Below are 144,179 nucleotides of genomic sequence, written 5' to 3' on the forward strand. Positions count from 1 at the left end.
TGTCCTCAGTGCGGGGGTCTGTACATACAGTCACAGTGTCCTCAGTGCCGGGGTCTGTACTTACAGTCACAGTGTCCTCAGTGCCGGGGTCTGTACATACAGTCACAGTGTCCTCAGTGCCGGGGTCTGTACATACAGTCACAGTGTCCTCAGTGCCGGGGTCTGTACATACAGTCACAGTGTCCTCAGTGCCGGGGTCTGTACATACAGTCACAGCGTCCTCAGTGCCGGGGTCTGTACATACAGTCACAGCGTCCTCAGTGACGGGGTCTGTACATACAGTCACAGCGTCCTCAGTGCCGGGGTCTGTACATACAGTCACAGCGTCCTCAGTGACGGGGTCTGTACATACAGTCACAGCGTCCTCAGTGACGGGGTCTGTACATACAGTCACAGCGTCCTCAGTGCCGGGGTCTGTACATACAGTCACATTGTCCTCAGTGCCGGGGTCTGTACATACAGTCACAGTGTCCTCAGTGCCGGGGTCTGTACATACAGTCACAGCGTCCTCAGTGACGGGGTCTGTACATACAGTCACAGCGTCCTCAGTGCCGGGGTCTGTACATACAGTCACAGTGTCCTCAGTGCCGGGGTCTGTACATACAGTCACAGCGTCCTCAGTGCCGGGGTCTGTACATACAGTCACAGTGTCCTCAGTGCGGGGGTCTGTACATACAGTCACAGTGTCCTCAGTGCCGGGGTCTGTACATACAGTCACAGCGTCCTCAGTGCCGGGGTCTGTACATACAGTCACAGCGTCCTCAGTGCCAGGGTCTGTACATACAGTCACAGTGTCCTCAGTGCCGGGGTCTGTACATACAGTCACAGCGTCCTCAGTGCCGGGGTCTGTACATACAGTCACAGCGTCCTCAGTGCCGGGGTCTGTACATACAGTCACAGCGTCCTCAGTGCCGGGGTCTGTACATACAGTCACAGCGTCCTCAGTGCCGGGGTCTGTACATACAGTCACATTGTCCTCAGTGCCGGGGTCTGTACATACAGTCACAGCGTCCTCAGTGCCGGGGTCTGTACATACAGTCACAGCGTCCTCAGTGCCGGGGTCTGTACATACAGTCACATTGTCCTCAGTGCCGGGGTCTGTACATACAGTCACATTGTCCTCAGTGCCGGGGTCTGTACATACAGTCACAGTGTCCTCAGTGCCGGGGTCTGTACATACAGTCACATTGTCCTCAGTGCCAGGGTCTGTACATACAGTCACAGTGTCCTCAGTGCCAGGGTCTGTACATACAGTCACATTGTCCTCAGTGCCGGGGTCTGTACATACAGTCACAGTGTCCTCAGTGCCGGGGTCTGTACATACAGTCACAGCGTCCTCAGTGCCGGGGTCTGTACATACAGTCACAGTGTCCTCAGTGCCGGGGTCCGTACATACAGTCACAGTGTCCTCAGTGCCGGGGTCCGTACATACAGTCACAGTGTCCTCAGTGCCGGGGTCCGTACATACAGTCACAGTGTCCTCAGTGCCGGGGTCTGTACATACAGTCACAGCGTCCTCAGTGCCGGGGTCTGTACATACAGTCACAGCGTCCTCACTGCCGGGGTCTGTACATACAGTCACAGCGTTCTCACTGCCGGGGTCTGTACATACAGTCACAGCGTCCTCAGTGCCGGGGTCCGTACATACAGTCACAGTGTCCTCAGTGCCGGGGTCCGTACATACAGTCACAGTGTCTTCAGTGCCGGGGTCCGTACATACAGTCACATTGTCCTCAGTGCCGGGGTCTGTACATACAGTCACAGTGTCCTCAGTGCCGGGGTCTGTACATACAGTCACAGTGTCCTCAGTGCCGGGGTCTGTACATACAGTCACAGTGTCCTCAGTGACGGGGTCTGTACATACAGTCACAGTGTCCTCAGTGACGGGGTCTGTACATACAGTCACAGCGTCCTCAGTGCCGGGGTCTGTACATACAGTCACAGCGTCCTCAGTGCGGGGGTCTGTACATACAGTCACAGTGTCCTCAGTGCCGGGGTCTGTACATACAGTCACAGCGTCCTCAGTGCCGGGGTCTGTACATACAGTCACAGTGTCCTCAGTGACGGGGTCTGTACATACAGTCACAGCGTCCTCAGTGCCGGGGTCTGTACATACAGTCACAGTGTCCTCAGTAGAGATGTCCCGAACTATTCACCGGCGAATAGTTCCCGGTGAACATCGCTTGTTCGAGTTCGCTGTGGCGGGTGAACATATGCGATGTTCGGTCCGCCCCCTATTCGTCATCATTGTGTAAATTTTGACCCTGTACCTCACAGTGGGCAGACACATTCCAGCCAATCAGCAGCAGACCCGCCCTCCCAGACCCTCCCTCCTCCCGGACAGCATCCATTTCAGAATCATTCGGAAGCTGCAGTGTCACAAATTTGACTAAGTGGTAATCGCAATGCAAATAATACAGGTTATATTAATCGCATTGTGAATTCAACTTAGAGCTGGGTTCCTAATGGTCGGCGTTGCTATGGCTGGTGTCACCCGGTGCGGTAGAAAATGGTGTCATCCCTGCCCCCCCGAAGCCATAAGAGATAAAGAGAAAAAAAAAGAAGTCACTAAGTCATCTCCAATCAGATATCTGCCTGGACCCAGAGTCTTGCTCTATGTGCAGACATCTGATTGGAGCCGACTTCTTCTTTTCTCTTTTGCACATAAACGTTTAAACTATATTCCTTAGGAAAAAAGACCAGTCCACACCGTGTGGGTCTACAGGGTGGGCCATTTATATGGATACACCTTAATAAAATGGGAATGGTTGGTGATATTAACTTCCTGTTTGTGGCACATTAGTATATGTGAGGGGGGAAACTTTTCAAGATGGGTGGTGACCATGGCGGCCATTTTGAATCCGACTTTTGTTTTTTCAATAGGAAGAGGGTCATGTGCCACATCAAACGTATTGGGAATTTCACAAGAAAAACAATGGTGTGCTTGGTTTTAACGTAACTTTATTCTTTCATGAGTTATTTACAAGTTTCTGACCACTTATAAAATATGTTCAATGTGCTGCCCATTGTGTTGGATTGTCAATGCAACCCTCTTCTCCCACTCTTCACACACTGATAGCAACACCGCAGGAGAAATGCTAGCACAGGCTTCCAGTATGCGTAGTTTCAGGTGCTGCACATCTCGTATCTTCACAGCATAGACAATTGCCTTCAGATGACCCCAAAGATAAAAGTCTAAGGGGGTCAGATCGGCAGACCTTGGGGGCCATTCAACTGGCCCACGACGACCAATCCACTTTCCAGGAAACTGTTCATCTAGGAATGCTCGGACCTGACACCCATAATGTGGTGGTGCACCATCTTGCTGGAAAAACTCAGGGAACGTGCCAGCTTCACTGCATAAAGAGGGAAACACATCATCATGTAGCAATTTCGCATATCCAGTGGCCTTGAGGTTTCCATTGATGAAGAATGGACCCACTATCTTTGTACCCCATATACCACACCAGTCTTGGAGGGATCTATCCAATGTGGGTTAGTGTCAGACCAATAGCGGTGGTTTTGTTTGTTAACTTCACCATTCACAGGATGGCTCCGTAGCGGCATGTCGTAGGTGTGCCGCGCTCCTCCTCCGGCTGCTCTCTCCTCTCCCTATCCGCCTTGCCTCGCTCTTTGATGTGGATCCTAAGGAACGCCGTCCCCTGGCCAGGCCTGGCTAGTCGAGTCTAGATGGGACTTTGATCTACCTTATCCTGCCACCTGCTGCCCGCCGTGATCCTTCGTAAGCCGACTGCTCTGATCCACTGCCTACTGCCGGCTGCCTGCTGTGACCAGCTGAAGGGTGCTTCGTTGCCTTTGAGGGGTTGGGTGCCGGAGCTGGTAAGCTACCCGTTACACTGGCTCCTGCTTTACCCTGCTGCCTGCTGCTGCTATCGGCCACCTGTATACTGCCTGCTCTGTCCCGTTACCCGACGCCCGCTCCTTGGTGTGACGCGCTGCATGGTGTCTTGCTGCCTGTGAGGTGCTGGGTGTTGGAGCTGGTAAGCCATCAGATAAATCGGGCTGTAGCTTCTGTGGGTGAAATAGGGGCCCGTTGCCGGATGCCTTGCGGGTGAATTGAGTGTTTCTGACGCCGAGTGTTCTGACCCCTGCCGCGGTTGGGAGATGGTGGTGGTGCGGTGCCCCCGGCCGGCTGTGTCATATTCAGTTCCTGTTGAAGAGCTTGGCTGTTTGCGGCTCTGGGCTGTGCGATTTGCGGTGGTCACTGGAGTCTGGGGTTGAAATTTCAGGTGAACCTCCCTTCTCTGTGTAAAGTACAGATGAACAGTTAGTTCCATAAAGGCCCTCTGCGTGTTACAGCTCTCTGGACCCTGCCTCCTTCTTTTTCGGATGGACTGGCCTTCTGATAATCTCAGTTTTTGTGGGGCACTCCGATATCGCATCTGTGCGGCTGGAAAGCCAAATCTCAGTGTCCGCAGATTGAACTTAAGAAGCTGCGCCCACTGGGTATCCTGCTCCTGCACTTCACTTTTGGAACATATACCTTAAAGCTGAGCCTCAACATTTTGTTTAGAGTCTAATTGGGATTGTTCCATTTACATCTATACGACCGATATACAACTGCTGGCAACTCTATTTTACCCTATTATCTGGGGAAGTAACCAGTTAGTCTGCATTTACCCTGGTCTCTGGTATTCCCATCGACTCAGTGTTTACCTCTCTCTCCGTTGTCTATATTTAACCAGTATCTGTATCTCTTTCCTATGTTAAATACCTGTTAATATTGATGGGTGGTGCTTTATATATATATATATATATATATGAGACATTGCTGTGTGGGAACTGTGTATATAGATGCAATATATTGACATATATATAAAAATGTCGCCAAAATACCGTAAATCAGGTGGTTTGACCTCTCCAAAAGGTGGATCAGGGGGGAGCCCACAGGCTCGATTAGATACATTTTTTAAGTCACCCCCGCCCAAAACTAGAGGAGGGGTACAGAGATCTGTCCCTCAGGTTGAGTCAGGTTTAGATAACATGGACCGGCTAGAACAGGGTTTATCAAAGTCCAGCTCTTCCCATAGTAAAGACTTTGAGAGCATTAATAATAAACTGCAGGATATACTGGGAGTGGTAAATGCTACTAGTACCTCGGTTGCAAAGTTGGCCTCGTCCCTTGCAGTAGTACAAGGGGATGTTACCATAATAAGAGACGAAATGACGAAGCTGAGACTAAAGGTGAAGGAATTGGAAACTGCAGTTAACTCTGTCACTGTAGAGAACGGAATATTAAAGAACAGATTAGAAGAAGTAGACGAAGATCGAACTTGGTTAAGAAGGAAAGTGGTAGAGCTGGAGGATAGATCACGTAGACACAATCTGCGTTTAGTAGGCTTTCCAGAAGGGGTAGAACAGGATAATCCGTCCGAATTTATCCAGAAGTGGTTGGTAGGAAGTTTGGGGCCAGACTACGATGCATCTTCCTTCTGTGTGGAAAGGGCCCACAGAATCCCTTTTAAAAAACATCCCCCAGGTGCCCCCCCTAGGGCAATATTAGCAAAATTTGTTTGCTCAAAAGGACCGGGACTGGGTTCTTAGACGCAAAAGAGAAGTATCAGAAATATATTTTGACAGCAACCTGATAGCAATATTCCCTGACTTCTCCCGAGAGACTCAAAGTAAAAGAAGATCCTTTTTTTGAGGTTAAAAAAAGACTGATTGCAGCTAAGATTAAGTACTCAATGTTATATCCCGCTAAATTAAGAGTGGTATACAATGACTCTGTTCGCTTCTTCTCCACACAGGCGGAGGCGGCGCAATGGCTGGACTCTAGGGGTTTATGACATAGTATGAAGAGGTGGTGAGGAGGGAGGATAATGAGGGGAGGTGGCGGGGGGGAGGTTTGGTGGTAGGAGAGAGGTTGATGGGTATTGCGAAATGCCTTATCAACCATGCAGGGTTTTGTTTTGGGGGGTGGGGTTAAGGGAGGGATTGGCTGCCGTTCTCTGTTTCGTGGCTGTGCGCGCCTCTCCGCTGAGATCGGGGACACCTCTACTTACAGGATATGCCGTGTAACATTTTATGTTGGAATGTAAGAGGCTTGGGAGACAGAGTGAAGAGGACGGTGGTGTTTGATCTTGTGGTCCGATATCTGCCTGCGATTGTGGCATTATTAGAGACCCATGCAACTGCAGATAGGATTTATACATTGAAAAGGAAATGGGCCTCTCTGGAGTACCACGCTTGTTTCTCCTCTTATGCAAGAGGGGTTAGTGTATATATTCACCGAGGGACGGAGTTCCAACCGTTAGACAGTGCCATTGATAAAGAAGGGCGATATGTATTTCTTCATGGGTACTGGAAAGGGCAGGAGGTGATATTGGCTTTTATTTATATCCCCCCTCCATTTAAATCAACGGTTCTTTCCCATTTAGCCCAATATATAGCTACTAAAAATCAATGTGCGTTATTAGTGGCAGGTGATTTTAATGCGGTACTTGACCCTGAACTGGACCGGTTCTCTTCGCTCTCTGGACGCGGTCACAGTGGGTCCCCTTTGACCGCTGTGTGCGAGGAGCTGGCGCTGGTCGATATCTGGTGCCACCTCTACAGCAAAAAAAAAATCTCATGTTTTAGCCAGTCGTACGGGTCCATGTCCCGTATTGATCTGGCCTTTGCAAGTCGGGATCTGTGCGGTCGCGTCCTGAGAATGAGGTACGAACCTCATGGAATCTCGGATCATTCCCCAGTTCTGATTGTGTTTGTGGAGGCTCCAACTTCAGGAAGAACCTTTAAATTGAACCTGCACTGGCTTGAGGTGATAGGGGAGCAATCCCGAGTAGATCAGGATATTCAGGAATTTTGGGGCTTCAACGTAGGCTCAACACATATTCATTATGTGTGGGACACGTTGAAGTCCCATATTAGGGGCCTGTACTTTAATAAAATACATAGATTCAGAATGGAATTACGATGTAGGGAAAAACAACTGACGGACTCAATAAGGAGTTTGCGTGCCGCATTAATTGACTGTCACGAGGAGCAACTCATCAGTCAATTAAAGGAGGCTAATTCTCAGCTTAAGACACTCTTATATAAAAGAGCACAACACAAGCTTCTTTTTCAAGGCCAGAACCATTTTTGCGAATCTGGTAAAACGGGCAGGTTTTTGGCTCATTTGGTGGCCAATCAGAGAGAGGATACCAATATAAAAGAAATTAGGAATCCACAAGGAATTGGGGTGAGATCCGCAGAGGAGGTTAGAGAGGAATTTGTGAAATACTATTCTACCCTCTATAAATCTGAGTCTATATTTAGTCGTACTGACATGGATCAATACCTTCAACAATTGGAGCTCCCTCAGTTACCTACCCAAGATAGAGAGATGTTGGACTGCCCCATCCTTTTGGAGGAACTCCAAGCGACTCTCCCGTTCCTAAAGTATAGTTCATCTCCCGGCCCAGATGGATTGCCATTTGAAATCTATAGGTACCACGCCAAATCTCTCTTGCCGATTCTTCTTCAAGTTTTTAATGAATCCTGCGCATTCGGTTCTTTACCACCATCATTTAGAGAGGCAGTAATTATCCTGGTCTTGAAAAAGGAGAAGGACCCATGCGATGTGGGGTCATATAGACCTATATCGCTCTTAAATACGGACTATAAGATTTTCGCAAAAATTCTGGCTAACCGCTTGAAGAGAGTTATAGCTGATCTGGTACATCCTGACCAGATGGGTTTTATCCCTGGTCGCCAAATACAGACGAGCATATATAGGGTCTATCTGAATCTGTCTGTTGGGGGCAGTGTGGACCACTCCATCCTGTCATTAGACGCCGCATAGCCGTTTGACAGGATGGAGTGGCCTTTTCTCTGGGCTACGATGTCCTGTTTTGGCCTTGGGAACGTATTTTTGGAAATGACCCAAATGCTATATGAACAGCCAGTTGCATATATCCATATCAATGGCATGAAATCTTCCCCTGTTATGATGCGGAGAGGGATGAGACAGGGTTGCCCCCTGTCTCCTCTCCTCTTCGCTCTTTTTATTGAACCGTTGGCTTGTCGGATCCGTTTGGAGAATCGTATAGCAGGCTTCGGGGTGGCGGGAGTGAGCGATAAAATAAGTTTGTATGCAGACGATGTGATCCTGTTTCTGGATCAGGGATGGAAAATCCTTCCGTATGTGATAGAGGTAATAGAGAATTATGGTAAATTATCAGGCTATATGATCAACTGGACAAAGTCATCGCTCCTCCCGCTGAATCGGAAAGCTGTAGATGTGGGGAGCCGAGTCCGCGTCTTGGCTCCTAATGATTCCTTGGATTATTTGGGGGTTAAGATCGGGGTTCCTATAAGTAGGTTTTATGAGCTTAATTTGGCCCCAGTTTTGAATAAAATCAGGACCAAAGTCGGCGCTTGGCGGAAATTGATACCGGCACAGACAGATCGAATTGCATTGATCAAGATGATTATTTTGCCTATAGTCTTGTTCCCGGTGTGTGCTTCCCCCATTTGGATTGATGATATCTTCTTTCATAGATTGGAGACCTTGATTAACGACCTAATTTGGGGCAGGAAAAGGGTCCGTATAAAGCAGAGATATCTATGGTTGTCGGAGGTAGATGGTGGGCTGTCACTTCCTTTTTTTCAGGGATATTATTTTTGTGCACAGATTCAGCTGTGTTGTTATTGGAAAGAGAGTTTACTCACACGGTATTTGACTAAGGTTATCGATAGTCCAATAGAGAATATTTTTGCATGTTTGGAAACTGGGTCTATGGGAATGAGGAAGTCCTTGCCGATCCCTTGCTCACTACAGAGGGTGTGGAACAGGCTGAAGGAGATCCTTAAAGTCCCCGGTCCGTTTGTCTCCACCCCTCTGTGGGGGAACGGGGGGCTGGAGGAATTCTTCAAAATTACAGATTTTAGTTATTGGTTACGGAATGGCATCTATATGGGGTCTCACCTTTTTCATTTAGGGCGCTTTAAATCACTTTCGGAATTTGGTTTTAACGATACTTCACCATTAGAGGTATTTATGTATACACGTTTGAAACATGTCTTTGAAGCCTCTAGGAATAGGGGTCGTATTTTTCCACGAGAGAATATATTTTTTGATTACTGTGACGCCCAGAAGGATGAGAAGGTGAAGATATCTAGATTATATACTAAACTCCGAATGGCACTGGCAACTGTAACGCCTTTTAAAAGCCCAAGTAAATGGGAGAAAGAGCTGAATTGCCCTCCTTTACAGTGGCCCACTATCTATAGGAACGTGAGAAGGGCGACAGTTTCCAGTGCACATAGATTAATTCAATTTAAGATCCTCCATAGACTGTACTATACGCCCAAAAATTTCCCCAAAATAGGGACCGGGACTGTTCCTGCCCTAAATGTGGATATGTTAATGCGAACTATGTCCACCTGCTTTGGAGTTGCAATAAAATAAGAAAATATTGGGATGAGGTTTTCTCTGCCCTACAAAAGGAATCCTCAATGAACTATAACCCGGGGATCTTGATAGTGATCTTTGGAGACTATGGCTCAGAAACGGAAGTTCCCCCCCATGTTAGACGGATTTGGATGAGAGGATTGATGGTAGCGAAAGCTATATTGGTCAAGTATTGGGGTTCTGTCTCCCAGCCCTCTTCAAGGGAGTGGGGTCTATACCTTCAACAAATCAAAATTTATGAGGATATTGGAAGGAATCGGAGAGTTGAACGCAGAGCCACGTAGACATATCTTGATATGACTAAGGTACTTATTGTATGTTGCACTTGAATGAACCGAGGGGAACGACAGCCAATGGGGGGGGGGGGGCGAGGGGTATAAGGATATTTATGATTGTTATATTATATACACTAATGTGTTCAATATCGGTCTATGTACCAATTTATGACTTTCCAAAATAAAAATAAAGTTAAATTTAAAAAAATAAAAAAAACTTCACCATTCAGATAAAAGTTTGCCTCATCACTGAACAGAATCTTCTGCGTAAACTGAGGGTCCTGTTCCAATTTTTGTTTTGCCCATTCTGCAAATTCAGTGCGCCGATCTGGGTCATCCTCGTTGAGATGCTGCAGTAGCTGGAGTTTGTAAGGGGGCCATTTGTGAGTAGCTAATATCCGCCGAAGGGATGTCCGACTAATGCCACTCTCCAGTGACCTGCGGCGAGTGCTACGCTGTGGGCTCTTGCTGAATGAAGCTAGGACAGCCACTGATGTGTCTTCATTAGAGACAGATCTCATGCGTCCACATTCTGGCAAATCCAACACTGAACCAGGTTCACTAAACTTAGCAAGCAGTTTGCTAACTGTAGCATGGGAGATGGGTGGTCTCGTAGGGTGTCTTGCATTGAAATCTGCTGCAATGACCCGGTTACTGCGTTCACCAGACATCAACACAATTTCTATCCGCTCCTCACGTGTTAACCTCGGCGACATGTCAATGGCTGTAAACAAAGAGAAACTTGTAAATAACTCATGAAAGAATAAAGTTACGTTAAAACCAAGCACACCATATGTCACATGTCCCTCTTCCTATTGAAAAAACAAAAGTTGGATTCAAAATGGCCGACTTCAAAATGGCCACCATGGTCACCACCCATCTTGAAAAAGTTTCCCCCCTCACATATACTAATGTGCCACAAACAGGAAGTTAATATCACCAACCATTCCCATTTTATTAAGGTGTATCCATATAAATGGCCCACCCAGAGGTGTATACAGGACTATATACAGAGGTGTATACAGGACTACATACAGGACTACATACAGAGGTGTATACAGGACTACATACCGGACTACATACAGAGGTGTATACAGGACTACATACAGAGGTGTATACAGGACTACATACACAGGTGTATACAGGACTACATACAGAGGTGTATACAGGACTACATACAGGACTATATACAGAGGTGTATACAGGACTACATACCGGACTATATACAGAGGTGTATACAGGACTACATACAGGACTATATACAGAGGTGTATACAGGACTACATACAGGACTATATACAGAGGTGTATACAGGACTACATACAGGACTATATACAGAGGTGTATACAGGACTACATACCGGACTATATACAGAGGTGTATACAGGACTACATACAGGACTATATACAGAGGTGTATACAGGACTACATACAGGACTATATACAGAGGTGTATACAGGACTACATAATGAACTATATACAGAGGTGTATACAGGACTACATACAGGACTACATACAGAGGTGTATACAGGACTACATACCGGACTATATACAGAGGTGTATACAGGACTACATACAGGACTATATACAGAGGTGTATACAGGACTACATACAGGACTACATACAGAGGTGTATACAGGACTACATACAGGACTACATACAGAGGTGTATACAGGACTACATACCGGACTATATACAGAGGTGTATACAGGACTACATACAGAGGTGTATACAGGACTACATACAGAGGTGTATACAGGACTACATACAGGACTACATACAGAGGTGTATACAGGACTACATACAGGACTACATACAGAGGTGTATACAGGACTACATACAGAGGTGTATACAGGACTACATACCGCACTATATACAGAGGTGTATACAGGACTGCATACAGAGGTGTATACAGGACTACATACCGCACTATATACAGAGGTGTATACAGGACTACATACAGAGGTGTATACAGGACTACATACCGGACTATATACAGAGGTGTATACAGGACTATATACAGGACTATATACAGAGGTGTATACAGGACTACATACCGGACTATATACAGAGGTGTATACAGGACTACATACAGAGGTGTATACAGGACTACATACAGAGGTGTATACAGGACTACATACAGAGGTGTATACAGGACTACATACAGAGGTGTATACAGGACTACATACCGCACTATATACAGAGGTGTATACAGGACTGCATACAGAGGTGTATACAGGACTACATACCGGACTATATACAGAGGTGTATACAGGACTATATACAGGACTATATACAGAGGTGTATACAGGACTACATACCGGACTATATACAGAGGTGTATACAGGACTACATACAGGACTATATACAGGGGTGTATACAGGACTACATACAGGACTATATACAGAGGTGTATACAGGACTACATAATGAACTATATACAGAGGTGTATACAGGACTACATACAGGACTACATACAGAGGTGTATACAGGACTACATACAGGACTATATACAGAGGTGTATACAGGACTACATACCGGACTATATACAGAGGTGTATACAGGACTACATACAGGACTATATACAGAGGTGTATACAGGACTACATACAGGACTATATACAGAGGTGTATACAGGACTACATACAGGACTATATACAGAGGTGTATACAGGACTACATACCGGACTATATACAGAGGTGTATACAGGACTACATACCGGACTATATACAGAGGTGTATACAGGACTACATACAGGACTATATACAGAGGTGTATACAGGACTACATACAGGACTATATACAGAGGTGTATACAGGACTACATAATGAACTATATACAGAGGTGTATACAGGACTACATACCGGACTATATACAGAGGTGTATACAGGACTACATACAGGACTATATACAGAGGTGTATACAGGACTACATACAGGACTATATACAGAGGTGTATACAGGACTACATAATGAACTATATACAGAGGTGTATACAGGACTACATACAGGACTACATACAGAGGTGTATACAGGACTACATACAGGACTATATACAGAGGTGTATACAGGACTACATACCGGACTATATACAGAGGTGTATACAGGACTACATACAGGACTATATACAGAGGTGTATACAGGACTACATACCGGACTATATACAGAGGTGTATACAGGACTACATACCGGACTATATACAGAGGTGTATACAGGACTACATACCGGACTATATACAGAGGTGTATATAGGACTACATACAGGACTATATACAGAGGTGTATACAGGACTACATACAGGACTACATACAGGACTATATACAGAGGTGTATACAGGACTACATACCGGACTATATACAGAGGTGTATACAGGACTACATACCGGACTATATACAGAGGTGTATACAGGACTACATACAGGACTATATACAGAGGTGTATACAGGACTACATACCGGACTATATACAGAGGTGTATACAGGACTACATACAGGACTACATACAGAGGTGTATACAGGACTATATGCAGAGGTGTATACAGGACTACATACCGGACTATATACAGAGGTGTATACAGGACTACATACAGGACTATATACAGAGGTGTATACAGGACTACATACAGGACTACATACAGAGGTGTATACAGGACTATATGCAGAGGTGTATACAGGACTACATACCGGACTATATACAGAGGTGTATACAGGACTACATACCGGACTATATACAGAGGTGTATACAGGACTACATACAGGACTACATACAGAGGTGTATACAGGACTATATGCAGAGGTGTATACAGGACTACATACCGGACTATATACAGAGGTGTATACAGGACTACATACCGGACTATATACAGAGGTGTATACAGGACTACATACCGGACTATATACAGAGGTGTATACAGGACTACATACCGGACTATATACAGAGGTGTATACAGGACTACATACAGGACTACATACAGAGGTGTATACAGGACTACATACAGGACTACATACAGAGGTGTATACAGGACTATATGCAGAGGTGTATACAGGACTACATACCGGACTATATACAGAGGTGTATACAGGACTACATACAGGACTATATACAGAGGTGTATACAGGACTACATACCGGACTATATACAGAGGTGTATACAGGACTACATACAGGACTACATACAGAGGTGTATACAGGACTACATACAGGACTACATACAGAGGTGTATACAGGACTACATACCGGACTATATACAGAGGTGTATACAGGACTACATACAGGACTACATACAGAGGTGTATACAGGACTACATACAGGACTATATACAGAGGTGTATACAGGACTATATACAGAGGTGTATACAGGACTACATACCGGACTATATACAGAGGTGTATACAGGACTACATACAGGACTATATACAGAGGTGTATACATGACTACATACAGGACTATATACAGAGGTGTATACAGGACTACATACAGGACTACATACCGGACTATATACAGAGGTGTATACAGGACTACATACAGGACTATATACAGAGGTGTATACAGGACTATATACAGAGGTGTATACAGGACTACATACAGGACTATATACAGAGGTGTATACAGGACTATATACAGAGGTGTATACAGGACTACATACCGGACTATATACAGAGGTGTATACAGGACTACATACAGGACTATATACAGAGGTGTATACAGGACTACATACCGGACTATATACAGAGGTGTATACAGGACTACATACAGGACTATATACAGAGGTGTATACAGGACTACATACAGGACTATATACAGAGGTGTATACAGGACTACATACAGGACTACATACAGGACTATATACAGAGGTGTATACAGGACTACATACAGGACTATATACAGAGGTGTATACAGGACTACATACAGGACTATATACAGAGGTGTATACAGGACTACATACAGGACTACATACAGAGGTGTATACAGGACTATATGCAGAGGTGTATACAGGACTACATACAGGACTATATACAGAGGTGTATACAGGACTACATACCGGACTATATACAGAGGTGTATACAGGACTACATACCGGACTATATACAGAGGTGTATACAGGACTACATACCGGACTATATACAGAGGTGTATATAGGACTACATACAGGACTATATACAGAGGTGTATACAGGACTACATACAGGACTACATACAGGACTATATACAGAGGTGTATACAGGACTACATACCGGACTATATACAGAGGTGTATACAGGACTACATACCGGACTATATACAGAGGTGTATACAGGACTACATACAGGACTATATACAGAGGTGTATACAGGACTACATACCGGACTATATACAGAGGTGTATACAGGACTACATACAGGACTATATACAGAGGTGTATACAGGACTACATACAGGACTACATACAGAGGTGTATACAGGACTATATGCAGAGGTGTATACAGGACTACATACCGGACTATATACAGAGGTGTATACAGGACTATATACAGAGGTGTATACAGGACTACATACCGGACTATATACAGAGGTGTATACAGGACTACATACAGGACTATATACAGAGGTGTATACAGGACTACATACAGGACTACATACAGAGGTGTATACAGGACTATATACAGAGGTGTATACAGGACTACATACCGGACTATATACAGAGGTGTATACAGGACTATATACAGAGGTGTATACAGGACTACATACAGGACTACATACAGAGGTGTATACAGGACTACATACAGGACTACATACAGAGGTGTATACAGGACTATATGCAGAGGTGTATACAGGACTACATACCGGACTATATACAGAGGTGTATACAGGACTACATACAGGACTATATACAGAGGTGTATACAGGACTACATACCGGACTATATACAGAGGTGTATACAGGACTACATACAGGACTACATACAGAGGTGTATACAGGACTACATACAGGACTACATACAGAGGTGTATACAGGACTACATACCGGACTATATACAGAGGTGTATACAGGACTACATACAGGACTACATACAGGACTATATACAGAGGTGTATACAGGACTACATACAGGACTACATACAGAGGTGTATACAGGACTACATACAGGACTATATACAGAGGTGTATACAGGACTATATACAGAGGTGTATACAGGACTACATACCGGACTATATACAGAGGTGTATACAGGACTACATACAGGACTATATACAGAGGTGTATACAGGACTACATACAGGACTACATACCGGACTATATACAGAGGTGTATACAGGACTACATACAGGACTATATACAGGGGTGTATACAGGACTACATACAGGACTATATACAGAGGTGTATACATGACTACATACAGGACTATATACAGAGGTGTATACAGGACTACATACAGGACTACATACCGGACTATATACAGAGGTGTATACAGGACTACATACAGGACTACATACAGAGGTGTATACAGGACTACATACAGGACTATATACAGAGGTGTATACAGGACTATATACAGAGGTGTATACAGGACTACATACCGGACTATATACAGAGGTGTATACAGGACTACATACAGGACTATATACAGAGGTGTATACATGACTACATACAGGACTATATACAGAGGTGTATACAGGACTACATACAGGACTATATACAGAGGTGTATACAGGACTACATACAGAGGTGTATACAGGACTACATACAGGACTATATACAGAGGTGTATACATGACTACATACAGGACTATATACAGAGGTGTATACAGGACTACATACAGGACTACATACAGAGGTGTATACATGACTACATACAGGACTATATACAGAGGTGTATACAGGACTACATACCGGACTATATACAGAGGTGTATACAGGACTACATACAGGACTATATACAGAGGTGTATACAGGACTACATACAGGACTATATACAGAGGTGTATACAGGACTACATACAGGACTATATACAGAGGTGTATACAGGACTACATACAGGACTACATACAGAGGTGTATACAGGACTACATACAGGACTATATACAGAGGTGTATACAGGACTATATGCAGAGGTGTATACAGGACTACATACCGGACTATATACAGAGGTGTATACAGGACTACATACAGGACTATATACAGAGGTGTATACAGGACTACATACAGGACTATATGCAGAGGTGTATACAGGACTACATACAGGACTATATACAGAGGTGTATACAGGACTATATACAGAGGTGTATACAGGACTACATACAGGACTATATACAGAGGTGTATACAGGACTACATACAGGACTATATACAGAGGTGTATACAGGACTATATACAGAGGTGTATACAGGACTACATACCGGACTATATACAGAGGTGTATACAGGACTACATACCGGACTATATACAGAGGTGTATACAGGACTACATACAGGACTATATACAGAGGTGTATACAGGACTACATACAGGACTATATACAGAGGTGTATACAGGACTACATACAGGACTACATACCGGACTATATACAGAGGTGTATACAGGACTACATACCGGACTATATACAGAGGTGTATACAGGACTACATACAGGACTACATACAGAGGTGTATACAGGACTACATACCAGACTATATACAGAGGTGTATACAGGACTACATACAGGACTACATACAGAGGTGTATACAGGACTACATACCGGACTACATACAGAGGTGTATACAGGACTACATACAGGACTACATACCGGACTATATACAGGGGTGTATACAGGACTACATACCGGACTATATACAGAGGTGTATACAGGACTACATACAGGACTACATACAGGACTATATACAGAGGTGTATACAGGACTACATACAGGACTATATACAGGACTATATACAGAGGTGTATACAGGACTACATACCGGACTATATACAGAGGTGTATACAGGACTACATACAGGACTACATACAGGACTATATACAGAGGTGTATACAGGACTACATACAGGACTACATACAGGACTATATACAGAGGTGTATGCAGGACTACATACAGGACTATATACAGAGGTGTATACAGGACTACATACAGAGGTGTATACAGGACTACATACAGGACTATATACAGAGGTGTATACAGGACTACATACCAGACTATATACAGGGGTGTATACAGGACTACATACCGGACTATATACAGAGGTGTATACAGGACTACATACAGGACTACATACAGAGGTGTATACAGGACTACATACCAGACTATATACAGAGGTGTATACAGGACTACATACAGGACTACATACAGGACTACATACAGAGGTGTATACAGGACTACATACCGGACTATATACAGGGGTGTATACAGGACTACATACAGGACTACATACAGAGGTGTATACAGGACTACATACCAGACTATATACAGAGGTGTATACAGGACTACATACAGGACTACATACAGAGGTGTATACAGGACTACATACAGGACTATATACAGAGGTGTATACAGGACTACATACCGGACTATATACAGAGGTGTATACAGGACTACATACCGGACTATATACAGAGGTGTATACAGGACTACATACAGGACTATATACAGAGGTGTATACAGGACTACATACCGGACTATATACAGAGGTGTATACAGGACTACATACAGGACTACATACAGAGGTGTATACAGGACTACATACAGGACTATATACAGAGGTGTATACAGGACTACATACCAGACTATATACAGAGGTGTATACAGGACTACATACAGGACTACATACAGAGGTGTATACAGGACTACATACAGGACTATATACAGAGGTGTATACAGGACTACATACAGGACTATATACAGAGGTGTATACAGGACTACATACCGGACTATATACAGAGGTGTATACAGGACTACATACCGGACTATATACAGGGGTGTATACAGGACTACATACAGGACTACATACAGAGGTATATACAGAGGTGTATACAGGACTACATACCGGACTATATACAGAGGTGTATACAGGACTACATACCGGACTATATACAGAGGTGTATACAGGACTACATACAGGACTATATACAGAGGTGTATACAGGACTACATACCAGACTATATACAGGGGTGTATACAGGACTACATACAGAGGTGTATACAGGACTACATACAGAGGTGTATACAGGACTACATACAGAGGTGTATACAGGACTACATACAGAGGTGTATACAGGACTACATACAGAGGTGTATACAGGACTACATACAGAGGTGTATACATGACTACATACAGGACTATATACAGAGGTGTATACAGGACTACATACCGGACTATATACAGAGGTGTATACAGGACTACATACAGGACTATATACAGAGGTGTATACAGGACTACATACAGGACTATATACAGAGGTGTATACAGGACTACATACAGGACTATATACAGAGGTGTATACAGGACTACATACAGGACTACATACAGAGGTGTATACAGGACTACATACAGGACTATATACAGAGGTGTATACAGGACTATATGCAGAGGTGTATACAGGACTACATACCGGACTATATACAGAGGTGTATACAGGACTACATACAGGACTATATACAGAGGTGTATACAGGACTACATACAGGACTATATGCAGAGGTGTATACAGGACTACATACAGGACTATATACAGAGGTGTATACAGGACTATATACAGAGGTGTATACAGGACTACATACAGGACTATATACAGAGGTGTATACAGGACTACATACAGGACTATATACAGAGGTGTATACAGGACTATATACAGAGGTGTATACAGGACTACATACCGGACTATATACAGAGGTGTATACAGGACTACATACCGGACTATATACAGAGGTGTATACAGGACTACATACAGGACTATATACAGAGGTGTATACAGGACTACATACAGGACTATATACAGAGGTGTATACAGGACTACATACAGGACTACATACCGGACTATATACAGAGGTGTATACAGGACTACATACCGGACTATATACAGAGGTGTATACAGGACTACATACAGGACTACATACAGAGGTGTATACAGGACTACATACCAGACTATATACAGAGGTGTATACAGGACTACATACAGGACTACATACAGAGGTGTATACAGGACTACATACCGGACTACATACAGAGGTGTATACAGGACTACATACAGGACTACATACCGGACTATATACAGGGGTGTATACAGGACTACATACCGGACTATATACAGAGGTGTATACAGGACTACATACAGGACTACATACAGGACTATATACAGAGGTGTATACAGGACTACATACAGGACTATATACAGGACTATATACAGAGGTGTATACAGGACTACATACCGGACTATATACAGAGGTGTATACAGGACTACATACAGGACTACATACAGGACTATATACAGAGGTGTATACAGGACTACATACAGGACTACATACAGGACTATATACAGAGGTGTATACAGGACTACATACAGAGGTGTATACAGGACTACATACAGGACTATATACAGAGGTGTATACAGGACTACATACCAGACTATATACAGGGGTGTATACAGGACTACATACCGGACTATATACAGAGGTGTATACAGGACTACATACAGGACTACATACAGAGGTGTATACAGGACTACATACCAGACTATATACAGAGGTGTATACAGGACTACATACAGGACTACATACAGGACTACATACAGAGGTGTATACAGGACTACATACCGGACTATATACAGGGGTGTATACAGGACTACATACAGGACTACATACAGAGGTGTATACAGGACTACATACCAGACTATATACAGAGGTGTATACAGGACTACATACAGGACTACATACAGAGGTGTATACAGGACTACATACAGGACTATATACAGAGGTGTATACAGGACTACATACCGGACTATATACAGAGGTGTATACAGGACTACATACCGGACTATATACAGAGGTGTATACAGGACTACATACAGGACTATATACAGAGGTGTATACAGGACTACATACCGGACTATATACAGAGGTGTATACAGGACTACATACAGGACTACATACAGAGGTGTATACAGGACTACATACAGGACTATATACAGAGGTGTATACAGGACTACATACCAGACTATATACAGAGGTGTATACAGGACTACATACAGGACTACATACAGAGGTGTATACAGGACTACATACCGGACTATATACAGGGGTGTATACAGGACTACATACAGGACTACATACAGAGGTATATACAGAGGTGTATACAGGACTACATACCGGACTATATACAGAGGTGTATACAGGACTACATACCGGACTATATACAGAGGTGTATACAGGACTACATACAGGACTATATACAGAGGTGTATACAGGACTACATACCAGACTATATACAGAGGTGTATACAGGACTACATACAGAGGTGTATACAGGACTACATACAGAGGTGTATACAGGACTACATACAGAGGTGTATACAGGACTACATACAGAGGTGTATACAGGACTACATACAGAGGTGTATACAGGACTACATACCGCACTATATACAGAGGTGTATACAGGACTGCATACAGGACTACATACAGAGGTGTATACAGGACTATATACAGAGGTGTATACAGGACTACATACAGAGGTGTATACAGGACTACATACCGGACTATATACAGGGGTGTATACAGGACTACATACCGGACTATATACAGAGGTGTATACAGGACTACATACAGGACTACATACCGGACTATATACAGAGGTGTATACAGGACTACATACCGGACTATATACAGAGGTGTATACAGGACTACATACAGGACTATATACAGAGGTGTATACAGGACTACATACCGGACTATATACAGAGGTGTATACAGGACTACATACCGGACTATATACAGAGGTGTATACAGGACTACATACAGGACTATATACAGAGGTGTATACAGGACTACATACAGGACTATATACAGAGGTGTATACAGGACTACATACAGGACTATATACAGAGGTGTATACAGGACTACATACAGGACTATATACAGAGGTGAATACAGGACTACATACCGGACTATATACAGAGGTGTATACAGGACTATATACAGAGGTGTATACAGGACTACATACAGGACTACATACAGGACTATATACAGAGGTGTATACAGGACTACATACAGGACTATATACAGAGGTGTATACAGGACTACATACCGGACTATATACAGAGGTGTATACAGGACTACATACCGGACTATATACAGAGGTGTATACAGGACTACATACCGGACTATATACAGAGGTGTATACAGGACTACATACCGGACTATATACAGAGGTGTATACAGGACTACATACAGGACTATATACAGAGGTGTATACAGGACTACATACCGGACTATATACAGAGGTGTATACAGGACTACATACAGGACTATATACAGGGGTGTATACAGGACTACATACAGGACTATATACAGAGGTGTATACAGGACTACATACCGGACTATATACAGAGGTGTATACAGGACTACATACAGAGGTGTATACAGGACTACATACAGAGGTGTATACAGGACTACATACAGAGGTGTATACAGGACTACATACCGGACTATATACAGAGGTGTATACAGGACTACATACAGGACTATATACAGAGGTGTATACAGGACTACATACCGGACTATATACAGGGGTGTATACAGGACTACATACCGGACTATATACAGAGGTGTATACAGGACTACATACAGAGGTGTATACAGGACTACATACCGGACTATATACAGAGGTGTATACAGGACTACATACCGGACTATATACAGAGGTGTATGCAGGACTACATACAGGACTATATACAGGACTACATACCAGACTATATACAGAGGTGTATACAGGACTACATACCGGACTATATACAGAGGTGTATACAGGACTACATACAGGACTACATACAGGGGTGTATACAGGACTATATACAGGACTATATACAGAGGTGTATACAGGACTACATACAGGACTACATACAGAGGTGTATACAGGACTACATACAGGACTATATACAGAGGTGTATACAGGACTACATACCGGACTATATACAGAGGTGTATACAGGACTACATACCGGACTATATACAGAGGTGTATACAGGACTACATACAGGACTATATACAGAGGTGTATACAGGACTACATACAGGACTATATACAGAGGTGTATACAGGACTACATACAGGACTATATACAGAGGTGTATACAGGACTACATACCGGACTATATACAGAGGTGTATACAGGACTACATACCGGACTATATACAGAGGTGTATACAGGACTACATACAGGACTACATACAGAGGTGTATACAGGACTACATACCGGACTATATACAGAGGTGTATACAGGACTACATACAGAGGTGAATACAGGACTACATACCGGACTATATACAGAGGTGTATACAGGACTATATACAGAGGTGTATACAGGACTACATACAGGACTATATACAGAGGTGTATACAGGACTACATACCGGACTATATACAGAGGTGTATACAGGACTACATACAGGACTATATACAGAGGTGTATACAGGACTACATACAGGACTACATACAGGACTATATACAGAGGTGTATACAGGACTACATACCGGACTATATACAGAGGTGTATACAGGACTACATACCGGACTATATACAGAGGTGTATACGGGACTACATACAGGACTATATACAGAGGTGTATACAGGACTACATACAGGACTATATACAGAGGTGTATACAGGACTACATACCGGACTATATACAGAGGTGTATACAGGACTACATACCGGACTATATACAGAGGTGTATACAGGACTACATACAGGACTATATACAGAGGTGTATACAGGACTACATACAGGACTACATACAGGACTATATACAGAGGTGTATACAGGACTACATACAGGACTACATACAGGACTATATACAGAGGTGTATACAGGACTACATACCGGACTATATACAGGGGTGTATACAGGACTACATACCGGACTATATACAGAGGTGTATACAGGACTACATACAGAGGTGTATACAGGACTACATACCGGACTATATACAGAGGTGTATACAGGACTACATACCGGACTATATACAGAGGTGTATGCAGGACTACATACAGGACTATATACAGAGGTGTATGCAGGACTACATACAGGACTATATACAGGACTACATACCAGACTATATACAGAGGTGTATACAGGACTACATACCGGACTATATACAGAGGTGTATACAGGACTACATACAGGACTACATACAGGGGTGTATACAGGACTACATACAGGACTATATACAGAGGTGTATACAGGACTACATACAGGACTACATACAGGGGTGTATACAGGACTATATACAGGACTATATACAGAGGTGTATACAGGACTACATACAGGACTACATACAGAGGTGTATACAGGACTACATACAGGACTATATACAGAGGTGTATACAGGACTACATACCGGACTATATACAGAGGTGTATACAGGACTACATACCGGACTATATACAGAGGTGTATACAGGACTACATACAGGACTATATACAGAGGTGTATACAGGACTACATACAGGACTATATACAGAGGTGTATACAGGACTACATACAGGACTATATACAGAGGTGTATACAGGACTACATACCGGACTATATACAGAGGTGTATACAGGACTACATACCGGACTATATACAGAGGTGTATACAGGACTACATACAGGACTACATACAGAGGTGTATACAGGACTACATACCGGACTATATACAGAGGTGTATACAGGACTACATACAGAGGTGAATACAGGACTACATACCGGACTATATACAGAGGTGTATACAGGACTACATACCGGACTATATACAGAGGTGTATACAGGACTACATACAGGACTATATACAGAGGTGTATACAGGACTACATACAGGACTACATACAGGACTATATACAGAGGTGTATACAGGACTACATACCGGACTATATACAGAGGTGTATACAGGACTACATACCGGACTATATACAGAGGTGTATACAGGACTACATACCGGACTATATACAGAGGTGTATACGGGACTACATACCGGACTATATACAGAGGTGTATACAGGACTACATACCGGACTATATACAGAGGTGTATACAGGACTACATACAGGACTATATACAGAGGTGTATACAGGACTACATACCGGACTATATACAGAGGTGTATACAGGACTACATACCGGACTATATACAGAGGTGTATACAGGACTACATACAGGACTATATACAGAGGTGTATACAGGACTACATACAGGACTACATACAGAGGTGTATACAGGACTACATACAGGACTATATACAGGGGTGTATACAGGACTAAATACAGGACTATATACAGAGGTGTATACAGGACTACATACAGGACTATATACAGGGGTGTATACAGGACTACATACAGGACTATATACAGAGGTGTATACAGGACTACATACAGGACTATATACAGAGGTGTATACAGGACTACATACCGGACTATATACAGAGGTGTATACAGGACTACATACAGGACTATATACAGAGGTGTATACAGGACTACATACAGGACTACATACAGGACTATATACAGAGGTGTATACAGGACTACATACAGGACTACATACAGGACTATATACAGAGGTGTATACAGGTTAATGAGTAGACAATACCTGTAGTAATAAGTCACTTTCTTATCAGTGTATTTTCCCAGCTCCTTCCTCGTCGCCATCTTCATACTCACATTCTGTAATTTCCCTCTTGACCGGCAGAATCAGGACTATCTCCCAGGTACCAGAGCTGCAGCAGTCGGCAGGAAAGAGTCTCTACTTCATGGACCTGGTGCTCTGGAGCCTCCTGCTATCCACCATCGGTAAGCTGAAATCAACCTTTACTACAGGGGATATACACTGTGAGGTCTGGAGGATCAGGGACTATACACAGTGTGAGGTCTGGAGGATCGGGGACTATACACACTGTGAGGTCTGGAGGATCGGGGACTATACACACTGTGAGGTCTGGAGGATCGGGGACTATACACAGTGTGAGGTCTGGAGGATCGGGGACTATACACAGTGTGAGGTCTGGAGGATCGGGGACTATACACAGTGTGAGGTCTGGAGGATCGGGGACTATACACAGTGTGAGGTCTGGAGGATCGGGGACTATACACACTGTGAGGTCTGGAGGATCAGGGACTATACACAGTGTGAGGTCTGGAGGATCGGGGACTATACACACTGTGAGGTCTGGAGGATCGGGGACTATACACAGTGTGAGGTCTGGAGGATCAGGGACTATACACACTGTGAGGTCTGGAGGATCGGGAGCTATACACAGTGAGGTATCAAGGATTGGGGACTATACACACTGAGGTATATGCTCGCCATTATTTATATCCTCCTAGTATTATAATGCTCGCCCTGAAATGCCCCCAATATTTATATCGCCCTGTACTGTTATAATGCTCGCCCTAAAGTGCCCCAGTATTTATAATGTTACCTACTGTTATAATGCTCGCCCTGAAGTGCCCCTGGTTTTTATATTGGCCCCTATTTTTATAATGCCTTCGCTGAAATGTGCCCAGTATTTCCAGTATTTCTATCACCCCCTACTGTTATAATGCTCTCCCTGAAGTGCCCCCAGTATTTATATGGTCTCCTACTGCTATAATACTCGCCCTGCAGTGCCTACAGTATTTATATCGCCAACTATTGTTATAATGCTTTCCCTGAAGTGCCCCCAATATTTATATCGCCCGCCACTATTATAATGCTCACCCTGAAGTGCCCCCAGTATTTGTATCGCTCCCTAGTGTAATAATGCTCACCCTGAAGTGCCCCCAGTATTTATATTGCCCTCTACTATTGTAATGCTCGCCCTGACGTGCCTTCAGTATTTATAATGTTACCTACTGTTATAATGTTTACCCTGAACTACCCCCAGTATTTATATTGCCCCCTATTGTTATAATGCTTTCACTGAAGTGCCCCCAGTATTTATGTCGCCCCTATTATTATAATGCTCGCCCTGAAGTGCCCCTGGTATTTATAGTGCCCCTACTGTTATAATGCTCGCCCTGAAGTGCCCCCAGTATTTATATCGCCCCCTATTGTTATAATGTTTTCTATGAAGTGTCCCAGTATTTATATCGCCCCTTTTAATATAATGCTCGCCCTGCAGTGCCCCCAGTATTCATATCTCACCCTATTGTTATTATGCTTTCCCTGAAGTGCCCCCAGTGTTTATATTATCTCCTACTTTATAATGCTCAACCTGACGTGCCCCCAGTATTTATATCGCCCCATATTGTTATAATGCTTTCTATGAAGTGCCCCCAGTATTTATATTGCCCCCTATTAATATAATGCTCGCCCTGAAGTGCCCCTGGTATTTATAGTTCCCTTACTGTTATAATGCTCGCCCTGCAGTGCCCCCAGTATTCATATCTTCACCTATTGTTATTATGCTTGGCCTGAAGTGCCCCCAGTGTTTATATCGTCTCCTACTTTATAATGCTCAACATGAAGTGCCCCCAGTATTTATATTGCCCCCTACTGTTATAATGCTTGCCCTGAAGTTCCCCAGTATTTTTAATGTTACTTACTGTTATAATGCTCACCCTGAAGTGTCCCTGGTATTTATAATTCCCCCTACTGTTATAATGCTCGTCCTGAAGTGCCCCCAGTATTTATATTGCCCCCTGCTATTATAATGCTTGCCCTGAAGTGCCCCCAGTATTTATAGTGCCCCCTGCTATTATAATGCTTGCCCTGAAGTGCCCCCAGTATTTATAGTGCCCCCTGCTATTATAATGCTTGCCCTGAAGTGCCCCCAGTATTTATAGTGCCCCCTGCTATTATAATGCTCCCCCTGAAGTGCCGCTGGTATTTATATTGCCTCCAATTTTTATAATGCTTTCACTGAATTGCCCTCAGTATTTATATCGCCCACTACTATTATAATGCTTGCCCTGAAGTGCTTCCAGTATTTATATTGCCCCCTGCTATTATAATGCTTGCCCTGAAGTGCCCCCAGTATTTATATTGCCCCCTGCTATTATAATGCTTGCCCTGAAGTGCCCCCAGTATTTATAGTGCCCCCTGCTATTATAATGCTTGCCCTGAAGTGCCCCCAGTATTTATAGTGCCCCCTGCTATTATAATGCTTGCCCTGAAGTGCCCCCAGTATTTATAGTGCCCCCTGCTATTATAATGCTTGCCCTGAAGTGCCCCCAGTATTTATAGTGCCCCCTGCTATTATAATGCTCCCCCTGAAGTGCCGCTGGTATTTATATTGCCTCCAATTTTTATAATGCTTTCACTGAATTGCCCTCAGTATTTATATCGCCCACTACTATTATAATGCTTGCCCTGAAGTGCTTCCAGTATTTATATTGGCACCTATAGTTATTATCCTTGCCCTTTATTGTCTCCTACTGTTATAATGCTCGCCCTGAACTTACCCCAAGAATTTATATCACCCCCTACAGTTATAATGCTCGCCCTGAAGTGCCTCCAGTATTTATATTGCCCCCTACTGTTATAATGCTCACCCTGAAGTGCCCCCAGTATTTATATCATCTCCTACTGTTATAATGCTCGCCCTGAAGTGCCTCCAGTATTTATATTGCCCCCTACTTTTATAATACTCACCCTGAACTTACCCCAAGAATTTATATCACCCCCTACAGTTATAATGCTCGCCCTGAAGTGCCTCCAGTATTTATATTGCCCCCTACTGTTATAATGCTCGCCCTGAAGTGCCCCCAGTATTTATATCACCCCCTACAGTTATAATGCTCGCCCTGAATTGCCTCCAGTATTTATAAATTAAATCACACCATCTCACCTGCCCCCTCCAATATACAGTCCCATGTAAATAATATCATTACCCTCCCCAGCCGCCTCCAACATGCAATCCCATATAAACAACCTCACCCCCTCAACAATAAGTCCCATATAAATAACATGACTCTCTCCCACAGCCACCTTCAACATACAGTCCCATGTAAATAACATCCTTCCCTTCAGCTGTAACATACAGTCCCCGTTAAATAACCACAACTCCCAGCATTGCTCTTCCTCTCCCTTCACTTACCTCTCCTCATGTACAGAACTCACCACAGCTTCTTCCCCAGGACTTCTCCTCCTCTCCTGCACTGGTCACATGATGGTGACATCATTGCAGGTCCTTCTCAGACACTGCCTGTAGAAATGATCACATGACTGATGTCACCACAGGTCCTTCAGCTTTTCCAGTGCATTATATTCAATTGTATTGCCCTCCTGAGGATTCACAGTTATATCTGTCTGGCAGGACATTTGGGGCCCGGAACAAAACATCAGGGGCCCAGGCCCTGGATGTTTTACCCTAGCAACGCCCCAGTATCAAAGCTATACACAGTGTAAGGTATGGAGGATCAGGGACCATACACTGTGAGGTATGAAGGATCGGGAGCTATACACACTGTGAGGTATGAAGGATCGGGAGCTATACACACTGTGAGGTATGAAGGATCGGGAGCTATACACACTGTGAGGTATGAAGGATCGGGAGCTATACACACTGTGAGGTATGAAGGATCGGGAGCTATACACACTGTGAGGTATGAAGGATCGGGAGCTATACACACTGTGAGGTATGAAGGATCGGGACTATACACTGAAAGTATGAAGGATCGGGAGCTATACACACTGTGAGGTATGGAGGATCAGGGGATATACACACTGTGAGGTATGAAGGATCGGGAGCTATACACACTGTGAGGTATGAAGGATCGGTTACTATACACACTGTGAGGTCTAGAGGATCGGGGACTATACACACTGTGAGGTCTGGAGGTCCGGGGACTATACACACTGTGAGGTCTGGAGGATCAGGGGTTATACACACTGTGAGGTATGAAGGATCGGGAGCTATACACACTGTGAGGTCTGGAGGATCGGGGACTATACACACTGTGAGGTCTGGAGGATCGGGGACTATACACACTGTGAGGTCTGGAGGATCGGGGACTATACACACTGTGAGGTCTGGAGGATCGGGGACTATACACACTGTGAGGTCTGGAGGATCGGGGACTATACACACTGTGAGGTCTGGAGGATCGGGGACTATACACACTGTGAGGTCTGGAGGATCGGGGACTATACACACTGTGAGGTCTGGAGGATCGGGGACTATACACACTGTGAGGTATGAAGGATCGGTTACTATACACACTGTGAGGTCTGGAGGATCGTGGACTATACACACTGTGAGGTCTGGAGGATCGTGGACTATACACACTGTGAGGTCTGGAGGATCGGGGACTATACACACTGTGAGGTCTGGAGGATCGTGGACTATACACACTGTGAGGTCTGGAGGATCGGGGACTATACACACTGTGAGGTCTGGAGGATCGTGGCTCCATCTTGTCATATTCTGTCTCTTTAGGAGATGCTAGCAGAATGCTGGGGTGTATAGGGAGAGGCATTACCAGTAGACAGAGGGGGGCGCTCATGCCGCTCTACAGAGCACTAGTGAGACGTCATTTGGAGTATTGTGCGCAGTACTGGAGGCCATATCTCCAGAAGGATACTGATACTTTGGAGAGAGTTCAGAGAAGAGCTACTAAACTGGTCCATGGATTGCAGGATAAAACTTACCAGGAAAGATGAAAGGACCTTAACATGTAGAGCTTGGAAGAAAGACGAGACAGAGGCGAGATGAGAGAAACTGCTAAATACATAAAGGGAATCAACAAGGTAAAAGAGGAGAGAAGATTTACAAGAAGAAAAACTGCTACAAGAGGACATAGTGTTAAAATTAGAGGGGCAAAGGGTTAAAAGTAATATAAGGAAGTATTACTTTACTGAGAGAGTAGTGGATGCATGGAATAGCCTTCCTGCAGAAGTGGTAGCTGCAAACACAGTGAAGGAGTTTAAGCATGCATGGGATAGGCATAAGGCCATCCTTCATATAAGATAGGGCCAGGGGGTATCCATAGTATTTAGTATATTGGGCAGACTAGATGGGCCAGATGGTTCTTATCTGCCGACACATTCTAGGTTTCTATGTTATGGAATCTTTTCCACGGAGGATCTTCAGTTACTGATGAGGTCTTCTTCGCTCATCTTCTCCTGGTCCTGTAGATAAGTCCATTATGGATGGTGGTGACAGAGGATACAGTTGCAGCCTGTCCAGGAGGAACAAGTGGAGGATGGGAGTGGTAGTGTCTCTAGTAATAATAGTTATTCATATAGATCAGGTAAAGGACGGCTCACCCCTGACTCAAGCTGGCAAGGTGCTCCAACCCGATGTCGTACCCCGATCACCAGAAATAGAGCAATAATAGTAAAGAAAGGATGGGCACTCTGATACCTGGACCACAGAGTAAGCGATAGGACACTAGTTATTGGTAACAATATATAGAGGTCGCCATGCACATAGAAAATGAAGTGATAAATCCTGAACAGATTAAAACCCTATTAAAATACAATTAATAAAATATAAATATAATGTAATATTAGTCCACTGATATAACTAATATGCGGGGGTGGGGGCCTGATATGCCGGCCAAGGGATCATATATGGATGACCAAGGTTCAGCCAGATTGTATGCAGGCTGCAATACTAAGTGTATTTAATTAGTTACAGCAATGGCCAATACCAATTATATCTCCACAAAATCTAATTCAAATAAAATGCAAAGTGTGCAAATAGTGCCGAACCAGTGCGTCACTAAATGAATACAAAACTAATATTTTAGTGATAAAGCATAATGACATAAAGATGGTATTAATGACTCAGTGCAATAAATAGCAAAAAAGCAAAAAAGCAGTGCTCAAATGGTTACAGTGATAGGTATCCGTGAAGATTAGTCCTAGAACTCAGTCTTTCTGCAACAGTGTAGCAAAGGCTCCTGACAATCGGCTTAATGCTCCAATATTTAATCCGGGAAATATACTGAGTTAGGCCGAGTTCACACGAACGTGTGTGACCCGTGCCTGTGCTGCAGGCCGCAATGCACGATCGCCGGCCGTAGGTCAGCCGCATCGGATCGCGGACCCATTCACTTTAATGGGTCCGCGATCCAGCCGTTCCGCAAAAAGATAGGACTTGTTCTATCTTTTAGCGGAACGGAAGTACGGGACCTAACCCCACGGAGGCACTCCGTAGTCTTTCCGAGGGGTCCCGTCCCGTGCGGCCGTTTCATGATTCCGGATTTGCGGACCTATTGAAGTGAATGGGTCCGCATCCGTGATGCGGAATTCACACGGAACTGAGGCCGTGTATTGCGGCCCGCGATACGGCCACAGATCACACACGTTCGTGTGAACTTAGCCTTATACAATGTAACAATCCAGCGAATCTCTGGTTAAAGCAGCCTTAGGTCGCAGTGGCAATAGCTCATTAAATATGCAGTGAAGCGGTTAAGCAGCAACGTGTGCACATATAGTAAAATGTTTTATTACTCACGTATGGACTTTCTACCGTCCTCACCGTGGCGTCCCACGTAGGAGAAATTCAGGGTAAGATATATCCCTGGGCAGCAAACAAAAAGCAGACTAGCTGTTTAGGTAAAAAACCTGCAAGGTATGACCCTGAGATTTTCCAGGTCCGGCTGTGAGTAGAGGTGCTCGGTACTGCTTGCTCTGTCCCAAGGTCCGGCTGTGAGTAGAGGTGCTCGATACTGCTTGCTCTGTCCCAAGGTCCGGCTGTGAGTAGAGGTGCTCGGTACTGCTTGCTCTGTCCCAAGGTCCGGCTGTGAGTAGAGGTGCTCGATACTGCTTGCTCTGTCCCAAGGTCCGGCTGTGAGTAGAGGTGCTCGGTACTGCTTGCTCTGTCCCAAGGTCCGGCTGTGAGTAGAGGTGCTCGGTACTGCTTGCTCTGTCCCAAGGTCCGGCTGTGAGTAGAGGTGCTCGATACTGCTTGCTCTGTCCCAAGGTCCGGCTGTGAGTAGAGGTGCTCGGTACTGCTTGCTCTGTCCCAAGGTCCGGCCTCTGTCCCAAGGTCCGGCTGTGAGTAGAGGTGCTCGGTACTGCTTGCTCTGTCCCAAGGTCCGGCTGTGAGTAGAGGTGCTCGGTACTGCTTGCTCTGTCCCAAGGTCCGGCTGTGAGTAGAGGTGCTCGATACTGCTTGCTCTGTCCCAAGGTCCGGCTGTGAGTAGAGGTGCTCGGTACTGCTTGCTCTGTCCCAAGGTCCGGCTGTGAGTAGAGGTGCTCGGTACTGCTTGCTCTGTCCCAAGGTCCGGCTGTGAGTAGAGGTGCTCGGTACTGCTTGCTCTGTCCCAAGGTCCGGCTGTGAGTAGAGGTGCTCGGTACTGCTTGCTCTGTCCCAAGGTCCGGCTGTGAGTAGAGGTGCTCGATACTGCTTGCTCTGTCCCAAGGTCCGGCTGTGCGTAGAGGTGCTCGGTACTGCTTGCTCTGTCCCAAGGTCCGGCTGTGAGTAGAGGTGCTCGATACTGCTTGCTCTGTCCCAAGGTCCGGCTGTGAGTAGAGGTGCTCGGTACTGCTTGCTCTGTCCCAAGGTCCGGCTGTGAGTAGAGGTGCTCGGTACTGCTTGCTCTGTCCCAAGGTCCGGCTGTGAGTAGAGGTGCTCGATACTGCTTGCTCTGTCCCAAGGTCCGGCTGTGAGTAGAGGTGCTCGGTACTGCTTGCTCTGTCCCAAGGTCCGGCCTCTGTCCCAAGGTCCGGCTGTGAGTAGAGGTGCTCGGTACTGCTTGCTCTGTCCCAAGGTCCGGCTGTGAGTAGAGGTGCTCGGTACTGCTTGCTCTGTCCCAAGGTCCGGCTGTGAGTAGAGGTGCTCGATACTGCTTGCTCTGTCCCAAGGTCCGGCTGTGAGTAGAGGTGCTCGATACTGCTTGCTCTGTCCCAAGGTCCGGCTGTGAGTAGAGGTGCTCGGTACTGCTTGCTCTGTCCCAAGGTCCGGCTGTGAGTAGAGGTGCTCGGTACTGCTTGCTCTGTCCCAAGGTCCGGCTGTGAGTAGAGGTGCTCGATACTGCTTGCTCTGTCCCAAGGTCCGGCTGTGAGTAGAGGTGCTCGATACTGCTTGCTCTGTCCCAAGGTCCGGCTGTGAGTAGAGGTGCTCGGTACTGCTTGCTCTGTCCCAAGGTCCGGCTGTGAGTAGAGGTGCTCGGTACTGCTTGCTCTGTCCCAAGGTCCGGCTGTGAGTAGAGGTGCTCGATACTGCTTGCTCTGTCCCAAGGTCCGGCTGTGAGTAGAGGTGCTCGATACTGCTTGCTCTGTCCCAAGGTCCGGCTGTGAGTAGAGGTGCTCGATACTGCTTGCTCTGTCCCAAGGTCCGGCTGTGAGTAGAGGTGCTCGGTACTGCTTGCTCTGTCCCAAGGTCCGGCCTCTGTCCCAAGGTCCGGCTGTGAGTAGAGGTGCTCGGTACTGCTTGCTCTGTCCCAAGGTCCGGCTGTGAGTAGAGGTGCTCGGTACTGCTTGCTCTGTCCCAAGGTCCGGCTGTGAGTAGAGGTGCTCGATACTGCTTGCTCTGTCCCAAGGTCCGGCTGTGTGTAGAGGTGCTCGGTACTGCTTGCTCTGTCCCAAGGTCCGGCCTCTGTCCCAAGGTCCGGCTGTGAGTAGAGGTGCTCGGTACTGCTTGCTCTGTCCCAAGGTCCGGCTGTGAGTAGAGGTGCTCGGTACTGCTTGCTCTGTCCCAAGGTCCGGCTGTGAGTAGAGGTGCTCGGTACTGCTTGCTCTGTCCCAAGGTCCGGCTGTGAGTAGAGGTGCTCGGTACTGCTTGCTCTGTCCCAAGGTCCGGCTGTGAGTAGAGGTGCTCGGTACTGCTTGCTCTGTCCCAAGGTCCGGCTGTGAGTAGAGGTGCTCGGTACTGCTTGCTCTGTCCCAAGGTCCGGCTGTGAGTAGAGGTGCTCGGTACTGCTTGCTCTGTCCCAAGGTCCGGCTGTGAGTAGAGGTGCTCGGTACTGCTTGCTCTGTCCCAAGGTCCGGCTGTGAGTAGAGGTGCTCGGTACTGCTTGCTGTCCCAAGGTCCGGCTGTGAGTAGAGGTGCTCGGTACTGCTTGCTGTCCCAAGGTCCGGCTGTGAGTAGAGGTGCTCGGTACTGCTTGCTCTGTCCCAAGGTCCGGCTGTGAGTAGAGGTGCTCGGTACTGCTTGCTCTGTCCCAAGGTCCGGCCTCTGTCCCAAGGTCCGGCTGTGAGTAGAGGTGCTCGGTACTGCTTGCTGTCCCAAGGTCCGGCTGTGAGTAGAGGTGCTCGGTACTGCTTGCTGTCCCAAGGTCCGGCTGTGAGTAGAGGTGCTCGGTACTGCTTGCTCTGTCCCAAGGTCCGGCTGTGAGTAGAGGTGCTCGGTACTGCTTGCTCTGTCCCAAGGTCCGGCTGTGAGTAGAGGTGCTCGGTACTGCTTGCTCTGTCCCAAGGTCCGGCTGTGAGTAGAGGTGCTCGGTACTGCTTGCTCTGTCCCAAGGTCCGGCTGTGAGTAGAGGTGCTCGGTACTGCTTGCTCTGTCCCAAGGTCCGGCTGTGAGTAGAGGTGCTCGGTACTGCTTGCTCTGTCCCAAGGTCCGGCTGTGAGTAGAGGTGCTCGGTACTGCTTGCTCTGTCCCAAGGTCCGGCTGTGAGTAGAGGTGCTCGGTACTGCTTGCTCTGTCCCAAGGTCCGGCTGTGAGTAGAGGTGCTCGATACTGCTTGCTCTGTCCCAAGGTCCGGCTGTGAGTAGAGGTGCTCGGTACTGCTTGCTCTGTCCCAAGGTCCGGCTGTGAGTAGAGGTGCTCGGTACTGCTTGCTCTGTCCCAAGGTCCGGCTGTGAGTAGAGGTGCTCGGTACTGCTTGCTCTGTCCCAAGGTCCGGCTGTGAGTAGAGGTGCTCGGTACTGCTTGCTCTGTCCCACTGCAGGTTCACCTTGGATTTCCTTGATTGGAATGGGTGTTCCACCTGTCTTTGGTGCAATCACGTCCATAGGTGGCTGCTAGAAGGCCATGGTTCCTTTATCCTAGAAAGCGCTTTCTCTTATCCAGCATCAAATGGCAAACTGTTGCGGTTTATTGTCAGGAGCCTTTGCTACACTATTGCAGAAAGACTGAGTTCTAGGACTAATCTTCACGGATACCTATCACTTTAACCATTTGAGCACTGCTTTTTTGCTATTTATTGCACTGATTCATTAATACCATTTTTATGTCATTATGCTTTATCACTAAAATATTAGTTTTGTATTCATTTATTGACGCACTGGTTCGGCACTATTTGCACACTTTGCATTTTATTTGAATTAGATTTTGTGGAGATATAATTGGTATTGGCCATTGCTGTAACTAATTAAATACACTTAGTATTGCAGCCTGCATACAATCTGGCTGAACCTTGGTCATCCATATATGATCCCTTGGCCGGCATATCAGGCCCCCACCCCCGCATATTAGTTATATCAGTGGACTAATATTACATTATATTTATATTTTATTAATTGTATTTTAATAGGGTTTTAATCTGTTCAGGACATATCACTTCATTTTCTATGTGCATGGTGACCTCTATATATTGTTACCAATAACTAGTGTCCTATCGCTTACTCTGTGGTCCAGGTATCAGAGTGCCCATCCTTTTCTTTACTAATAGTCATTCACCCGGATCACAGTGGCAGTCCTCAGACCGATCCTTACGGCCAGACAGTGCTAGCAGGGCCCACCCTTATTTTCCTTGGGGCCCACCTGGATGTTGGGGCTCCTGCCTGGTGGTAATGGGGGTGCCCTTGGTGTTACCAGTGTTGTACTGGTGTGAGGCAGGAGATGTAGATGCTGTGGCCGGCGAATGGTGGAGTCAGTGACCAGGCCAGTGTAGGATAGTAGGAGTAGTACATCCGGCAGTCAGGGCTATCATCCGTTCATTTTACCTTTACACCGTTTCAATGTCCAGGATCAGGCGCTCTTCGTGTAGGTGGAGCTGTGTGCCTCCAGTATCCGTGACCATGGTCTATCCTGCAGGAGATGGCGGGCAGCCATCGGTGACTGGTTCCTGACATTTTTTGCTCCCTATTCACACCCATTATGTTCTCTTTAGGCGCAGCATCCGCCATCAATGCCGCCATAGGGGGAACAGCATTCTTGTCCGGACAGTCACCCGTCAGCCCCAACCAGCAAGTAGACTGGATCGTGGATGTTAGAGGAACCGTCATTGCGACTCGTCTTCCTGGTGCTAATTCAATGTACGCCGGGAGATGTATTGGAGGCAGATGTATTCTTCACGACAATGGGACTCTGCAAATGGAGCAGCTACTTGTGACCGATAACGGGACGTACACGATGAAGCTTCAGGCTGGAGTGGTGGTCATCACAGAGAAAGTCCAGCTCAATGTGTATAGTAAGTGTGGTAGTAGAGATATCTTATTTAGATAGACCTCCTTCCTGGGATTGGCAGAAACATGGCTGACACCTCCTCCCCTGCTGCACTCTCTTATAGCAGATTTTATTTCACTCACACCCCCCGCCCCGGCAGCAAACATGGAGGATGAATTGGTCTTCTCGTATCAGACAACTGCTCCTACAGCCAAACTCCACTGCCAGCCTCCATTATGGTCCCTTCATTTGAAGTACACTCTGTTCACATCTACTCTCCCTCCAACCTGTCATCTACTGCCCCCCAGGACCAGCCACCATCTTTCTTGAACACCTGACTCCTACATTTTCTTTCTCCTACACTTTCTTTCTGCTGACATTCTCACAAGACCTCCTCTTATCACAACCTGCCCCCTCCGTACATCTCTGACCCCCTGGTACATCCCCACACGTGATCCTCACAAGACCTCCTCTTATCACAACCTGCCCCCTCCGTACATCTCTGACCCCCTGATACATCCCCACACGTGATCCTCACAGGACCTCCTTCTCTTCTCTTATAACAACCTGCCCCCCCCCCCGTACATCTCTGACCCCCTGATACATCCCCACACGTGATCCTCACAGGACCTCCTTCTCTCCTCTTATCACAACCTGCCCCCTCCGTACATCTCTGACCCCCTGATACATCCCCACACGTGATCCTCACAGGACCTCCTTCTCTTCTCTTATAACAACCTGCCCCCCCCCCCCCCCGTACATCTCTGACCCCCTGATACACCCCCACACGTGATCCTTACAAGACCTCCTTCTCTTCTCTTATCACCACCTGCCCCCTCCGTACATCTCTGACCCCCTGATACACCCCACACGTGATCCTCACAAGACCTCCTTCTCTTATCACCACCTGCCCCCTCCGTACATCTCTGACCCCCTGGTACATCCCCACACGTGATCCTCACAAGACCTCCTTCTCTTCTCTTATCACAACCTGCCCCCTCCGTACATCTCTGACCCCTGATACATCCCCACACGTGATCCTCACAAGACCTCCTTCTCTTCTCTTATCACAACCTGCCCCCTCCGTACATCTCTGACCCCCTGATACACCCCACACGTGATCCTCACAAGACCTCCTTCTCTTCTCTTATCACCACCTGCCCCCTCCGTACATCTCTGACCCCCTGATACACCCCACACGTGATCCTCACAAGACCTCCTTCTCTTATCACCACCTGCCCCCTCCGTACATCTCTGACCCCCTGGTACATCCCCACACGTGATCCTCACAAGACCTCCTTCTCTTCTCTTATCACAACCTGCCCCCTCCGTACATCTCTGACCCCCTGATACACCCCACACGTGATCCTCACAAGACCTCCTTCTCTTCTCCTATCACCACCTGCCCCCTCCGTACATCTCTGACCCCCTGATACACCCCTACACGTGATCCTCACAAGACCTCCTTCTCTTCTCCTATCACCACCTGCCCCCTCCGTACATCTCTGACCTCCTGATACATCCCCACATGTAATCTCTGATCCTATCAGGACCTCCTCCTCTCCTCTTATCACCACCTGCCCCCTCCGTACATCTCTGACCCCCTGATACATCCCCACACGTGATCCTCACAGGACCTCCTCCTCTCCTCTTATCACAACCTGCCCCCTCCGTACATTTCTGACCCCCTGATACATCCCCACACGTGATCCTCACAGGACCTCCTCCTCTCCTCTTATCACAACCTGCCCCCTCCGTACATTTCTGACCCCCTGATACATCCCCACACGTGATCCTCACAGGACCTCCTCCTCTCCTCTTATCACAACCTGCCCCCTCCGTACATTTCTGACCCCCTGATACATCCCCACACGTGATCCTCACAAGACCTCCTTCGCTTCTATTATCACCACCTGCCCCTCCGTACATCTCTGACCCCCTGATACACCCCACACGTGATCCTCACAAGACCTCCTTCTCTTCTCACCACCTGCCCCCTCCGTACATCTCCGACCCCCTGATACACCCCACACGTGATCCTCACAAGACCTCCTTCTCTCTTCTCTTCTTACCTCCTCTTCCCACAATCTCCTCCAGGATTTCTCCCGTGCATCCCCCACACTCTGGAACTCTCTACCCCAACACATCAGACTCTCACCTACCATGGAAACCTTCAAAAGAAACCTGAAAACCACCTCTTCAGACAAGCCTACAAACTAAAATTTCCCTGCTCGGGGCCGGCCTTTGGGTTGTGCGACTTGTGTGGTAGCCCAGGGCGCATCACTGCACAACATAAAGGGGGCGCCACCAGCTCATCAATTCAGGAGCACCAGCAGCATTCTGCAAAGGGACTTACTGAATGAATGCTGCTGGGCGCTGCTGTTATCTGCCGGCCGGGCTGCGCTCCTTCCCTCCCTCACTTGCTCGCTGCCTCGCTCCACAGGATGATGCCTTTATTAGCAGAGTGAAGGGCTGATCCCCATCCCTAGTGATGTCACTAGTCCGCCAGCCAGTGAGTTGGGGGCTCATTGTATATTATAATGCACATGGCGGCCTATCACAGCATCTAAAGGCTGTCACACACCAAATACATATATACCTAGGTATGTATGCGGCAGTACACACACACACATGTCCATATACTGCTGCTATATACCCATACATATGTGTATATCGGGTCATTTATCAAACTGGTGTAAAGGAGAACTGGCGTAGTTGCCCATAGCAACCAATCAGATTCCTCCTTTCATTTTGGAAAGCTCCTTTGGATAATGAAAGGTGGATTCTGATTGGTTGCTATGGGCAACTACGCCAGTTCTGATTTACACCAGTTTCATAAATGACCTAATACAGCGGATATATATTTATAATATACAGGGCGCACCTTTAACAGGGAAAGGTGAGGTGCCGCCCCTGGCGCCAAGTGGGTGGCATGCCATCGATGTGCAGAGGCTGCATTTACTCCTGTCCAGACTCCAGTGAGCCCCTGGCACAGTCCTCTGCTCGCTGCGGCACTCAGGAAGGCTAGCTCAGGAAGGCTAGCTCAGGAAGGCTAGCTCAGGAAGGTTAGCTCAGGAAGGCTAGCTCAGGAAGGTTAGCTCAGGAAGACTAGCTCAGGAAGGCTAGCTCAGGAAGGCTAGCTCAGGAAGACTAGCTCAGGAAGGCTAGCTCAGGAAGGCTAGCTCAGGAAGACTAGCTCAGGAAGGCTAGCTCAGGAAGGCCTGTCTAACTGAGGAGCGGCACCTCCTGAGCTGTCTGCATCTGGGTCACCCACTGTGACCATATTATACTATGGGAGTCCACAGGGGGCATTATAATACAGAGGGGAGAGCATTATACATACTAGTACTACAGGGGGCATTATACTACAGAAGGGGAGAGCATTATACATCCTAGCACTACAGGGGGCATTATACTACAGAAGGGGAGAGTATTATACATCCTAGCACTACAGGGGGCATTATACTACAGAAGGGGAGAGTAATATACATACTAGCACTACAGGGGGCATTAAACTACAGAAGAGGAGAGCATTATACATCCTAGCACTACAGGGGGCATTATACTACAGAGGGGGAGAGCATTATACATCCTAGCACTACAGGGGGCATTATACTACAGAAGGGGAGAGTATTATACATACTAGCACTACAGGGGGCATTATACTACAGAGGGGGAGAGCATTATACATACTAGCACTACAGGGGGCATTATACTACAGAGGGGGAGAGCATTTTACATACTAGCACTACAGGGGGCATTATACTACAAAAGAGGAGAGTATTATACATACTAGCACTACAGGGGGCATTATACTACAGAGGGGGAGAGCATTATACATACTAGCACTACAGGGGGCATTTTACTACAGAAGGGGAGAGTATTATACATACTAGCACTACAGGAAGCATTATACTACAGAGGGGGAGAGCATTACACATACTAGCACTACAGGGGGCATTATACTACAGAGGGGAAGAGCATTATACATACTAGCACTACAGGGGGCATTATACTACAGAAGGGGAGAGTATTATACATAGAAGTACTAGATGGGGCATTATACTACAGAAGGGGAGAGCATTATACATACTAGCACTACAGGGGGCATTATACTACAGAGGGGGAGAGCATTATACATACTAGCACTACAGGGGGCATTATACTACAGAAGGGGAGAGTATTATACATACTAGCACTACAGGGGGCATTATACTACAGAAGGGGAGAGTATTATACATACTAGTACTACAGGGGGCATTATACTACAGAAGGGGAGAGTATTATACATACTAGCACTACAGGGGGCATTATACTACAGAGGGGGAGAGGATTATACATACTAGCACTACAGGGGGCATTATACTACAGAGGGGAGAGCATCATACATACTAGTACTACAGGGGGCATTATACTACAGAAGGGGAGAGCATTATACATACTAGTACTACAGGGGGCATTATACTACAGAAGAGGAGAGCATTATACATCCTAGCACTACAGGGGGCATTATACTACAGAGGGGGAGAGCATTATACATACTAGTACTACAGGGGGCATTCTACTACAGAAGGGGAGAGTATTATACATCCTAGCACTACAGGGGGCATTATACTACAGAGGGGGAGAGTATTATACATCCTAGCAATACAGGGGGCATTATACTACAGAAGGGGAGAGTATTATACATACTCGCACTACAGGGGGCATTATACTACAGAAGGGGAAAGTATTATACATCCTAGCACTACAGGGGGCATTATACTACAGAAGGGGAGAGTATTATACATACTAGCACTACAGGGGGCATAATACTACAGAAGGGGAGAGCATTATACATACTAGCACTACAGGGGGCTTTATACTACAGAAGGGGAGAGTATTATACATACTAGCACTACAGGGGGCATAATACTACAGAAGGGGAGAGCATTATACATACTAGTACTACAGGGGGCATTATACTACAGAAGGGGAGAGCATTATACATACTAGTACTACAGGGGGCATTATACTACAGAAGAGGAGAGCATTATACATCCTAGCACTACAGGGGGCATTATACTACAGAAGAGGAGAGCATTATACATCCTAGCACTACAGGGGGCATTATACTACAGAAGGGGAGAGCATTATACATACTAGTACTACAGGGGGCATTATACTACAGAAGAGGAGAGCATTATACATACTAGCACTACAGGGGGCATTATACTACAGAGGGGGAGAGCATTATACATCCTAGCACTACAGGGGGCATTATACTACAGAAGGGGAGAGTATTATACATACTAGCACTACAGGGGGCATTATACTACAGAAGGGGAGAGTATTATACATACTAGCACTACAGGGGGCATTATACTACAGAGGGGGAGAGCATTATACATACTAGCACTACAGGGGGCATTATACTACAGAGGGGGAGAGCATTTTACATACTAGCACTACAGGGGGCATTATACTACAGAAGAGGAGAGTATTATACATACTAGCACTACAGGGGGCATTATACTACAGAGGGGGAGAGCATTATACATACTAGCACTACAGGGGGCATTTTACTACAGAAGGGGAGAGTATTATACATACTAGCACTACAGGAAGCATTATACTACAGAGGGGGAGAGCATTATACATACTAGCACTACAGGGGGCATTATACTACAGAGGGGGAGAGCATTATACATACTAGCACTACAGGGGGCATTATACTACAGAAGGGGAGAGTATTATACATAGAAGTACTAGATGGGGCATTATACTACAGAAGGGGAGAGCATTATACATACTAGCACTACAGGGGGCATTATACTACAGAGGGGGAGAGCATTATACATACTAGCACTACAGGGGGCATTATACTACAGAAGGGGAGAGTATTATACATACTAGCACTACAGGGGGCATTAAACTACAGAAGGGGAGAGTATTATACATACTAGTACTACAGGGGGCATTATACTACAGAAGGGGAGAGTATTATACATACTAGCACTACAGGGGGCATTATACTACAGAGGGGGAGAGGATTATACATACTAGCACTACAGGGGGCATTATACTACAGAGGGGAGAGCATCATACATACTAGTACTACAGGGGGCATTATACTACAGAAGGGGAGAGCATTATACATACTAGTACTACAGGGGGCATTATACTACAGAAGAGGAGAGCATTATACATCCTAGCACTACAGGGGGCATTATACTACAGAGGGGGAGAGCATTATACATACTAGTACTACAGGGGGCATTCTACTACAGAAGGGGAGAGTATTATACATCCTAGCACTACAGGGGGCATTATACTACAGAGGGGGAGAGTATTATACATCCTAGCACTACAGGGGGCATTATACTACAGAAGGGGAGAGTATTATACATACTCGCACTACAGGGGGCATTATACTACAGAAGGGGAAAGTATTATACATCCTAGCACTACAGGGGGCATTATACTACAGAAGGGGAGAGTATTATACATACTAGCACTACAGGGGGCATAATACTACAGAAGGGGAGAGCATTATACATACTAGCACTACAGGGGGCTTTATACTACAGAAGGGGAGAGTATTATACATACTAGCACTACAGGGGGCATAATACTACAGAAGGGGAGAGCATTATACATACTAGTACTACATGGGGCATTATACTACAGAAGGGGAGAGCATTATACATACTAGTACTACAGGGGGCATTATACTACAGAAGAGGAGAGCATTATACATCCTAGCACTACAGGGGGCATTATACTACAGAAGAGGAGAGCATTATACATCCTAGCACTACAGGGGGCATTATACTACAGAAGGGGAGAGCATTATACATACTAGTACTACAGGGGGCATTATACTACAGAAGGGGAGAGCATTATACATACTAGTACTACAGGGGGCATTATACTACAGAAGAGGAGAGCATTATACATCCTAGCACTACAAGGGGCATTATACTACAGAAGAGGAGAGCATTATACATCCTAGCACTACAGGGGGCATTATACTACAGAAGGGGAGAGCATTATACATACTAGTACTACAGGGGGCATTATACTACAGAAGAGGAGAGCATTATACATCCTAGCACTACAAGGGGCATTATACTACAGAGGGGGAGAGCATTATACATCCTAGCATTACAGGGGGCATTATACTACAGAAGGGGAGAGTATTATACATACTAGCACTACAGGGGGCATTATACTACAGAAGGGGAGAGTATTATACATACTAGCACTACAGGGGGCATTATACTACAGAGGGGGAGAGCATTATACATACTAGCACTACAGGGGGCATTATACTACAGAGGGGGAGAGCATTTTACATACTAGCACTACAGGGGGCATTATACTACAGAAGAGGAGAGCATTATACATACTAGCACTACAGGGGGCATTTTACTACAGAAGGGGAGAGTATTATACATACTAGCACTACAGGAAGCATTATACTACAGAGGGGGAGAGCATTATACATACTAGCACTACAGGGGGCATTATACTACAGAGGGGGAGAGCATTATACATACTAGCACTACAGGGGGCATTATACTACAGAAGGGGAGAGTATTATACATAGAAGTACTAGATGGGGCATTATACTACAGAAGGGGAGAGCATTATACATACTAGCACTACAGGGGGCATTATACTACAGAGGGGGAGAGCATTATACATACTAGCACTACAGGGGGCATTATACTACAGAAGGGGAGAGTATTATACATACTAGCACTACAGGGGGCATTATACTACAGAAGGGGAGAGTATTATACATACTAGTACTACAGGGGGCATTATACTACAGAAGGGGAGAGTATTATACATACTAGCACTACAGGGGGCATTATACTACAGAGGGGGAGAGCATTATACATACTAGCACTACAGGGGGCATTATACTACAGAGGGGAGAGCATCATACATACTAGTACTACAGGGGGCATTATACTACAGAAGGGGAGAGCATTATACATACTAGTACTACAGGGGGCATTATACTACAGAAGAGGAGAGCATTATACATCCTAGCACTACAGGGGGCATTATACTACAGAGGGGGAGAGCATTATACATACTAGTACTACAGGGGGCATTCTACTACAGAGGGGGAGAGTATTATACATCCTAGCACTACAGGGGGCATTATACTACAGAAGGGGAGAGTATTATACATCCTAGCACTACAGGGGGCATTATACTACAGAAGGGGAGAGTATTATACATCCTAGCACTACAGGGGGCATTATACTACAGAGGGGGAGAGTATTATACATCCTAGCACTACAGGGGGCATTATACTACAGAAGGGGAGAGTATTATACATACTCGCACTACAGGGGGCATTATACTACAGAAGGGGAAAGTATTATACATCCTAGCACTACAGGGGGCATTATACTACAGAAGGGGAGAGTATTATACATACTAGCACTACAGGAGGCATAATACTACAGAAGGGGAGAGCATTATACATACTAGCACTACAGGGGGCTTTATACTACAGAAGGGGAGAGTATTATACATACTAGCACTACAGGGGGCATTATACTACAGAAGGGGAGAGTATTATACATACTAGCACTACAGGGGGCATAATACTACAGAAGGGGAGAGCATTATACATACTAGCACTACAGGGGGCTTTATACTACAGAAGGGGAGAGTATTATACATACTAGCACTACAGGGGGCATAATACTACAGAAGGGGAGAGCATTATACATACTAGCACTACAGGGGGCTTTATACTACAGAAGGGGAGAGTATTATACATACTAGCACTACAGTGGGCTTTATACTACAGAAGGGGAGAGTATTATACATACTAGCACTACAGGGGGCATAATACTACAGAAGGGGAGAGCATTATACATACTAGCACTACAGGGGGCTTTATACTACAGAAGGGGAGAGTATTATACATACTAGCACTACAGGGGGCATAATACTACAGAAGGGGAGAGCATTATACATACTAGTACTACATGGGGCATTATACTACAGAAGGGGAGAGCATTATACATACTAGTACTACAGGGGGCATTATACTACAGAAGAGGAGAGCATTATACATCCTAGCACTACAGGGGGCATTATACTACAGAAGAGGAGAGCATTATACATCCTAGCACTACAGGGGGCATTATACTACAGAAGGGGAGAGCATTATACATACTAGTACTACAGGGGGCATTATACTACAGAAGGGGAGAGCATTATACATACTAGTACTACAGGGGGCATTATACTACAGAAGAGGAGAGCATTATACATCCTAGCACTACAAGGGGCATTATACTACAGAAGAGGAGAGCATTATACATCCTAGCACTACAGGGGGCATTATACTACAGAAGGGGAGAGCATTATACATACTAGTACTACAGGGGGCATTATACTACAGAAGAGGAGAGCATTATACATCCTAGCACTACAGGGGGCATTATACTACAGAGGGGGAGAGCATTATACATCCTAGCACTACAGGGGGCATTATACTACAGAAGGGGAGAGTATTATACATACTAGCACTACAGGGGGCATTATACTACAGAAGGGGAGAGTATTATACATACTAGCACTACAGGGGGCATTATACTACAGAGGGGGAGAGCATTATACATACTAGCACTACAGGGGGCATTATACTACAGAGGGGGAGAGCATTTTACATACTAGCACTACAGGGGGCATTATACTACAGAAGAGGAGAGCATTATACATACTAGCACTACAGGGGGCATTTTACTACAGAAGGGGAGAGTATTATACATACTAGCACTACAGGAAGCATTATACTACAGAGGGGGAGAGCATTATACATACTAGCACTACAGGGGGCATTATACTACAGAGGGGGAGAGCATTTTACATACTAGCACTACAGGGGGCATTATACTACAGAAGAGGAGAGCATTATACATACTAGCACTACAGGGGGCATTTTACTACAGAAGGGGAAAGTATTATACATCCTAGCACTACAGGGGGCATTATACTACAGAAGGGGAGAGTATTATACATACTAGCACTACAGGAGGCATAATACTACAGAAGGGGAGAGCATTATACATACTAGCACTACAGGGGGCTTTATACTACAGAAGGGGAGAGTATTATACATACTAGCACTACAGGGGGCATTATACTACAGAAGGGGAGAGTATTATACATACTAGCACTACAGGGGGCATAATACTACAGAAGGGGAGAGCATTATACATACTAGCACTACAGGGGGCTTTATACTACAGAAGGGGAGAGTATTATACATACTAGCACTACAGGGGGCATAATACTACAGAAGGGGAGAGCATTATACATACTAGCACTACAGGGGGCTTTATACTACAGAAGGGGAGAGTATTATTCATACTAGCACTACAGTGGGCTTTATACTACAGAAGGGGAGAGTATTATACATACTAGCACTACAGGGGGCATAATACTACAGAAGGGGAGAGCATTATACATACTAGCACTACAGGGGGCTTTATACTACAGAAGGGGAGAGTATTATACATACTAGCACTACAGGGGGCATAATACTACAGAAGGGGAGAGCATTATACATACTAGTACTACATGGGGCATTATACTACAGAAGGGGAGAGCATTATACATACTAGTACTACAGGGGGCGTTATACTACAGAAGAGGAGAGCATTATACATCCTAGCACTACAGGGGGCATTATACTACAGAAGAGGAGAGCATTATACATCCTAGCACTACAGGGGGCATTATACTACAGAAGGGGAGAGCATTATACATACTAGTACTACAGGGGGCATTATACTACAGAAGGGGAGAGCATTATACTTACTAGTACTACAGGGGGCATTATACTACAGAAGAGGAGAGCATTATACATCCTAGCACTACAAGGGGCATTATACTACAGAAGAGGAGAGCATTATACATCCTAGCACTACAGGGGGCATTATACTACAGAAGGGGAGAGCATTATACATACTAGTACTACAGGGGGCATTATACTACAGAAGAGGAGAGCATTATACATCCTAGCACTACAGGGGGCATTATACTACAGAGGGGGAGAGCATTATACATCCTAGCACTACAGGGGGCATTATACTACAGAAGGGGAGAGTATTATACATACTAGCACTACAGGGGGCATTATACTACAGAAGGGGAGAGTATTATACATACTAGCACTACAGGGGGCATTATACTACAGAGGGGGAGAGCATTATACATACTAGCACTACAGGGGGCATTATACTACAAAGGGGGAGAGCATTTTACATACTAGCACTACAGGGGGCATTATACTACAGAAGAGGAGAGCATTATACATACTAGCACTACAGGGGGCATTTTACTACAGAAGGGGAGAGTATTATACATACTAGCACTACAGGAAGCATTATACTACAGAGGGGGAGAGCATTATACATACTAGCACTACAGGGGGCATTATACTACAGAGGGGGAGAGCATTATACATACTAGCACTACAGGGGGCATTATACTACAGAAGGGGAGAGTATTATACATAGAAGTACTAGATGGGGCATTATACTACAGAAGGGGAGAGCATTATACATACTAGCACTACAGGGGGCATTATACTACAGAGGGGGAGAGCATTATACATACTAGCACTACAGGGGGCATTATACTACAGAAGGGGGAGAGTATTATACATACTAGCACTACAGGGGGCATTAAACTACAGAAGGGGAGAGTATTATACATACTAGTACTACAGGGGGCATTATACTACAGAAGGGGAGAGTATTATACATACTAGCACTACAGGGGGCATTATACTACAGAGGGGGAGAGGATTATACATACTAGCACTACAGGGGGCATTATACTACAGAGGGGAGAGCATCATACATACTAGTACTACAGGGGGCATTATACTACAGAAGGGGAGAGCATTATACATACTAGTACTACAGGGGGCATTATACTACAGAAGAGGAGAGCATTATACATCCTAGCACTACAGGGGGCATTATACTACAGAGGGGGAGAGCATTATACATACTAGTACTACAGGGGGCATTCTACTACAGAGGGGGAGAGTATTATACATCCTAGCACTACAGGGGGCATTATACTACAGAAGGGGAGAGTATTATACATCCTAGCACTACAGGGGGCATTATACTACAGAAGGGGAGAGTATTATACATCCTAGCACTACAGGGGGCATTATACTACAGAGGGGGAGAGTATTATACATCCTAGCACTACAGGGGGCATTATACTACAGAAGGGGAGAGTATTATACATACTCGCACTACAGGGGGCATTATACTACAGAAGGGGAAAGTATTATACATCCTAGCACTACAGGGGGCATTATACTACAGAAGGGGAGAGTATTATACATACTAGCACTACAGGAGGCATAATACTACAGAAGGGGAGAGCATTATACATACTAGCACTACAGGGGGCTTTATACTACAGAAGGGGAGAGTATTATACATACTAGCACTACAGGGGGCATTATACTACAGAAGGGGAGAGTATTATACATACTAGCACTACAGGGGGCATAATACTACAGAAGGGGAGAGCATTATACATACTAGCACTACAGGGGGCTTTATACTACAGAAGGGGAGAGTATTATACATACTAGCACTACAGGGGGCATAATACTACAGAAGGGGAGAGCATTATACATACTAGCACTACAGGGGGCTTTATACTACAGAAGGGGAGAGTATTATACATACTAGCACTACAGTGGGCTTTATACTACAGAAGGGGAGAGTATTATACATACTAGCACTACAGGGGGCATTATACTACAGAAGGGGAGAGTATTATACATACTAGCACTACAGGGGGCATAATACTACAGAAGGGGAGAGCAATATACATACTAGCACTACAGGGGGCTTTATACTACAGAAGGGGAGAGTATTATACATACTAGCACTACAGGGGGCATTATACTACAGAGGGGGAGAGCATTATACATACTAGCACTACAGGGGGCATTATACTACAGAAGGGGAGAGCATTATACATACTAGCACTACAGGGGGCATTATACTACATTAGAGGAGAGCATTATACATCCTAGCACTACAGGGGGCATTATACTACAGAAGAGGAGAGCATTATACATCCTAGCACTACAGGGGGCATTATACTACAGAAGGGGAGAGCATTATACATACTAGTACTACAGGGGGCATTATACTATAGAAGAGGAGAGCATTATACATCCTAGCACTACAGGGGGCATTATACTACAGAGGGGGAGAGCATTATACATCCTAGCACGACAGGGGGCATTATACTACAGAAGGGGAGAGTATTATACATACTAGCACTACAGGGGGCATTATACTACAGAAGGGGAGAGTATTATACATACTAGCACTACAGAAGGCATTATACTACAGAGGGGGAGAGCATTATACATACTAGCACTACAGGGGGCATTATACTACAGAGGGGGAGAGCATTTTACATACTAGCACTACAGGGGGCATTATACTACAGAAGAGGAGAGTATTATACATACTAGCACTACAGGGGGCATTATACTACAGAGGGGGAGAGCATTATACATACTAGCACTACAGGGGGCATTTTACTACAGAAGGGGAGAGTATTATACATACTAGCACTACAGGGGGCATTGTACTACAGAGGGGGAGAGCATTATACATACTAGCACTACAGGGGGCATTATACTACAGAGGGGGAGAGCATTATACATACTAGCACTACAGGGGGCATTATACTACAGAAGGGGAGAGTATTATACATAGAAGTACTAGATGGGGCATTATACTACAGAAGGGGAGAGCATTATACATACTAGCACTACAGGGGGCATTATACTACAGAGGGGGAGAGCATTATACATACTAGCACTACAGGGGGCATTATACTACAGAAGGGGAGAGTATTATACATACTAGCACTACAGGGGGCATTATACTACAGAGGGGGAGAGGATTATACATACTAGCACTACAGGGGGCATTATACTACAGAAGAGAGCATTATACATCCTAGCACTACAGGGGGCATTATACTACAGAGGGGGAGAGCATTATACATACTAGTACTACAGGGGGCATTCTACTACAGAAGGGGAGAGTATTATACATCCTAGCACTACAGGGGGCATTATACTACAGAGGGGGAGAGTATTATACATCCTAGCACTACAGGGGGCATTATACTACAGAAGGGGAGAGTATTATACATCCTAGCACTACAGGGGGCTTTATACTACAGAAGGGGAGAGTATTATACATACTAGCACTACAGGGGGCATTATACTACAGAAGGGGAGAGTATTATACATACTAGCACTACAGGGGGCATAATACTATAGAAGGGGAGAGCATTATACATACTAGCACTACAGGGGGCTTTATACTACAGAAGGGGAGAGTATTATACATACTAGCACTACAGGGGGCATAATACTACAGAAGGGGAGAGCATTATACATACTAGCACTACAGGGGGCTTTATACTACAGAAGGGGAGAGTATTACACATACTAGCACTACAGGGGGCTTTATACTACAGAAGGGGAGAGTATTATACATACTAGCACTACAGGGGGCATTATACTACAGAAGGGGGGAGTATTATACATACTAGCACTACAGGGGGCATAATACTACAGAAGGGGAGAGCATTATACATACTAGCACTACAGGGGGCTTTATACTACAGAAGGGGAGAGTATTATACATACTAGCACTACAGGGGGCATTATACTACAGAGGGGGAGAGCATTATACATACTAGCACTACAGGGGGCATTATACTACAGAGGGGGAGAGCATTATATATACTAGCACTACAGGGGGCATTATAATACAGAGGGGAGAGCATTATATATACTAGTACTACAGGGGGCATTATACTACAGAATAGGAGAGCATTATACATACTAGCACTACAGGGGGCATTATACTACAGAATAGGAGAGCATTATACATACTAGCACTACAGGGGGCATTATACTACAGAAGGGGAGAGCATTATACATACTAGAACTACAGGGGGCATTATACTACAGAAGGGGAGAGTATTATACATTCTAGCACTACAGGGGGCATTATACTACAGAGGGGGAGAGCCTTATACATACTAGCACTACAGGGGGCATTATACTACAGAAGGGGAGAGTATTATACATACTAGCACTACAGGGGGCATTATACTACAGAGGGGGAGAGGATTATACATACTAGCACTACAGGGGGCATTATACTTAGTACTACAGGGGGCATTATACTACAGAGGGGGAGAGCATTATATATCCTAGCACTACAGGGGGCATTATACTACAGAAGGGGAGAGCATTATATATACTAGCACTACAGGGGGCATTATACTACATAGGGGGAGAGCATTATACATACTAGCACTACAGGGGGCATTATACTACAGAAGGGTAGAGCATTATACATACTAGCACTACAGGGGGCATTATACTACAGAGGGGGAGAGCATTATACATCCTAGCACTACAGGGGGCATTATACTACAGAAGGGGAGAGTATTATACATCCTAGCACTACAGGGGGCATTATACTACAGAAGGGGAGAGTATTATACATACTAGTACTACAGGGGGCATTATACTACAGAGGGGGAGAGCATTATACATACTAGCACTACAGGGGGCATTATACTTAGTACTACAGGGGGCATTATACTACAGAGGGGGAGAGCATTATACATACTAGCACTACAGGGGGCATTAAACTACAGAGGGGGAGAGTATTATACATACTAGCACTACAGAAGGGAATATACTACAGAAGAGGAGAGCATTATACATCCTAGCACTACAGGGGGCATTATACTACAGAGGGGGAGAGCATTATACATACTAGTACTACAGGGGGCATTATACTACAGAAGAGGAGAGCATTATACATCCTAGCACTACAGGGGGCATTATACCACAGAGGGGGAGAGTATTATACATACTAGTACTACGGTGGGGCATTATACTACAGAAGGGGGGAGCATTATACATCCTAGCACTACAGGGGGCATTATACTACAGAAGGGGAGAGTATTATACATACTAGCACTACAGGGGGCATTATACTACAGAAGGGGAGAGTATTATACATCCTAGCACTACAGGGGGCATTATACTACAGAAGGGGAGAGTATTATACATACTAGCACTACAGGGGGCATTATACTACAGAGGGGAGAGCATTATACATACTAGTACTACAGGGGGCATTATACTACAGAAGGGGAGAGCATTATACATACTAGCACTACAGGGGGCATTATACTACAGAAGGGGAGAGTATTATACATCCTAGCACTACAGGGGGCATTATACTACAGAAGGGCAGAGTATTATACATACTAGCACTACAGGGGGCATAATACTACAGAAGGGGAGAGCATTATACATACTAGCACTACAGGGGGCTTTATACTACAGAAGGGGAGAGTATTATACATACTAGCTCTACAGGGGGCATTATACTACAGAATAGGAGAGCATTATACATACTAGCACTACAGGGGGCATTATATTACAGAAGGGGAGAGCATTATACATACTAGAACTACAGGGGGCATTATACTACAGAAGGGGAGAGTATTATACATAGAAGTACTAGAGGGGGCATTATACTACAGAAGGGGGGAGCATTATACATACTAGTACTACAGGGGGCATTATACTACAGAAGGGGAGAATATTATACATACTAGCACTACAGGGGGCTTTATACTACAGAAGGGGAGAGCATTATACATCCTAGTACTACAGGGGGCATTATACTACAGAAGATGAGAGCATTATACATACTAGTACTACAGGGGGCATTATACTACAGAAGGGGAGAGTATTATACATACTAGCACTACAGGGGGTATTATACTACAGAAGAGGAGAGCATTATACATCCTAGCACTACAGGGGGCATTATACTACAGAGGGGGAGAGCATTATACATACTAGTACTACAGGGGGCATTATACTACAGAAGGGGAGAGTATTATACATACTAGCACTACAGGGGGCATTATACTACAGAAGGGGAGAGTATTATACATACTAGCACTACAGGGGGCATTATACTACAGAAGAGGAGAGCATTATACATACTAGTACTACAGGGGGCATTATACTACAGAGGGGGAGAGCATTATACATACTAGCACTACAGGGGGCATTATACTACAGAAGAGGAGAGCATTATACATCCTAGCACTACAGGGGGCATTATACTACAGAGGGGGAGAGCATTATACATACTAGTACTACAGGGGGCATTATACTACAGAAGGGGAGAGCATTATACATACTAGCACTACAGGGGGCATTATACTACAGAAGGGGAGAGTATTATACATACTAGCACTACAGGGGGCTTTATACTACAGAGGGGGAGAGCATTATACATACTACAACTACAGGGGGCATTATACTACAGAAGGGGAGAGTATTATACATACTAGCAATACAGGGGGCATTATACTACAGAAGAGGAGAGTATTATACATACTAGAACTACAGGGGGCATTATACTACAGAGGGGGAGAGTATTATACATACTAGAACTACAGGGGGCATTATACTACAGAAGGGGAGAGCATTATACATACTAGCACTACAGGGGGCATTATACTACAGAAGAGGAGAGTATTATACATACTAGAACTACAGGGGGCTTTATACTACAGAGGGGTAGAGCATTATACATACTACAACTACAGGGGGCATTATACTACAGAAGGGGAGAGTATTATACATACTAGCAATACAGGGGGCATTATACTACAGAAGAGGAGAGTATTATACATACTAGAACTACAGGGGGCATTATACTACAGAGGGGGAGAGTATTATACATACTAGCACTACAGGGGGCATTCTACTACAGAAGGGGAGAGCATTATACATACTAGCACTACAGGGGGCATTATACTACAGAAGAGGAGAGTATTATACATACTAGAACTACAGGGGGCATTATACTACAGAGGGGGAGAGTATTATACATACTAGCACTACAGGGGGCATTATACTACAGAAGGGGAGAGCATTATACATACTAGCACTACAGGGGGCATTATACTACAGAAGAGGAGAGTATTATACATACTAGAACTACAGGGGGCATTATACTACAGAGGGGGAGAGTATTATACATACTAGAACTACAGGGGGCATTATACTACAGAAGGGGAGAGTATTATACATACTAGCACTACAGGGGGCATTATACTACAGAAGAGGAGAGCATTATACATCCTAGCACTACAGGGGGCATTATACTACAGAGGGGGAGAGCATTATACATACTAGTACTACAGGGGGCATTATACTACAGAAGGGGAGAGTATTATACATACTAGCACTACAGGGGGCATTATACTACAGAAGGGGAGAGTATTATACATACTAGCACTACAGGGGGCATTATACTACAGAAGAGGAGAGCATTATACATACTAGTACTACAGGGGGCATTATACTACAGAGGGGGAGAGCATTATACATACTAGCACTACAGGGGGCATTATACTACAGAAGAGGAGAGCATTATACATCCTAGCACTACAGGGGGCATTATACTACAGAAGGGGAGAGCATTATACATACTAGCACTACACTGGGCATTATACTACAGAAGGGGAGAGTATTATACATACTAGCACTACAGGGGGCATTATACTACAGAAGGGGAGAGTATTATACATACTAGCACTACAGGGGGCTTTATACTACAGAGGGGGAGAGCATTATACATACTACAACTACAGGGGGCATTATACTACAGAAGGGGAGAGTATTATACATACTAGCAATACAGGGGGCATTATACTACAGAAGAGGAGAGTATTATACATACTAGAACTACAGGGGGCATTATACTACAGAGGGGGAGAGTATTATACATACTAGAACTACAGGGGGCATTATACTACAGAAGGGGAGAGTATTATACATACTAGCACTACAGGGGGCATTATACTACAGAAGGGGAGAGCATTATACATACTAGCACTACAGGGGGCATTATACTACAGAGGGGGAGAGTATTATACATACTAGCACTACAGGGGGCATTATACTACAGAAGGGGAGAGTATTATACATACTAGCACTACAGGGGGCTTTATAATACCAGGGGCACTACAGGGGACAACTTTCTACTTACTGGCACTACATGGGGTAAAAGGGGCATTATAATACAGGCCAGAGCCCTACAGGGGTTCATTATAGGTACAGGAGCAATGCAGCGGGACTTTATAAATATTGGGGACATTATAATTATAGGGGACACTATAGGGGGCCTTATTACTGCTTGGAGCTCTAAAAAAGGGTGCTTTATAGAGGACCTTGTTACTGCTGGGGGCACTGTAGTTGGGCCTTATTTCTACTATGGGCCCTATAGGTACATTATTATTGGGCAAAATATAAAGGTCTTTACTACCAATGGGGGCATGCTTAAGGAGCCTTCCTGCTATTGCTGGTACTGTAGGGGGGACTATCTGTGTGGCACTGTTATTTCTGCAGTATACTGTAGTATTTGGGGGCATTGTGGAGCACAGCGGGCACAGGATTGTTACTTTTCATCTGAGGCAGCACAAAGGCTAGGTGCACCCCTGAGCTGAGGTGTGTATTTGGAGGTTCTGCAGGAGCTGAGGTGTGTATTAGGAGGTTCTGCAGCAGCTGAGGTGTGTATTAGGAGGTTCTGCAGCAGCTGAGGTGTATATTAGGAGGTTCTGCAGCCGCTGAGGGGTGTATTAGGAGGTTCTGCAGCAGCTGAGGTGTGTATTAGGAGGTTCTGCAGCAGCTGAGGTGTGTGTTAGGAGGTTCTGCAGCAGCTGATGTGTGTATTAGGAGATTCTGCAGCAGCTGAGGTGTGTATTAGGAGGTTCTGCAGAAGCTGAGGTGTGTATTAGGAGGTTCTGCAGAAGCTGAGGTGTGTATTAGGAGGTTCTGCAGCAGCTGAGGGGTGTATTAGGAGGTTCTGCAGAAGCTGAGGTGTGTATTAGGAGGTTCTGCAGCAGCTGAGGTGTGTATTTGGAGGTTCTGCAGCAGCTGAGGTGTGTATTATCAGGTTCTGCAGAAGCTGAGGTGTGTATTATGAGGTTCTGCAGCAGCTGAGGTGTGTATTAGGAGGTTCTGCAGCAGCTGAGGTGTGTATTAGGAGGTTCTGCAGAAGCTGTGGTATGTATTAGGAGGTTCTGCAGCAGCTGAGATGTGTATTATCAGGTTCTGCAGAAGCTGAGGTGTGTATTATGAGGTTCTGCAGCAGCTGAGGTGTGTATTTGGAGGTTCTGCAGAAGCTGTGGTGTGTATTAGGAGGTTCTGCAGAAGCTGAGGTGTGTATTAGGAGGTTCTGCAGAAGCTGAGGTGTGTATTAGGAGGTTCTGCAGCAGCTGAGGTGTGTATTAGGAGGTTCTGCAGAAGCTGAGGTGTGTATAAGGAGGTTCTGCAGAAGCTGAGGTGTGTATTAGGAGGTTCTGCAGAAGCTGTGGTGTGTATTAGGAGGTTCTGCAGAAGCTGTGGTGTGTATTAGGAGGTTCTGCAGAAGCTGAGGTGTGTATTAGGAGGTTCTGCAGCAGCTGAGGTGTGTATTAGGAGGTTCTGCAGCAGCTGAGGTGTGTATTAGGGGGTTCTGCAGCAGCTGAGGTGTGTATTAGGAGGTTTTGCAGCAGCTGAGGTGTGTATTTGGAGGTTCTGCAGCAGCTGAGGTGTGTATTAGGAGGTTCTGCAGAAGCTGAGGTGTGTATTAGGGGGTTCTGCAGCAGCTGAGGTGTGTATTTGGAGGTTCTGCAGCAGCTGAGGTGTGTATTAGGAGGTTCTGCAGAAGCTGTGGTGTGTATTAGGGGGTTCTGCAGCAGCTGAGGTGTGTATTTGGAGGTTCTGCAGCAGCTGAGGTGTGTATTAGGAGGTTCTGCAGCAGCTGAGGTGTGTATTTGGAGGTTCTGCAGCAGCTGAGGTGTGTATTAGGAGGTTCTGCAGCAGCTGAGGTGTGTATTATCAGGTTCTGCAGAAGCTGAGGTGTGTATTATGAGGTTCTGCAGCAGCTGAGGTGTGTATTAGGAGGTTCTGCAGCAGCTGAGGTGTGTATTAGGAGGTTCTGCAGCAGCTGAGGTGTGTATTATCAGGTTCTGCAGAAGCTGAGGTGTGTATTATGAGGTTCTGCAGCAGCTGAGGTGTGTATTAGGAGGTTCTGCAGCAGCTGAGGTGTGTATTAGGAGGTTTTGCAGCAGCTGAGGTGTGTATTAGGAGGTTCTGCAGCAGCTGAGGTGTGTATTTGGAGGTTCTGCAGCAGCTGAGGTGTGTATTAGGAGGTTCTGCAGCAGCTGAGGTGTGTATTAGGAGGTTCTGCAGCAGCTGAGGTGTGTATTTGGAGGTTCTGCAGCAGCTGAGGTGTGTATTAGGAGGTTCTGCAGCAGCTGAGGTGTGTATTATCAGGTTCTGCAGAAGCTGAGGTGTGTATTATGAGGTTCTGCAGCAGCTGAGGTGTGTATTTGGAGGTTCTGCAGCAGCTGAGGTGTGTATTAGGAGTTTCTGCAGAAGCTGAGGTGTGTATTAGGAGGTTCTGCAGAAGCTGAGGTGTGTATTAGGAGGTTCTGCAGAAGCTGTGGTGTGTATTTGGAGGTTCTGCAGCAGCTGAGGTGTGTATTTGGAGGTTCGGCAGCAGCTGAGGTGTGTATTATGAGGTTCTGCAGCAGCTGAGGTGTGTATTTGGAGGTTCTGCAGCAGCTGAGGTGTGTATTTGGAGGTTCGGCAGCAGCTGAGGTGTGTATTATGAGGTTCTGCAGAAGCTGAGGTGTGTATTAGGAGGTTCTGCAGAAGCTGAGGTGTGTATTAGGAGGTTCTGCAGCAGCTGAGGTGTGTATTTGGAGGTTCTGCAGCAGCTGAGGTGTGTATTATGAGGTTCTGCAGCAGCTGAGGTGTGTATTTGGAGGTTCTGCAGCAGCTGAGGTGTGTATTAGGAGTTTCTGCAGAAGCTGAGGTGTGTATTAGGAGGTTCTGCAGAAGCTGAGGTGTGTATTAGGAGGTTCTGCAGAAGCTGTGGTGTGTATTTGGAGGTTCTGCAGCAGCTGAGGTGTGTATTAGGAGGTTCTGCAGAAGCTGAGGTGTGTATTAGGAGGTTCTGCAGCAGCTGAGGTGTGTATTTGGAGGTTCTGCAGCAGCTGAGGTGTGTATTAGGAGGTTTTGCAGCAGCTGAGGTGTGTATTAGGAGGTTCTGCAGCAGCTGAGGTATGTATTAGGAGGTTCTGCAGAAGCTGTGGTGTGTATTTGGAGGTTCTGCAGCAGCTGAGGTGTGTATTAGGAGGTTCTGCAGCAGCTGAGCTGTGTATTAGGAGTTTCTGCAGAAGCTGAGGTGTGTATTAGGAGGTTTTGCAGCAGCTGAGGTGTGTATTAGGAGGTTCTGCAGCAGCTGAGGTGTGTATTAGGAGGTTCTGCAGCAGCTGAGGTGTGTATTAGGAGGTTCTGCAGAAGCTGTGGTGTGTATTAGGAGGTTCTGCAGAAGCTGTGGTGTGTATTTGGAGGTTCTGCAGCAGCTGAGGTGTGTATTAGGAGGTTCTGCAGAAGCTGAGGTGTGTATTAGGAGGTTCTGCAGCAGCTGAGGTGTGTATTTGGAGGTTCTGCAGCAGCTGAGGTGTGTATTAGGAGGTTTTGCAGCAGCTGAGGTGTGTATTAGGAGGTTCTGCAGCAGCTGAGGTATGTATTAGGAGGTTCTGCAGAAGCTGTGGTGTGTATTTGGAGGTTCTGCAGCAGCTGAGGTGTGTATTAGGAGGTTCTGCAGAAGCTGAGGTGTGTATTAGGAGGTTCTGCAGCAGCTGAGGTGTGTATGAGGAGGTTCTGCAGCAGCTGAGGTGTGTATTAGGAGTTTCTGCAGAAGCTGAGGTGTGTATTAGGAGGTTCTGCAGCGGCTGAGGTGTGTATTAGGAGGTTTTGCAGCAGCTGAGGTGTGTATTAGGAGGTTTTGCAGCAGCTGAGGTGTGTATTAGGAGGTTCTGCAGCAGCTGAGGTGTGTATTTGGAGGTTCTGCAGCAGCTGAGGTGTGTATTAGGAGGTTCTGCAGCAGCTGAGGTGTGTATTTGGAGGTTCTGCAGCAGCTGAGGTGTGTATTAGGAGGTTCTGCAGAAGCTGAGGTGTGTATTAGGAGGTTCTGCAGAAGCTGAGGTGTGTATTAGGAGGTTCTGCAGCAGCTGAGGTGTGTATTTGGAGGTTCTGCAGCAGCTGAGGTGTGTATTAGGAGGTTCTGCAGCAGCTGAGGTGTGTATTAGGAGGTTCTGCAGCAGCTGAGGTGTGTATTTGGAGGTTCTGCAGCAGCTGAGGTGTGTATTAGGAGGTTCTGCAGCAGCTGAGGTGTGTATTAGGAGGTTCTGCAGCAGCTGAGGTGTGTATTAGGAGGTTCTGCAGAAGCTGAGGTGTGTATTAGGAGGTTCTGCAGCAGCTGAGGTGTGTATTAGGAGGTTCTGCAGCAGCTGAGGTGTGTATTAGGAGGTTCTGCAGCAGCTGAGGGGTGTATTAGGAGGTTCTGCAGCAGCTGAGGTGTGTATTAGGAGGTTCTGCAGCAGCTGAGATGTGTATTATGAGGTTCTGCAGCAGCTGAGGTGTGTATTATCAGGTTCTGCAGAAGCTGAGGTGTGTATTAGGAGGTTCTGCAGAAGCTGAGGTGTGTATTAGGAGGTTCTGCAGAAGCTGAGGTGTGTATTAGGAGGTTCTGCAGAAGCTGTGGTGTGTATTAGGAGGTTCTGCAGCAGCTGAGGTGTGTATTAGGAGGTTCTGCAGAAGCTGAGGTGTGTATTAGGAGGTTCTGCAGAAGCTGAGGTGTGTATTAGGAGGTTCTGCAGCAGCTGAGGTGTGTATTAGGAGGTTCTGCAGCAGCTGAGGTGTGTATTAGGAGGTTCTGCAGCAGCTGAGGGGTGTATTAGGAGGTTCTGCAGCAGCTGAGGTGTGTATTAGGAGGTTCTGCAGCAGCTGAGATGTGTATTATGAGGTTCTGCAGCAGCTGAGGTGTGTATTATCAGGTTCTGCAGAAGCTGAGGTGTGTATTAGGAGGTTCTGCAGAAGCTGAGGTGTGTATTAGGAGGTTCTGCAGCAGCTGAGGGGTGTATTTAGAGGTTCTGCATCAGCTGAGGTGTATTATGAGGTTCTGCAGCAGTTGAGGTGTGTATTAGAAGGTTCTGCAGCAGCTGAGGTCTGTACTATGACGTTCTGCAGCAGCTGAGGTGTGTATTATGAGGTTCTGCAGCAGCTGAGGTGTGTATTATGAGGTTCTGCAGCAGCTGAGGTGTGTATTAGGAGGTTCTGCAGCAGCTGAGGTGTGTACTATGAGGTTCTGCAGCTGAGGTGTGTATTAGAAGGTTCTGCAGCAGCTGAGGTCTGTACTATGAGGTTCTGCAGCAGCTGAGGTGTGTATTAGGAGGTTCTGCAGCAGCTGAGGTGTGTATTAGGAGGTTCTGCAGCAGCTGAGGTGTGTACTATGAGGTTCTGCAGCTGAGGTGTGTATTATGAGGTTCTGCAGCAGCTGAGGTGTGTATTAGAAGGTTCTGCAGAAGCTGAGGTGTGTATTATGAGGTTCTGCAGCAGCTGAGGGGTGTATTAGGAGGTACTGCAGCAGCTGAGGTGTGTATTTGGAGGTTCTGAAGCAGCTGAGGTGTGTATTAGGAGGTTCTGCAGAAGCTGAGGTGTGTATTAGGAGGTTCTGCAGAAGCTGTGGTATGTATTAGGAGGTTCTGCAGAAGCTGAGGTGTGTATTAGGAGGTTCTGAAGCAGCTGAGGTGTGTATTAGGAGGTTCTGCAGAAGCTGAGGTGTGTATTAGGAGGTTCTGCAGAAGCTGAGGTGTGTATTAGGAGGTTCTGCAGAAGCTGAGGTGTGTATTAGGAGGTTCTGCAGAAGCTGTGGTGTGTATTAGGAGGTTCTGCAGCAGCTGAGGTGTGTATTTGGAGGTTCTGCAGCAGCTGAGGTGTGTATTAGGAGGTTCTGCAGCAGCTGAGGTGTGTATTTGGAGGTTCTGCAGCAGCTGAGGTGTGTATTAGGAGGTTCTGCAGAAGCTGTGGTGTGTATTAGGAGGTTCTGCAGCAGCTGTGGTGTGTATTAGGAGGTTCTGCAGCAGCTGAGGTGTGTATTAGGAGGTTCTGCAGAAGCTGAGGTGTGTATTAGGAGGTTCTGCAGAAGCTGTGGTGTGTATTAGGAGGTTCTGCAGCAGCTGTGGTGTGTATTAGGAGGTTCTGCAGCAGCTGAGGTGTGTATTAGGAGGTTCTGCAGCAGCTGAGGTGTGTATTTGGAGGTTCTGCAGCAGCTGAGGTGTGTATTAGGAGGTTCTGCAGAAGCTGAGGTGTGTATTAGGAGGTTCTGCAGAAGCTGAGGTGTGTATTAGGAGGTTCTGCAGCAGCTGAGGTGTGTATTTGGAGGTTCTGCAGCAGCTGAGGTGTGTATTAGGAGTTTCTGCAGAAGCTGAGGTGTGTATTAGGAGGTTTTGCAGCAGCTGAGGTGTGTATTAGGAGGTTCTGCAGCAGCTGAGGTGTGTATTAGGAGGTTCTGCAGCAGCTGAGGTGTGTATTAGGAGGTTCTGCAGAAGCTGTGGTGTGTATTAGGAGGTTCTGCAGAAGCTGTGGTGTGTATTTGGAGGTTCTGCAGCAGCTGAGGTGTGTATTAGGAGGTTCTGCAGAAGCTGAGGTGTGTATTAGGAGGTTCTGCAGCAGCTGAGGTGTGTATTTGGAGGTTCTGCAGCAGCTGAGGTGTGTATTAGGAGGTTCTGCAGCAGCTGAGGTATGTATTAGGAGGTTCTGCAGCAGCTGAGATGTGTATTATGAGGTTCTGCAGCAGCTGAGGTGTGTATTATCAGGTTCTGCAGAAGCTGAGGTGTGTATTAGGAGGTTCTGCAGCAGCTGAGGTATGTATTAGGAGGTTCTGCAGAAGCTGTGGTGTGTATTTGGAGGTTCTGCAGCAGCTGAGGTGTGTATTAGGAGGTTCTGCAGAAGCTGAGGTGTGTATTAGGAGGTTCTGCAGCAGCTGAGGTGTGTATTTGGAGGTTCTGCAGCAGCTGAGGTGTGTATTAGGAGTTTCTGCAGAAGCTGAGGTGTGTATTAGGAGGTTTTGCAGCAGCTGAGGTGTGTATTAGGAGGTTTTGCAGCAGCTGAGGTGTGTATTAGGAGGTTCTGCAGCAGCTGAGGTGTGTATTTGGAGGTTCTGCAGCAGCTGAGGTGTGTATTAGGAGGTTCTGCAGAAGCTGAGGTGTGTATTAGGAGGTTCTGCAGAAGCTGAGGTGTGTATTAGGAGGTTCTGCAGCAGCTGAGGTGTGTATTTGGAGGTTCTGCAGCAGCTGAGGTGTGTATTAGGAGGTTCTGCAGCAGCTGAGGTGTGTATTAGGAGGTTTTGCAGCAGCTGAGGTGTGTATTAGGAGGTTCTGCAGCAGCTGAGGTGTGTATTAGGAGGTTCTGCAGCAGCTGAGGTGTGTATTAGGAGGTTCTGCAGAAGCTGTGGTGTGTATTTGGAGGTTCTGCAGCAGCTGAGGTGTGTATTAGGAGGTTCTGCAGAAGCTGAGGTGTGTATTAGGAGGTTCTGCAGCAGCTGAGGTGTGTATTTGGAGGTTCTGCAGCAGCTGAGGTGTGTATTAGGAGTTTCTGCAGAAGCTGAGGTGTGTATTAGGAGGTTTTGCAGCAGCTGAGGTGTGTATTAGGAGGTTTTGCAGCAGCTGAGGTGTGTATTAGGAGGTTCTGCAGCAGCTGAGGTGTGTATTTGGAGGTTCTGCAGCAGCTGAGGTGTGTATTAGGAGGTTCTGCAGAAGCTGAGGTGTGTATTAGGAGGTTCTGCAGAAGCTGAGGTGTGTATTAGGAGGTTCTGCAGCAGCTGAGGTGTGTATTTGGAGGTTCTGCAGCAGCTGAGGTGTGTATTAGGAGGTTCTGCAGCAGCTGAGGTGTGTATTAGGAGGTTCTGCAGCAGCTGAGGTGTGTATTTGGAGGTTCTGCAGCAGCTGAGGTGTGTATTAGGAGGTTCTGCAGCAGCTGAGGTGTGTATTAGGAGGTTCTGCAGCAGCTGAGGTGTGTATTAGGAGGTTCTGCAGAAGCTGAGGTGTGTATTAGGAGGTTCTGCAGCAGCTGAGGTGTGTATTTGGAGGTTCTGCAGCAGCTGAGGTGTGTATTAGGAGGTTCTGCAGCAGCTGAGGGGTGTATTAGGAGGTTCTGCAGCAGCTGAGGTGTGTATTAGGAGGTTCTGCAGCAGCTGAGATGTGTATTATGAGGTTCTGCAGCAGCTGAGGTGTGTATTATCAGGTTCTGCAGAAGCTGAGGTGTGTATTAGGAGGTTCTGCAGAAGCTGAGGTGTGTATTAGGAGGTTCTGCAGAAGCTGAGGTGTGTATTAGGAGGTTCTGCAGAAGCTGTGGTGTGTATTAGGAGGTTCTGCAGCAGCTGAGGTGTGTATTAGGAGGTTCTGCAGAAGCTGAGGTGTGTATTAGGAGGTTCTGCAGAAGCTGAGGTGTGTATTAGGAGGTTCTGCAGCAGCTGAGGTGTGTATTTGGAGGTTCTGCAGCAGCTGAGGTGTGTATTAGGAGGTTCTGCAGCAGCTGAGGGGTGTATTAGGAGGTTCTGCAGCAGCTGAGGTGTGTATTAGGAGGTTCTGCAGCAGCTGAGATGTGTATTATGAGGTTCTGCAGCAGCTGAGGTGTGTATTATCAGGTTCTGCAGAAGCTGAGGTGTGTATTAGGAGGTTCTGCAGAAGCTGAGGTGTGTATTAGGAGGTTCTGCAGCAGCTGAGGGGTGTATTTAGAGGTTCTGCATCAGCTGAGGTGTATTATGAGGTTCTGCAGCAGTTGAGGTGTGTATTAGAAGGTTCTGCAGCAGCTGAGGTGTGTATTATGAGGTTCTGCAGCAGCTGAGGTGTGTATTATGAGGTTCTGCAGCAGCTGAGGTGTGTATTAGGAGGTTCTGCAGCAGCTGAGGTGTGTACTATGAGGTTCTGCAGCTGAGGTGTGTATTAGAAGGTTCTGCAGCAGCTGAGGTCTGTACTATGAGGTTCTGCAGCAGCTGAGGTGTGTATTAGGAGGTTCTGCAGCAGCTGAGGTGTGTATTAGGAGGTTCTGCAGCAGCTGAGGTGTGTACTATGAGGTTCTGCAGCTGAGGTGTGTATTATGAGGTTCTGCAGCAGCTGAGGTGTGTATTAGAAGGTTCTGCAGAAGCTGAGGTGTGTATTATGAGGTTCTGCAGCAGCTGAGGGGTGTATTAGGAGGTACTGCAGCAGCTGAGGTGTGTATTTGGAGGTTCTGAAGCAGCTGAGGTGTGTATTAGGAGGTTCTGCAGAAGCTGAGGTGTGTATTAGGAGGTTCTGCAGAAGCTGTGGTATGTATTAGGAGGTTCTGCAGAAGCTGAGGTGTGTATTAGGAGGTTCTGAAGCAGCTGAGGTGTGTATTTGGAGGTTCTGAAGCAGCTGAGGTGTGTATTAGGAGGTTCTGCAGAAGCTGAGGTGTGTATTAGGAGGTTCTGCAGAAGCTGAGGTGTGTATTAGGAGGTTCTGCAGAAGCTGAGGTGTGTATTAGGAGGTTCTGCAGAAGCTGTGGTGTGTATTAGGAGGTTCTGCAGCAGCTGAGGTGTGTATTTGGAGGTTCTGCAGCAGCTGAGGTGTGTATTAGGAGGTTCTGCAGCAGCTGAGGTGTGTATTTGGAGGTTCTGCAGCAGCTGAGGTGTGTATTAGGAGGTTCTGCAGAAGCTGTGGTGTGTATTAGGAGGTTCTGCAGCAGCTGTGGTGTGTATTAGGAGGTTCTGCAGCAGCTGAGGTGTGTATTAGGAGGTTCTGCAGAAGCTGAGGTGTGTATTAGGAGGTTCTGCAGAAGCTGAGGTGTGTATTAGGAGGTTCTGCAGAAGCTGTGGTGTGTATTAGGAGGTTCTGCAGCAGCTGTGGTGTGTATTAGGAGGTTCTGCAGCAGCTGAGGTGTGTATTAGGAGGTTCTGCAGCAGCTGAGGTGTGTATTTGGAGGTTCTGCAGCAGCTGAGGTGTGTATTAGGAGGTTCTGCAGAAGCTGAGGTGTGTATTAGGAGGTTCTGCAGAAGCTGAGGTGTGTATTAGGAGGTTCTGCAGCAGCTGAGGGGTGTATTATGAGGTTCTGCATCAGCTGAGGGGTGTATTTAGAGGTTCTGCATCAGCTGAGGTGTATTATGAGGTTCTGCAGCAGCTGAGGGGTGTATTAGGAGGTACTGCAGCAGCTGAGATGTGTATTAGGAGGTTCTGCAGCAGCTGAGGGGTGTATTAGGAGGTACTGCAGCAGCTGAGGTGTGTATTAGGAGGTTCTGCAGCAGCTGAGGTGTGTATTATGAGGTTCTGCAGCAGCTGAGGTGTGTATTAGGAGGTTCTGCAGCAGCTGAGCTGTGTATTATGAGGTTCTGCAGCAGCTGAGGTGTGTATTAGGAGGTTCTGCAGCAGCTGAGGTGTGTATTAGGAGGTTCTGCAGCAGCTGAGGTGTGTATTTGGAGGTTCTGCAGCAGCTGAGGTGTGTATTAGGAGGTTCTGCAGAAGCTGAGGTGTGTATTAGGAGGTTCTGCAGAAGCTGAGGGGTGTATTAGGAGGTTCTGCAGCAGCTGAGGGGTGTATTATGAGGTTCTGCATCAGCTGAGGGGTGTATTTAGAGGTTCTGCATCAGCTGAGGTGTATTATGAGGTTCTGCATCAGCTGAGGGGTGTATTTAGAGGTTCTGCATCAGCTGAGGTGTATTATGAGGTTCTGCAGCAGTTGAGGTGTGTATTAGAAGGTTCTGCAGCAGCTGAGGTGTGTATTATGAGGTTCTGCAGCAGGATCGCCCTCTTGGAGCAATTTATCTAGTTTTCCTTTGAATTCCACGTGGGGTCTCTTCTCTTGGTGGTTTACCGTACGTAGTCCTGTCTGAGAACAGTCTGAATAGTTCGTTCTCATATCTCACCTTATCCATCACTACTTCCCCTCCCCCCTTATCTGCAGGTGTTATTACCATCTGAGGGTTAAGCTCTCGATCTCTCAAGGCTTTCTTCTCTTCCAGTGTAACGTTGTAATGTTTTGTTTTATCTTCCATAAGTTCCAGTTCCCTTTTCTTCCCACAAAACAAAGAGAATGAGTTCATAGAAGGGTTAAAACCAGGTCTGTTGAGGGAACAGGAACATATGGAAGATAAACCCTTCAGCGGACCGGGACAGCGATGGGGGCGAAATTCACCCCCAGTTTCGTTAATTTGTTCATGACATCTTGGGAGAACGAAACTATAGAGCCATAAGAAGACGAGAACAACAAGGTGGAAAACTCACCTCGTGGAAGAGATTTACCGACGATTGATAACGTGGGAGGGAGTCAAGGTCTAGAAATCTTTATGGCGGGTGTAAAAGAAAACTGTTGGAATCCGACCTTCACAATGAGATCAGTTCTGAGCGTATTAACTTTTTAGATCTCGCTATTTTTGTTGAAAACAATGTGATTAAGACAAAAAACTTTTTTTTTAAAACAGATGTAACTGGATATATTGATGTGAAGAGTTGTCATCACAGTCGCTGGTTAAAAAAAGAATATATCGGAACTGTAGGAACATAAAGGACTATCGGGAGCAAAGTCTAATAATCCAAGATCGCTTTGAAGGTTATTGTAGAGAGGAATCGATAAGGTCTAGTAGAGCGATAGAAGATAGTGAAGACATGAAAGAAAGGAATGAAAGCAATAAAAAAATAAGGAAGGAAGAGATTGTAGGTTCCCTTTTATCACTCAACTTAATGCCATTTCAGGCAAAACTGAAGGTTTTATAGCTCAGTTATTTATGGAAATAGTGTAGGTAGTAGGTATATGGAGAATTTCCTGGTGATGAAATTCATTCAATAAATAGTCCAAAATATAAGTCTAAAAATATATATATGCCTTGGCATAAAAAGTCAATATGAGAAATATAAATGAAGTGCAATATAATAAAATAATAATAATAAAATGGCCACATATGGTGAAGGGATATATATTAAATAAAAATAGTCCTCCGTGGAATAGTCCTTCACAAGTGGAGATGTGCAGTAATTTATACAGGAACGATCTTCCTCGACCTAGGGCTGTATGTATGAATACAATACAGTCAATCGCTGTGATGCTGCACGGTGCTGTGGGAAAAAGAGGTGCTCTGTGCCTGAGCGTGGCGTCCCACGCTGTCCACGGCTACAGAGATCACTTACCTACCCACCGGCGCTGCTGGACCAGGTCCTCCGATGGCGGTCAGCTGTTCCTGGGAGAATTTGCGAGGTCCGACATGATCTGACGGTAAGGTCTTCGGCGTTCCTCGTGGTGCGTGGGCGTGGTTTGCGCGTCTGTAATAGGACGCGGATGGTCACGTGATGACAATCTTTGCAGTTGTTACGGAGCGCTCCTTATGATGTATAAAATACGGTGCACCTAGGTTAGTACTTGACAATCCTCTACAGGCTTCTGGTTAGACGCGTTTCGGGAGACTCTCCCTTCATCAGTAAGTAGAGGATTGTGCTGACCCATGTATTATTTATAGGGTGATGGTCATTATCTCATTTGTGGTCTCATTAACCTATTCAATGAGGTTAATTATTCAAATAAGGTAGGACGCAGTGGTCCTCTTATTGAAATCATATGTGGCATGAAATAATCAGGAATAGTTCCAGTCATTAAGTCCATATATGGCAAAAATAAAAATTATTCCAATTATTAATCCATATGTGGCTTAGAAAATGATGAAAAAGTAAAAATAAGAATAAAAATAAAATAAAAAATCATGTGTGGCAAATGGAGATAATGGGCCTTTCCAATGAGGTCAACTGGGTGGGACTCGGCATACGGAGTTACTAGATATATATGTAACATAGGGAAATGGTTGCAATTATATCTGCAAACTAGTAGATTGATCCGCCTACTCTGAAAGATAGATGGTGAATAGAAAATAATAATGAATATATATAATATATAATATGATTGAACACACATAATTGTATAGCTATTCATGTATTTACAATATTTTTCTACTATTAGGTTATATTATTTTGTAATCCCATAATGTATAATGGGAAGATATCCTCTTAGTATCACTGGCTTTGAATTTTTTATGGTTTTAGTCAGGGCTTTTTTTCTCCGAGAAAAGGTGGTGGAACTCACCCCCCTCCCATGGCCACGCCCCTACCCACCCCTAGGACTGCCCCCTAAAACCGCCCCTTTAGAGAACAGGGATGCAAGTAAAATTTGGGAGGACTATAAAAGTCCAGCCCAGCAAAGAAACCCCCCAGATGGGGATGGCACTGTTAATGGGGGATCTGGGGATGGCACTGTTATGGGGTGAAGGATCTGTGGATGGCACTGTTATGGGGGATCTGTGACCACAGTGTCCACAGACCCCCCCCCACCCCATAACAGTGCCATCCACAGACCCCCCCACCCCATAACAGTGCCATCCACAGACCCCCCTTAACAGTGCCATCCACAGACCCCCCCTTAACAGTGCCATCCACAGACCCCCCCTTAACAGTGCCATCCACAGACCCCCCCTTAACAGTGCCATCCACAGACCCCCCCTTAACAGTGCCATCCACAGACCCCCCCCTTAACAGTGCCATCCACAGACCCCCCCTTAACAGTGCCATCCACAGACCCCCCCCCACCCCATAACAGTGCCATCCACAGACGCCCCCACCCCATAACAGTGCCATCCACAGACCCCCCTTAACAGTGCCATCCACAGACCCCCCCTTAACAGTGCCATCCACAGACCCCCCCTTAACAGTGCCATCCACAGACCCCCCTTAACAGTGCCATCCACAGACCCCCCCTTAACAGTGCCATCCACAGACCCCCCCCACCCCATAACAGTGCCATCCACAGACGCCCCCACCCCATAACAGTGCCATCCACAGACCCCCCTTAACAGTGCCATCCACAGACCCCCCCTTAACAGTGCCATCCACAGACCCCCCCTTAACAGTGCCATCCACAGACCCCCCCCCTTAACAGTGCCATCCACAGACCCCCCCTTAACAGTGCCATCCACAGACCCCCCCTTAACAGTGCCATCCACAGACCCCCCCTTAACAGTGCCATCCACAGACCCCCCCTTAACAGTGCCATCCACAGACCCCCCCACCCCATAACAGTTCCATCCACAGACCCCCCCCCCACACACCCCTTAACAGTGTCATCCTGTCACGGAAGGTGTACAGCAAACTAGAAGACACAAAAGGAAGATCCGGCTGACTGGATCCAAAACTAAGGAACCAAAGGGATGGCCCTGCAACAGACCTGGCTCTCTCCCTAAACTGCTCAGCCTATGCAAAATTCTCAATGGTAGAAGATCGCATATCCTCGTACCTCGACTGAATAACCCCTGAACACCCTATAATAGTGAGGGGGCACAACCACCGGCTCCCTACACTTGATAGGGAGGGAGTCAGGGTCTCCTGGGATCCAGCAAACAGGAAAATACAAATGAATAAACAAAACTTATCTGTAGAAGACTCAGTAGTAGCATCCAGCATGCATATACTCCAGGAAGTTGTATAAACCGCAAAGTGATGCAGTATAGGAAGGGATTTAAAGGGATGCAATCAGTGCAACTACATGACAGCTGAGAGAGGCTAACGAGATGAGAAAATGAAAGCAAAACAAAAGGAACCTCAAGGAGGATGTTCTGAAGGACGTCTGTCAGAGCTTCTCAGAAGTCTGGTGGTGACACATCCACAGACCCCCCCCCCCCCCATCCCTTAACAGTGTCATCCACAGACCCCCCATTGCCGCTCCAGTACAGTTATAAAATGTGTAATTCAATTAATAATGATTCATGCCGGCCCCCTCTGTAACCCTCTAACATTTAATATATCCTACTCACAGGGCTACTGTTATATTGTAATGCCGGGCAGACGAGCGGCAGAGTGACTGACTGACGTCACGTGCCTGTGTAACATCCCAGAGTATGTCACTAAAACTCTGTCACCCAGCTTTATGATGTTAAAGTGTAGATGTGTTGTCATCTTGTGTATCCCGACAGTGTATTTATATTGTATGCCATTTCTATGCCTGTATTGAATGTATATGCTGTGATACCCATGTACACCAGCAGGTGGCAGCAATATGCAGATAGTCTGTAGGACAGTTTAGTATACATAGACTGGAATATACCATTCCAGGCTAGCTTCCCCCTATCTGAGGAGGAGTGGAATGTTCCCAGATCCTACTTCAGAGGGAGGATAGAAAGTTCTAGGCAGTGTACCAGCCACCCCCTGTTGGGGTAGGCTGTGTGAATAGGAGCTCCCAGAAACGGGGATCCCAACCAAGGATTCAGGCCTAACCTGAGGCCCAAAGCAACTTTCCCAGCCTGAGTTCCTTACCTCAGCTGGATGACAAAGAAAGCAGCCAACTTCAGAACTACTAGATCTCCAGGAATAAACCACCACTCCCTTCGAGCAGTCCTGTAAGTACAGATTCCAAATACAAGGAGAAGATAAGTACCTCCATAGCTTGTCAGGCCCAAACCAAGCAGACCATAGACAGAGCAGAAGACAGATACCTGCCAGATTCTTAAAGGCGTATGTTCAGATGCAGACTATAGAATTGGAGGCAGAGGTTCAGGTAGCCCAGTCAGAGGCTCCTGATCTTTGTCCTCCTGGGAGGTTGTTTGTGCCTCTCGCTTTAAGACACAAGGTTTTAAAAGAGCACCACAATACTGTCCTTGCTGGGCACCCGGGAGCAAGAGCCACAGTGGATCTCATCGCTCGGAGATTCTGGTGGCCGGCGCTTCGTAAGTCGGTAGATATAATTCCTGCCACATATTGCCAACACCTGCTGGGACCCTAGACTATTGCTGTAATATTGTATAGATCTAGAGCTGCATAAGATAACCTCAAGTAAAGACAAGTTGGACCCTATCATCTGTGTGGAATTCCATCCTTCCTACATTACTCCTATTTACTACACTCAATTTGTTGCATGTGAGCCAGGATACAGGAGTCCATCCGTACTAAGGTAGGAGACACCGTTGACACAATACAGAGACAATATCCCCCTCTGGCATTCCTAACCTAGTACATGAGCTATACCATATTAAAGGGCCCTTTTACAGTACCTGCGCAAGCTGCAACTGGCGTCACGAACTTATACACATATAAAGCTGACCCACTGCATAGCAACCCCACTGACCCAGTGTCCTGCTCATTGCATCAAGTGGCGTCACGAACAGGATCGGATTGTATTGTGTGTCCATCCCTAACAGAACCGTATCTAATTGTGCGCAAAAAACGGACTTAAAAACCGCATGTTCACAGTATAACAATCAGGGCTGAAGATTGTACCAAAACCGCTTAAAAAGTGACTTGCTTACTTGCATTGCTGTGCCCAAGAAAGCGCTGCACGTGCGCTGCTGCACACAAAGTGTTAAATCGGCACTGTGGAGATTCGCCATATTCGCTTCAAGATGGCGCTGCATCTTCATGCTGAAAGACAAAGAAATCAAGAAACTCCCTCCCAGGAGCACGAAAATGAAGAATACACCCCCCAGAAGCGGGAAAATGTAGCTACACCCCCTCAGGAAAAGCGCAAAGATATCGAATACGCCCCTTCAGGAGCGGGAAACTTGGAGAACGCCCTCTATGGACTTATCTATGATCAGGCCAGAGGTGATTAAAAACTCTGCCCTCTGTGCCCCTCCTTTAGTGTTAGCAATCAGCGTGTGCCGGAGCACAGTGAAGATGGCCTATCCAAGACCAAGATGGAATGCCATGTCCATCGCTGGGGAAGATGTGTACCCAGAACAGCCTATGGAGATCCGGGTCTCTCAACTAATCCAGAGACGCGGACCCTCAGCTCTTGCTGCCCGACTGGAGGCCGTGGAAACCCCTGCGCTCCAGATCCCTGCTGCATCTAGCCTACCTGAGCTATCGGAGATGCCTGAGGAGATCGATGAAGTCCCGGTTCCTGACAGCGGCGTTCCAGACCTGGTAATCGAGTACCAGGAGGCCGTGGATCCCTCTGCTGTGTACAGTGCACCCGCGGAAGCCGACGAACCTGCCCGGATGGATGTGGACGTTGTACCCGCTCCCGCAGAGGCCGTCGCTGACGTCACTCCACCAGCAAAGAAGAAGGCTGTGATCCAGATGGCGCCTGAATCCGGAGAGGACCAGCGGAGGACACCGGAACCGGCCGCCCCGGCCACGACATCAGGTAGGAGCTACCCCGCTCCCTGAGGCCCAGGCCCGGTCCATGTCTGCTCCACCGCCACGTCCAGAGACCCCATCACCGCCAATCAGCCTGAGGCCTACCAAGCCACAGCCACCTACTGGTGCGGTGGAGGCGGCCAGGGATTCCACTCCACCGCCCAGCTACAGCCAGCTCAGCAGCCTCAACCCAGAGGTACCCCACTAGATCACCGCATTTGCCCAGACGGCTTGGGAGTACAAGTCGACCGTAGAAGAATGGGTGAAGGAGGTACTAGACAGCCCCCAGTCCGGAGATCCTGTCCTGACCAGGCGTACAGGAACCGTCCTATGGTTCTCTGTAGAAAGAGGTGTGGGTTTCCTCCAAGATAACTATTCGGGAACTGAGGTATTCGTGGGCCGCAGATCCGTGAAGCGTCACTACTTACCCCAGGAGAGGCACAACTTGTACATTGGGGATCAAGTTGAGTATACCCCCATGCGGTCCATGCAAGGACTATTTGCGGCTGGAGTAACCCTACTACAGAAACCTCTCTCCCCTGCCATCACCCCAGAGACCTGGCAGGAAGATCCAGGCTCTGCGCCAAAGACCAGATGCCTGCAGAAGACCCCAGATGGCCGGCTGGTCTTCAAAGAGAAAGCGGAACCAGCCCCTGCACCTCTCATTACAGATCTGTCACCTCCACCAACCCTGAGGGTGGGACAGATAAATAATTCAGTCCTAACCTTTAATCCTAAGGTGCAGCCATGTTTCATACCCCCCCATGTGCTCCCATGGAAGCAGCCCCAGACAACTGCTCCAGCACTCCCGGAGTCATTGAAGCCAGAAGTCTTACCCCTTCCTGCACCGGCTGTTGATCCCGGTCTGCAGCAAGCAACGGCTACCTTTTCTAGATTGGCTGTCCAGCCAATTCCTACAGTCACAGGTAGAGGTCGCTGGCGTACCACAGTTAATACCACCTTAAGCCACCAGCAGAGGCAAGATGTCCCTCTGTCCAGCAGTGATGAGGAGCTGGACACCTACCTGTAAGGTGTCCCCACTACAGAATAACCACAAATGACATTGTTTGGGAGCCACGCCATGGACTGTTACCTGACGGGTGAGGACCTGTTGGCATTGTTTGTGTGCTTTTAACCTTTTTGTTCCAGGTTGCCATTGTTTGTCCTCATCCAGATGGTCATGTCAGTAAGGGCTCCCCCCATCAGCACTTAACCCCCTTACATCCAAGTTGGAAGTTTTATCCCCTTTCTCAGGTTACCAGATAGCCTGCTGCTATTTTATAACATTTTAACCCTTTGGATTACAATTGACTCTTTTGCCCTGTGGATTGCAAAGGAAATTTTATTCAGTTTCCAGAGGATTCTACTTCAAGCACTTCCAGGAATACGGACTCAAGTTATTGTTGAGCCTATCCTTGCACTTATAAAATTTGCACTATTTTATAAAATGTTTTATTGCAACATAAAAGCTTGCACTTTATAACTTATACCATTGTAACCAGTTTACAAATGTTATGTAATGTTCAAGATATCCTGCCCATTGTGTGTATTATCTCTCTAGGTGCCACAATGTGAATTTGTGCACTATTCCAAATGATTGCACTTACCATTGCACTTAACAAAAATTGTAGCAATTTACTTTCAAGTGTGCCATTTTCACAGCTCTTGTTCTCTCCCCCCTCATACGGACTGTCATCAGATGGACGTTGTACACCAATGGCCTACACCCGGTGATATATACCCATAGGTACCCAGGGTAGGACCAAATGGTAAGTCCTGACAGGTCTAGTAACTTCACAGGTACCCCTGCTGCTTCGGGAATCGTTAGAAGCCCTAGGCTGCTCCTTCCCGCTTGTTAAATGTTTCAGATTGTTCCCATCCAGAGGGGTCTCATTTCCAGGAGATCCATGGGAACGTACTGCCCTCCTCCTGTGACATTGCCAGAAGATACGGAGATGATACATACCTCCCCTTCTGAGCCTTTTTGCCTAGGGTAAGGCGCCTCAAGCCTTAGAGCCATATATTCTAGCTTCCTCATAGACATCATAGTGATCGTGCTATAAGCCAAATTTCTTCAGGCTATGATGCAGGGAAGGGACAACAGGATAACACCACCCTTCTATTTGCGGGCTTTGCATTACACAATGGTGGGATTACGGAGTAAAGACAACCCCATGCTATTCAAAACCCCTCAAGGTATTTAAAACTGATTTTACAATCGTCGTTAACCCTTTAGGTGTTCCACAAGAGTTATTGGCAAATGGAGATGAAATTTCAGAATTTAAATTTTTGGGCAAATTTTCCATTTTAATCTATTTTTCCCAGTAACAAAGCAAGGGTTAACAGCCAAACAAAACTCAATATTTATGGCCCTGATTCTGTAGTTTACAGAAACACCCCATATGTGGTCGTAAACTGCTGTACGGGCACACGGCAGGGCGCAGAAGGAAAAGAATGCCATACGGTTTTTGGAAGGCAGATTTTGCTGGACACCATGTCCCATTTGAAGCCCCCCTGATGCACCCCTAGAGTAGAAACTCCAAAAAAGTGGCCCCATTTTAGAATCTACGGGATAGGGTGGCAGTATTGTTGGTACTAGTTTAGGTACATATGATTTTTGGTTGCTCTATATTACGCTTTTTGTGAGGCAAGATAACAAGAAATAGCTGTTTTGGCACAGTTTTAATTTTTTGTTATTTACAACATTCATCTGACAGGTTAGATCATGTGATATTTTTATAGACCAGGTTGTCACGGATGCGGCGATACCTAATATGTATACTTTTTTTTTATTTATGTAAGTTTTACACAATGATTTCATTTTTGAAGCAAAAAAAATCATGTTTTAGTGTTTCCATAGTCTGAGAGCCATAATTCTTTCAGTTTTTGGGCGATTACCTTGGGTAGAGTATGAATTTTGCGGGATGAGATGACGGTTTTATTGGCACTATTTTGGGGTGCGTGTGACTTTTTGATCGCTTACTATTACACTTTTTGTGATGTAAGGTGACAAAAACTGGTTTATTTAGCACAGTTTTTATTTAAATTTTTTTGCGGTGTTCATCTGAGGGGTTAGGTCATGTGATATTTTTATAGAGCCGGTCGATACGGACGCGGCGATACCTAATATGCATACCTTTTTATTTATTTATGTACGTTTTACACAATAATATCATTTTTGAAACAAAAAATAAATCATGTTTTAGTGTCTCCATAGTCTGAGCCATAGTTTTTTCAGTTTTTGGGCGATTATCTTAGGTAGGGGCTCATTTTTTGCGGGATGAGATGACGGTTTGATTGGCACTACACTTTTTGTGATGTAAGGTGACAAAAAATGGTTTATTTAGAACAGTTTTTATTTTTTATGTTTTACAGTGTTCATCTGAGGGGTTAGGTCATGTGATATGTTTATAGAGCCGGTCGATACGGACTCGACGATACCTATTATGTATCCCCCCCCCCCCCCTATTTTTTACCAATTTTTTTACCAAATTTTTTTACCAATTTTTTTTAACTTAAAGGGCTTCTGTCACCCCACTAAACAGTTTTTTTTTTTTTTTTCTGTGATTTTTTCATACATACTGTAATTAATCATTTTGGTTCAGTAGATTATGTTAAAAACGTATTTTTAAAATATGCAAATTACCTGTCTACCAGCAAGTAGGGCGGCTACTTGCTGGTAGCAGCCGCATCCTCCGATCCTAAAGACGCCCCCTCCGCATGTTGATCGACAGGGCCAGCGGACGGGATCGTCCTCTGGCTGGTCCTGTCTGCTATCAACATCTCGCGCCTGCGCCGTAACGGTATTCAATCGGCGCAGGCGCACTGAGAGGAGGACGCTCGCTCGGCCGCTCCATCCTCAATGCGCCTGCGCCGATGACGTCATCAAGTACACCCGGAAGAGAAGACGCCGGCATCGCTGGAAGGAGGCGGAGAGTCTGGTGACGTCGCTGGATGCTCGAATCAGGTAACTATGTACGTAATAAGCATGCTGCCACAAAAACCACCAACGAAATGGGAATAAATAATTTTATAAAAATGACAGTTATTAACACTATACCACCAACGATTATTAATAATAAATCTCTTCCGGGTGTACTTGATGACGTCATCGGCGCAGGCGCATTGAGGATGGAGCGGCCGAGCGAGCGTCCTCCTCTCAGTGCGCCTGCGCCGACTGAATACCGTTACGGCGCAGGCGCGAGATCTTGATAGCAGACAGGACCAGCCAGAGGACGATCCCGTCCGCTGGCCCTGTCGATCAACATGCGGAGGGGGCGTCTTTAGGATAGGAGGATGCGGCTGCTACCAGCAAGTAACCGCCCTACTTGCTGGTAGACAGGTAATTTGCATATTTTAAAAATACGTTTTTAACATAATCTGCTGAACCAAAATGATTAATTACAGTATGTATGAAAAAATTGCAGTATAGGGATTATAAGTAACCAAAAAAAAAAAAAAACTGTTTAGTGGGGTGACAGAAGCCCTTTAATTTGGGGGAAAGGACGTTTTTGTTTATTTTTACTTGAAACTTTTAATTTTTTGGGGGGAAAACTTTTTATTTTTTCAACTTTTTTTTTCACTTTATTTTTTGTCCCACTTTGGGACATGAACTTTTGGGGTCTTATCCTTTACAATGCATTCCAATACTTCTGTATTGGAATGCATTGGCTGTATGAGTAATACTGTGTGTATTACTCATACAGCTTCCGGCCTGTGAGATCCAGGCCAGCCTTCTAGTATCGGATAGTTTTAAAAGCCTTATGGCGGTGGCTGTCCCACAGTACGTCGTGCCCAGCCACCACTACTTTTCCAGGAGAGCCATCCCTTCCCTGCACAACCAAGTGGGGGACAAAATCAGGTGTGCACTGCGCAACGCCATCTGTCGCAAGGTGCACCTGACTACGGATACGTGGACCAGTAAGGACGGTCAGGGCCGTTATATCTCCATAACAGCACACTGGGTAAATGCAGTGGCGGCTGGGCCTGAGGCGGATAGCAGTTTGTCCTTCCACCACCGAGGATGAGGTTGCTGATGAGGCGGGTATCACAGATGTCTTAGTGATGTCTTAATGATACCCAGGGGGCGCCACAGAGTCTCCAGTATTGGCAATAAAATTTTGCAGTTATAGTGGAATACACTATGAAAAAGTTACACTTACTTCACCGGGGAGGAGGATATAGGATAAAGCTCAAGACACCTATACCTCAACCTCCCCCACCGAGGTCGCTTCAAATGATGTGATGGTAGCTTCCTGGTCCCCAAAAGGATGACACCGGGGCTCCAATGTAATTTAGGAAGTACATTGGAGCCCCTATATCCTCCTCCCCGGTGAAGTAAGTGTAACTTTTTCATAGTGTATTCCACTATAACTGCAAAATTTTATTGCCAATACTGGAGACTCTGTGGCGCCCCCTGGGTATCATTAAGACATCACTAAGACATCTGTGATACCCGCCTCATCAGCAACCTCATTCTAAATTCAGTCCACCAGTTGGTACTGATTCTCCTCCCCCCTTTTTTCTTGGGGGCCCTTGGGGAGCTGCCTATTTCTCTCCATATTATATATATTTTTCTATATACATTTTATATACATTTTATATACATTCTTTTCAATATTGTGGTCATCCCTTGGCACCCATTTCATCTCCTTCACCCCTACCCCCCTAATTTTGCACATTCCGTGCAGAATACCCCGTCTTCAAAAAAAAAATTTCTCTTTGCACCACCGAGGATTGCAGGGCGCTTCAGTTTGCCTCCTGTTGCTTCCTCCTCCTACTCCGCTTCCTCATCCTCTACCGGCTCCTCATCCGGTCAGTGTAACACCTTCACCACCAACTTCAGCACAGCCAGGGGAAAACGACAGCAGGCAGTTTTATAAGGTATCTGTTTGGGGGACAAACCCCACACCGCGCAGGAGCTGTGGACGGGCCTTGAACAACAGACCGACGAGTGGTTGCTGCCGGTGAGCCTCAAGCCTGGCCTGGTGGTGTGCGATAATGGGCGAAATCTCGTAGCAGCTCTGGGACTAGCCGGTTTGACGCACATCCCTTGCCTGGCGCATGTGCTGAATTTGTGCAGAGTGTGACAAACTGCCATTTGCCACTGGGCATTGTAGAGGACTTATGGCTAGCCTCCTGCCCTACGACTATGGCCCCGGGACATATTACCCTTCAGGAACAGAACTATGCCGCATGTCTGGACTGTTCTTAGGACCGAACGCGGTCAGCGGTGTATACTAAAGAATCTATGGAACTGTTTTGGGCAGGAAATTGTGCTTGCGGTCGGTCATAAAGGACTTCCACTAAACTTTTGATCCGCTGGAGGGATTTGTGTGATTTTTGGAAGTGTTTATGTTTGATGTATGCAGAGTTTAAATATGTAATTTTTATGGAGATGGAATGTATGGTTTTAAAGTTACAGTGTATGTTTAAAAACTGTATTTTTACTGTCTGTGATAGTTATGTTAATCCATAATTATATCCCAGACAGAAGAGAGGATTTTGTGTATTCGGGTGGTGATTCCTCTCCTATTGTTCCCACATGTGTATTGGTGGTCTCCCTTTGTCCTAGGAGATAATTGAATTGCACTTCGGGTGTCTCCAGGGCAGAGAGGAGGAGACCATGATGCATTGTGGGGACCTGCATAAATACGGGTGGGTAGCCCTCAATAAAGAGTTCATGCTCAGTTCATGTTTTTCTAACCCTTCAAAACGCAGCCTTGTCTCGTTCTTGAGAGGGAAAATATGGGATCGTTACGCTGCTCTTTTTACCGCTGAACCCGACTCTACCTCTGGGCCGCGTGGATGGGGTTATACCAGCTGCCCTCGTACCCAGCAGCTTGCCAGGAAAAGGACGTCCCCAACGGCTGATACCCTCTCACTATCTGGGTAGCCGTTACATTGGTGGCAGCAGTGGGATTGGTCCTTTTATCCAACGAGCAAGTGCTGAATGGAGTCTCAATACGCCCGGCTGAAAAGACCCACACTAAAGGATTTATTGGAGAGTCGTGGTAGGAGTGCCAGTAACAAACCACGGAGGGAGCTGATCGCTGACCTGCTGGAGCTGGACGGAATGGATAGATCCATGGAAGGAACGGAGCCCCTTGCACCTGCCAGCGAGGGCGATGTAATTACTGGTATCGTACAGCGGAGGTTATCCTTGTATCCAGAAACGTCCATGGAACTACTAAACCAACTGTTTCGGGAAGCAAGGGAAGAGATACGAACTAAGAGGGGACAAGAACTGGAACTGGTAAGAGCTAGGCAGCTCATTACACATGCAGTGCCTACTCCCACACCCCCTGCTACGGGAAAGAAAATACCATTCACTGCATTTAAAACTTTTGTAGAAAGTGAGGAGGAAATAGATGGATATTTGGCGGACTTTGAGAGACAGTGCTCACTACACCAGGTACCACCAGACCAATGGGTCACTATTTTGTCGGGGAAATTGTCGGGCAAAGCCAATGAAGCCTTTCGGGCTCTTGCTCCAGAGGATATTTTGCAATACCAGCAAGTTAAAAAGGCGCTGCTAACCCGATATGCCGTAACCCCAGAAGCCTACCGCCGTCGCTTCCGAGAGTCCAAAAAGAAGTCTGTGGACTCCCACATGGAATGGGCAAACAGGATACAAAGGGTGGCGTCACATTGGGTGCGAGGGTGCAATGCCAACACCGGAGAGGAAGTGTTACAGTTGTTCTTGATGGAACATTTCTTCCAAGATCTGGCTGCAGAAATACAGGACTGGGTGAGAGATCGCCGCCCGGCCAACTTAACTGAGGCAGCACGTCTAGCAGATGAATACGCGGAAACAAGGAAGGTGAGCCAAGGTACCACACGACCAGCACCTAGAACAGAGACACGCACCCCAACCTACGCTGCACGCACCGAATTTCGGGCTCCAGTACCCCCAGGACCGCCACGCCCCCAGGGGTCTAACAACCAGCCCCGGGAACCTTACAAAGTGACATGTCATCGCTGCAGCAACCCAGGACATATTGCCCGTTATTGCCCTCTGGGATCAACCAATAATAACTGGAGGCGCACAACCTTTAACAACGGGACCCCGCCAGCACGGCCCTCGGGTGCTCACTGCCTGGAAATTGAAGGGAGCCCTGAGGAGTGTTTGCGAATCTTGTATGAGGCCAACCCCATACAAGCTGCCTCCCCAGATAACCGCCAACATCACCGCCAGGAGGTGCGAGTGAACGGACAGATAGCACAAGGCCTACGGGACACTGGTGCTACCATCACTTTGGTACAGAAACATCTGATAAAACCAGAACATGTATCTAATCGTACCGTTGCTGTTCGTGTCGCAGGTGGGGCTGTTTTTCGCTTACCCACCGCCCGGATCCACTTGGATTGGGGAGTCGGGTCGGGAAAGACCACAGTGGGCATCATGGACAATTTGCCTGCGGAGGTCGTGTTGGGCAATGACATTGGCCCTCTAGCCTCAGCTTTTTTACCTACGACTGCTGCTGCTTGCCCCATGACCACCCGCTCACAGGCCCGTACCGAGGACGATCCTACAACAGGTCGGGAGACCCAGGTAAGCCACCAGCAGGCACTTAGCACCAACACCCAGGGCCGATCCTAGGGTCACAGGCGCCTGGGTGCAGAAATATTTCTGGCGCCCCCACATGGGCGTGGTTATCTTACTAACTCCTCCCCTTTACAATGTTTCTATGGCAACAACTTCAGCCCCCAACGCATGGGGCGCTCTGACGTCATTCTGGAGCACCCCGGGAGCTGCACGGACTGTAAGTATACTGCTCCCCCGCTCCCCACTATTACTATGGCAGCCAGGACTTTAATAGCGTCCTGGGTGCCATAGTAACACTGAACGCATTTTGAAGACAGATCCGTCTTCAAATGCTTTCAGTTCACTTGCGGTGTTACGGATCCGGCGGGCACTTCCGGCAAATGGAGTACACGCCGGATCCGGACAACGCAAGTGTGAAAGAGCCCTTACTCTAAACCCCTTTAACTCCTTAGAGGAGGAAAGCACACTGTCCTCTATGAGCCCCCCCCCCCCCCCACCCCTATTGCCCCCCAAAAAGTCTCAGGACACAGTGTGCTTTCTTCCTACTTCTCCCCCATGGGCATTTTGGGGCTCATAGAGGACAACAGGACTCACTGGAGTGGGATTGAAGCATGTCCCACCACCCTGTCCTGGCTGTCCCCCTCCCTCCCTCCCTCCCCCCCACCCCTCCTCTCTCTTGCTGCCTGGCAGTGGCCTGTCAGGCTGTCAGGTCAAATCTGATTCTGACATTATCAAGACAATAGACACATCGACTCGATCATACCTAGAGTCTCTGGCAGTGCTGAGTCTGCTCTCTCTCTCTCTGTAGCGTCTCTCAGGCAGCCAGAGCCAGGCAGTGACACGGCAGCCTTCAGGAAGGAGTCAGGACTGGACGGATGAACCGTTCTTCAGGCCAGCCAGGGACAGGAAGGGACGGGTGCTTCTGCTTTCTTCTTCGTCTTCTCTCAGGTCTCAGGCACACTGTCGACGGCTGACGGGCCGGCGAACCAATTCTCCCGCCTCCCTTCAGCACACTGCCACTGGCCAATCAGCAGCTGCCTCAGCAGAATTGCCTTGTGCTGATTGGCCACTGGCCAGGCTGGTTTGATCCTGTCTGAGTCTGATTCCGCAGCAGACAGGATCAGCAGGCAGGAGGAGGTTAGCCGGCGGTCAGGATCTGGTCAAACTTCGGCGCCTCAGAGGGGGGGTGAGGAGGGGGGCGGCGCGATTGCGACAGAATAGTTAGCTCATATTTATAAGAGCAGCCGCATAGCGCTATAGGCGCCTGCAATGAGTGGGCGGGGCCAAATAGTGTGGGCGGGGCCTTCTCTGCGCTCCGGGCTCCGGGCTCGGCTTTAAAAAAAAAAAAAGTCAAAAAAAAAAAAGTCCCGGCGGCTCGCTCGGCGCCTTTCGGGTGACAGCGCTGGGGTGCGGGGCACCCACTGCACCCCGTGTAGGATCGGCCCTGCCAACACCCCAGAGAGACCCATAGCTTGGGACACCCCAGAAGAGTTTGGGAGGGAAACTAGACAGGACCCTACCCTCCAAAGGTACCGAGAATTAGCCGACAGTAGAGGGGATGAGCGGGAACGTTTTATATGGGAGGGCGACAGGTTGTATAGACTGACCGAAGGCAGAAAGAGAGGCTGTGTCCCTTCGCAGAAGCGCCAACTGGTAGTGCCCAGAAAGTACCGGTTGGAACTTCTCAGAATTGGCCATGACATTCCGTTGGCAGGGCATCTAGGGGGTAACCGCACCACCCACAGGATCACCTAGACCTTCTTTTGGCCGGGGGTCTCGAGGGATGTGCGACGTTACTGCAGCACTTTTGACGTATGCCAACGGGTAGGAAAGAGAGGGGATCATCCTAAAGCTCGACTGTCACCTATGCCCGTGATCGAGGAGCCATTTAGCAGGGTGGCAGTCGACCTAGTAGGACCCCTACCTAACCCCAGCCCCTCGGGCAAAAAGTACATTCTGACCGTAGTGGACTATGCTACCCGCTACCCAGAAGCCGTCGCTCTGACGAATATCCAGGCTGACACTGTCGCCAGTGCCTTAGTCGGGATATTCACCAGAGTGGGATTCCCTCAGGAAATCCTATCTGACTGAGGAACCCAGTTCACTGCAGACCTAACTCAGCAGCTATGGAAAGTCTGCGGTGTCAAAACCCTGCTTAGTTCACCGTACCACCCCCAAACGAACGGCCTCTGTGAACGCTTTAATGGTACCCTAAAGCAATTGCTGCGGACCTTTACGGCGGAATACATAGACTGGGAGCGATTCTTGCCACACCTCTTGTTCGCATATCGAGAGGTGCCGCAGGAATCCACAGGGTTCTCCCCCTTCGAGTTGCTCTATGGACGGCGGGTACGAGGCCCCCTCGACCTCGTCCGGGAGCACTGGGAGGGAGAGATAGAACATGAGGGGGTCCCTATCGTACCTTATGTGTTGGAGATGCGGGACCGCATGGGGCACCTAGCCAGGATGGCCCGAGAACACCTCCAGGCGGCACAGGGCCGTCAGAAACAGTGGTACGATCGGGGCGCTAGACTGAGAACGTTCCAGGTAGGGCAGAAAGTCCTAGTACTTAGACCAGTTAAAGGGAACAAACTACAGACCTCCTGGCAAGGCCCTTACAAGGTGGTGGCCCAGGTCTGTGACACCACCTATGTGATTGCCAGTAGCAAGGACGAAAGGATACAGAAGTCCTTTCATATAAACTTATTAAAAGAGTACCAGGAAAGACCCGAAGATATAGCAGCCATATGTATCCCGGCCACTGAAGATCCTGACAGCCTCCCCATCCCAGATCTGTTAGCCGAATCCGAGCCTAAAACTCTGCTTAATACCGTACAGCTAGGGGAGCGATTAACTCCCACAGAAAGGGAGCAACTCCAACAATTGTTAGCCGAGAAAAGAGTGACGTTTTCCCAGGAGCCCGGTTACACCCCCTTAGCGACACATTATGTCGAAACCCCAGGACAAAGCCCTCTCCGACAGACTCCCTATAGAATCCCCAAAGCCGTAAAAGAAGAGATGAGAAAGGAGATTCAGGAGATGTTAAAACTAGGAGTTATAGAGCCATCCGACAGCCCCTGGGCATCCCCAGTCGTTCTAGTCCCCAAAAAGGACGGAACGACCCGGTTCTGTGTCGATTATCGACGCCTCAATGACCGAACCGTGACAGACGCATACCCCATGCCCCGAGTGGACGAACTATTAGATCGTATTGCCAGGGGACGCTATCTGACCACCATCGATCTGTGCAAAGGGTACTGGCAGATTCCCCTGGCCAAGGACGCTATCCCTAAGTCGGCGTTTGTCACCCCGTTTGGCTTGTACCAGTTTAAGGTCATGCCCTTCGGGATGAAAAACGCCCCAGCTACCTTTCAGCGCTTAGTGGATCGCCTCCTTGATGGCTTCCAGGATTTCGCTTGCTCATACCTGGATGACATTGCGATCTATAGTGAGACTTGGGGGGAGCACCTGAGACACGTAGAGACTGTGCTAGATCAGATTAGGGCCGCCGGCCTCACCCTGAAACCAGAGAAATGTAATTTCGGCATGGCTGAGGTCCAGTACCTGGGACACAGAGTGGGGTGTGGGAAACAACGACCAGAACCCGCTAAGGTAGAGGCCGTAGCCAATTGGCCCACACCCCACACTAAAACTCAAGTGTTAGCATTCTTAGGGACAGCGGGGTACTACAGGAAATTTGTCCCTGACTACAGTGCCATCGCCAAACCCCTGACAGATTTAACAAAGAAGAATTTGCCTAGAGTAGTCCTGTGGTCTCCCGCCTGTGAAGCAGCGTTCCAAACCCTGAAACAAGCCTTGATCAACGCACCCGTTTTGTCTGCCCCCGTCCCTAACAAAAGATTTGTCGTCCACACAGATGCGTCCATGTACCGACTGGGGGCAGTGCTAAGCCAGGTCGGAGAAGATGGGGGGGAACACCCTGTCGCATACCTGAGTAGAAAGCTATTACCCAGGGAAGTGAGCTATGCGGCAGTGGAAAAAGAATGTCTAGCCCTGGTCTGGGCTCTAAAGAAGCTCACACCGTACCTTTACGGTCAGGAATTCACCCTGATCACAGACCACAACCCCCTGGTATGGCTGAACCGAGTGGCTGGGGACAATGGAGCTTGGCCCTACAACCGTATAACTTTTCCATTCAATATCGCCCTGGCCGGTTCAATGGGAACGCAGACGGACTGTCCAGACAAACGGAACTTTTACCTTAACAGCAGACCGGACAGCCCCAAGTTGACCCGAAAAGGATCAATCCGGGTCTGCCGGAGTGTTCCCCCAAAGGGGAGATGTGTGACAAACTGCCATTTGCCACTGGGCATTGTAGAGGACTTATGGCTAGCCTCCTGCCCTACGACTATGGCCCCGGGACATATTACCCTTCAGGAACAGAACTATGCCGCATGTCTGGACTGTTCTTAGGACCGAACGCGGTCAGCGGTGTATACTAAAGAATCTATGGAACTGTTTTGGGCAGGAAGTTGTGCTTGCGGTCGGTCATAAAGGACTTCCACTAAACTTTTGATCCGCTGGAGGGATTTGTGTGATTTTTGGAAGTGTTTATGTTTGATGTAAGCTGAGTTTAAATATGTAATTTTTATGGAGATGGAATGTATGGTTTTAAAGTTACAGTGTATGTTTAAAAACTGTATTTTTACTGTCTGTGATAGTTATGTTAATCCATAATTATATCCCAGACAGAAGGGAGGATTTTGTGTATTCGGGTGGTGATTCCTCTCCTATTGTTCCCACATGTGTATTGGTGGTCTCCCTTTGTCCTAGGAGATAATTGAATTGCACTTCGGGTGTCTCCAGGGCAGAGAGGAGGAGACCATGATGCATTGTGGGGACCTGCATAAATACGGGTGGGTAGCCCTCAATAAAGAGTTCATGCTCAGTTCATGTTTTTCTAACCCTTCAAAACGCAGCATTGTCTCGATCTTGAGAGGGAAAATATGGGATCGTTACGCTGCTCTTTTTACCGCTGAACCTGACTCTACCTCTGGACCGCGTTTATGGGGTTATACCAGCTGCCCTAGTACCCAGCAGCTTGCCAGGAAAAGGACGTCCCCAACGGCTGATACCCTCTCACTATCTGGGTAGCCGTTACACAGAGATTCCTTAAAAATTACCCCGACATGTCAGATCTGCTGCATAAAGTGCGGGCCGTCTGTTCGCGCTTCCGGCGTTCTCACCCTGCCGCTGCTCGCCTGTCTGCGCTACAGCGTAACTTCGGCCTTCCCGCTCACCGCCTCATATGCGACGTGCCCACCAGGTGGAACTCCACCTTGCACATGCTGGACAGACTGTGCGAGCAGCAGCAGGCCATAGTGGAGTTTCAGCTGCAGCACGTACGGGTGAGTCGCACTGCGGAACAGCACCACTTCACCACCAATGACTGGGCCTCCATGCGAGACCTGTGTGCCCTGTTGCGCTGTTTCGAGTACTCCACCAACATGGCCAATGGCGATGATGCCGTTCTCAGCGTTACAATACCACTTCTATGTCTCCTTGAAAAAACACTGCTGGCGATGATGGAAGAGGATGTGGCCCAGGAGGAAGAGGAGGAAGAGGAAGAGAGATCATTTCATAGGGTTTCCGGACAGTCAATTGCCGTGAATGAACCCCTGCTCTGCATTGCTGACAGGGAAGTACATTTAGTGAAAACATCGGTTACTGATCGGAAGATGCGCGACTACAAGCGCACGCTGATGATGGCATTCCCACCTGACAGCGGGGGCACAGTGGAAGCACAAGGCGAAGGCAGAAGACGAGGAAGAGGTCGCCAACGCAGCTGGGGCACCGCCAGCATCTGAGAAGGCAGGGTTAGCATGGCCGACATGTGGAAAAGCTTTGTCAGCCTTGGAGGTGCTGACTTGCCCTGCAGCCAGTGTACAGGGAGTGCAGAATTATTAGGCAAGTTGTATTTTTGAGGATTAATTTTTTTATTGAACAACAACCATGTTCTCAATGAACCCAAAAAACTCATTAATATCAAAGCTGAATATTTTTGGAAGTAGTTTTTAGTTTGTTTTTAGTTTTAGCTATTTTAGGGGGATATCTGTGTGTGCAGGTGACTATTACTGTGCATAATTATTAGGCAACTTAACAAAAAACAAATATATACCCATTTCAATTATTTATTTTTACCAGTGAAACCAATATAACATCTCAACATTCACAAATATACATTTCTGACATTCAAAAACAAAACAAAAACAAATCAGTGACCAATATAGCCACCTTTCTTTGCAAGGACACTCAAAAGCCTGCCATCCATGGATTCTGTCAGTGTTTTGATCTGTTCACCATCAACATTGCGTGCAGCAGCAACCACAGCCTCCCAGACACTGTTCAGAGAGGTGTACTGTTTTCCCTCCTTGTAAATCTCACATTTGATGATGGACCACAGGTTCTCAATGGGGTTCAGATCAGGTGAACAAGGAGGCCATGTCATTAGATTTTCTTCTTTTATACCCTTTCTTGCCAGCCACGCTGTGGAGTACTTGGACGCGTGTGATGGAGCATTGTCCTGCATGAAAATCATGTTTTTCTTGAAGGATGCAGACTTCTTCCTGTACCACTGCTTGAAGAAGGTGTCTTCCAGAAACTGGCAGTAGGACTGGGAGTTGAGCTTGACTCCATCCTCAACCCGAAAAGGCCCCACAAGCTCATCTTTGATGATACCAGCCCAAACCAGTACTCCACCTCCACCTTGCTGGCGTCTGAGTCGGACTGGAGCTCTCTGCCCTTTACCAATCCAGCCACAGGCCCATCCATCTGGCCCATCAAGACTCACTCTCATTTCATCAGTCCATAAAACCTTAGAAAAATCAGTCTTGAGATATTTCTTGGCCCAGTCTTGACGTTTCAGCTTGTGTGTCTTGTTCAGTGGTGGTCGTCTTTCAGCCTTTCTTACCTTGGCCATGTCTCTGAGTATTGCACACCTTGTGCTTTTGGGCACTCCAGTGATGTTGCAGCTCTGAAATATGGCCAAACTGGTGGCAAGTGGCATCTTGGCAGCTGCACGCTTGACTTTTCTCAGTTCATGGGCAGTTATTTTGCGCCTTGGTTTTTCCACACGCTTCTTGAGACCCTGTTGACTATTTTGAATGAAACGCTTGATTGTTCGATGATCACGCTTCAGAAGCTTTGCAATTTTAAGAGTGCTGCATCCCTCTGCAAGATATCTCACTATTTTTGACTTTTCTGAGCCTGTCAAGTCCTTCTTTTGACCCATTTTGCCAAAGGAAAGGAAGTTGCCTAATAATTATGCACACCTGATATAGGGTGTTGATGTCATTAGACCACACCCCTTCTCATTACAGAGATGCAAATCACCTAATATGCTTAATTGGTAGTAGGCTTTCGAGCCTATACAGCTTGGAGTAAGACAACATGCATAAAGAGGATGATGTGGTCAAAATACTCATTTGCCTAATAATTCTGCACGCAGTGTATAGTGTGAACGTGTGTTTAGCACGGCAGAGAGCATTATCACAGGCCGCAGCCAATGTGGACAAGCTCAAGTTTATTATAATGAACCAGGCCTGGATCCCACAGGACTTGTCCGTACCTTGTGCAGAATAGACATTTATACCGGCCTCAACCATCCATTCTTGTACTCAAGTGCACTTATTCCTTGTTTTATTTTGTTATATGTCCCAATATTTTGGGGGATACCCTAATTTTAAAATAAAAAATAACACAAATCAGTGTTGGCTACCTATTCCTCCTTCACCGCCGCTTCCACCTACACCGCCACGTCAACCTACACCGCCACATCCACCCATCCACCGCCTCGTCAACCTCCTACTCCTAGAACCAGATTGTTATTTTAAATTTTTCTGTATTTTATGTTATTTTAAGTCATTTCCCTATCCACATTTGTTTGCAGAACATTTGCCATGCTCTTAAGCACATTTTGATGCATTTTGCAGCCCTCTAGCTCTTTCCAGGACTATTTTAGTGCCTAAAAGTTCGGGTCGCCATTGACTTTAATGGGGTTCGGATTCGGGGTCAAGTTCGGGTCAAGTTCGGGTCCCGAACCCGAACTTTTTTTTAAAGTTCGGCCGAACTTGTCGAACCCGAACATCCAGGTGTCCGCTCAACTCTACTCAGTAGCGGTCTATCTTAATTATTTCTGTCTAATAAATTTCAGCTACTAGAACGTGAAATGGATAAATTCTTTAAGTTGACGAGGTCATTCAGTAATTCCAGTCACTTCCTTGCGAGACATTTCCATATAAACCTCCTGACACTTGGAGTTTTTATATATATTGTAAGGGACCACTCTCTCAGGCAGGGCGGTGATGACAGAGCACAGTGAGTTTAAGTCCAAAGAGTGCTTTATTATGGGTTTTTCCACCCTTTACAGGTGAACCCTCCCCTGTTATATCGTCACTGGGGAAGGTAAGACTCCAGCACCAGCATAACAAAACAACCCAAAAAAATACCTGCCCGTCTAGGCACTGGCTAATACACAGCGTTTCTAGCTCACAATAGGAGAGAGATCTGGCTTGACACAGCTTCACCGTCTGTTATTACCCAAGCTCCCACCTTGCCGATTAGCTTCTCCAGGCATAGCTTCTCTCAGACTAACAGCCTGGGATGGGCTTTATTTCCCACTAACGATCCCAGCTGGACTACACCTGGGGATCCCTCAGGCTAGGGGAAAGCATGCCCTGGAAGGGTGTGGACTAGGAGGTCCCACTACCAAACCTACCTTTTCAGTCCAAATAAAATCCAGCCCTTGAACTTTAACAAAAATAGCTCCAGCAACTACGTTTGCTGAAGCCAGTGCCATCTGCATTTTACTTACCTCACCCAGTTGAGGAACCTGGGTAGGACACACACCCCTTCCACAACTTTACCGTACATTTTATCACAATAGATGCACAGATGAAGAAGGTTTTAACTAGAGATTTTACCTCGTAACAAACACCTGTTCCCCATTGCTCCGGTCCAGCGCCCTTAGGCCTCATGCACACGGCCGTGTTCCGCGGCTGAGAGCGGTCCGTGGTAACCCGGCCGGGATTCTTTCAGACAGCAGGAGCGCACGGCGTTATTGGTTGCTATGACACCGTGCGCTTCATGCCGCCGCTGCTGTACAGTAATACACTCGTATAGCAACCAATGACGCCGTGCGCTCCTGCTGTCAGAAGGAATCCCGGCCGGGTTACCACGGACCGCTCTTGGCCGCGGAACACGGCCGTGTGCATGAGGCCTTACTCCTTTCGTGTTTTTTTTCAGGTTCCCAGTTGTTTATTTCTGGCTTGGATACAGTCAGGGTCACTTCCACTGCTGCAGCCAATGACTGGCATCAGTGGTAACGTGTCTCTAGATATAGTACCTCAAAACTGGATCACCTACCACTTGGGGACACATCACTGCTGGATCACCTACCACTTGGTCACATGCCACTGCTGGGTCATTTACCACTTGGTGACAGGCCACTGCTGGGTCTCCTACCACTCGGTGACAGGCCACTGCTGGGTCATCTACCACTTGGTGACAGGCCACTGCTGGGTCTCCTGCCACTCGGTGACAGGCCACTGCTGGGTCTCCTACCACTCAGTGACATGTCACTGCTGGTTCACCTACCTCTTGTTGACATGTCACTGCTGGGTCACCTACCACTTGGTGACATGTCACTGCTGGGTCTCCTACCACTTGGTGACATGCCACTGCTGGGTCACCTATCACTTGTTGACATGTCACTGCTGGGTCACCTACCACTTGGTGACATGTCACTGCTGGGACACCTACCACTTGGTGACATGTCAATGCTGGGTCTCCTACCACTTGGTGACATGTCACTGCTGGGTCTCCTACCACTTGGTGACATGTCACTGCTGGGTCACCTACCACTTGATGACATGTCACTGCTGGGTCATCTACCACTTGGTGACAGGCCACTGCTGGGTCTCCTACCACTTGGTGACATGCCACTGCTGGGTCACCTACCACTTGATGACATGTCACTGCTGGGTCACCTACCACTTGGTGACATGTCACTGCTGTGTCACCTACCTCTTGTTGACATGTCACTGTTGGGTCACCTACCACTTGTTGACATGTCACTGCTGGGTCACCTACCACTTGATGACATGTCACTGCTGGGTCACCTACCACTTGTTGACATGTCACTGCTGGGTCACCTACCACTTGGGGACATGCCACTGCTGGGTCACCTACCACTTGTTGACATGTCACTGCTGGGTCACCTACCACTTGGTGACATGCCACTGCTGGGTCACCTACCACTTGGTGACATGTCTCTGCTGGGTCACCTACCACTTGGTGACATGTCACTGCTGTGTCACCTACCTCTTGTTGACATGTCACTGTTGGGTCACCTACCACTTGGTGACACGTCACTGCTGGCTCATCTATCACTTTACCTCTGAGATCAGTCATTGGATGCAGTGGTACCAGTGTGTATTTCCCTTTAACATGTCTATAAAATATTTTTCCTTTTCCAAATCCCCAGATCTTCTCGTCGCCCCACTGCTGTTGGTCTCCTCCACCATTCGCCCTGTGAATGGAAGCAACTTGAGTCTGAAGTGTAATGCAGGAGCCCAGACCGTCCACAGCATCTACTTCTATAGAGATGAGAAGTTGTTGTCGTGCAGTGAGCTCCATTTGTCATGTAGCCGCTTCGAGCCCAACCTCTACTTCAGGCCCATCCTGGCCAGTGACAGCGGAAGCTACACTTGTGGCATTGAAAATCCTGTCAGCAGCAACAGAAGCACCGCTGTCTATGTAGATGTTGCAGGTAAGTGTCATCAGCCTAAAGCACTACATACAGTTTACTGCAGGTAAGTGTCATTGGCCGAAGTATTTCACACTGGATACTACATGCGTCATCGACCTATGTACTATATGCAGGTTGCAACAGCATTGCAGATGTTATAACCAGGCACTTACATTAATAAGGACTTTGTGTTTACATTTATATTATTTTGTTAAAAAAAAATAACCAGAAGATCTATTTCTGTGCAATTTGACTCTTTGTCTTCTGCTCTCTCCTGTGGTCAATGACTTTTCCTTGCACTTTGACTCTTTGTCTTGTGGTCTGTCCTGCAGTTAGTGACATTTACTTGCACTTTGACTCTTTGTCCGGTGTTCTGTGTGGTCAGTGACAATTCCTTGCACTTTGATTCTGTCTTGTGTTCTGTTCTGTTCTGCGGTCTGCGACTTCTTCTTGCACTTTGACTCCTTGTCTTGTGTTCTGTCCTGCAGTAGGTGACTTTTCCTTGCACTATGACTCTTTGTCTTCTTCTCTGTCCTGTGGTCAGGGAATTTTCCTTGCACTTTGACTCCTTGTCCTGTGTTCTGTTCTGCGGTCAGTGACAATTCCTTGCACTTTGACTCCTTATTCGGTGTTCTGTTCTGCTGTTGTTGACATTTCCCTGCACTTTGACTCCTTGTGTTATGCTCAGTCCTGTGGTCGGGGACATTTCGTTGCACTTTGAGTCCTTGTCTTGTGCTCTGTCCTGCAGTCAGTGACATTTCTTTGCACTTTGACTCTGTCTTCTGCTCTGTCCTGAGGTCGGTGACTTTTCCTTGCACTATGACTCCTTCTCCTGTGTTCTGTCCTGCAGTCGGTGACATTTCTTTGCACTTTGACTCTGTCTTCTGCTCTGTCCTGAGGTCGGTGACTTTTCCTTGCACTATGACTCCTTCTCCTGTGTTCTGTCCTGAGGTCGTTGACATTTCTTTGCACTTTGACTCCTTGTCTTGTGTTCTGTCCTGCCGTTGGTGACTTTTCCTTGCACTATGACTCCTTCTCTTGTGTTCTGTCCTGAGGTCGGTGACTTTTCCTTGCACTATGACTCCTTCTCCTGTGTTCTGTCCTGCAGTCGTTGACATTTCTTTGCACTCTGACTCCTTGTCTTCTGTTGTGTCCTGAGGTCGGTAACTTTTCCTTGCACTTTGACTCTGTCTTCTGCTCTGTCCTGCGGTCGTTGACTTTTCCTTGCACTATGACTCCTTGTCCTGTGTTCTGTCCTTCAGTCGGTGACATTTCTTTGCACTTTGACTCCCTGTCTTGTGCTCTGTCCTGCAGTCGTTGACTTTTCCTTGCACTATGACTCCTTGTCCTGTGTTCTGTCCTTCAGTCGGTAACTTTTCCTTGCACTTTGACTCTGTCTTCTGCTCTGTCCTGCGGTCGTTGACTTTTCCTTGCACTATGACTCCTTGTCCTGTGTTCTGTCCTTCAGTCGGTGACATTTCTTTGCACTTTGACTCCCTGTCTTGTGCTCTGTCCTGCCGTCGGTGACTTTTCCATGCACTTTGACTCCTTCTCTTGTGTTCTGTCCTGAGGTCAGTGACTATTCCTTGCACTTTGACTCCTTGTCCTGTGTTCTGTCCTGAGGTTGGTGACATTTCTCTGCACTTTGACTCCTTGTCCTGTGTTCTGTCCTGCAGTCAGTGACTTTTCCTTGCACTTTGACTCCTTGTCCTGTGTTCTGTCCTGCAGTCGTTGACTTTTCTTTCCACTTTGACTCCTTGTCCTCTGTTTTGTCCTGCAGTCGTTGACTTTTCTTTGCACTTTGACTCCTTGTCTTCTGTTTTGTCCTGCAGTCGGTGACATTTCTTTGCAGTTTGACTCCTTGTCTTGTGTTCTGTCTTGCAGTCGGTGACTTTTCCTTGCACTTTGACTCCTTGTCCTGTGTTCTGTCCTGCAGTCGGTGACATTTCTTTGCACTTTGACTCCTTGTCTTGTGTTCTGTCCTGCAGTCGGTGACTTTTCTTTGCACTTTGACTCCTTGTCTTCTGTTCTGTCCTGCAGTCGGTGACATTTCTTTGCAGTTTGACTCCTTGTCCTGTGTTCTGTCCTGAGGTCAGTGACTTTTCCTTGCACTTTGACTCCTTGTCCTGTGTTCTGTCCTGAGGTTGGTGACATTTCTCTGCACTTTGACTCCTTGTCCTGTGTTCTGTCCTGCAGTCAGTGACTTTTCCTTGCACTTTGACTCCTTGTCCTGTGTTCTGTCCTGCAGTCGTTGACTTTTCTTTGCACTTTGACTCCTTGTCCTCTGTTTTGTCCTGCAGTCGTTGACTTTTCTTTGCACTTTGACTCCTTGTCTTCTGTTTTGTCCTGCAGTCGGTGACATTTCTTTGCAGTTTGACTCCTTGTCTTGTGTTCTGTCTTGCAGTCGGTGACTTTTCCTTGCACTTTGACTCCTTGTCCTGTGTTCTGTCCTGCAGTCGGTGACTTTTCTTTGCACTTTGACTCCTTGTCTTGTGTTCTGTCCTGCAGTCGGTGACATTTCTTTGCACTTTGACTCCTTGTCTTGTGTTCTGTCCTGCAGTCGGTGACTTTTCCTTGCACTTTGACTCCTTGTCTTCTGCTCTGTCCTGCGGTCGGTGACATTTCCTTTCACTTTGACTTCTTGTCTTCTGCTCTCTCCTGCAGTGTATGTATCTGAAGTAACTCTGCGCAGTAATGTCACCCATCCCGTTGTTGCGGAGAAGGAGGCCATCTCCCTCATCTGTTCTTCCTATGGCACAGAAGTAACTTACAGCTGGATGTTAAATGACTTACCGCTGCCTGACAACCCTCGCTATAAGCTGATCAATAGCAACTCTACTCTTGTCATCAGTCCGGTCTCGAGGAGCGATGAGGGAACCTTCACCTGTAGAGTCTCCAACTACCTAAACAGTGAGACAAGTGGCCCCTTTAATCTATCATGTGAGTGCACCTACAGAAACCACTAAGAGCACTGTCTACAGGAACATTTTATACACTGCACGTTTTGTAGCAGAAGGGCTGGTGAAAAACATGGACATGAAGTCATTTTCCTATGTTATATCATTAGCTGTTCTGCACTTGTTACCTAGAGGTCAGGACATGTTCTTCTACCACACCATACCCTCCTGCTACAGTCTGCTTCTGGGAGGCAGAATCCAGGACCCCTTTAACATGAATGTTTCAACCTACAGGGTTTCCAGATGGACATATCCAGTGTGGGGCAGAGCGTTCAGCTGGAGGTGTCCACCTTTATTGTAAGTGGCCTGGAGGTAACCCACCTGCTGTTGTGCAACTGACGTATGAAAAATTTAGTCAAAGTGCGTTTGATGAAGCCATGATGGAGGTGCCTTCCCAGCAGTTTTCTCTTGGAATGAAGCTGACGTGCAGTGGAAACCATTATGGATCCAATGATGTGTGCTCACTAGTTATAGGTAAGACCTAAAGACCGTAAGGTGACATGTATTTACAGGGGTGGTCTCATCTGGAAGACACCAGTATATGGACATTAAAGAGGGGATCCACCGCTTGACACCCCCCTATATGAGCAGGAGCAGAATCTCTCAGTCGGGCGGACTTGGATCATCCCTCTGTGTCATGGACATGCAATCTGAGGCTTCCAGGTCACTGGGCTTCATCGATCATCGTCATCTTCACAAAGACTCCTTCACATTACAAAACACTGCTTTGTTGTATAGTGTTAAACTTTTCCAAAAGACCAACTCATCCACAAGTCCCCCCACCAATCTATACCCGATGTCCCTGTGAATAAGGTAGATGCCACTGATACCCGGTGTCCAATCGGGGGGATGTCAGGCAGTGAGTAATCAGTCAAGTCTTTAAGTTGATGTGTTGAAGCAGGAAAAATTAGCAAAAGTAAGAATCTTAGCTACTGAGAGTGTAGACGATGGGGTCAGATCATCTCCAGAGCGAGTGGTCCTGTGAGGTGATCCTGGTATGTAGTGGTCAGTACCTACCAAAGGTGCTTTTTCATGGGCACCCAGGCTCATGTGCATGGGGGTTGAAGTGTGGCCTGCCTGGTCTGACCCCACAGAACTACCATAGCCGCTGTGTTTTATATATGTGCTTTATGTTCTACTTTTGGACATTTTTCTCTATGCAGTAGGGTTATTGGTAAAGTGCATGTGATAATTGTGCTGGTTGTTAATGAAATATTGTATTTATGGATTGCTTCCTCCCCACATGAGCTATGCCTTTATGGGCTAGATTGTTCTGGTAAGCAGGCCGGGGTCTCATGGCCGGTATCCGCAATTTTTCAAACCCACAAAACACTCAAGTGAATGCACCCTAACTCTGCTCAGAAGATTACACCGGGGGGGGGGGGGGGGGTTATGTTTTTATGTTTTACATCAGTGTAATAACTTCACCACCGGTGCAATCTGCTGTGCGAAGTTACTCTGTGTGAGAGTCTGTTTGCTTTCTGGATTCAGAGGATTTCATTCCCTGGACTCATCGAATCTTCATAACCAAACAGCAGATCACACAACAAGAACTTTAATAGCAGCCAGGGAACAGCACATCCAGGTGCACCTCCATTTTCACAGTGGTTATAACTGGGGAGTAAAGTGGTCGGGTTAGGGGTAGCTCCAATGCAACACTGTGTCCCCCAGACACTGTCAAGGTGTCACCATGTGTTGCTGCTCTCCGAAAGGGATGGTAAGGTGTGGAGGACCCCAATGGGAAATAAGGCCAGAGAGTCAGGGTCTGCAGTTAACCAGAAAGCTTCTTTACTGGAGGAATTTAGATACAAAACAATCCAGGCGAGGCATAGGGCCGGCTTCTCCAGTCTCCTCCCTGGCAGACGGGTTTGATGCTGAGGAAAGACCTGAGCTAGATGTCCCTCACTCAGAAAGCCAAAGGCTGGAGGCACACGGTCTTTAGCTCAGTAGTCCAGGTGGCTCCTTGGTCACAGGGCTGTTGATTCATGGTCTGTGGCTCAGCGTCCCCATCTCAGCGTCTTCTTCTGGTCACTCAGTAGTCTGGCAGAGTCTCCCCTCCAAGCACTGGTCCCTAACTGCAGAACACTAGGGGGCTCTGACCGTTCTCCTTGTATATAGTTTCTAGTTAGACTAGAACCTTCTAGTGGGAGGGGTGGAGTGGAGAATCTCAGCACAAACAGATACAATGTTACACTTCCCGTCTCTCATAGACTTACATTACAGCTTCAATGGTACTTAATGTCAATGACACAGCAGTTTTTCCAGACAGAAACAAGTCTGGGTTTTTCCCAAAATAACATGGTCTTCTTTAAACCCTATGGCAGCTGTGAAAAATTAACAGCTTAAAAGTCTCAAAAGTCTCTCAGTATTCATTAACCATTTCCACAGAGCCTCACAAATACAGTGCAAATGAACAGGATATATATCACAACATATAAAATTCAGTTATACAGTACTAAACAGTGCACGTTAACCCTTTCAAGTAAAATAAAGTAAGACGTTTATAACTTTGCATAGGGGAAACAGGGGCAAATGTCCACAAATGTCCAAACTTCAAAGTACCCTACTTTAGGGCACTACAGGAGCAGAAAGTCAGGACACACAGGATATCACAGATTTTGTGTATGAGGCTGCGTACCCGTAGATCGGTCAGAAAAGATATGTGATCCCTGCCCACCACTGAAAGCATCTGAAATGGGCACAAGAGCACCAGAACTGGAGCAACGAAGGAGGCAGCTTGGTCTGATGAATCATGTTACATTATGTAGACGGCAGAGTGTATGTGTGTGTCACTTACCTGTGGTGTGGTGCACTGTAGGAAAATGGCCTTGTCTGATGAATCATATTAAATCATGTGGACGGCCAGGTGGGTGTGCATCACCTAGGGAAGCTATGGCACAAGTGCTCTATGGGTGAAAGACGACCTGGTCTGAGGAATCATGCTACATGTTAATCATGTGGATAAATGGGTGGGTGGGTGTCACTTACCTGTGAAAGAGATGGCACAACAAGAAGAATATAAGTCAGTGGAGGCAGTGTGATGCTCTGTTCCGCTGGAATCCTTTGTCCTGGTATCATGTGACATGTACCAACTACCTAACCACTGTACAGACAAGTAGCCCCAACATGGCAGCAGTGCCCACTAATAGTAGTAGCCTATCTCAGCCCGAAAACACTGGCCAGGGATGAGGAACATGACAAAGAGATCAATGTGGTGACTTGTCTCCACATTCCCAGATATCAATTGATTGTCATCTGTGGGATGTGCTTGAAAGCCATAGTAGACAGCAGTCCCAAATTTAAATTTAGGGTTTGTGTAAGTCCCGCCCATAAGCTGACAGTCCTGGATGTGCTTGGGGTGTTCCAGGGGGTTGAGGTTTAGAAATCCAATCCTTCGAGGCCATCCATAGCAACTTAAAGAGGACCTTTCATGGGATTTTTTTTAACCTACTACCTTATGAAGAGGTCCACCTGCTGCAGATGCCAAACTTTTTTTTTTTAAGACACCTCTATTGTGCCGCAATCCAATCGCAGCGGTCTCCTCTACAGCCAGGGAGAAGACAAGATGATCTCACGAGAACAGGCTATGTAAGAGAGTATAGTACAGATGTCTTTTGTGGGATACCTCAGACGTCCAGACAGATGCCCACACAATATTAGGCAGATGCTTTTAATATTATGGCTGATTTGGCATCTATCCAGTATCTCTTCATTGAGAGGTCAGCCCCCGTAGAGGGATATTTTCCAGCACAGTTTTGGGTGGAGGTCTCACTGAATATACTTTTTCTTCTATGTCCGTATTTCTTATCCACAGAACTATTTAGTGAGCACAGATCCTGTGGCCATGCTATACAGGGTGGGCATGATGGCAGCTGTAGCAGTGATGTTGTACGCCCATGCGCCCTGCCTCATTCTCACGTCTGGATCAGAAGGGATTGGTTGACCCATTGTGTTCTTATAAATCTCTCATAAAAGCGTATGAAGTCCACATCTTCATCTATGATTTCCTGTCTTCTCAGATGCTCCTCAATCTGCGGGGTTCATCAATGACAGCGTTAAAACAGCCTCCACGGGGAGCAGTGCCTTCCTGTCCGTCACTCTGGACAGCGGTCAAGCCCAGGACACTCAAATCTTCCCGGCAAAATTCTCATGGTTCCACCTGGACCCATCTCCAACTGAAGTCTTCACCAGTGAAAAGGTCTCCATTATCGCCAATGACTTCTCATCGTTTCTTATCATACCTACCATGAGTAAGGATCTCAGCGGACACTACATGTGCAGAACGGAGAATCCCATGGGAAGCAATTCCTTTACATTCATTCTCAATGTGAAGGAGGAAGGTAAGGAAACCCCCAGATAAAACAAGAATCAGATTCATCCACATTGCGTCTTCTTATCATTATTGACATGTTCTCAAATGCTAAGAACACGTCCAATGTTTTATGCAGCACAGAACATCAATGAAATGGGGAAAGTCTACTTACCTGGCAGATCCAGCGCTGCCGCTCCAGTTCTGTCTGCTGCCATTTGTTTGCATTCACAACACATGACTGCTGCAGCCAATCACTGACCCCTTTGCTGCATCAATTAGGGCAGTGATTGGCTGCTGTGGTCACTTATTGATGTGACATCAGCACTGCAGCCTGGTCAACAAAGCCCGGCCTGGTGAACCAGAGCGGCCAAGATGAATCTCTCACTACTTTACTGCAAGCTATTTCTCAGTGTTTCTTGCTGAAACTAGACAACCCCTTTAAGCACTGATGGTCTACTTTTAGGATAGGTCATTGATATGATCAGTGAGGATCCAAGTCAACCAGAAAAATATAGGGACTAAGGCCGAGATGATTGTGACAAGCTGCAGTATGGAGTCCAGCTGCTGGCATGGCTGACGTGCCGTCTGTCTTCATATGATCGCAGGAAGTGATGGGTTTAATGAGCCCCCGTCAGCGGCGGCAGAAGTATCACAGTGTGTTATATTAGCCATAAAACCCTGACAGGGTCAAGACCCCGAGAGGGGCCAAAAACGTTTTTAAAAATTTAAACAGGGAATATAGTATATAGGCTGATAGGGCAAGATGCACCAAAAATTATTTTAGCAAATCATGGGAAGTCCGTGCCCCAGAAGCTGAAATCTACACCTGCAACTATTTCAGGCTTAACAATTTTTTTTTATAAGTGGCGAGCGTGGTGTAAGTGGCAAAACTGGCGCGATTTTTACGCAGGTTCGTCCCCTAAAACATTATAAAAGTTTTCAATTGAGTAGATGTCCCCCAGAATGGTGTAATTAAATGATACAGCCGGTCCTGAAAAAAACAAATCATTATATGATGACACTGACAGGAAAATGTAAAATGTACAATCCCGAAACGTGGTGGCGATAAAGCACTAGATGCATCTTCAAGGGGTTAAAGGGGAGGTTTATGGTGAGTCCACCGCTGGTGCACTGACCGCTTACTACTTCTCCTGCCATGTACTTCTATTTCTACAGAAATTCTCTCGGCTGGTGCCATAGCGGGCATAGTAATCGGCTCGGTCGGTGCTGTGGCACTAATTGCTCTCGTTCTCTTTCTTATCTTCCGGGACAGAAAAAAAAGCACCACGAAACATGAAGGTAAGATAAACTGGAAAGAAAATAGATAGATATAAGAATTTGCTATAACCTGAATACACTTGGATTTATAAGAGAGAAGAATCCGGGCTCTGAGCGAGGTCCATAGAAAATCCAATACTTATTGCATATCAGATATGCTGACATGAAGATCCAAAATGATTCCCTATTTAATATCTTCCTGTTCACCCCCTGTAATGGCTGGCATACTTTCTATTAAGGCAGTGATTTGCAGTATGCACCTCCTTAAATCCATCATCGGGGAGAAGGCGTCTTATCCGTATTTTTGGAGGAGTTGTGGTGCACCCACATATTGAACGTTGCACAGGTCGCCAGATAAACTCTAATTCACAGAAGCTGAATGTTATACCCCGTCCTGAAACAGACTTATCCAATACTGCACCACAACTCCTCTAAAAGTACGGATAAGAATTAAGGAGGTGCATACAGAATACATAAAGTATATCAGCCAGTACAGGGACATCAACAGGAAAATATTATAGAGGGAATTGTTTTAATGTGAATTCAAAAGATTTGAGAATCGATAAGTTTACACAGGCTAAGTGAGTAAATATATTTACTAAGTGTAAGTAAAAAGTAAAAAATCATCCCTGGCCTACACAAACATTATGGGTTGTGACTCCAGCTGCCATGTTGTAGTACATAAGCAACACCACAGGGTGTTCTAAAAAAAGAAATAGTGTTACAACATCCCACCTGGAAGTTCCTTAATGGAGTGCCAATCAACTGTTTGTGTGCAGCCAAGTTTATGGCTTTCAGCCCCTACTCCCAGAGATGTCCAGGAAAATAAATATGCAATGTGCATGTGAGAGAGATTTCCCTGCTGTCCATACATACATGCTACAGAAATAGTGCTGTGATGTCACAACAATACTAAGTTCAACTATCAGTATTATGCTGTCAGACCTGATTAAAGGTGAAGTTCTAGTGAGACCTCATCTGGAGTATTGTGCTCAGTACTGGAGACCATATCTCCAGAAGGATACTGATACTGTGGAGAGAGTTCAGAGAAGAGCTACTAAACTGGTCCATGGATTGCAGGATAAAACTTACCAGGAAAGATTAAAGGACCTTAACATGTATAGCTTGGAAGAAAGAAGAGACAGAGGGGAGATGAGAGAAACTGCTAAATACATAAAGGGAATCAACTCGGTAAAAGAGGAGAGAAGATTTACAAGAAGAAAAACTGCTACAAGAGGACATAGTGTTAAATTAGAGGGGCAAAGGGTTAAAAGTAATATAAGGAAGTATTACTTTACTGAGAGAGTAGTGGATGCATGGAATAGCCTTCCTGCAGAAGTGGTAGCTGCAAATACAGTGAAGGGGTTTAAGCATGTATGGGATAGGCATAAGGCCATCCTTCATATAAGATAGGGCCAGGGGCTATCCATAGTACTCAGTATATTGGGCAGACTAGATGGGCCAAATGGTTCTTATCTGCCGACACATTCTAGGTTTCTATGTTTCTAAGTTGTATGTATTGCGCTAAAATATTCAAATCAATATTAGCGATTTATGCGATCTCGAATCTGCATATAAAGCTATTGTTATGACATGCATGGAATTTTAATCTAAAACAGTGCTGTAATGTACAATTACTTACCGTTACCAGGAGTTCTTCCTTTCTATCTCGAAAGTTGCTGCTAACCATTTTCATCACTGATGCAGCTAATAGTGCGTGCATAATAGCGCAATTGAAAAGAATATCACGAAATCACAAATATTTGGCAAATATTCGCCTAAATATTTATGATATATCGCAAATTCGAATATTGCCCCTGCCGCTCATCACTAGAGATAATCCCATCACATGTGTCTCCTCTCTCCCTATTCTTTCATTAAGACACTGGGGAGGGGATGTCTGTTTGCATGCTGTTCATGTTTGATTGAGTTATGTTGTTAGACTCCTTGAACTGTATATATACTGAGTTGGTCTTCAATAAAGTCAGTTCTTGATTTACTCTTCAACATTGGTGTTGCCTGATGATTGAGGAGTTTAGCGCTCTGTCCTCATATATTGGCTCTGTACAATTATTAGGCAGGTTTTGGCTGAGGTCACTAGAATTCAGGTTCCAGCGGAGGGGAAGCTGTTTTCTGACGGAGGTACCCAGTCGTGGTACCAGGCGGTCTGTCACAGCTGGTGGCAGCAGTGGGATTTGCTTCCTCCCTACGGAGCAGTCCAAACTACCAACGGGATTTATTTCTCAGTCGGCTAAGGAGAACTGACTAAAGCAGCCATGACCCTGGCAGTGGAGTACTCCAAATGGTTGTGGATCATCTGTCCAAATGGAAAAAAAGGGTCTGTTTCTGGGAGATTACTTCGCCCTCAGTCAGACGGTACGGACAGCTCTATGGAATATTACCAAGGCACACCGGGGCCGGTTTCATCCATTTCCAGAATAAAGGGTCCGGGATCAGATGGGCCTGTGAATGGGTATCCTGGGAGAGCAGCCTCAGGAGCATTGGGTGACTGATTTGCAGAAGTTGGTTCAGCGAGAGGTAAAGCTGGATGAATGGTATCGGGCCCTGCATTGGTATGCAGAACAAACACAGCCAGGAATTACAGCTGAATATCCAGAGGGGTACCACTTTGATGACCCTGTACTGTTGTAGGACACCCTGGTGAATATGTTTGAGGTTGGGGATGAGGAGGACTCTGCCCTGAAGGACCTTTTTGCAAACAGGGAAGGCTTGCTTGGTTTGGAGAGTGTTTCAGAGCTGAGAGCTGATTTGGAGTATGTGGTAAAACAAGAATGGCTACTGGGAAAGGCATACAAGGAGCTACTAGGACGCATCCAGCAGAGTGTCTCAGACCCAGTGGAAGCCATATGCTCAGAGACTGTGGATTTAATTGACTTTTCTGTGGAGGTTGTAAAGCTCGCTGAGTCCCCAGGTGAGGCGCTGACAACAGGGCAGGGTGCCACAAGCCTCTGCCCAGCACCTGGTACAGCCCTGGGGTTCCAGGAAGAGGAAGCAAATGGCCTCTCTGCCCAGTAGCCTGGTGAGTTTCAGGGAGAAGAGGTAGCCGACCTATCTCCCCAATGGCAGATGGAGACCCAGGGAGAAGAGGTAGCTGACCTCTCTCCCCAGCAGCAGAGGGCGTTCCAGGGAGAAGAGGGAGCCGTCTAGCCGACCTCTACCCCCAGCGGCATATGGAGACCCAGGTTGAAGAGGTAGCTGACCTCTCCCCACAATGGCAGATGGAGACCCAGGGAGAAGAGGTAGCTGAACTCTCTCCCCAGTGGCAGAGGGCGTTACAGGGAGAAGAGGGAGCCGTCTAGCCAACCTCTACCCCCAGCGGCATATGGAGACCCAGGGAGAAGAGGTAGCCGACCTCTCACCCCAGCAGCAGATGGAGACCCAGGGAGAAGAGGTAGCTGACCTCTCTCCCCAGTGGCAGATGGAGACCCAGGGAGAAGAGGTAGCTGACCTCTCTTCCCAGTGGCAGAGGGGATTCCAGGGAGAAGAGGTAGCCAACCTCTCTCCCCAGCAGCAGTGTGTTTACCCAGGAGATGACGTGGGTGGCATCACTGTCCTGCAGCAGAGTCAAGCGGACCAGTTTTGGATTTATCTTGCCCGACTAACACAGGTCCAGACCAGTTGGGGGTCTGGTACCTGGTTAGTCTACTGTTGGGAGGGGAGAAATGTGACGGACTGAACCGTCACTGGGGGTGCTGGAAAAGCCTGAGGGATAGCCCCCTTCATACGGACTATGGACCAAGAACTATGGAGACCCCCCTCAGACCTTTTGGGGTTACAAGGAACTATTAACCCTGATTTATGTGTGGCGTTTATAGGCCACATCTTTCCTATTGCCCATACGTTGCCCCTGACGAAGCAAACAAAAGCGAAACTCGGGTCGGGCAGGTGATACAACCAGTGAACTTATGTGATTTTATACACTATTTGTGATTTCTATTTTGAAAAAAGAGAATCCTTGACTGTGGGAAAAGCCCATACCTTGGATCCAGTGATCGACCATATTGAAGGAACTTTTTCTGTATACCTTATTCATCACCATCTTTCCTATGGATGGCTAGGAGCTGCACGGTCTCTTCTATCAAATAAAGATGCAGGGCGTGAATCCTGCAACACAAAAAGGGTTAACTCTGCACTGATACTCCCAATGAATGTGTTAGTTTATTTGTCCCTTTGTTCTATTGTGTTAGTGATGGGATTAAGATAGATGACTCTTGGAGTAGCCGACTCCGGTGTAGAGGAATAGATCACTTTCTGATACACTCAGGAGATAATCCCTTCACATGTGTCTCTTCTCTCCCTATTATTTCATTAAGAAACTGGGGGGGGGATGTCTGTTTGCATGCTGTTCATGTTTGATTGAGTTATGTTGTTCTTCAATAAAGTCAGTTCTTGATTTACTCTTCAACATTGGTGTTGCCTGATGATTGAGGAGTTTAGTGTTCTGTCCTCATATATTGGCTCTGTACAATTATTAGGCAGGCTTGGGCTGAGGCACACCGGGGCTGGTTTAATCCATTTCCAGAACAAAGGGTCTGGGATCACATGGGCCTGCGATTTGGAGTACGTGGAGTACTTGTTCTATTGTGTTAGTAATAGGATTAAGATAGATGACTCTAGGAGTAGCCGACTTGTCACGGGGCGCCGACGGCAGGTTCCCCCAATTCACCGCCGTCAGTGCTCTGCTGTCTCCACAGCAACGAGGGGCGGGGAGGATCTGGCCGCGCGCATTCCCTTGGCGCGATCAGCGTCCTTCGCGTCCATGGCAACTGCGGTAAGCCTGAGTGCCGAGCCGATCACTCAGTGCTCGGCTGGGTTCAGGAGAATGACTCATGTGACGCTGGTCACGTCACATGACTCCTCTTCTCCACTATTTAACAGGCAGCCTGCTGGCCACAGGTTGTCTGTGAATTCAGTCTCTATCCTGAACTTGTTCAACGTTACATGCGGCTAGATTCCCGGCTCCATTCCCGACTCCATCCCTGGTTGCTCCCTGCGTATATTGGCTTCTTCTGGTTTGACCTTTGACGTGGACTTGACTTCTCTTTGATTATCCTTTTGTACTTTAGTGACATCCTGGTTCTGACTCTGCTTACTGACATATCTGTTGTTTGTCTTGTATGTCCCTCCGCACTTACCCAGGCTAGGGAACGCCGCCCAGTTGTACCTCGTTGCCCAGGACAAGTGGTGAAAGTAGGCAGGGACAGGGGTGTGAGTGGAGATAGTGGTCACTACCCTCTACCCCTCTTTGTGACACAACTACACTGTAGAGGAATAGATCACCCTATGATACACTCAGGAGATAATCCCATCACATGTGTCTCTTCTCTCCCTATTTTATTAAGACACTGGGGAGGGGATGTCTGTTTGCATGCTGTTCATGTTTGATTGAGTTATGTTGTTAGACTTCTTGAATTGTATATATACTGAGTTGGTCTTCAATAAAGTCAGTGTTGCCTGATGATTGAGGAGTTTAGCGTTCTGTCCTCATATATTGACTCTGTCCAATTAATAGGCAGGTTTGAGCTGAGGACACTGGAATTCGGGTTCCAGAGGAGGGGAAGCTGTTTTCTGACGGAGGGACCCAGTCGAGGTGCCAGGCGGGCCATCAGAATTGGTGGCAAGCGGTGGAATATGCTTCCTCCCTACAGAGCAGTCCAAACTACCACCGGGATTTATTTCTCAGCCAGCTAAGGAGAACTGACTCAAGCAGCCATGACCCTGGCAGTGGAGTACTCCAAATCGTTGTGGATCATCTGTCCAAAAGGAGAAAAGGGTCTGTCTATGGAAGACTACTTCACCCTCAGGCAGACGGCACAGACAGCTCTATGGAATATTGCCAAGGCACACCGGGGCCGGTTTCATCCATTTCCAGAAAAAAGGGTCCAGGATCAGATGGTCCTGCTAATGGTTATCCTGTTATCCTGGGAGAGCAGCCTCAGGAGCATTGGGTGGCTGATTTGCACAAGTTGGTTCAGCGAGAGGTAAAGCTGGATGAATGGTATCGTGCCCTGCATTGGTATGCAGAACAAACATAGCCAGGATTTACAGCTGAATATCCAGAGGGGTACCACTTTGATGACCCTGGACTGTTGTGGGACACCCTGGTGGATATGTTTGAGGTTAAGGATGATAGGGACTCTGCCCTGGAGGACCTTTTTTCACACCGGGAAGACTGGCTTGGTTTGGAGAAAGTTCCAGAGCTGAGAGCTGATTTGGAGTACGTGGTAAAACAAGAATGGCTACTGGGAAAGGGATACAAGAAGCTGCTAGGACACGTCCAGCAGAGTGTCTTAGACCCAGTGGAAGTCACATACCCAGAGAGACTAGCCGACCTCTCTCCCCAATGGCAGATGGAGTTCCCTGGTGTAACATGGCGGAGATCAATTACAGCAAAAATATATACATTCATATGAAGGCCGAGGTCTACAGTAAATAACATTGGGTTACGTGCTTGCAGTAAATAGGACGTGACTACAGCTGTCACAAAACGAAATGCTGTGTAATCATAGTTAAGGTAACTTTGTAGGGACACCATAAAAGGGCTGAGGAAACAAGGACATAAAAGAAGGGGGAGGGGGAACAGATCATGTATACCTTGCAGGGGTAAATAAAGTAACTAAAGACCCATTGACGATTGGCCTACCTGGTCCAGCTCTGTAGGAAGAGTAGAAAGTAAGATGCTTGAGCGATGGCTGAATCAGGAGTTATGCTGCCGCACGACAGGATGATGCCATACTGTGCCGGTCTGACCGGCGTCTTATGAAGCGTGCGCGCCACACAGTGTCCATCATGTGCGCATGCGTCTCTGCCGTGTAAAGCCTCAATTTGAGGTCTGTAGTGTAGAGAACATATGGCGGGAACGATAGTCTCGAGAAACTGCGCTTCAGTCATGCATATCAGGCGGTGCAGAATGGTCAGGATGGCAATAGTAGGGAAAGATGAGTGATAACGGGAGCATCTCTATGTGAGTGTGTATATCGCTCAGAATGAATGAGACACTAGATAGGACAGATCAGACATATTGATCAGACAGTACAAGAAAGTAAAATAATGCTGGGGGAAAAAAGGGAAAAAGGCAATGATAAAAGGTATGGGGAAAAAAAAGGTATGGAAAAAAGGTGGAAGAATTACAAAGAACAAGGCCACCCTGATCAGTGAGCTAGCTGAGATGGATCAGAGGGATGGTGACCTCGGTACATTGAAGACTTTTTTCAGCAACGAGTTCGAGAGCAGTTGGCATTATATGGTGCCAACCCATCAGAGACCGCCATACAGAATGCCATTAGAGACATCCAGCTGCAGAGAGAACTAGAGCGGCAACATTAGTGGAGAATGGCGAAAATACGGCAAACAGAGACAACACTGAAAGATACAGCGCCTTACCGTAAGTTCCCCTTTCGCGCGTTCAAACTATTTAAGGAAGGAGATGAGGAAATTGAAGCATTCCTACAGGACTTTGAGAGACTATGCCAGATATATAAAGTGCTGTCCCAAGATTGGGTCACCTTACTGGCCAGTAATTTAACTGGCAAAGCTGCGGATGCGTATCGGGCCATACGAGGACAAGGTCGCTATGGATTATGACCGGGTAAAAGAAGCTCTGCTAGCCCGATTTGCCATTACACCTGAAACCAGACAGATTAAGTTTTGAGAATTCCGGGAAAAAAAACAACACGACCTACGTGAAGTGGGCACATCGTCTGCAGCAGAACCTTAAGGGTTGGTTCCAGGGAAGCCACGCCCATACCATAGAGGACATCACCAAGCTAGTACTCTTAGAACAGTTCTTTGACCACACCCCTCCGATAGTACGGGATTGGGTGCGAGATAAGCGACCATGGACTGTACAGCAAGCGGCTACTTTGTCCAATGAATATCTGGACTTTTGGAGGTCAGGCGGAAGCGAGCACTATCCACTACCTCAGCCCAGTTTACCAGCCTCTAACCCAACTCCAGTACCTTGGTGGTCCGCCTCTAGACCCTTAGCCCGACCGAGCTCTCCTACCGGACCTAAGTGCTATACCTGTAACCAAACGGGTTGTAGCGGAGTGCTATTTTGATATAGGCTTTCTCCGCCAGTATTCCAAGGGTTACTTCAGGATCAAGTAGTTAGCACAGGAAGAACAGCATCAGTAGTTGTAGCGGATTGCGTTTGGCTACTATCCACTGTCCTTAATTTTGGCTGCCCATAGCGTTTATTGTTGCAATATTATGTTCAATTCCCTATGGTTCGCTACTTGTAAGACAAAAAGTAATCAGTGACCTGCTGAGCATTCGTCTGGTTGTAGAAACACAATGGCTACAATAGATGCTTCAACTGTACTGTTGATTGGATTACTTCTCAGGCTGATGGGAGGGGATGCGTGGGCTGTAACCAGTTTGTGATTGAAGAATGGATAATTTTCTGTGGGTGTCTGCCTTGCATGGGAGAGTGGCATTAAACAGTGTCCTGCTTCTGATACTGTGTATCGTCCAGTTCTTAGGAAAAGCGATGGGATATTCGTGGATGGTTTTTATTTACTACTGAGGCTGTTCTTCCTTTTACGACCTGTAAATGTAATATACCGCTCTTACATAGGAGTACGGACCTGTAGATGTGATATACCGCTCTTACATAGGAGTACGGACCTGTAGATGTAATATACTGCTCTTACATATGAGAACGGACCTGTAGATGTAATATACCGCTCTTACATAGGAGAATGGACCTGTAGTTGTGATATACCGCTCTTACATAGAAGTACGGACCTGTAGATGTAATATACCACTCTTATATAGAAGTACGGACCTGTAGATGTAATATACCGCTCTTACATAGGAGTACGGACCTGTAGATGTGATATACCGCTCTTACATAGGAGTATGGACCTGTAGATGTGATATACCGCTCTTACATAGAAGTACGGACCTGTAGATGTAATATACTGCTCTTATATAGGAGTACGAACCTGTAGATGTAATATACCGCTCTTACATAGGAGTACGGACCTGTAGATGTGATATACCGCTCTTACATAGGAGTATGGACCTGTAGTTGTGATATACCGCTCTTATATAGAAGTACGGACCTGTAGATGTAATATACCACTCTTACATAGGAGTATGGACCTGTAGATGTAATATACCACTCTTACATAGGAGTACGGACCTGTAGATGTGATATACCGCTCTTACATAGGAGTATGGACCTGTAGTTGTGATATACCGCTCTTACATAGAAGTACGGACCTGTAGATGTAATATACTGCTCTTATATAGGAGTACGAACCTGTAGATGTAATATACCGCTCTTACATAGGAGTACGGACCTGTAGATGTGATATACCGCTCTTACATAGGAGTATGGACCTGTAGATGTGATATACCGCTCTTACATAGAAGTACGGACCTGTAGATGTAATATACTGCTCTTATATAGGAGTACGGACCTGTAGATGTGATATACCGCTCTTACATAGGAGTATGGACCTGTAGTTGTGATATACCGCTCTTATATAGAAGTACGGACCTGTAGATGTAATATACCACTCTTACATAGGAGTATGGACCTGTAGATGTAATATACCACTCTTACATAGGAGTACGGACCTGTAGATGTGATATACCGCTCTTACATAGGAGTATGGACCTGTAGTTGTGATATACCGCTCTTACATAGGAGTACGGACCTGTAGATGTGATATACCGCTCTTACATAGGAGTATGGACCTGTAGTTGTGATATACCGCTCTTATATAGAAGTACGGACCTGTAGATGTAATATACCACTCTTACATAGGAGTATGGACCTGTAGATGTAATATACCACTCTTACATAGGAGTACGGACCTGTAGATGTGATATACCGCTCTTACATAGGAGTATGGACCTGTAGATGTGATATACCGCTCTTATATAGGAGTAGGAACCTGTAGATGTAATATACCGCTCTTACATAGGAGTACGGACCTGTAGATGTGATATACCGCTCTTACATAGGAGTACGGACCTGTAGATGTAATATACCGCTCTTACATAGGAGTACGGACCTGAAGATGTCATATACCACTCTTACATAGGAGTATGGACCTATAGATGTAATATACCGCTCTTACATATGAGTACGGACCTGTAGATGTAATATACCACTCTTACATAGGAGTACGGACCTGTAGATGTAATATACCGCTCTTATATAGGAGTAGGAACCTGTAGATGTAATATACCGCTCTTACATAGGAGTATGGACCTTTAGATGTGATATACCGCTCTTACATAGGAGTACAGACCTGTAGATGTAATATACCGCTCTTACATATAAGTACGGACCTGTAGATGTAATATACCGCTCTTACATAGAAGTACGGACCTGTAGATGTAATATACCGCTCTTATATAGAAGTACGAACCTGTAGATGTAATATACCACTCTTACATAGGAGTACGGACCTGTAGATGTGATATACCGCTCTTACATAGGAGTACGAACCTGTAGATGTGATATACCGCTCTTACATAGGAGTACGGACCTGTAGATGTAATATACCGCTCTTACATAGGAGTACGAACCTGTAGATGTAATATACCGCTCTTACATAGGAGTACGGACCTGTAGATGTGATATACCGCTCTTACATAGGAGTATGGACCTGTAGATGTGATATACCGCTCTTACATAGAAGTACGGACCTGTAGATGTAATATACTGCTCTTATATAGGAGTACGAACCTGTAGATGTAATATACCGCTCTTACATAGGAGTACGGACCTATAGATGTGATATACCGCTCTTACATAGGAGTATGGACCTGTAGTTGTGATATACCGCTCTTATATAGAAGTACGGACCTGTAGATGTAATATACCACTCTTACATAGGAGTACGGACCTGTAGATGTAATATACCGCTCTTATATAGGAGTACGGACCTGTAGATGTGATATACCGCTCTTACATAGGAGTACGGACCTGTAGATGTAATATACCACTCTTACATAGGAGTACGGACCTGTAGATGTGATATACCGCTCTTACATAGGAGTATGGACCTGTAGTTGTGATATACCGCTCTTACATAGGAGTACGGACCTGTAGATGTGATATACCGCTCTTACATAGGAGTACGGACCTGTAGATGTAATATACCGCTCTTACATAGGAGTATGGACCTGTAGTTGTGATATACCGCTCTTATATAGAAGTACGGACCTGTAGATGTAATATACCACTCTTACATAGGAGTATGGACCTGTAGATGTAATATACCACTCTTACATAGGAGTACGGACCTGTAGATGTGATATACCGCTCTTACATAGGAGTATGGACCTGTAGATGTGATATACCGCTCTTATATAGGAGTAGGAACCTGTAGATGTAATATACCGCTCTTACATAGGAGTACGGACCTGTAGATGTGATATACCGCTCTTACATAGGAGTACGGACCTGTAGATGTAATATACCGCTCTTACATAGGAGTACGGACCTGAAGATGTCATATACCACTCTTACATAGGAGTATGGACCTATAGATGTAATATACCGCTCTTACATATGAGTACGGACCTGTAGATGTAATATACCACTCTTACATAGGAGTACGGACCTGTAGATGTAATATACCGCTCTTATATAGGAGTAGGAACCTGTAGATGTAATATACCGCTCTTACATAGGAGTATGGACCTTTAGATGTGATATACCGCTCTTACATAGGAGTACAGACCTGTAGATGTAATATACCGCTCTTACATAGAAGTACGGACCTGTAGATGTGATATACCGCTCTTACATAGAAGTACGGACCTGTAGATGTAATATACTGCTCTTATATAGGAGTACGAACCTGTAGATGTAATATACCACTCTTACATAGGAGTACGGACCTGTAGATGTGATATACCGCTCTTACATAGGAGTACGAACCTGTAGATGTGATATACCGCTCTTACATAGGAGTACGGACCTGTAGATGTAATATACCGCTCTTACATAGGAGTACGGACCTGTAGATGTGATATACCGCTCTTACATATGAGTACGGACCTGTGGATGTAATATACTGCTCTTACATAGGAGTACGAACCTGTAGATGTGATATACCGCTCTTACATAGGAGTACAGACCTGTAGATGTGATATACCACTCTTACATAGGAGTACGGACCTGTAGATGTAATATACCGCTCTTACATAGGAGTACGGACCTGTAGATGTAATATACTGCTCTTACATAGGAGTACGAACCTGTAGATGTGATATACCGCTCTTACATAGGAGTACGGACCTGTAGATGTGATATACCGCTCTTACATAGGAGTACAGACCTGTAGATGTGATATACCGCTCTTACATAGGAGTACGGACCTGTAGATGTGATATACCGCTCTTACATAGGAGTACGGACCTGTAGATGTAATATACCGCTCTTACATAGGAGTATGGACCTGTAGTTGTGATATACCGCTCTTACATAGGAGTACGGACCTGTAAATGTAATATACCGCTCTTACATAGGAGTACGAACCTGTAGATGTAATATACCGCTCTTACATAGGAGTACGGACCTGTAGATGTGATATACCGCTCTTACATAGGAGTATGGACCTGTAGTTGTGATATACCGCTCTTATATAGAAGTACGGACCTGTAGATGTAATATACCGCTCTTACATAGGAGTACGAACCTGTAGATGTGATATACCGCTCTTACATAGGAGTATGGACCTGTAGATGTGATATACCGCTCTTATATAGGAGTAGGAACCTGTAGATGTGATATACCGCTCTTACATAGGAGTACGGACCTGAAGATGTCATATACCGCTCTTACATATGAGTACGGACCTGTGGATGTAATATACCGCTCTTACATAGGAGTATGGACCTATAGATGTAATATACCGCTCTTACATATGAGTACGGACCTGTAGATGTAATATACCGCTCTTACATAGAAGTACGGACCTGTAGATGTGATATACCACTCTTACATAGGAGTACGGACCTGTAGTTGTGATATACCGCTCTTACATAGGAGTATGGACCTTTAGATGTGATATACCGCTCTTACATAGGAGTACAGACCTGTAGATGTAATATACCGCTCTTACATAGAAGTACGGACCTGTAGATGTGATATACCGCTCTTACATAGAAGTACGGACCTGTAGATGTAATATACTGCTCTTATATAGGAGTACGAACCTGTAGATGTAATATACCACTCTTACATAGGAGTACGGACCTGTAGATGTAATATACCGCTCTTACATAGGAGTACGAACCTGTAGATGTGATATACCGCTCTTACATAGGAGTACGGACCTGTAGATGTAATATACCGCTCTTACATAGGAGTACGGACCTGTAGATGTGATATACCGCTCTTACATAGGAGTACAGACCTGTAGATGTAATATACCGCTCTTACATAGGAGTACGAACCTGTAGATGTGATATACCGCTCTTACATAGGAGTACGGACCTGTAGATGTAATATACCGCTCTTACATAGGAGTACGGACCTGTAGATGTGATATACCGCTCTTACATATAAGTACGAACCTGTAGATGTAATATACCACTCTTACATAGGAGTATGGACCTGTAGTTGTGATATACCGCTCTTACATAGGAGTACGAACCTGTAGATGTGATATACCGCTCTTACATAGGAGTACAGACCTGTAGATGTAATATACCGCTCTTACATATAAGTACGGATCTGTAGATGTGATATACCGCTCTTACATAGGAGTACGGACCTGTAGATGTAATATACCGCTCTTACATATAAGTACGAACCTGTAGATGTAATATACCACTCTTACATAGGAGTATGGACCTGTAGTTGTGATATACCGCTCTTACATAGGAGTACAGACCTGTAGATGTAATATACCGCTCTTACATAGGAGTACGGACCTGTAGATGTAATATACCGCTCTTACATAGAAGTACGGACCTGTAGATGTAATATACCGCTCTTACATATAAGTACGGATCTGTAGATGTGATATACCGCTCTTACATAGGAGTACGGACCTGTAGATGTAATATACCACTCTTATATAGAAGTACGGACCTGTAGATGTAATATACCACTCTTACATAGGAGTACGGACCTGTAGATGTAATATACAGCTCTTACATAGGAGTACGGACCTGTAGATGTAATATACCACTCTTACATAGGAGTATGGACCTGTAGATGTAATATACCGCTCTTACATATGAGTACGGACCTATAGATGTAATATACCGCTCTTACATATGAGTACGGACCTGTAGTTGTGATATACCGCTCTTACATAGGAGTATGGACCTTTAGATGTGATATACCGCTCTTACATAGGAGTACAGACCTGTAGATGTAATATACCGCTCTTACATAGAAGTACGGACCTGTAGATGTGATATACCGCTCTTACATAGAAGTACGGACCTGTAGATGTAATATACTGCTCTTATATAGGAGTACGAACCTGTAGATGTAATATACCACTCTTACATAGGAGTACGGACCTGTAGATGTGATATACCGCTCTTACATAGGAGTACGGACCTGTAGATGTGATATACTGCTCTTACATAGGAGTACGAACCTGTAGATGTGATATACCGCTCTTACATAGGAGTACGGACCTGTAGATGTAATATACCGCTCTCACATAGGAGTACAGACCTGTAGATGTAATATACCGCTCTTACATAGGAGTACGAACCTGTAGATGTGATATACCGCTCTTACATAGGAGTACAGACCTGTAGATGTAATATACCGCTCTTACATAGGAGTACGAACCTGTAGATGTGATATACCGCTCTCACATAGGAGTACGGACCTGTAGATGTAATATACCGCTCTTACATAGGAGTACGGACCTGTAGATGTGATATACCGCTCTTACATATAAGTACGAACCTGTAGATGTAATATACCACTCTTACATAGGAGTATGGACCTGTAGTTGTGATATACCGCTCTTACATAGGAGTACGAACCTGTAGATGTGATATACCGCTCTTACATAGGAGTACAGACCTGTAGATGTAATATACCGCTCTTACATAGGAGTACGGACCTGTAGATGTAATATACCGCTCTTACATATAAGTACGGATCTGTAGATGTGATATACCGCTCTTACATAGGAGTACGGACCTGTAGATGTGATATACCGCTCTTACATAGGAGTACGGACCTGTAGATGTAATATACCACTCTTATATAGAAGTACGGACCTGTAGATGTAATATACCACTCTTACATAGGAGTACGGACCTGTAGATGTAATATACCTCTCTTACATAGGAGTACGGACCTGTAGATGTGATATACCGCTCTTACATAGGAGTACGGACCTGTAGATGTAATATACCGCTCTTATATAGGAGTACGGACCTGTAGATGTAATATACCGCTCTTACATAGGAGTACGGACCTGTAGATGTAATATACCGCTCTTACATAGGAGTACGGACCTGTAGATGTAATATACCGCTCTTACATAGGAGTACGGACCTGTAGATGTAATATACCGCTCTTACATAGGAGTACGGACCTGTAGATGTAATATACCGCTCTTACATAGGAGTACGGACCTGTAGATGTAATATACCGCTCTTACATAGGAGTACGGACCTGTAGATGTGATATACCGCTCTTACATAGGAGTACGGACCTGTAGATGTAATATACAGCTCTTACATAGGAGTACGGACCTGTAGATGTGATATACCGCTCTTATATAGGAGTAGGAACCTGTAGATGTAATATACCGCTCTTACATAGGAGTACGGACCTGTAGATGTGATATACCGCTCTTACATAGGAGTACGGACCTGTAGATGTAATATACAGCTCTTACATAGGAGTACGGACCTGTAGATGTGATATACCGCTCTTATATAGGAGTATGGACCTGTAGATGTGATATACCGCTCTTACATAGAAGTACGGACCTGTAGATGTAATATACCGCTCTTATATAGGAGTAGGAACCTGTAGATGTAATATACAGCTCTTACATAGGAGTACGGACCTGTAGATGTAATATACAGCTCTTACATAGGAGTACGGACCTGTAGATGTGATATACCGCTCTTATATAGGAGTATGGACCTGTAGATGTGATATACCGCTCTTACATAGAAGTACGGACCTGTAGATGTAATATACCGCTCTTATATAGGAGTATGGACCTGTAGATGTGATATACAGCTCTTACATAGGAGTACGGACCTGTAGATGTAATATACCGCTCTTACATAGGAGTATGGACCTGTAGTTGTGATATACCGCTCTTACATAGAAGTACGGACCTGTAGATGTAATATACCGCTCTTACATAGGAGTACGGACCTGTAGATGTAATATACCGCTCTTATATAGGAGTAGGAACCTGTAGATGTAATATACCACTCTTACATAGGAGTATGGACCTGTAGATGTAATATACCGCTCTTATATAGGAGTACGGACCTGTAGATGTAATATACCGCTCTTACATAGGAGTACGAACCTGTAGATGTAATATACCACTCTTACATAGGAGTATGGACCTGTAGATGTAATATACCGCTCTTACATAGGAGTATGGACCTGTAGATGTAATATACCGCTCTTATATAGGAGTAGGAACCTGTAGATGTAATATACCACTCTTACATAGGAGTACGGACCTGTAGATGTAATATACCGCTCTTACATAGGAGTACGGACCTGTAGATGTAATATACCACTCTTACATAGGAGTACGGACCTGTAGATGTAATATACCACTCTTACATAGGAGTACGGACCTGTAGATGTAATATACCGCTCTTACATAGGAGTACGGACCTGTAGATGTAATATACCGCTCTTACATAGGAGTACGGACCTGTAGATGTAATATACCGCTCTTACATAGGAGTACGGACCTGTAGATGTAATATACCGCTCTTACATAGGAGTACGGACCTGTAGATGTAATATACCACTCTTACATAGGAGTACGGACCTGTAGATGTAATATACCGCTCTTACATAGGAGTACGGACCTGTAGATGTGATATACCGCTCTTACATAGGAGTACGGACCTGTAGATGTAATATACCGCTCTTACATAGGAGTACGGACCTGTAGATGTGATATACCGCTCTTACATAGAAGTACGGACCTGTAGATGTAATATACCGCTCTTACATAGGAGTATGGACCTGTAGTTGTGATATACCGCTCTTACATAGAAGTACGGACCTGTAGATGTAATATACCGCTCTTACATAGGAGTACGGACCTGTAGATGTAATATACCGCTCTTATATAGGAGTAGGAACCTGTAGATGTAATATACCACTCTTACATAGGAGTATGGACCTGTAGATGTAATATACCGCTCTTATATAGGAGTACGGACCTGTAGATGTAATATACCGCTCTTACATAGGAGTACGAACCTGTAGATGTAATATACCACTCTTACATAGGAGTATGGACCTGTAGATGTAATATACCGCTCTTATATAGGAGTACGGACCTGTAGATGTAATATACCGCTCTTATATAGGAGTAGGAACCTGTAGATGTAATATACCACTCTTACATAGGAGTACGGACCTGTAGATGTAATATACCACTCTTACATAGGAGTACGGACCTGTAGATGTAATATACCGCTCTTACATAGGAGTACGGACCTGTAGATGTAATATACCGCTCTTACATAGGAGTACGGACCTGTAGATGTAATATACCACTCTTACATAGGAGTACGGACCTGTAGATGTAATATACCGCTCTTACATAGGAGTACGGACCTGTAGATGTGATATACCGCTCTTACATAGGAGTACGGACCTGTAGATGTAATATACCGCTCTTACATAGGAGTACGGACCTGTAGATGTGATATACCGCTCTTACATAGGAGTACGGACCTGTAGATGTAATATACAGCTCTTACATAGGAGTACGGACCTGTAGATGTGATATACCGCTCTTATATAGGAGTAGGAACCTGTAGATGTAATATACCGCTCTTACATAGGAGTACGGACCTGTAGATGTAATATACCGCTCTTACATAGGAGTACGGACCTGTAGATGTGATATACCGCTCTTACATAGGAGTACGGACCTGTAGATGTAATATACAGCTCTTACATAGGAGTACGGACCTGTAGATGTGATATACCGCTCTTATATAGGAGTAGGAACCTGTAGATGTAATATACCGCTCTTACATAGGAGTACGGACCTGTAGATGTAATATACCGCTCTTACATAGGAGTACGGACCTGTAGATGTGATATACCGCTCTTACATAGGAGTACGGACCTGTAGATGTAATATACCACTCTTACATATGAGTACCGACCTGTAGATGTAATATACCGCTCTTACATAGGAGTACGGACCTGTAGATGTAATATACAGCTCTTACATAGGAGTACGGACCTGTAGATGTGATATACCGCTCTTATATAGGAGTAGGAACCTGTAGATGTAATATACCGCTCTTACATAGGAGTACGGACCTGTAGATGTAATATACCGCTCTTACATAGGAGTACGGACCTGTAGATGTGATATACCGCTCTCACATAGGGCAGCATATGTAGCAGAGATATCCATAGGTTGTCCTGTGAGACATTATTGACGGGTCCTTTCTTACGAGGTCACTCAGATATCTTCTTTCTCGTTCAGATGATCAATCACATACTTTACAACTCGGAGGAAACCAATACCAGCCGCCACCCAGGAGTGTCAGTTACGAAAATGCAATACCGGTAAGTTGTGATCAAATGTAGGATAGCCTCATTAAATGAGATTAGAAGATGGGGGTAATTTCACTGGACTCAAGGTAACCTGTAAACGGTAATATTCTAACACAATGTCATAGACCCTCCCTCCCGTCATATATGATATGGGTGTACTATACAAGTTATAGGTGGGATTCCCAGTACCCCAGGAAAGGTTCAACTCGATGCTCAAGCCATGTCACTAAATACCTTGGCCCATAGCCTCGATGGGTTCTCATCTGGCACCCAAAACCCATAACAAAAGATGCATAACGACTGATCATACATACTGCTGCTTCATACAGCTATACAGGAGATATACACAGTGGAGTTCCATTATTCTGAGCAGCAGACAGAGTAACCACTTTGTGCAACATGGAAAGCAGCTATACCGGCTGGGAGTGACTCTATAAGAGATATGTGTGCAGACAGCCTATCACACCTTATATACCCACGGAGGAATATGTGTGCAAACAGCCTATCACACCTTATATACTCATGGAGGGATATGTGTGCAGACAGCCTATTACATACCTTATATACCCACTGAGGGATATGTGTGCAGACAGCCTATCACACCCCTTATATACCCACGGAGGGATATGTGTGCAGACAGCCTATCACACCTTATATACCCACCGAGGGATATGTGTGCACACAGCCTATTACATACCTTATATACCCACCGAGGGATATGTGTGCAGACAGCCTATCACACCTTATATACCCACCAAGGGATATGTGTGCAGACAGCGTATCACACCTTATATACCCACCGAGGGATATGTGTGCACACAGCCTATTACATACCTTATATACCCACCGAGGGATATGTGTGCAGACAGCCTATCACACCTTATATACCCACCGAGGGATATGTGTGCACACAGCCTATTACATACCTTATATACCCACCGAGGGATATGTGTGCAGACAGCCTATCACACCTTATATACCCACGGAGGGATATGTGTGCAGACAGCCTATCACACCTTACATACCCACCGAGGGATATGTGTACAGACAGCCTATCACACCTTATATACTCATGGAGGGATATGTGTGCAGACAGCCTATCACACCTTACATACCCACCGAGGGATATGTGTACAGACAGCCTATCACACCTTATATACTCATGGAGGGATATGTGTGCAGACAGCCTATCACACCTTATATACCCACGGAGGGATATGTGTGCATACAGCCTATCACACACCTTATATACCCACCGAGAGATATGTGTGCAGACAGCCTATCACACACCTTATATACCCACTGAGGGATATGTGTGCAGACAGCCTATCACACCTTATATACCCACGGAGGGATATGTGTGCAGACAGCCTATCACACCTTATATACTCATGGAGGGATATGTGTGCAGACAGCTTATCACATCTTATATACCCACCGAGGGATATCTGTGCAGACAGCTTATCACATCTTATATACCCACCGAGGCATATGTGCGCAGACACCCTATCACACCTTTGTGGCAAACCCAGCCACTGTATATTGTCATTCCTGTATGTACGATGTTATTGCATATGTGTATGCCACTTTAAAGAACCAAGCGTATATATGTTTTGTGTAATATGGTTCAGGTGGGCTGTAACGTTCTTATGCTGGCTGCATGAAAACCGCCAGCATTCATGCAATTGTATGTTATGTGAGGGGACCCAGATAGCTCATTTTATTGTATTCGTGTTGTCTGAGTGCCATCCACCTAATGATATGCACTCAGACTTGAGCTGTCTGGGAATGTGTTAAATGTCTATGTGTATTGTAAAGGGTGGGACATTGTATGTTCTATCACGGACAGAGGGGAGGATTTTGTGTGGGAGTGTCTGAGTGTATTGTATGTGGTTATTGGCTGTTTTTACAAAACCCTGGGGTGGTAACTTTGTTGGAAGATGTGTATAAAATGCTTGTGTGTTAAAATAAAGAGAGTTCCTGTTTTACATTCAACATAGAGCCTCGTCTCATGTGTGGGGGATTGCTATACGCTGTATACTCCCCGGGCTATAACTCCTAGCTCTTGTAAGAGCTTGCTCCTGGTTCCTGCCTCTGGATTTAGGAGAGGTTCACCCACTGGAGCCTTGTCATAGGTCCAGGGTGGGTAGGAGACGGCGAGACCTCCACCAAGCTTCGGCGGTTCGTGGGGTCTGCAGTGCTGACGGGGTCAAGTGGAGTGCTTGGAGTCCTCTGGAAGCACTTGGAGCAACTATCGACGGAGGTACCCGGTCGGGGTGCTAGGCGTTCCGTTACAGTTCTTGGGAGGGAAGGATTGTATGCTGTACCGGCCTATTTGGATCATTGCCTGCTTTTCCTGTCTACCAGCGGAGACCTTGTGGATCGTGCTACCCCTCCGCTACAATTATATACCCACAGAGAGATATGTGTGCAAACAGCCTATCACACCTTATATACCCACCGAGGGATATGTGTGCAAACAGCCTATCATACCTTATATACCCACGAGGGATATGTGTGCAGACAGCCTATCACACCTTATATACCCACAGAGAGATATGTGTGCAAACAGCCTATCATACCTTATATACCCACCGAGGGATATGTGTGCAGACAGCCTATCACACCTTATATACCCACGAGGGATATGTGTGCAGACAGCCTATCACACCTTATATACCCACGGAGGGATATGTGTGCAGACAGCCTATCACACCTTATATACCCACTGAGGGATATGTGTGCAGACAGCCTATCACACCTTATATACCCACTGAGGGATGTGTGTGCAGACAGCCTATCACACCTTATATACTCATGGAGGGATATGTGTGCAGACAGCCTATCACACCTTATATACCCACGGAGGGATATGTGTGCAGACAGCCTATCACACCTTATATACTCATGGAGGGATATGTGTGCAGACAGCTTATCACATCTTATATACCCACCGAGGGATATCTGTGCAGACAGCTTATCACATCTTATATACCCACCGAGGCATATGTGCGCAGACACCCTATCACACCTTATATACCCACAGAGAGATATGTGTGCAGACAGCCCATCACACCTTATATACCCATGGAGGGATATGTGTGCAGACAGCCTATCACACACCTTATATACCCACCGAGGGATATGTGTGCAGACAGCCTATTACATCTTATATACCCACCGAGGGATATGTGTGTAGACAGCCTATCACACCTTATATACCCACCGAGGAATATGTGTGCAGACAGCATATCATACACCTTATATACCCACCGAGGGATATGTGTGCAGACAGCCTATCACACACCTTATATACTCACGAGGGATATGTGTGCAGACAGCTTATCACACCTTATATACCCACCGAGGAATATGTGTGCAGACAGCATATCATACACCTTATATACCCACCGAGGGATATGTGTGCAGACAGCCTATCACACACCTTATATACCCACCGAGGGATATGTGTGCAGACAGACTATCACACAACTTATATACCCACCGAGGGATATGTGTGCAGACAGCCTATCACACCTTATATACCCACCGAGGGATATGTGTGCAGACAGCCTATCACACCCCTTATATACCCACCGAGGGATATGTGTGCAGACAGCCTATCACACCTTATATACCCACCGAGGGATATGTGTGCAGACAGCCTATCACCCCTTATATACCCACCGAGGGATATGTGTGCAGACAGTCTATCACACACCTTATATACCCACCGAGGGATATGTGTGCAGACAGCCTATCACACAACTTATATACCCACCGAGGGATATGTGTGCAGACAGCCTATCACACCTTATATACCCTCCGAGGGATATGTGTGCAGACAGCCTATCACACCTTATATACCCACCTAGGGATATGTGTGCAGACAGCCTATCACACACCTTATATACCCACAGAGGGATATGTGTGCAGACTGCCTATCACACACCTTATATACCCACCGAGGGATATGTGTGCAGACAGCCTATCACACCTTATATACCCACGGAGGGATATGTGTGCAGACAGCCTATCACACCTTATATACTCATGGAGGGATATGTGTGCAGACAGCTTATCACATCTTATATACCCACCGAGGGATATCTGTGCAGACAGCTTATCACATCTTATATACCCACCGAGGCATATGTGCGCAGACACCCTATCACACCTTTGTGGCAAACCCAGCCACTGTATATTGTCATTCCTGTATGTACGATGTTATTGCATATGTGTATGCCACTTTAAAGAACCAAGCGTATATATGTTTTGTGTAATATGGTTCAGGTGGGCTGTAACGTTCTTATGCTGGCTGCATGAAAACCGCCAGCATTCATGCAATTGTATGTTATGTGAGGGGACCCAGATAGCTCATTTTATTGTATTCGTGTTGTCTGAGTGCCATCCACCTAATGATATGCACTCAGACTTGAGCTGTCTGGGAATGTGTTAAATGTCTATGTGTATTGTAAAGGGTGGGACATTGTATGTTCTATCACGGACAGAGGGGAGGATTTTGTGTGGGAGTGTCTGAGTGTATTGTATGTGGTTATTGGCTGTTTTTACAAAACCCTGGGGTGGTAACTTTGTTGGAAGATGTGTATAAAATGCTTGTGTGTTAAAATAAAGAGAGTTCCTGTTTTACATTCAACATAGAGCCTCGTCTCATGTGTGGGGGATTGCTATACGCTGTATACTCCCCGGGCTATAACTCCTAGCTCTTGTAAGAGCTTGCTCCTGGTTCCTGCCTCTGGATTTAGGAGAGGTTCACCCACTGGAGCCTTGTCATAGGTCCAGGGTGGGTAGGAGACGGCGAGACCTCCACCAAGCTTCGGCGGTTCGTGGGGTCTGCAGTGCTGACGGGGTCAAGTGGAGTGCTTGGAGTCCTCTGGAAGCACTTGGAGCAACTATCGACGGAGGTACCCGGTCGGGGTGCTAGGCGTTCCGTTACAGTTCTTGGGAGGGAAGGATTGTATGCTGTACCGGCCTATTTGGATCATTGCCTGCTTTTCCTGTCTACCAGCGGAGACCTTGTGGATCGTGCTACCCCTCCGCTACAATTATATACCCACAGAGAGATATGTGTGCAAACAGCCTATCACACCTTATATACCCACCGAGGGATATGTGTGCAAACAGCCTATCATACCTTATATACCCACGAGGGATATGTGTGCAGACAGCCTATCACACCTTATATACCCACAGAGAGATATGTGTGCAAACAGCCTATCATACCTTATATACCCACCGAGGGATATGTGTGCAGACAGCCTATCACACCTTATATACCCACGAGGGATATGTGTGCAGACAGCCTATCACACCTTATATACCCACGGAGGGATATGTGTGCAGACAGCCTATCACACCTTATATACCCACTGAGGGATATGTGTGCAGACAGCCTATCACACCTTATATACCCACTGAGGGATGTGTGTGCAGACAGCCTATCACACCTTATATACTCATGGAGGGATATGTGTGCAGACAGCCTATCACACCTTATATACCCACGGAGGGATATGTGTGCAGACAGCCTATCACACCTTATATACTCATGGAGGGATATGTGTGCAGACAGCTTATCACATCTTATATACCCACCGAGGGATATCTGTGCAGACAGCTTATCACATCTTATATACCCACCGAGGCATATGTGCGCAGACACCCTATCACACCTTATATACCCACAGAGAGATATGTGTGCAGACAGCCCATCACACCTTATATACCCATGGAGGGATATGTGTGCAGACAGCCTATCACACACCTTATATACCCACCGAGGGATATGTGTGCAGACAGCCTATTACATCTTATATACCCACCGAGGGATATGTGTGTAGACAGCCTATCACACCTTATATACCCACCGAGGAATATGTGTGCAGACAGCATATCATACACCTTATATACCCACCGAGGGATATGTGTGCAGACAGCCTATCACACACCTTATATACTCACGAGGGATATGTGTGCAGACAGCTTATCACACCTTATATACCCACCGAGGAATATGTGTGCAGACAGCATATCATACACCTTATATACCCACCGAGGGATATGTGTGCAGACAGCCTATCACACACCTTATATACCCACCGAGGGATATGTGTGCAGACAGACTATCACACAACTTATATACCCACCGAGGGATATGTGTGCAGACAGCCTATCACACCTTATATACCCACCGAGGGATATGTGTGCAGACAGCCTATCACACCCCTTATATACCCACCGAGGGATATGTGTGCAGACAGCCTATCACACCTTATATACCCACCGAGGGATATGTGTGCAGACAGCCTATCACCCCTTATATACCCACCGAGGGATATGTGTGCAGACAGTCTATCACACACCTTATATACCCACCGAGGGATATGTGTGCAGACAGCCTATCACACAACTTATATACCCACCGAGGGATATGTGTGCAGACAGCCTATCACACCTTATATACCCTCCGAGGGATATGTGTGCAGACAGCCTATCACACCTTATATACCCACCTAGGGATATGTGTGCAGACAGCCTATCACACACCTTATATACCCACAGAGGGATATGTGTGCAGACTGCCTATCACACACCTTATATACCCACCGAGGGATATGTGTGCAGACAGCCTATCACACACCTTATATACCCACAGAGGGATATGTGTGCAGACTGCCTATCACACACCTTATATACCCACAGAGGGATATGTGTGCAGACAGCTTATCACACCTTATATACCCACCGAGGGATATGTGTACAGACAGCCTATCACACAACCTATATACCCACCGAGGGATACGTGTGCAGACAGCCTATCACACACCTTAGCGAACGAGCAGAACACCATTCTGTGCTGAGCTGTGAATGAGGGTGGTTTGGTCTTACAGTGTCTGCCAGAAATAAAACAGCTTGGGGAGTCAGGTAGAGTCAGAAATCAATCACTCTTGCATTCTACTGCTAGGGAGAGTGATTTGTGTGTGTAGAATAGGGACAGGTAGGGAAAGCTGTCAGCCAGGAAGTGAGAAGTTGAGGCTGGGTGTGCCTCCTAGCTACCTGCAAGAACATCCTTTCATTTTTCCCTTTTTTTACCCAAATCCTTTTTTTTTTTTTGGGGGGGGGGGGGGGGTAGTGGAATAAGCGAACACTGTACAACACGTGTTCTACCATCAATTTAGCATAACATATAGAATACTAGTGAGATCTGTGTCGGGTCATCTCACACATTTCATTTATTTTTTGTTTTAGTTTGAAAAAACTGTATACATCAGTGATTGAGAACGAAATATTAGGGCTGAATCTGTTTATTATCTCCACACACACAGTTCCAGCATATATATTTGATCATAGCCTAGGACAGCAATTTACCTGTGAGTATTACCATAACATAGAGTGTCAGGCCTGGCCCTCAATCATTTGTTTTTGTTTATTTTATATCCGCACATTGGAATTTTACTTTTTTGGGGATTGTTCAATGTAATGATACCAGCATATATACGTGATTACTACAACTATACACAGGGTAGCACATAATTATATGTGAATGATAACAAATTTAGGCCTAAATCCGTTTCAGATCAATGTTTTGAAGGGATTGCTATTGATTATATTTAATCCAGCATATATACATGACTACTACAGCAATACACAGGGTAGTGCACAACATTATCTGAGAGGCCTAAAAATGTCAGGGCTATGGAAGGGTTCCAAACAAAAGACTCAGAGCCAGAATGTGGGCAGTAGCAGCATCAGCTATCCGGCCAGAAGTAGTAGTAATAGTAGTAGGCAGCAGAAAGAGAATGAGATTGTGGATGGGATGGCTCACTCCTCCTTAGTCGCAGCAGGATGACGTGAAGGTGACTTTGGAGTCTGACATTGTTCCATGGAGCCAGGGGTCACAGCGTTCCTCCTGCTCCTCCTTCTTGCAGCCCCAGAGAAGGCTATCGGTGGAGCTCTCTGTCTTCACTGCCCATTCCTAGAAGGGCACCTTTCTTTTCCCTAAGAAGTGGCAAGAAAACCTCACTTCACCCTACGACAGACAGTCAAGAGAGTCTCCCTGTTGATTACATGTGTGAGAGCAGTGACCATTTGGGCTGCCCTGAGAAGGAGGTTGGAGAGGAGGCTGGGGACCCCATGCATACCTGAGTTGATGGTGGTAATAGTGGCACCTCTATCCACAGCATTGGTGGTGGGGGCAGCAAAAGTGGCAGTCTGGAAAAATGCAGAGCAGGGGAGGGGGGCCTAGGGGTCCACTATGTTATTTCACAATTTAATAAAAGTGGCAGGGAGGGTGAGGACTAGGATGACAATTGTGTGCTGGACAGGACCTGGGGTACTGAGGAGAAGGTAACATCAGTGGAGAAGGGGGTTGGCGGCGGCAGCAATAAAGAGCAGAGGCAACATACCTTCCAAAGAACAGCCAGGGCCACGTCTGCTTCGGGATCCGGTGATGTCGCTGATACTGTGGGTGAGTTAGGCCCAAAATGTGCCAGAGCTAAGCCCAGCTTGGCTGCCTGTGGCTCTATGCAAGCAACTCCCGTATGGCTCTATTTCTCCACAAGGCAGGCACACAAAACCACTGCCATGTGCAAGATCTGCAGGATTAAAATAAGCCATGGCCATTCAAACACAATTATAGGTACCAGAGGTCTATTTCAGTACAGGAGGAGGCATCACCGGATCTTTTGGGAAAATGCAACTGGCTAGCATTCCCAATCAGAATAAGTCTGTCCTTCTCCTGGTCGTCTTTGTGGCAGCTAGCCCACATTCCCAAGCAGTATGGAATTGTTGTCATCATCATCATCACCTTCTTCTTCTCCTGCTAGGACTCCTCCTTGTCCTCGGCTCCATTGTGAGACATCTATAATGAAATATTAGCCAAGATAACATTTTTCTCCACCAGCAATTAGCTTGTCTACAAGCTGAACCCCCACCTGGCCACAATGCTGATGGTGCAGTCACGGCAGTACCATTTTAGTAGAGCCTTGTACTCTCACTTGGCAGAGAATGCGGGCCACTCCTTACTTACGATCAGGGACAGTACATGACTTTCACGTCCCGCTGGGTCAATGTTTTTTGCAGCAGTGGAGAGGCAGTACCACGGCAACATGGCCAGGTCCTTTTAACCCCCTCTCACTATATCATGGGGCTGACTCCCACAGCTGGCACCTATCTGCCTCCTCCGCTATGCACAAGGTCCTGTCTCCAACAGTAGCAGGGAACAGGGTCGCTTGCATTACCCCTCTTTTCTATCACATGTGTCAAGTTAAGCTGATCGGCCTGGGCAAGAGTAGCCACAGCAGCAAGCAGTTGAAGCTAAATTACATCAAGCAGCAAACATCCTGCTGGGCAAGGTGGTCAGCGACAATGGGTGCAACATCCTGGCTGCCCTAGACCGGGTGGAAATAACACATGCTCCCTAAATGACCTTTAAAAATATGCACTGGCTTGCGCAAGGTGCTGGCAATGTCCAGAAGACTGTCTCTCTTTTTAGCCAATCTCACATGGTGAGGAACACTCTCCTGGCCTTGCAGCGTCTGTAATGCACTGTGGCTACACCGCTTAAACTGCGACGTTCCAACTCACTGGAATTCAATATTGCCATGCTCGAGCGTCTGTACGAGCAGCAGAAAGCGGTTAACAATTTGGTCATATACCAGACCGCCTCAGCAGGAAGCATGTGTTGTTTGCTGGTCTGGCAGTGGCAGCTCATGCCATTCATGCTGAAGTTGTCCCTCATCCCCCTCATATGTATTTTTGAAAAGTTACCGATACTCATGCAACAGGTGGACAGAGGAGGAAGAAGAAGAACTGCTAATGCATCTTGCAGTCTGCCCTGTAGCTGTTGGGGACCCACAAAGAGAAACTTCCTTGGGGGAGAAGGAGGTGCTGCCACTTGAGGAGGAGAAAGAGGAGTCTGAGTTGGAGGAGAAAGAAGATAATGATGATGATTATGACGGTGACATCAGCCACGACACCCAATCGTCTCAGTGGGTGGAGGAGGTGGAAAGACGTCCTGTAGACTTGCTTGCTTACGCAGTGACAGACGGTTCGATGACATCAAGCAGTCTGATGATTGCTGGATAGCCATGCTTTTAGACCCTCGCTATCAAAGCAAAATGTGGGACTCCAAATTACGTTATTACCAGGAAACACTGTGTACGCAGCGTGTCGAAGCTTAGCGCGGGCAGACACATGCTGTCAGCATATCTAAAAGGGAGGCTTCTCTCTGCCTCTCTGCCCCAGAAGTCACCCCCCCTTCCCGCCGTCCTGAGCAGCAGAAGCCACAGCAACAATTTCAGACTCCTGAACATGATGGAGCAGCTTTTCCACTTGCTGCACCCCACTGAGACCAGTCAGCAAGCCGACAGCTCCCGCCTCAATGCCAAGGTTCAGGCCTACCTACATTCTGGCCAGTTTCTGGTGCATACCCTGTTCCTTTATTTCTGGGCAGGCAGGCCAGAACAATGCCCCAATCTAGCAATCAGCTGTTTGAGAAGGCAGCAACCCTCCTGGGATCACCAAAGCCCTCTCTCTGTAACGTCACATTCATCGGTCACATGGCCTAGGAGCCCTATAGAAGTGAAAGGGGCTGAGCTGCGATACCAAGCACAGCTGCTATACTATGTGCCGTGCCGTGCTTGGTGAGCTGAGAGAAGGTAGCGGCGCTCAAACAGCTGATCGGTGGGGTCCCGGTTGTTGAACCCCCACCAATCAGATACTGATTGCTTGTTTCACAGTGTTAATATATGTGTGTTCAGCTTTACTATATTCCAAAGCTTCCAAAAATTGTCCCCTATCGGGTGGCAGATAATGTTTAAACACACACTGTGTTATGGGATAAAAAATAAAAAAGTGGCTGGGGGGACCAGACCCCCACCAATCAGATACTGATGACCTATCCAGAAGATTGGTGTCATCAGTAAAAAGATCTTGGAAAACCCTTATAAGTTCTCTGCTCTGCAGGTGGACAGCAGTCCTCTGAAGAAGCCACAAGTCTCTTCATTCTTGGCAGAACCGATGGTGCAGAGATCAGACCCCCACATATCATAATGTCATGGCCGATCTGTAATATACCTGACCAGTATTAAGACTTCCATAGTCACTACTTTGCACAGGCCACTCTGCTCAGTCTAAGGGCAAAAACAGGTTTTCACCAGAGCCCACTGAATAGACAAGATAGAATTGACTGATGTTAATGGGGTTGTCAAGCCTAGGAGCCGACAACCCCAATGGTTATATTCTTTGTCCAATTTCGCCACACTGCTGCCCCATTCTTGGCCGATTCAGATCCCTGCCAGATCAAAAGTGGTTTGGTCTGGTGAATTCTGCAGTCAATCATGGCTTTCAATGGTGATAGCGATCCATTGCTAGTGATGTACTGTTTTAGCACATGTAACCGTTGAAGCCAGTGATTGGCTGCAGAAGTCATTGGACCAAGCCATTTGCGGTCCATCAGGGATCTCAAGGAAGAGGGCAGCAGCACAAGAATGGCAGTAATGTAGAAATGTGCGTTTTATTCTTTTATATGAACACAGGTTACAAACATTGGGGTTGTTGCCTCTTTGGCCAGACAACCCTTTTAAGTCCCAGGTTACAAACTCAGAGTAATTCTGACTGAAATAGCAGCAGGGGGTCGAAGGTAGGTGAACATATTAAGCAATCAGGGATAGTAATAAGTTAGCCATGTAAGAATCAGAGAAGGACAACAAGTACTAGAGGGTAAAATAGAGGCAAATCCAAAAAACAGTGCAGAAGTCAGGTTATACGCATGCAGAACTGGTCAGATATGGTCAGGAGCAAAGCCAAGATCAAAAATTCATCATAGTATATCCACAGAGTAAATCCAAAAGTTGTGGTTAGGAGCAAAGCCAATATCAAAATCACAGGATATCCAAGGGGTAAATACAAGAAAAAGTGATCAGGAGTAAAACCAAGATAAAATAAAAACCCCGTATATCCAAAGAGTAAATCCAGAATAAGTGGTCAGGAGCTAAGCCAAGGTCAAAATCACAGAATATCCAAAAGGTAAACCCAGAGGAAGCAGTCAGGAACAAAGTTGCAGTGGCCAGGTTTGGGGTGGCCCCAACACTACGCTGGGTCCCCCGGACACCGTCGAGGTGTCACCACATGTTGCTGCTTTCCGGAAGGGATGGTAAGATGTGGTGCACCCCAATGGGGAAATAAGTCCAGAGAGTCAGGGTCTGCAGTAAACCAGGGTGCTTCTTTATTGGAGGAATTCAGGTACAAAACAATACAGGTGAGGCATAGGGCTGGCTTCTCCAGTCTCCTCCCTGGCAGAAGAAGGGTTTGATGCTGAGGAAAGCCTGAGCTAGCTGTGCCTCTTTCTCTTCAGAAGGCTGGTACCCTGATCCAAGGCTGGTCATCCAGGGTCTGTGGCAGCGTATCCCCGTCTCAGCATCTTCTTCTGGTCACTCAGTAGTCTGGCAGAGTCTCCTCTCTGGCAGAAGAAGGGTTTGATCCTGAGGAAAGGCCTGAGCTAACTGTCCCTCTCTCAGAAGGCTGGCATCCTGGTCAAGGGTCCACGGTCTGTAGCTCAGTAGTCCGGGTGGCTCCTTAGTCACAGGTGACCCATGGTCTGTGGCTCAGCGTCACCATCTCAGCGTCTTCTTCTGGTAACTCATGCAGACTGGCATAAGTCTCCCCAACAAGCACTGGTCCTTAACTTCAGAACACTAGGGGCTCTGACTGCTCTCCTTATATACAGTTTTTGCTAGACTAGAACCTTCTAGTGGGAGGGGTGGAGCGGAGAAACTCAGAACAAACAGATACAATGTTTCAGCTCCCGTCTGGTATAGACTTATAGCTTCAATTATACTTAATGGCCATGACACAGCAGATTTTCCAGACAAAAACAAGTTTCCAGACATAACAACAGAGATAAACCAGACATTTTAAAAGGTCAGGGTGTCTGGTTTTTGGTGGTAAACAATTCCGTTTTTTTACCTCCAAAACATGGTCTTCTTTAACCACTTCAGCCCCCAGTGCTTAAACACCCTGAAAGACCAGGCCACTTTTTACACTTCTGACCTACACTACTTTCACCATTTATTGCTCGGTCATGCAACTTACCACCCAAATGAATTTTACCTCCTTTTCTTCTCACTAATAGAGCTTTCATTTGGTGGTATTTCATTGCTGCTGACATTTTTACTTTTTTTGTTATTAATCGAAATTTAACGATTTTTTTGAAAAAAAATGAAATTTTTCACTTTCAGTTGTAAAATTTTGCAAAAAAAACGACATCCATATATAAATTTTGCTCTAAATTTATTGTTCTACATGTCTTTGATAAAAAAAAAATGTTTGGGTAAAAAAAAAATGGTTTGGGTAAAAGTTATAGCGTTTACAAACTATGGTACAAAAATGTGAATTTCCGCTTTTTGAAGCAGCTCTGACTTTCTGAGCACCTGTCATGTTTCCTGAGGTTCTACAATGCCCACACAGTACAAACACCCCACAAATGACCCCATTTCGGAAAGTACACACCCTAAGGTATTCGCTGATGGGCATAGTGAGTTCATAGAACTTTTTATTTTTTGTCACAAGTTAGCGGAAAATGATGATTTTTTTTTTTTACAAAGTCTCATATTCCACTAACTTGTGACAAAAAATAAAAAGTTCTATGAACTCACTATGCCCATCAGCGAATACTTTGGGGTCTCTTCTTTCCAAAATGGGGTCACTTGTGGGGTAGTTATACTGCCCTGGCATTCTAGGGGCCCAAATGTGTGGTAAGGAGTTTGAAATCAAATTCTGTAAAAAATGACGAGTGAAATCCGAAAGGTGCTCTTTGGAATATGGGCCCCTTTGCCCACCTAGGCTGCAAAAAAGTGTCACACATCTGGTATCTCTGTATTCAGGAGAAGTTGAGGAATGTGTTTTGGGGTGTCTTTTTACATATACCCATGCTGGGTGAGAGAAATATCTTGGTCAAATGCCAACTTTGTATAAAAAAATGGGAAAAGTTGTCTTTTGCCAAGATATTTCTCTCACCCAGCATGGTTATATGTAAAATGACACCCCAAAACACATTCCCCAACTTCTCCTGAGTACGGAGATACCAGATGTGTGACACTTTTTTGCAGCCTAGGTGGGCAAAGGGGCCCATATTCCAAAGAGCACCTTTCGGATTTCACAGGTCATTTTTTACAGAATTTGATTTCAAACTCCTTACCACACATTTGGGCCCCTAGAATGCCAGGGCAGTATAACTACCCCACAAGTGACCCCATTTTGGAAAGAAGAGACCCCAAGGTATTCGCTGATGGGCATAGTGAGTTCATGGAAGTTTTTATTTTTTGTCACAAGTTAGTGGAATATGAGACTTTGTATGAAAAAAAAAAAAAAAAAATCTGCATTTTCCACTAACTTGTGACAAAAAATAAAAAATTCTAGGAACTCGCCATGCCCCTCACGGAATACCTTGGGGTGTCTTCTTTCCAAAATGGGGTCACTTGTGGGGTAGTTATACTGCCCTGGCATTTTCCAGGGGCCCTAATGTGTGGTAAGTAGGTAAATGACCTGTGAAATCCTAAAGGTGCTCTTTGGAATATGGGCCCCTTTGCCCACCTAGGCTGCAAAAAAGTGTCACACATCTGGTATCTCTGTATTCAGGAGAAGTTGGGGAATGTGTTTTGTGGTGTCATTTTACATATACCCTTGCTGGGTGAGAGAAATATCTTGGCAAAAGACAACTTTTCCCATTTTTTTATACAAAGTTGGCATTTGACCAAGATATTTATCTCACCCAGCATGGGTATATGTAAAATGACACCCCAAAACACATTCCCCAACTTCTCCTGAGTACGGCGATACCAGATGTGTGACACTTTTTTGCAGCCTAGATGCGCAAAGGTGCCCAAATTCCTTTTAGGAGGGCATTTTTAGACATTTGGATACCAGACTTCTTCTCACGCTTTGGGGCCCCTAGAATGCCAGGGCAGTATAAATACCCCACATGTGACCCCATTTTGGAAAGAAGACACCCCAAGGTACTCAATGAGGGGCATGGCGAGTTCATAGAAATTTATTTTTTTTGGCACAAGTTAGCGGAAATTGATATTTTTAATTTTTTTCTCACAAAGTCTCCCGTTCCGCTAACTTGGGACAAAAATTTCAATCTTTCATGGACTCAATATGCCCCTCAGCGAATACCTTGGGGTGTCTTCTTTCCGAAATGGGGTCACATGTGGGGTATTTATACTGCCCTGGCATTCTAGGGGCCCTAAAGCGTGAGAAGAAGTCTGGAATATAAATGTCTAAAAAATTTTACGCATTTGGATTCCGTGAGGGGTATGGTGAGTTCATGTGAGATTTAATTTTTTGACACAAGTTAGTGGAATATGAGACTTTGTAAGAAAAAAAAATAATAATTCCGCTAACTTGGGCCAAAAAAATGTCTGAATGGAGCCTTACAGGGGGTGATCAATGACAGGGGGGGTGATCAATGACAGGGGGGTGATCAATGACAGGGGGGTGATCAGGGAGTCTATATGGGGTGATAACCACAGTCATTGATCACGCCCGTGTAAGGCTTCATTCAGATGTCCGGATGCGTTTTGCGGATCCGATCCATCTATCAGTGCATCCGTAAAAATCATGCGGACGTCTGAATGGAGCTTTACAGGGGGTTGATCAATGACAGGGGGGTAATCAATGACAGGGGGGTGATCAGGGAGTCTATATGGGGTGATCAGGGGTGATCAGGGGCTAATAAGGGGTTAATAAGTGACGGGGGGGGGTGTAGTGTAGTGTAGTGGTGCTTGGTGCTACTTTACTGAGCTACCTGTGTCCTCTGGTGGTCGATCCAAACAAAGGGGACCACCAGAGGACCAGGTAGCAGGTATATTAGACGCTGTTATCAAAACAGCGTCTAATATACCTGTTAGGGGTTAAAAAAATCACATCTCCAGCCTGCCAGCGAACGATCGCCGCTGGCAGGCTGGAGATCAACTCTCTTACCTTCCGTTCCCGTGAGCGCGCGCGCCTGTGTGCGCGCGTTCACAGGAAATCTCGCGTCTCGCGAGATGACGCATATATGCGTGACTCTGCGCAGGGCTGCCACCTCCGGAACGCGATCCTGCGTTAGGCGGTCCGGAGGTGGTTAAACCCTATGGCAGCTGTTGAAAATTATCAGCTTCTCAATCAAAGCCCTAACAGTCTCTCAGTATTCATTAACCCTTTCCACAGAGCCATGTAAATACAGTGATAATGAACAGTATATATATATATATATATATATATATATATATATATATACACACACACACACACACACACACACACACACACTATATATACAGTACAGACCAAAAGTTTGGACACACCTTATAATGTGGAATTATATACATAACAAACAAGTGTGAAACAACTGAAAATATGTCATATTCTAGGTTCTTCAAAGTAGCCACCTTTTGCTTTGATTACTGCTTTGCACACTCTTGGCATTCTCTTGATGAGCTTCAAGAGGTAGTCCCCTGAAATGGTCTTCCAACAGTCTTGAAGGAGTTCCCAGAGATGCTTAGCACTTGTTGGCCCTTTTGCCTTCACTCTGCGGTCCAGCTCACCCCAAACCATCTCGATTGGGTTCAGGTCCGGTGACTGTGGAGGCCAGGTCATCTGGCGCAGCACCCCATCACTCTCCTTCATGGTCAAATAGCCCTTACTTTCAAAGTTTTCCCAATTTTTCGGCTGACTGACTGACCTTCATTTCTTAAAGTAATGATGGCCACTCGTTTTTCTTTACTTAGCTGCTTTTTTCTTGCCATAATACAAATTCTAACAGTCTATTCAGTAGGACTATCAGCTGTGCATCCACCTGACTTCTCCTCAACGCCACTGATGGTCCCAACCCCATTTATAAGGCAAGAAATCCCACTTATTAAACCTGACAGGGCACACCTGTGAAGTGAAGACCATTTCAGGGGACTACCTCTTGAAGCTCATCAAGAGAATGCCAAGAGTGTGCAAAGCAGTAATCAAAGCAAAAGGTGGCTACTTTGAAGAACCTAGAATATGACCTATTTTCAGTTGTTTCACACTTGTTTGTTATGTATATAATTCCACATGTGTTAATTCATAGTTTTGATGCCTTCATAGTCATGAAAATAAAGAAAACTATTTGAATGAGAAGGTGTGTCCAAACTTTTGGTCTGTACTGTATATATATATATAATGAAAAAAGGGGTATCACAGCCTCAAAACAGTAATTGGTGCACGGCCACTGGGAAAAGTCGATCCCACAACAATAAGTAGGAAAAAGGCAGCACTCAAAAAAAATAAAATTAAAAAATTACTTTATTCACCTCAGTGGCAATGGCGACGTTTCGGCTCTATATCAGAGCCTTTCTCAAGCGTATATATATATATTGCAGAAGCACAGTAATAAACAGTATAAGTTAACCCTTTCAAGAGAAATAAAGTAAGAAGTTTTAACTTTGCTTAGGGGATATAGGCAAATGTCCACAAATGTCAAAATACTCCCTGCTCTAGGGCACTACAAAGTCAAGGTCAAAATCACAGGATATCCAAAAGGTAAAACCAGAGGAAGTGGTCAGGAGCAAAGCCAAGGTGATATTCACAGGTTAACCTAGCACAACCCAGGAGTGAGATAGCAAGCTTAATATTAGCAATGAAGGCAGGACTGGATTAACAATTTACTGCACAGAACAGCTCAAAGAGTTGGAGGAAAATGAACCCTTATTTAGCAGCAACTGCTGGTTGTGACAACATAGTAGAGTCCAGATAGCATGGGAGGAACAGTGGAGTTGTAGAAGCCACACAATCAACTGACACTACAACTATGCACCATCAAACATACAGAATCCCCTCCCCCTACCCTCACAAGAACGGGTGCAGCTGGCGGAAAGTAAGTTGGGCCAATCTCAAAGTCACAATGAGTCCTGAATTTGCAGGGGTGGACTGGAAATTTAAAGTGGCTCTGGGAAAAACTTAAAGGCTATGTACACCTTTTGAGGGCAATTTTTTTAAATTATTGGATTGTATTTATTTATAGCTAAATTCATTTTTAACTTGGTCTTTATTACAAATATGGAGCCCTTTTCTCTGTATATAGCTGAGGTGCTCTAGAAGCAGCCTGTGAATTCTCTCTCTGCTCCGTCAGCCAGCTCACCTGACGGACTCCTTATCTCTGCTCTCTGACATTATAAACGCTCATTATCGCTCAGTTCTCATCATACTGATAGGAATGCGGCTGAAATAAGTGTTTATGACATAAGGTTTATTAGATGACCGGCACAAAGTGAAAGCACCAGTCACACAGTTAGAAAAACAGTTAAAGAGGACCTTTCATGGGTCCAAACATTATAAACTAAGTATCAGGATACACAGGGAACTAACTGCACTTACTATTTCTCCTGGGGAGACTGAGTCTTTCTCCGTGGGCGTCTTCTTCTCCGTGGCTGTGGCGCTGTCCAATCGCAGCGCAGAGCGTCACAGCCAGGGAGAAGGTGAGGTTTTATGTTTGTCCCTAGCTGTGACGCTCTCTGCTGCTATTGGACAGCTCACAGCCCAATGAGAAACAGGGCAGTCTCTTCCTCCCTGTACCGATGCTAAAATTAGCATACCAGGCGGGAGAACACAACGGGGGCCACAGCGGGCGAATGGAGCGGCGCCCAGAAATAATAGTAAGTGCAGTTAGATCCCTGCACTGTCCCCTACGTATCCTGATACTTAGTTTATAATGTTTGGACCCATTAAAGGTCATCTTTAACCCTTTGTGACAGAATGGCTCAATATTTGTAAAAAAAAAAAAAAGGTCAATAGAAAAGATGATTTTTAGCCAAAAATGAGTAAATTGCAATTATGAAAACATAAAATGACTCAGAAGGTGTATATAGCCTTTAAAAATGGCCCCAATGTTGTAGACAGGTCCAAATTGACAGAAGGCGGGACATCACAAATAGATGTGGCCAATACAAGTTTGCATGATCAGCACTACCATCGTGTAGCACAGAACACCTTCCCAAAATACCAAATACCACATGCAGCACAAGACACCTCCCCAGACGCTGTCCATCAATAACTTCCAAGTTCTGTCCTCCTCCTCCAATTGTTTCTAATTCAGATATGAAGAAGGGAACTCAGGAGGTGATATGTGGGCCACAGCAGCAGGCCAGTCCTACCTTCAGCATGCTGCCTGGACTTCCTCTGATAAGGACCCCCATAGTACTCCCAGTCGTATGTACCCAGCAGTACGGCTCGTGTGGCCCTGTGCACATTAGCCCTTGTATTGTCTATGACCAGTCCGACCCTGTGAATTTACAAGGACTCTTCCTAATTTTCAGAGACAGTTCCAAAATACACTGGCTGACTTGGGCGAAAATGGGAAGGACTTAAATGTCTGGACTATACCAACTACAATGTTGGTAAGTATGCAACATCCTAGTGATATCACAATGAAAATTTTGTGCAGCAATTCCGCAAGAATCCACAGTGAAATATGCAGTTTGGTGCAGATTTCAGATGCAGCACCCAGCGAGCAGCAACCAAAGAACCCCAAGAATTCTCTGCTTCCCTGGAGATGAGAATTTTATAAAACTCATCAGCCTAACTAGTCCTTGAATATCCTGCTATACTGACAATGACTTATTCCAGCGCTGTACACCAAAATACACCTGGAAACCATTCGGTGACATGGAATGTGTGCTTTTACCATAAGAGCTAAGGAATCTCATTACCGAGTGCTCTGAACAAGCATGGCTGCCAGAGGCGCCATCTCCTTAATTGTGAAGGCACCGCAGTCCGGCAGACGCAGCGCGTCCAAAGCCGCATCTCCTTAATCAATGTTTTATATTTGCAGGAGAGATCAAAAGAGAGCGAACCTTATCTGCAGTCAAATCCAAGTGAGACTGAAGATTATGACGTGAGTAATAATTTCATATTATTTCTAATATCTTCTTTATGGCAACAAATCTGGTTGATGTCTTAGATTTTAAAGAGGACTTTCAAAATAAGAGCGAAAAAATAATTGGTTGCTGCAGATAATTACTCAATTTGACATTTTACTAGTTTCCTTTCTCAGCTTTGATTAACACAAGACGAGTAGTCAACTGAAATACTGCTCCTATGTACAAGAATATAACTACTATAATACTGCTCCTATGTACAAGAATATAACTACTATAATACTGCTCCTATGTACAAGAATATAACTACTATAATACTGCTCCTATGTACAAGAATATAACTACTATAATACTGCCTCCTATGTACAAGAATGTAACTACTATAATACTGCTCCTATGTACAAGAATATAACTACTATAATACTGCCTCCTATGTACAAGAATGTAACTACTATAATACTGCTCCTATGTACAAGGATATAACTACTATAATACTGCCCCTATGTACAAGAATATAACTACTATAATACTGCTCCTATGTACAAGAATATAACTACTATAATACTGCCTCCTATGTACAAGAATATAACTACTATAATACTGCTCCTATGTGCAAGAATATAACTACTATAATACTGCTCCTATGTACAAGAATATATCTACTATAATACTGCTCCTATGTATAAGAATATAACTACTATAATACTGCTCCTATGTACAAGAATATAACTACTATAATACTGCTCCTATGTACAAGAATATAACTACTATAATACTGCCCCTATGTACAAGAATATAACTACTATAATACTGCCTCCTATGTACAGGAATATAACTACTATAATACTGCCTCCTATGTACAGGAATATAACTACTATAATACTGCTCCTATGTACAGGAATATAACTACTATAATACTGCTCCTATGTACAAGAATATAACTACTATAATACTGCCTCCTATGTACAAGAATATAACTACTATAATACTGCCCTTATGTACAAGAATATAACTACTATAATACTGCTCCTATGTACAAGAATATAACTACTATAATACTGCCTCCTATGTACAAGAATATAACTACTATAATACTGCCTCCTATGTATAAGAATGTAACTACTATAATACTGCCTCCTATGTACAGGAATATAACTATTATAATACTGCTTATATGTACAAGAATATAACTACTATAATACTGCTCCTATGTACAGGAATATAACTACTATAATACTGCTCCTATGTACAAGAATATAACTACTATAATACTGCTCCTATGTACAAGAATATATCTACTATAATACTGCTCCTATGTATAAGAATATAACTACTATAATACTGCTCCTATGTACAAGAATATAACTACTATAATACTGCTCCTATGTACAAGAATATAACTACTATAATACTGCCCCTATGTACAAGAATATAACTACTATAATACTGCCTCCTATGTACAGGAATATAACTACTATAATACTGCCTCCTATGTACAGGAATATAACTACTATAATACTGCTCCTATGTACAGGAATATAACTACTATAATACTGCTCCTATGTACAAGAATATAACTACTATAATACTGCCTCCTATGTACAAGAATATAACTACTATAATACTGCCCTTATGTACAAGAATATAACTACTATAATACTGCTCCTATGTACAGGAATATAACTATTATAATACTGCTTATATGTACAAGAATATAACTACTATAATACTGCTCCTATGTACAGGAATATAACTACTATAATACTGCTCCTATGTACAAGAATATAACTACTATAATACTGCTCCTATGTACAAGAATATATCTACTATAATACTGCTCCTATGTATAAGAATATAACTACTATAATACTGCTCCTATGTACAAGAATATAACTACTATAATACTGCTCCTATGTACAAGAATATAACTACTATAATACTGCCCCTATGTACAAGAATATAACTACTATAATACTGCCTCCTATGTACAGGAATATAACTACTATAATACTGCCTCCTATGTACAGGAATATAACTACTATAATACTGCTCCTATGTACAGGAATATAACTACTATAATACTGCTCCTATGTACAAGAATATAACTACTATAATACTGCCTCCTATGTACAAGAATATAACTACTATAATACTGCCCTTATGTACAAGAATATAACTACTATAATACTGCTCCTATGTACAAGAATATAACTACTATAATACTGCCTCCTATGTACAAGAATATAACTACTATAATACTGCCTCCTAGCTGAGAGGACGTGTGTAGGTGGTTCTCCTCATGTCAGGAGCTAGCCCAGGGAGGGGTCACCCTGGGCGGGGATACTCCCCAGGCAAGGCCCCTGCTCCAAGGCCTACTCTGGGAAACAATTCCCAGACATCTCAACCTGTGGATGAAAATCCCAAAGTTCTTGTGAAGAAAATGAATGTCAGCGGTAATGTCGTCAGCGGTCCAAGTCAAGGTGTCAGCAGTCTTTATGGAGGAAGAAGCCAAGAAGTAAAGAAAGTAACAGCAGAAAAGAAAGCAGCCGCAGTAAGTAAGAGTGTGATGAAGCCATCGACCAGTGTGAATGTGCAGCGTCCAGAATACCCTGAGGGAAGAGGCCAGCAGATTGTGCAGGAGATGAAGACTCCATTGCGGCCGGAAGGTGTGCAGCCCTCACCCTCCCCATGCAGACAGAGAAGAACTTCTCTGGAGAGACAGACCATACAGCAAAATCTGCAGCAAAATGTCCTGATAACTTCTGACCGTACGAGATCTGGGAGCAGCAGCAAGAAAGATGCAAAAAGTGTGGATGAAACCAAAAAAGAATGGAGACTCTGAGAAGAGAGAAACTGCAGCTTCAGAAGCAGATAGACTGCATGTACAAGCTGAAGGCAGCAAACCCTGACCACCAGGAGCTGCACGACCGCAAGCTGAGCTCCCTGGCCATACAGCTCGCTGACACCGTAAGGGAGATGGACTCTGTCCTGGAACAACTAGGACCAGTTGGAGAGACTTATAAGAACCAGCAGCGCTTTGTATCAGATTTTTTCCAAGATGGCGCCCGGCAGTCCCATGGGAAACCCTTACTGCAGCCAGCAAGTTTTTCCTTTAAAGAAGGAAGTCTGTACAAAGGGGAAGCAAGCGTCCAGCAGCAGCAAGCACCTGAAGCAGTTCCTAGCATGGCACTACAAGTCCCAGCATCCACTACTCTGCAGGAGGAATGTGGCCTGTTACCTGAAGGTAACCCTGTAGCAGCAGTGCAGTCACCACAAGAGTCTGGGGTCAGCACTGAGCACATGGACTGTGGACTCCTAACAGAAGGTAACAGTGCAGCAGCACATGAAACTGCTATTACTGAGCCAGGTCCTCAGGACTGTGCTGTGCAGGGCGGTACTGCTGAGGACATCCATGTACAGGACAGTACTGCTGAGCATATTCAGGTGTCTGAGGATACTGCTAAGAACATTCAAGTGTCTGATGATGTTGATGATACTGTGTGTGATAATACGCTATGTGATACTGCTCTGTCAGGGGAGGGTGCACCACAGTCTGTTTGGGATCTGGGATCCTCTGGGGAATCAGGCCAGTCTGTGGATCCCTCTGTTAATGTTGGTGACACTGATGGTGTGGAGGGGTCAGTACAATCTAATGTACAGGAGTTTCCCCCGTTAGTTACACAGACAGCACCAGAACCCCCTAGTACAGGAGGCCAGCAGCCTACACAAGGCTCACAAAGACAGCAAAATAGTGGACCTGGTCACACCTCCTCTGGGAATGCCTGGAGCCGTGGCTCACCATCATTTAGGTCAAACACCAGTTATACCGGCCAGGCTTTTAAGAGGAGGACCGTGGTCAGGTTCAAGCATAGAGGTACCAAGGAAGAGCTGCCCGATAGGAGGTATGTCATCAGAGAGCTGCTATGTAAGCAAATGGGCTTCCAGCCATCCAACATCCTGGCTGTCATAAACCTCCCGGACAGGCAGGGTTTTGACATCAGCTTTAAGCTTATGTCTGATCTCGATCTCTTCTGGGCTAGCTTCACCAGGTTCAGGGAAGAAGAAGGCTGGAATAAGTTCAGTTTTATCCCCATCTCTAAGCCAGATACTGTTAACGTCACCATCATCTTCTGGAATGAGTCGGTTCCCCACCAGGACATTGTAGTTTGGCTGAGGAGACATTGTGACCTTATGTCCGAACTCACTAAAACCAGAGATGAAGACGGTATCTGGACTGGGGGGTGGAAGGTCTTGGTGAAGCTCCATCAGCACCACAATATAACCCAACATCTGCCCAATTCTTTCTTCATTGGCAGGGAGAAGGGTGTGTGCTTCTACGCGGGTCAGCCTAGAAAGTGCTTTAAGTGTGGGAAGACCGGTCACTTAGCGAGTGCGTGCACCATG

The 144,179-nt window shown here is 45.8% G+C and overlaps 2 protein-coding genes across 2 annotated transcripts; both read left to right on the forward strand.

Moving 5' to 3' along the window:
- The first annotated feature begins 5,184 nt into the window (after positions 1–5,184).
- LOC120986844 (pregnancy-specific beta-1-glycoprotein 9-like) lies at positions 5,185–95,515 on the forward strand. Its single transcript, XM_040415547.1, has 6 exons — positions 5,185–5,411; positions 7,285–7,407; positions 25,564–25,664; positions 36,801–37,100; positions 92,286–92,570; positions 95,214–95,515. The coding sequence occupies exons 1-6, from the start codon at positions 5,185–5,187 to the stop codon at positions 95,513–95,515; spliced, it is 1,338 nt and encodes a 445-aa protein (XP_040271481.1).
- A 4,237-nt stretch (positions 95,516–99,752) lies between these two features.
- LOC120986848 (coxsackievirus and adenovirus receptor homolog) lies at positions 99,753–139,957 on the forward strand. The gene is made up of 6 exons (XM_040415551.1): positions 99,753–99,846; positions 100,995–101,117; positions 119,795–119,877; positions 139,215–139,295; positions 139,730–139,792; positions 139,952–139,957. Exons 1-6 carry the CDS (start codon positions 99,753–99,755, stop codon positions 139,955–139,957), a joined length of 450 nt encoding a protein of 149 aa, XP_040271485.1.
- Positions 139,958–144,179: the final 4,222 nt, after the last annotated feature.

Source organism: Bufo bufo, chromosome 1, assembly GCF_905171765.1.
Source record: "Bufo bufo chromosome 1, aBufBuf1.1, whole genome shotgun sequence".
Lineage (NCBI taxonomy): Eukaryota > Metazoa > Chordata > Amphibia > Anura > Bufonidae > Bufo > Bufo bufo.

Excerpts from the sequence above, each read along its gene's own strand:
- LOC120986844 (XM_040415547.1), top strand. The coding sequence starts at position 5,185 with ATGACGAAGCTGAGACTAAAGGTGAAGGAATTGGAAACTGCAGTTAAC. Across the intron at positions 5,412-7,284 it reads TCCGAATTTATCCAGAAGTG|TCGTACTGACATGGATCAAT; the intron begins GTTGGTAGGAAG and ends GTCTATATTTAG. Across the intron at positions 7,408-25,563 it reads GCGACTCTCCCGTTCCTAAA|AATCAGGACTATCTCCCAGG; the intron begins GTATAGTTCATC and ends CTTGACCGGCAG.
- LOC120986848 (XM_040415551.1), top strand. The coding sequence starts at position 99,753 with ATGAGTAAGGATCTCAGCGGACACTACATGTGCAGAACGGAGAATCCC. Across the intron at positions 101,118-119,794 it reads AAGCACCACGAAACATGAAG|ATGATCAATCACATACTTTA; the intron begins GTAAGATAAACT and ends TTTCTCGTTCAG. Across the intron at positions 119,878-139,214 it reads GTTACGAAAATGCAATACCG|AGACAGTTCCAAAATACACT; the intron begins GTAAGTTGTGAT and ends CCTAATTTTCAG.